Source organism: Leuciscus leuciscus (genome assembly GCF_965113295.1).
Source record: "Leuciscus leuciscus genome assembly, chromosome: 9".
Lineage (NCBI taxonomy): Eukaryota > Metazoa > Chordata > Actinopteri > Cypriniformes > Leuciscidae > Leuciscus > Leuciscus leuciscus.
Genome location: NC_138733.1, coordinates 28294973 through 28439151, shown reverse-complemented (window position 1 = coordinate 28439151; position 144179 = coordinate 28294973). Strand labels below are relative to the sequence as shown.

Here is a 144179-nt window from a genome sequence, read left to right as displayed (position 1 = left end):
GACAAAAACGGGATTCAAAAGCTCACTCCTATTCATAATTCTGTGAGTTTGAGGAAAGAGTGTACATGCTAGATTAGGTTTCTCTCCTTGTCTTTCTCCCTGACCTCCTCTCCCTCTCATTTTCTCATAGCAACTGCCGTTGACACCACCATCAGCAAAACCACCATCAGCACAACCACCATAGTAACAGTGTGGGGTAAACTTTCTCATCTTCCTCATCTTCTGCTTATACTGACTTTTCACTCATTAAACATTGATTTATTGGAGGTGGTAGTTTCCCCTTGTGCCAGTAACTATCTAATAGAAATTGCATAATAGTGAATAAATAATGACATACTTTTCATTACAACATCTTCGGGTAAGATATCCCTTTAAATTCCATCATGGCTATAGCATATATTAAAATATGAAAAACCCATATCAGTCTCTCTCCACTGCCTTTTACCCATCAAGTCATTAAGTCATTTGCACAAACAGCATCCCATTGGCTCAACCCTGACTGGATCATAGAAATTCGTGTTGGAGGTAATTTAAGGTGGACGGGTGAAAGGAAAAGTCCTCTGATTGTGTCATCCCATTAGAAGCAGCAGGCTCATGGATCCATCACAGTGAACACGAATATGCCAACACACACCCACACATATACTAGTAGCTTATTTTGCATATTATGAAAATGATGGAGTCCATTTACATTTTATAGGCACATAGACTGTCTTCAGGTTTATTATGTCAAAACCTACATTTGTACATTTTCTTCAACAGATAAGAGATGGGATGAGCCGTTTAAATACAGTAAGTATCTGTTTAATCATTTAGTAATTAATAGTGCTTACTAATGCAGACATCACAATTACCACTGGAACAAACCCCTAACCTGAAGTATTAAGTCAAGTCAAGTCATCTTCATTTATATAGCGCTTTTAACAATGTAGATTGTTTCAAAGCAGCTTTACAGAGATAAACGTATAATTTAAGGTAACAGAGATTGTTTTGGCTTTATAGCGGTTCTTTAATAAAGTTATTTTCCAGCTAAAGTTAGTTTTGATTGATTCGCTTCCGTCGCAACGATCATTTGTTATTAAATTAGGGGCCGCTAAGACGACACCATTCTCTCTACACAGACTTAACGCGAACCTGTGATAAACGCTGATGGCATTCACATGAGCATTAAGAATTGGTTCTATAGTTATGTGCGTTTGAATATATGTGCGCAGGTTTGTAATCCCCTACAAACCAAGCCTAAACAAAGTACTGGTCTTTCCTTATAAATTTGATACAGAATTTAATTTATTTGATCACTTCGGGGTAGGTACGCGAAACGAATTTCCCGACGACGCTTTATCTGTAGAGTGGTAAAGGGATCCTCCATAGGGAGAGACTAGTTGGCACTTCAGCACTGCGTTGTCATCGGGTCCAGGCGAAGGTCCTTCATCAGATCTGGATACGGCCTGGATCCGGCAGGCTGCGGGAAAACCTCGGGATAAACAAAGGGACACTAAAATTAGCGTAGATGCCATTCTTCTCATGATGTAACGGTTACATCAGGATTTATGGGAAGTGTTCCCGGTTCCGGCTGACCTAATCTATGCAGCCTAACATTGAATTATAGAAGTCTATAATGTATTATGTGAATGCTAGGGCAAAGAGATGTGTCTTTAATCTAGCTTTGAACTGACAGAGTGTGTCTGCTTCCCGGACAATGGTAGGAAGACTGTTCCAAAGTTTTGGTGCTAAATAGGAAAAGGATCTACCGCCAGCAGTCGATTTTGATATTCTTGGTATTATCAACTGGCCGGAATTTTGAGATCGCAATAGACATGAAGGACTATAATGCGTTAAGAGCTCGCTCAAGTACTGTGGAGCTAAACCATTTAGTGCTTTGTAAGTAATCAGCAATATTTTAAAATTGATACGATGTTTATTAGGGAGCCAATGCAGTGTTGACAGAACTGGGCTAATATGGTCATACTTCCTGGTTCTGGTAAGAACTCGAGCTGCTGCATTTTGGACCAGCTGTAGTTTGTTTATTAAGCGTGCAGGGCAACCACCCAGTAGAGCATTACAATAATCTAGCCTTGAGGTCATGAACGCATGAACTAATTGTTCCGCATTTGTCAATGAGAGCATATGGCGTAATTCAGATATATTTTTAAGATGGAAAAATGCGGTTTTACAGATACTAGACACGTGACTTTCAAATGAAATTTATTAAACGTTAGCCTGTAAATCGTCCCGCACGGTTTGTGCTACAGACGTGAATGATACTTTATAAATCATGTGTTTTTTGGGAAGAGTTGTGTTAGAACGTTTTAAAGTTATTGGACTTTTTGATTCACACGTGATGGATGATAAAATATCACAGTAATCTGATCACAGTGTTATTTTAGTATTATTTATATACTATTATAGCATTTAGTACTAATTTGAAGTAGCTTTTTATTTTTATTTATTTATATTTCTACTTATTTATTTGTTTTAGTTGTAGTAGTTTTAGTAGTTTTAGTTCTTCAACTTATTTATTAACAGTTAATAGTTTTTTTTTGTTAAAAATAACAACACTTTCTAATAGACCAAATATTTTGTGATCTTGTGGTGTTATGTTAGTGTTTATTATAGTTTTAGTTCAGTTGTTTTAGTATTTTGAATTAGCTTTTATTTTTTATATTTGTATTTTTATCCTTGTCGTGAGCAACATAAGCAAGCTGACATTCAGTACAACCTGTGTCTTTTATTTAGAATACATTTAAATGTAATTTACATCTTTTAGTTTGTCAAGAGATTGTAAGCGTCGTTTTTGAAGAGCGTGCTCTACTACAGGTGCTGGTCATACAATTAGAATATCATCAAAAAGTTGATTTATTTCAAGAATTATTTCAACAGGTGAAACTAATATATTATATAGACTCATTACATGCAAAGTGAGATATTTCAAGCCTTTATTTGTTATAATTTTGATGATTATGGCTTACATCTTATGAAACCCACGAAATCAAAATCCCAGAAAATCTGAATATTACATGAAATCACACAGTAATACCATGGTCATTGAACCAGGTTTTGGTTCTTTTAGCAGTGTGGGCAGGTGCAAATCCTGCTGGAAAATGAAGGAAGCATGAAGTGCTCTGAAAATGTCCTGGTAGACGGCTGTGTTTACTCTGGATTTAATAAAGCACAGTGGACCAAAGTCCTCTTTTCTGATGAGAGCAAATTTTGCATCTCATTTGGAAGCCAAGGTCCCAGAGTCTGGAGGAAGAATGGAGAGGCACACAATCCAAGATGCTTGAAGTCCAGTGTGAAGTTTCCACAGTCTGTGTTGGTTTGGGGAGCCATGTCATCGGCTGGTGTTGGTCCACTGTGCTGTCCACTCTACGCAGCCGTCTACCAGGACATTTTCAGAGCACTTCATGCTTCCTTCAGCAGACAAGCTTTATGGAGATGCTGACTTCATTTTCCGGCAGGATTTGCACCTGCCCACACTGCCAGAAGAACCAAAACCTGGTTCAATGACCATGGTATTACTGTGTAATTACTGTGTGATTTCATGAAATATTCAAATTTTCTGGGATTTTGATTTTGTGGGTTTCATAAGCTGTAAGCCATAATCATCAAAATTATAACAAATAAAGGCTTGAAATATCTCACTTTGCATGTAATGAGTCTATATAATATATTAGTTTCACCTGTTAAGTTGAATTCTTGAAATAAATCAACTTTTTGATGATATTCAAATTTTATGACCAGCACCTGTACATAAGAACGAGCCTATGATTGAATCTGGAAATAAAGCAAAATAACTGAGAAAAATGAGAAATAGTCCTCAGATGCCATGTTCGTAATTTATAGAAAAACATTAATTCGATCTCAAACAGATTCATTAAAGAAAGTTATTACTCCACCATCTGTGTGACATCGTTAACCAACGTGGTTGAACGACCAATTTGCGACAGTACGGTTTCGGGAAACAGTCGTGACTGGCTAGTTGATTTCTTCAACGTTGCATCGTACTATGGTAGTGAACCAGCGAGTTACGTCGTTGCATGGGAAACACCCCTGATTGGTTATAAGGTAGTTTGTGACGTCAGAAACACCAGCGATTTCAAACTGCGTTTTTGAGACTGTCTTTGGTTCACTGCAGTTTTAAGGAGAAAATACTCAGTAATGGTGTTGACTTATGAATTTGCACATGGTTTGTCTTAAAGCATATAAAAAACACCACATAGACAACATTAAACGCTTGATTTTAAAGTCCCTACTGTCATGATGTGTCCTACGGTATGGCTTCAGTTGCGTCACTTCACTTTCATAAATCCTCTCCTGTGGCCTCATGGGATAGTAAAGCGTCCATCGATTGCGCACTTCAGAATCTTGCCGGAAGTAGCAGGTCATCCGGGGAATTTTCTCCCGTTGTTTTTTTAATACTATGAATTCGTACATACTTGCACATTGTTTTTCGCCTACTAAGGATGTAGGGATATTTTGGACGCAGCGTTTTAGTTAACAAACCCTGTCTTGTGTAACCCATTAACAACTAATCACAAAATGTGGCATTTTCATTTTTAAAATCACAACCGTGCTGTTCAGGTGTTAATTGTCTGCTGGCTTTTCTGGTACAGTGGCATACGAGCCGCTGACAGTGCGTCCGCACACAAAGACCAGAGGAGCCCCACCTCCCTGTCAGTGGAAAGCATTGTGTTTATAAGAAGCAGAGGTGCCGAGCATGAGCGCTATTACTGTCTCAAGTGCTGTAGTTTAAAGCTTATGACCTGGCGACAGTCGCTGTTTCAATCACTTCCTATTGTTAGGGCAGCTAGGGCACCTGACGTTCAAGAAATATCCCGTGGATGCCTCTGTTCTGCATTCATTCCCCAGAAACTGAGTTTAGAAGTGCTTGAATATGTTCCCGAGTCATCAGTTAACGGTGTTTTATGCCGGTTGATTTTCACTGTTACTTCAAAGTGCGTGTGCTTGTGCTTGTATGAGCTTTTGCCTGCTTTGTGGATACCAAATGCTCCCACAAGGATAGTAAAACCAGGAATCAGCTACCAGACAACAGTCCCTTGGGATAAGAGCTTATTAAACATTCTAAATAATGACTTAATAAAAATGCAAATTCCCCAAATAGTAATGCATGTATATTCCATGATTTTCTTTTTATATATTTCATAATATATATATATATATATATATATATACAAACATATGTACATACTACATGTGCGCTGTGATCATGTTTGTGAAATTCACCCTTAAATGATGAGAGAGAGCTCATAAAATGTTTTTTATTATTTCTGAATGTAATAAAGTTTAAGATGTTTATAAATCTGACTTTTGCTGCTTCTCCTGCTGAGAGACACTTGATGATTTCAAGTCTCCCACGACATCCTCACACAAACATGAAATTAAAATGAATGTGACTTTGTGTTTTCAGACTGTTGGACCAGATTTGTGTGTGTGTGTGTGTGTGCATTGCATTTTGATTTATCCATAACATAATTTTTTTTTTTTTTTTTTTTTTTTTTTAAGATTACGCTTCTCTGCGTCAAGCAGGGTTGATTATTGCTGCAGTTCTTTTCGTGATGGGAATCATGGTGCTTGGTTGTAAGTTAACCCAACTTCAAGTTTCAGTCATGATAGTTACGTTTCAATTTCTCAAACCTCTTTTCTCACTTTTTTCCATTCTTCCTTCGTCTGAAAGGTGGCAAAGTTAAACGAATCCCACGGTGTCGAATTGGCAAAGGAAGGTGAGCAAAATCTCTCTAGTGTGAGTGTGTGTGTTTGTGTCTTGTGTGTGATGCTCAAAGTTCAAGTCAATGGCATATTGACAAACACATATTATGGGATGCAGTAGTCAATGCTGTTAGCTCTCCTGTAAACTGATCATTTAGGCAAATGTAGTAGTTAATTCAAGTTACATATGCATATCCATATATTTGCCTACTGTGCATAGTATACATGCTACATACTGCAGCAATATTAAAAGTAGTATAGTAGTATGCTATTCTACCTAACCATTGTTTGCTACTTGAACGCATTCAATGATTGGGTGCCTAATAACATTTGACCTCTTTTGTAACTTCATGATGTGTGTTTATAATCGTTACAGACTTCATTGTGTTTAGACGCCATTATGGATTTTATATAGATTGATCCAAAGCACATGATTTCAATCTTGCCACATATGATGAATGCAAAGAGTTTAACTTTAATGTGCTTATTATAAACCCCTCTGTGCCACTTTGAAATGGGAATTTAAAAATGAAAATACACAGCAATTGCATAGGCAGAATGTCAACTGAATTGACTTGTGCAAGAGAGACAACAAAACAGTATATAATTTCAGTAATATAAGAGAAGAGTAATGACATGCTTCTCTTTGAAAAGAGCCTTCAAATGGTCTCGGCTATTAAGGTAAAAGGGCATAATTTTCTTCCTTTGCAAAATAGTTAGAAACAGTAACGCTTTACCTGGAAAGAAAGCAGTTGTTGACATGGCCTTGCCTCTCACAGAGCTGATGTGAAAACCCACTAAAGGCTTTAACAGCCGATTTATGCTATATTTAATGAAATATTTAATGTCCTGTGGGCTACAATGTTGCATTATATGACTTTGGAAGGAAGTTTATGTTTTGTAAGCAAGAAGTTATTTTGCACACACTTTTAAAGTCACCATGAAATCTTTAATTAAAACAGCTTCCCCCTCCCTCTTCCAACAACATCTCTTCTCCGATGATGTGTTTACTGGCATGAGGGCGGGGCAACCTGTCACTCACATGAGATCAGCCAATAGCAAACCATATCAATCCAATCAATTCCCGATGGACAAAATCAAGTTCTGCCATACATATTTTTTTCTTTTTCGAAAGGCTTTCACTTGCATGTACTTCACAGAAGAAATTAGTTTAAAAAAAGACGAAAAACTTCCGTAATTATCGTAACTTCCGTTTCATTTCAACTTCAATAAACTTTCAGTTGATTTATTAAGAGCATTCCCACAAGCAGTTATTAGTGCAAAAATCTGATCACAAATGGGATTTGATGCTGGTAAAAATACGTCATTCAAATATGACGAATCAGTTTCCTAGTTTTCTCAGTTTTGAAGCTGTTGTTTCCTACATAGAAGAAATATGCTTTGATGAATTATCAAAATGATTTCTAAGTGAACTGATTAACTTTAAACTGACTTATTGGCTTTGAAAACCTTTGTTTTTTTCCCTCTTTTCATCCTCTTTCTATTTTATTTTTTTTGTCTGGGTGTCTAGTTCATACGTGGTGACCCGAAGTTAACACTCTTCCCGGCATTGATCAGCCGGCTCGCCAATAAACAGAAGAACAGCAGGAGAACACAAAGGAGCCAGTCAGACCTGTTCCGACAGCGGTTACAGACTTACATTTCCCCCTTGTGAGAACAACATCATAAAAGATGGAGAGGTTGTGTGTGTGTGAACGTGTTCATTATTTCAAACTGATCTTCGGGTTTGTCACACTGAAGCGCCGGGGAATAAGATGTGTGCTATCGTGCAGCACTAAACGCCAATGGTAACACAACGGCTGAGACTTCGGCAGATCCCAACGTAATCACGCTTCTCAGACACAAAATCCCTTCATCCCTTTGCTCTCCTGCACCAAACAGCTCTGTTTAAGCGTCAAACTTTGTACAACACAGGCCTTTACTTGTGTTTTATTATTTCAATACGTGCATCCTCAGGTGTGTCAATCATTTGGAATTGGAGGGAAGCGTTCTGTGGCTCACAAGCGCCCTCAAGAGGCTTCCAGACACATTTATCATGAGTTCTCCCAAGAGGAGAGAATAAAAACCGTTTGACTCCGATTCATGTATCTGAATTCAACATCTACATCTTGTCCTTGTGAAAAAATACAGCAAAATAAGTGATAAGTTTCATATTACTTATTTCACATGAGCTCATTTGGACTGTCAGCAGTGGAAAATGAGTATATGATGATGTCAGGGAAAATGAAAATATCAAAACCATCTCTCTGTGATATTTACCATTGGCGTATCAGAAAACAGAGCAAGGTGTTTATGTAAATGTTCAATAGTCGAACATGCAAATTCTAGAAAGAAGTTTTTTTCTTCCATATTGCATAAAATGAGATATGCCGCAAATAGATATATTTGAATATATATTTATAAATCCTGAATATATAGTTATAACTGAATATATTCATAGATTTATAACATCATAACTATAGGATTTACTTTTATATATTCAGATTTACATGTATATATTCAGAGTTATAACTATATAATCGGATTTACATTTATATATTCAGAGTTATAACTATATATTCAGGATTTATAAATATATACAGTATTCAGAGTTATAACTATATATTCAGATTTACATGTATATATTCAGAGTTATAACTATATGTTCAGTATTTACATCTATATTCCGATTTGTAACTATATATTCGGATTTACATTTATATATTCAGAGTTATAACATTATATTCAGAATTTACATTTATATATTCAGATTTGTATCTATATATTCAGATTTACATAGGTTATTTTATGTTTGCCCCTCCCCCCCCCCCCCCCCCCCCCCCTCCTAATTCCTCTTAAATCAAATACATAATAGCACAGTTGAGAACAATAATATTTATTTAATATAAAAGTCTCATACAACAAATAGATGACAGGTTGTCTTATAAAATATATACAGCAATGGGCATTAACATTTAAACTTCAGTAAATCACACAAATGTCCATGAATAACAGTAATGGTTAGCAGAGGTCAAGTACTGGGAGTGTTGTATACTACTACATTATCAAACTGCTGGTCAAATGTACTCCGAAAGTCATACATATACCTTTTTGCTGACAGAATACCTTACATAACATAAAAGAAAATAAGCGCTGATGTCAGAAACAGCCTCCATTGACAGGAAATACAATACAATCTCTTATGATTTTCCCTTCAAAGACTGTCGAGAGACACTTCTGAAGGAAAATCTACATCTGCACTTTCCACTCCATTCTTACATCAACTTAGAAAACCTAGTAACAGAATTGAAATGTGAATCTATGTGAGCTGAAGGTTATCTTGCATTGCTGATTAATTTGAGGAGTTACTTGAATGGGGGAATATCAAACACATCTTTTATTTTATTTCTTTTTTTTCTTTACAGAAGTATAAAGTCCCTTCACATGGAATAAAGCAACCTGCCCAAAAGAAAGTTGTTGGAGTTAATGAAGCCCAACATTTTTTATATACACATCTCTTGTGTATGGGGTGGGGGGGGTCAGAATGACTCAAAAGAGCTGAAATGCTTTATTTATTTACTTATTTAGTCTGTTTTTCCAATTCCAGGTATCTGAAATGCTATTGTCAGTAAGGACACATTTTAAGCAAATGATTTACCAGAATAGCTATATTGCAAATCTTGATTAATATTACAGACTAATGCCTTTATACACGCCCACACGCGTCAAAGTAACAAGCTCAAGCTGTCTGATGCACGCAAGATTGGATTTCATTTAGATTTAAATAGAAAACCAGCAAGCACAAGGAAAAGCTGGCAATCAAGAAACAGAAATTAGAGCTAGAAAAGAAATGGAAACATTTTTAGAGATCTGAGTTAGCAGCCCTCCTCTGTTACACACAGATGCCGGTGGGCAGACAGTTATTTCATAAAAGTGAAAGTTTTGTCATTATTTACTCACCATCATGTAATTCCAAATCTGTTTGACTTACATACTTATGTAGAACACAAAAAAAGTTTTTACCAGAAGTTTTTATTTTATGCTTATACCCAGATCTGGCCCAATGTACACGTGAAATCCACACGTCCCAGATGTGGGCCGGATCTGGGCTAACAATATGTTGCTGTCTGGGTATAGTAAAAGTCAATGGGGTCCAGTGTTGTTTGGACCCCAAATGTTCTTCCAAATATCTTCTTTTGTGTTCGACAGAAGAAAGAAATTAAGTCATACATACATTTTTGGGTGAACTAACCAATTCACAAGACCGTAAGAAAGCGCAGAAATAAAGAGCCAAGACACTCTTGAGTGTTCGACTCAGATTAAAAGGGCTTTGATTGATTTCTATTTCAATCTAAAAAAATGGAAGGAAAAAAGAATAGTGAGAGAGACAGAAAGAGGAAGATAAAAGTAAGTATCTCGCTATAGTGTCTTAGTTTAAACTTTTTTTGGTGCACTAATTTACTTTTCACTCATATTGTTATGCATTTCACTAGACTTTTGGACGCCCATTGTACGAGGACTGTCTGTCTTTCCGCATCCTTATTCGTCCACCCATCGGATTGCCTCCAATCCCCATTAAAGCTAACAGGATGAAACATTAATCTGCTACCCAGCATCCCAGAGCTATTTAAAATCTGCAGTGCTTTTAGAGTTGTCCGCCGTGAAAGAAAGAAAATAGAAAACAACATTATTTAAAGCAGTTGACAAGTGGGTGTTCAGAGCCGATTTTCCACTCGCATTTCTCTCTCTGCTTCTTTCTCTATTTTGTCAAATAATGAGAGAGATGGAGACCAGCTTTATCACTTTAGCGCGCTGTGGACAGAGTACTGGAAAGAAATACGGGAGAATGTTTGCTTAAAGCTGCAGCTTGTCTACCATTGGCTAGTCGAACAGATAGTCCTGTCCCAAACTCACGCCATTGGTTTAGCCAATGTTGTTGTGTCAGGGTGTTCAAATGAACAGAGTCACAGTGTTTGTTTCTACTGTGTGTGGAAAACAACTATGAATGGGTTAGTTTTTAGAAGAAAGTATTCACTTCACCTTTAAGAAAGGTTCTGAACTTGGTTTAAATAAAAAAATATATATTGCAGGTGGAGAGGGAAAAGGTCCGATGAGCTGTTTCACACAGTCCAAGGACTTTCTCTGAGTGCAACATATGGTATATGTGCATGAACGCTAGACATTGTGCAGTTAAAAACGATTCATAGAAAATTCTTGATTGCAACACACTCTCGTCTACTGACGTAATAGATTCCGCTATAGATATATATATATATATACGTTTGGATGAGAAATCACACACTTGCGGCACGTCCCTGAAAGGATCCAGTGGAGAGAGGAAATGAAAAGGCCCTGACGTTTAGACGGCAGCTTTCTGTCCTTGCTCTACTGGCACAGAGTAGACCCTAGAGAAACACACAGAGATGAGAACAGTCAGATCACTATGGAGACATTGATTAAATCTTTAAGACTTGCTCGAGCTCTTTTATACCTTTCCCCTGAACAGTTTTTCTATATTAAAACACATAATGAAATTGATGAGAAACATTTTGAAAATGACACACACTGGATAAAAGCTTAATAAAAGAGCTGTTTATTTTTTAATGGGGCATGTCATGAGATTAGTCAAATATTATTCACTTTTTATAGGTAAATTTGATAGTTTCGCAGACTGTAAATAGTACAAAATAAAAAGGTAAGTTAAGTTTTGGTTATCTGGCCTTTCAGTGCAGAAACGTCTTAGGTTTCATTAAAAATATTAATTTGTGTTTCAAGTCTAATGGGTAAATGATGTCAGAATACACTATCCCTTACAAAAAATAAGTACAAGTTCATTAAGTACAGTTCAAGTTCAAGTATATTTTGAACCATACTTTATGTAGTAAGTATACTAATATCAATGCACTAGTTTACTTGTACTATTTAAATACTACTTTTTAGTGTATAAAATAATACTTTTAAGTCAAATTTAAAGTACAAAACTAGTTTACAACTACATTTTTCATTTGTACTGCAACTGAACTTATAGATGTACTGATAGTTTACTAGTCAAATACTTATAGCACAAGTCATGTGTCCATCTGTGTATATTCTACGTTTAGCTTTTCCCTTCTGCTGGTTGAATTTAGGCTTCAAAATTCATGAAAGTTGTGTTCATTTGTGAAGATTATTATGATGGACGAAACATGTAAACATCATTAACTTTTGTTGGTCACAGAGCTTCTTTTCTGCAATAATCCAATAACCAATTGAAAAATCCTATGGACCCTCTCCACATTTTCGGGTTTCCCAAAAGCGGAAATCATCATAGTTGGGTAAACTTCTATAGGAGTGAACGGGAGACGACAGCAGATATAATTTTGGTATTTGCATTTGCTCTGATAGCAAAAGAAAAAAATCTGCAATAGCGTTTCCACGACTTTCCAAAAGAGGGAAATAAACAGAGAGAGATTGATTACGTTGGTCGGAAGAGAGAAAGATGTCAAATCACGCAGGAACCTTAATTAGTTTTTTGTAATTTACTGCCAAGGTAATATAACACAATATAGCGTTATAAATGTGTATTACATTTTGTAAAAATATTAAAAATGATCACTGCAGTGCTCTATTGTGCCAAAACAACTTTAGCTCCGCCCACTCCCATAAAGCACCACAAATGACATATAGAGTTTGTTTAGTGTGGCAAAAGCAAACATAATACAGTTGTGTTTCTGACATTCTGAATCCATATTCAAACATCAAAATCTGGTCTTTTTGAACTGGGAATGAAGTTTAAATGTTATCTCAAAAGATTTTAAACAAGTGATTCCTGTTTATGTGGCCCATTTAAACATGGTTCAGACACACCAAGCTAAACATCTCCAAGACCTATTCAACGTGTTAAGAAAGAAAGCATTGCAGTAGCACTGACAATGATTGGATTAATTTACACAGCCAGGCTGATATCTGCAAAGAATAGGGTCAGTTATGGGTCACATTTTACTCAAGGCAATACATATACATATATGTGAGAGGAGCTTAACCCTGACTTTTGTTTTGAATAGAGAGACATTCAGCTTATAGTTTAGGAGAAGGATGAATGGAGCTCTTTGTGACACATTCATACTGTTCAAACACATGTACGTACGCTTGCTCTCCTCGGGTAAATGCTGTTTAATTTACCTCAGTGATGAATTCGTTCACAGTTTGCCTGGCTTTATGAACTCTATGGCAGGATTTTTTGCCCCGCAAGGCATTTCGGGGGGCTTTTATCGTTTTTTATTGAGTGTGCTTTCTGTGAACATGCTCAGAAAGGTTCAGTGTTGATCCACAGAGCCTGTGGTTGCTGTGTGATTAAGCCCCTTTCAGCCACCCTATCACTCAACACCGAAAAAAAGAAGAAGCCATAGCTCAGCTAACTGCATTCCCCTGAGGTAACCTGTAATCCCGCAGAAGAATTTAACCTCAATAAAGAAAGAGAGAGTGAGAGCGGGTGAGAGAGAAAGAGAGAAAACAGAGGATCTTTAAGCTTGCTGTTGGGAGGCAGGTGTCAGACAAACTCCGCTCCCTCCCAGCCTTCTCTCACATATCACCATACTCAGCAACTCACTGAAACTGATTACTTTGCAAAACAGGTAAGCATAGCAGCCAAGTTCAGTTACACAACCTATCAGGACGACAGCGAAAGGCCACAAAGTGGGGGACAGGACGTGAGAGAAAAAGAGAGAGAGAAAACTGCAGTTCTTTTCTTTTCTCTACTAGAGAGAGGGAGGAAAAAAAACAGTTTTAACTTTTAATCACCTAACTGATTTTGTCACCTTTAAGGGATAGTTCGCCCACAAAATACAATTTGTGTTATCATTTACGCACCTTGATGTTGTTCCAAACCTGTTTGACTTTTTATTGCAATTAAATCGAATATGGACTGAATATGAAGCTTTAAGCTTCAAAAAGGATGCAAAGGCACTAAAATATCATCATAAAAGTAGTCCATGTGACTCATACTTGCATACTGTCTAGTAGGAACCTCATTTGGATTGAATTCAAAATGAATTCAAACGAAATCCATAAAATGATCCCATGATGGGAAAGCCTAAAAGGTTCTATAAATGAAGTACCTGACCAGAACCCTTTAAGGTTCTATATAGAACCTTTTCTTCTAAGAGTGTACTCTTTTGATGTACTGTTTTCGCATATTATATATCATGTAATTAGGCATATTTGTACACAGTCTTCGGAGGTCATAAGAAACAAACTAATTTAAGTCATTATTTACTGAAAGTCTTTCCCAGCATTAAGGCCTTGTCCCAAATGGAACCCTAAAGCACGAAGTATACTTCGGCCATCTGCGGTCCGGTAACTGTCTGTGTGATGTCATTCTCGTCTTCAAGAGGGTCCGATGACGTTCACACACCCCGTCCGCGTGCAACCCGTGTGTGTACAACAGCACATGTATGAGTGACTTTAGCGCTTAAAAACAAAATCCACTGTGCTCACGCACAGAACGCATCTTTCCACGCTCACAGCCAAAGAAATATACTTTGAAAGGCTGGCGCACTCAATTGTTTGCGAGACGGAGCGGATAATGATGTATATCCGGGTCTTGAGCCCTCATGATCTTCCTCCAAGTCCACACTTTCTTGGCATGGCGTAATGCCGCTTTGACTGCTGGATAGAAGTCTGCTGTGGAGCTCATGGGCTTGCGGGCTCGGCAAAAGTGCAAATCAAGGGCGCATATCGGCCACAAAGAAAACTAAAATGAAAATGGGACACCATATGGCAGAGGTCTTCAACCCTGCTCCTGAGAACACATTGTCCTGCAGAGTTTAGCTCCAACCCTAATCAAACACACCTGAAGTAGCTAATCAAGTTTTTCAGGATCACTTGAACATGCACAGGCAGGTGTGCTGAAGCAGGCTGGAAATAAACTTTGCTGGACAGTGGGTTCCCAGGAGCAGGGTTGAAGACCCTACGGATTTGTAGGCTGCGTCCGAAATCGCATACTCTCTTGAGTAGGTACTTGTTTTGAATAAGTAATTACTTGATGACTGCTAAAAAGTATGTTCTATATAGTATGAATGTGTGTAGTATGAAAGTAATCCAGACGTACTACTTCCGCCATGTTGTCATCATGTGACCTACCAGCGTCAGTTACGTCACGTCACCTTCATTCACAAATCCTCTCCCGTGGCCTCATGGGATGGTAAAGTGTCTATCGAATGTGGACTTCAGAATCTCGCTGGAAGATTCACACGTTTTTTCGTCTACTATATAGAAGCAAACTAAGTATGCGATTTCGGATGCAGCCTTGTGGACTTAACAGACACATGTACCGTTGTGAGTCTACAAGATGGCAAGTGCACATGGAGTGTGCCATTTGGGACAGGGCCAAAGCTGTTAACCTCTGTGACAAAAATCCATTGAGTCAGTGAGTTGAACTCAAGAATTGGATAAGTCCAATTTGTGAAAGAATCATTCAGACTGATATTGTGAACTGAATTTAAATTTACGAATAAGATACAAGCACCAAAGAAAACTAATCTTCATTTTTGTAAACATAAGGGTGAGTAAATGATGACAGAATTTTCATTTTTGGGTGAACTGTGTCTTTAAAAGCACAGGGGATTGAATGCTTACTTCAGAAGCAGTGTCTAAAAAGTAGAGACTTTAAAATGGCCTGAACCTTAACCAAAAAATGTATCATTTTGAGGGGGTCACTATACATGCAATGTAGGCGGCTACAGATAAATGGCATGTAATTTGTTATACTGTGGTATGGAAGTGTGGCTGTGTTTGCACAAAAAACAATAATAATTCAAAATGCAACAAATTGCAACACCCTTTTCTTCCTTCTCGCTCTCTCTCTCTCTCTCTCTCTCTCTCTCTCTAAGAAACTGGTTTGAGCAGTTTTGTCCCTGACTGTTTTTGTCTGATAACATCATGACAAACAGACATGGAACATTTATTTTTATTTTTTTTTAAAACAGCTTATCATTTTCAAATGTGGCCATGACATATTCCCTCACTGTAAACTCTCACAGAGTTTAGCAGGTCATATCTTGTTCATGTTAGTCAACGCCTGGCTTGTTTTCTGTCCTTTTTTCTTTTTGTTTCAGGGACTTGTTTCTAACAGCTCAGGGCTTGAGGAGCGTTTGACAGATGGCTGGAAAGTAGAGTCATCAATGCACATGTACCAACCCGCTGCTAATGGTGGCCTATCCCTCCTGCATGCGGCCCTCTATTGTCTCGCATACTGCTGTCGTCATGTGTTTAGTGGGTTACCAGGGATTCAGAGATCTGTTACCCATCGGACTGGTTGGACCACCCCAAAAGTTGACGAGGTGGAGCACTAAAGCGCAAAGCACTGAAGTGTCACTCAAGATAAAGTGTCTAGTAAGCTAAAGGTGAGAAAAATAAATTTTTTCCCACCCATTTTCCAGTAAGTGCTGCCAAATCCTTCTTAGAACCAGTAATAAGGGACCATGCAGAGCAACTAATAAACAAGCAATAGCAGTGCAAATACGTAGCTTCAGCTTCAATATTTTCCAAATTATTAGTGAGGTGAAGCACATATTTCCAAACCTCTACACACAAAGGCATGCACAAATCCACACTGCATATGCGGGTGATAGTTTGTGGGGTGTACACACACATTTCTGTCAAATGGATTTTGCTATATTCAACCCAGCATGAGTTTTTAATAACATTTCTTCAATATATGTTTGTCTGACGCACAGGTCATTCGAAAATTGCTTTCAAGCAAAACTAAATCAGTCTTACCCCTGTTCTCGGTTTTGCAAGTAGCGTCTGAAGAGGACAATAGCTGTAAAGATAAAAAAAGATTTTTATTTTAGTTTGTGCATTACAGGGCCTGGCATTGTTACATCATAAGTCTCCGAACCGAACGACCTCACAGAACGCCTACTGTATGGAAATTGTGTTGCTTTTTTCGGTCAAATAAACCAGGACATCCAGCACACATCACTAGAGTTCGGCTTGACAAGAATTTGGCCTACAGATTTAGATTCAGTGAGCTTGTAAAGAACACACCCAGTTAAATGACTTTTGACAACAGGGCAATACTTTAGATATTCATTTACAGCATGTATCCCATAAAATGTATAACTATAATTAAAAGGAAGTATTCCTGGGCTTGCATTTGCAACGTGATCTCATTAGTTGCAGGTATCGTATGAAAGTGTATTTATAGCACAAGTTTTCATACATTTGCATAGGCACTGAAATGTACTTTACTATCAAATTGACAGCATCTAAAACTGTATTTTTACACATGAACTACAAAATATTAAATTCAATGAATTAGCAGGTTGATTTAAATGTATTAAATTGAATGACATTCATTCATTTCATCACTAAAAATATCTATATAACAGTATACTGTATACATGTAAACAGTATACATGTTTTTATATTTCCATTTGCATTTTGATTAAAATACATTAATTTAATGGCATTAATTAAATATGTTCAAATCTGTATAGTATGTGTTTTATATTGTTAATAAGCAGGTTTACAGAATAGGTGAGGTTAGGGGTTTTAAAATATATACATAATAGTAAAATATACTAGGCCTATGCAATTTATATTTTGAAAATAAATAAAACATTAATATTTTTATGACCCTAACCCTAAATACTTTTACTTTATATGACCTGTCATTATGTCCATATTGTACGTTTCGGTGTACATCCAAACACACAAAACTCAACATGTAAATGTTATACAAATACCTACGAATACTAATGAGATCAAGCTGCCATTTGCTGGAAAGGAGTACAGCTCATACAACAACAAGAAACAAACAACTCAGATATTTCATGTAAAATTCATGTTGAACTATATCTTGAAAGATTTTTACACACAATATTTGTGAAAGCTAAATGCATGACTTTATAGCACACTAGTGGTCTAGTCAATGCCTGTTTTAACAGATCCAACCTACCTACTATAGCCCCAATGGCCAGAACTGTGATGCTAACGGCAGCTATGATGATTACCAAGGTTCCACCTACAAATTAACAATAAAAACAAGAAAGATGTACAGTACATTAAATTTGTGCACATATTCATTGACGCAAGTCTGAAATATGAATGAATATATAAGAATTTGAAGGGTTTTTTCAACCTGCATCTTCGTCTCCTGTGGATTTATCTAATCCAGGACCTGCTTCAAGGAAACGCCCATTTCTCTCTGAAAAAAAAATTTCAAACACAAGGATGATATTCATGGTTTAACTGTTATCACATCAACAATGGTAACACAATTTTTAATGATACTAATTAATGTGTTCAAACAGGGACCCATTACAGCTTTTTGAAGCTTTTTATTAAAGCTACTGTGAATGTTTTCTGTGCCTCTAGTGGCACTAAATGGAAGTGCTAAAAAAATATGATTGTTTTTAAGCAGGTTTCCCAAACATTTCATCATCTGTCGTTGGACAGCCACATTCTTTTCTTTTTTTCTGTTTACAGAGTTTATGGCTTTTCAAAGTGATATCTGCCACATACACTGTGAAAAAAAAGAAAAAGTTGCTGCCTTACATTTTTAAGTACAATCAACTTGGATGTTTAAGTCATTTCAACTTAAATGACATTAAACTGACTTAAAAATCATTTTGAAAATTGCGTAACTTATTTTGATGAGTTAAAGCAATGTAAAAACGCATGTTGTCAATTTATTGATCTTTACAGTGTAGTGTAGGGACATTTTTACAACAGTTTTAATAGTGGTGAGGTAAAACGAATGGCAGATTTGCACCCATATGAGCAGCACAGCTCGATGTATCTAGGCCACATCTCTGAGCCAATTCTTCTTGTTAATCACTGACATTTCTTTTGTCTTTTCTAGGAAATTAGCTGGGGCATGAATCACAATTCTGACCGTGGATCCCTCCATATCACCTCCCACCCCTCCCATCTGCCTCTGGTCAGAGCTGGTGAGCAGGGCTTGCTTTAACAGCTCAGTAATTCTATCAGAGAGCAATCATTCTGCTGATGAAGACGGACAGCTCCTCGCACAGGAGAGCTGAATGAGACTGCCAACGTCCATTAAGGGGACGGGCAGGGGTGCGGATGGAGCCGGGGCTATCAGCGGCGCTCTGCTGGGACACGCTAATTGATTGCTTTCAAGAATTAATGTGGCGGATGAGCTGGTCACGTCTTACAGTAACAACTTGTCTTCGTGTTACATGTGCGACTGGAGAGGAATACCCACCTCCCTTTATATCCCTATCACCATCACCATCCTCATCGTCACCTGGGTAAATGAGATGAAGAATATAGAATAATGCATTAAAAATAAAAATAAATAAACCCCCCCCAAACTAATTGGTACAACTGTCTGATTTTTCCCCATTATTTTCCATAGTGAATCCCATTAGATTATCCTTGTTATAGTATTTCTTCCACCTTATAGAAAAATACAATTATGTATTTATTGACAATATTCTCATACCCAAATCGTCACTTTTTCGTCACTTTCAACCATGCTTCAATATCCGACGCACAAAGCACCCTTTAGCGTCCATATGAGACGCATAACCCTACCACATACCTAAACCTACCCATAACCGAAGCGTCACATATGGACGCTAAAGGGTGCTTTGTGCGTCGGATATTGACGAACTTTCGAAAGCGTCAGTTACATGACGCCTAAACCTACCCATAACCGAAGCGTCACATATGGACGCTAAAGGGTGCTTTGTGCGTCGGATATTGAAGCATGGTTGAAAGTGATGAAAAAGTGACGATTTGGGGTGAGAATGTATTGCAATATAATATTCAATTTATTTAAATCGCATACATCAAGGGAAGTACAACAAATACAACATGTTATCAAGTTTTAATTTCAATGTTATGTTTTATATAATGTATTAAATACTGTATATTACATTAAAGTAAAAAGAAAGAGATTTTTGGGGATGAAAGTGTACTTAATTGTCAGAATTGTCAGAAAATATGGGAGGTCATACCGTAACCTCCTGAAGAATTCCCTTCTGTGTCTTCTGTTGCAGCTGTTCATTCGAATACATAAATAAGAGGTTAGCGCTCACATGAACCTATAACCAATTATTATAAAGGTCACAACTGAGTGTCTTCAGAGGTTATTCCACTGACAGATAGTGAAGGTGAAACAGCTCCATTGTGAAATGACTATTTTAACATATAGCATTTCATTTGGCACATACTTTTCATTTGTTTACATCTAAGTGTCTGTAAAAAAACAAAAACAAAAACAAAACAATGCCTGTTTTCAAGGCATTTTGGATGAAAAGTGTCTGCTAAATGGCGAGTAACAGGGGGATTGGTTCGCAAGCCTGTCACTGATACAGATACTTTAGACAGACATGAGAAGTAAAAGATGGATTGAGACCAAAAATAAACATCTGAATATAGGACAGAGTTTTTTGATCAAAGAAGGACAGAATAATGTAAGCGTAGGTAAAATGAACTTACCTGAACCTTGAAGAATCAAAAACAGAATGAGTAAACGCAGCATCTTCTTGTTCTAGGAAAAGAAAAAAATAAATTAATCTACACATTAGAAAACTACATCTACATTTCTCAAAAACGTTGATACACAGTCAACCCATGTGAACCCAGCCTACTGTATGTTTAACCTAGATAAATTCACACAGAAAAACGTTCTCTAATCTCAAACAGATACACAGTAATCTATTACACCATGGCATGCCATTGTTGAAAATATGTCATTGTTAATTAACAACTAGGAATATAATCAGTCCTGTGTGAAACTGACTAAACAGTACAAATTCACCAGAAGTTAGTCTGTCGGCTTTATCCAATCTGGAATTTACTGAGGACTGACTCATGCTTCATGATTTGTCAACTTTGAGTACAGTCAACACAACTAAACAGAGTGTAACCGACAGACTGGGAAGAGAGGTGCTGCAACAATGTCAAAATATGTAAAAAAAAATTAAAATAATAATAATATAAAAAAATATAGTTTTTTGAATATTCAAGGAAGAAAACCCAGTAGACCCAAAAAAACTAAATTGTATTGACCATTCATGAAATATTGCAACAGACCAACAACACAAATGGAGAGATCAAAATGGTGAGACACTAGTCGCACCGGAACAACTACACAACATTCACGGAGTCTTAAACTTAAATTGGAGGAGAGCAGAAGTTGAGACATTTTAATAGAAATGTAAAGAAATTTGCCCCCTCTTTTTCTGTAATAGTAAGAAGTGGTTTATTTCAGACTTGCATGTGGTTTATGACCCTGTCTTACACCTTTATCATTTAACAGCCTTCATTGTGAAACCATCTGACAAGCTGCCAAATGACTTTAATCAATAAAACTAAAACACAAATAGACATGTACAGAAGGAGTAACATAGCCAATTATGTTTTCAAGACTTTACTTCCACATGGTACCTTTCCCAGAACGGCCTGATGATTTAATCTAGGCAGATGTTTAACACACACAGCTGGCCGAGTGCAGCTTCCGCTGGCTGTTCCTCTTAACAATTACACCTATTTATTTTGGTTCCCACTTATGGACTAGGAAATGGGAACTAGCCCGGGAATGACCTTTTCCTGAGTTCTATTTAAAATGGTTAAATATAGCAAAGGCATATGCCATACAATCAAATAAGTGCTATAATGCCCAAGGTCCAAATTCCCCTTCTGTGGCCAGCATATCAATCTCACAAGCCTCTACTCTTCATCCAGATATTGTTATTGGTGCCCATTGTGTTGGGCTTCCACTTCCTGCTGCTTTGACAATAACTGGGATCTCCGTGCAGGGAAGTGACAACAGGACTTTATACACCTGCTTTCTCCATTCACATTCTACTACCCCAACTGGATGTCCACTTTGTACGGTTTCCCTAGCTGTGCAAAGCTTGTGACTATATATTTAAAAAACAATAGGCCTATAATTTATCATTTAATCAAAATGATGGGGGGTATTTAGGCGTGCACGTTTTCTTATTCCCTTAGTTCAGCTATTAAAATCCTTAATAGTGTCAATATAACATTGTACATTTAATGTATTCTCAAGAATAACATATATTTCTATAGAAACTTATAAAAATAAGTTTTTTATTAAGTCATTTCATTAACGAGGTGTGTATATTTTTAAAAATAATTGCAATTTAACGCAACAATTTAACCTCATTGGTTCTTGCTGAAGCTCAAACTTGCTGCGTAACACCAGAATGAACCTCATTGGTTCTCATATATCAAGCAAGCATGCTTGAGCTTCCATTTACCATATCTGATGTTTATATATGAATAAAAGTCTAAAGGAAACCTGTTCATCATATAAAGCGATTGAGTCTTATCAGAAAATTGTATTAACTTTTTGAAGCAACAAAGTGGAAAGTGCATGGACAGTCAATGGAGGGACAGAAATCTCTTCAACCCACGGATTACAAAAACAACCCACGGCAACAGTATAAGAGTAGCCCAACTCCACGGGAAAACCGCGGACTTGGCAAGGCTGGGTAAAAAGAAGTTTGACATTCCATTTCAGTGGTATATAGCGAATATCCCAACATACATACTGTACATTACACTGCTGAGAGCGGCATTTAGATGAATATATAAATATGTGCTGTGGACTTTCCTCTCAATAATGAAACAAACACAAAACAAAAATGCCAGTTAGCAGTTTGGCAAGCAACTATCGGAACAAACTCTAAACAAACTTCGTTTTGGCCTGATTTTGTTCAAAATGATGTCACACCAGTTAATTCTTAGATTTCACTTGAAGTATCAGGGCCTTTACTGCCCAACAGAGATAAGTTGTGTTTTGGTGACGTGTGAACTTGTCAATAAAAGCAAAATACTGAAAAATGAGCTTTGTTTGTACAACAACCCGTCAACACTTAGAACTACGCTGAGCGGAGAGTTTGCTTTGACCCTAACAAAGCTATATTTGATAGTCTAATTAGCAAATTATCATATAATGGTAACAGCAGCTGAAACCAGCCTGGAACACTTTGTCCTAATTACACTGTCATGTCCTCAACTGTGGCTTACATGTCTTAAATGTGTCCAAAACTATTAATAAGTGAAAATTAAAGAAGTATCGTGGTAGTGATATACCAGTATGTCTGTCTTAATGATAGGCTGTCTTGGCAAACTCATCCTTAAGGGACTGCAGTATCTGTGCAGCAGCCAGAAAGAAAAACAGGCTGGCTCCGTAAAGAGAGAATGATTGCGGTGGCTTAACTCGTCTCGTAATTTGGAATTTCCACGCTCAATTCAGGTCGTCACGGCAAGAGAGATTCTCTCAATTAAGCTGTTAATCAGAAGATGTGGGACTGGTTGTCGGAGCAAGCAAAATCCAAGCTTGTAAAAATGTGACAGCAAATCTCCCATCAACAGTAACCTACAGCCGTCTGAAACCCCCTCAGACCCCCTCCCTAAATTCCAATTTGGCGCGCCCTGCTGCCTCGGAGAAATAATAAGCTGAACCAATTTGAAAATATTTATCAGTGCAGTCCAACGCCTGCGAGTTGACAGTCCTCCTGAAGCTTGTGTTGCTGAACAATTGGCTAATATATTTGTGTGTATTTGAATTCAAATTGAATTTAGTCTATTCTCCAGTTTTTGCACTTGTTTTGCCTCCACCTAATTTGTGCTCTATCATTAATACACGTAGCCCTGTGAAAGAGGCCCGACATGAGCCTGCAGCAAAGCCACCAATGAAAAACCTCTTTCATACCTCATAAAATCGTAAATCAACAACAGCAGAGTATAACAGGATTATTATTATGTTTGCCTCGTCCTACAATGTGTGATTTCTGCATCTTCCATTGTTCACACAAACAGGTTGAGCTGATGGTGGTGTGTCAATGTTGAAAGCAATGGGAAATCAGTATAAAAATGACTACAGAATTAGATGAAGTTTCAATTCAAATTTCTGATTACAGGCTGTGAAGCTAGACTTTTTGCCACAAACATGCACAAAAGGAGAAGGAACATGTATTAAGATGGTTAGGGTCAGCTGATTTCATATAGATTTTAGGCAGATTAGGGAACGGTCGAAAAAAAAGAAGATATGAAAATTATTCTGTGCAGCACGAAAAAAAATCAGGAACAGGAGCAAATAAACTGGTGACTAAGAAATCGCCTTGCGCCGATCTTATGGAAATTAATTTTGTCTGACTGTTTACTTAGTGTGAGTAACAAACAGTCATCTATGTCTCAAACATACCTAGACTAGACTCATTAACAACTTCCAGTTAAAACAGTAAGTACATTTATAATGTCATAATTGCATTTGGCACAAATTCTATAAGAGTATAGTACACAGCGTCCTAACCAGACTTGACAATAAGAGTTTATGACTGATATGGGCGAGTAGGACAAAAAAAAACTCTTTTTGCATGTGAAAGTGAACATTAAAAAAACTGTTCTTGTAATAAACTCAAAACTCTAAAGCATAATGGTTATGCTGTGATTTTATTTAATTTTTTTCAGTCATTAGCTGGCTAAATCAAATTATTTTTAACTGAACATATTGTTGCTTTATTCCCCATTATGCCAGTTCACAAAGTGTGAATACTTGTTCTGGCAGCTTTTTATTTTATTTATATATTTCACAGTTCTACATCTGGCTTAGTGGCACATGTGACATGTTAGATATGGCATCAATGATTCTAAACATAGACAACCGTCTCCTGATCTACAGTTGCTCAGTGCTTTCACCTTGTGTGAACCAAAAACCTCAAAAATGCCACAGAGATAAACTTAATAGATATGGTTTGGGCTAATGTTTAATTTAGTCCTGAACTGAAAACGAAAGACTTGTGGGATAGTAAAAACATAGTTTATATAAGATGTTTCACAGGTGTGATCGCAGAAGCTGAAAAACAGAAGGCTGAATTCCTGCTTGGGTACTTTCTTAAAATGGTCCATGAGAAAGACATTCAATGAAAGCACAGATCAAAACAACAACAGAAGTTAAAACAAGGTGTAAATGAGAAGTTTGATAGTTTTAGCATTAGATTTAAGGGAATAATTCAACAAATAAAAATCCTCTTTTTTACTCAACCCTTAAAGTCCCCCTGTGGTGAAAATCAAGTTTTTAATATTGTTTATGTCTATGTGGTGTTTTTAATGTACGTTAAGACAAACCATGTGCAAATTCATAAGTCAACACCATTACTGAGTATTTTCACCTTAAAACTGCAGTGAACCAAACTTTTTCCTTTTAAGTTTTAAGAGATACAATTATTGACTACAGGACTTTAAGTTGCTCAATGTTGGTTTTATTTTTTTCTCTGTGGACACAAACAGACATTTTGAAGACTGTGCTGGTTTTCCATTTTATTTTAATGAGGACTGAAAAATCTCAAAGGCACTATTACAATATCATAAAAGTAGTCCATACGACTCTTCTGCTATAAGTTTTCCGAAGTCATCATCCTATAGTCCTCATTCATAGCCATTGCATGGAAAAGAGTGATCAGCACAATATCCAAAGTGCTTTCCTTTTGCATTTCACCAAGGAACGAAAGTTGAAATGGCGTGAGGGTGAGTAAATGGTAGCAGAATACTTATTTTAAGGCAAACTATTCCTTTATTCATGACAGGGTTGACTTGTTACAAAAGAGCAACAATGATGATAGACAGGATCTACAATAGAAGGTACATCAAACATTCATCAAAGAGTTACAGAGAAAAGCAGCACGTAAAAACACAGCCTCAGACGCAAACCTAACCACAGCAACCGACCACATGGAGCTCATGCGATAAGTATATGATTATGATTACATAAGGTTTGCGTTAAACAGTAATTTGCTGATGGAGGTCTGGGTAAAAAAGACCGACAAGATACGCAAGCACACAAAAACCCCCAAAAGAGTACGAGACGGCTCAGGAACTGGGGAGTCTGTAGAAGGGAAATTTGCTGAAAAATTCAGCATGTGAAACGAAACCACAGGTCTGGCGAGTAGCGCTTTGAAATTCTCTTTAAGTGTGACATCATTTAGGGCGCCTGTTGACACGGAACTCAAAACCCTTAAAATTCAACCGACAACGTTCACAAATATGACAGGTTAAAGAGCGTTCTTTAGTGCAATCAAGACGTGTTGCACAATCTTCCTTCAGTATCTGAAAGCTAACATGACTGTGCAAACAGTCAAATGTTTGGTCACTTTAGAAAAAAAGTCTAGATAAGCAAGTCTGCATACAAGGTTTTTCTCCGCACTGTGCTCTGCTAGACCACAGATAGCCTTATTTTACAAAACTAAGCTAGCACATTTTGAGGATGAATCATGAGAATGAGCTTTTGAGACAGAAATCTCCTTTAAGCATTATAGTTGTAATGCAATGCACACTTTTTAATGGTTATGAGTATGAAAACCGCAATGGTAAGGAAGTAATTTTAATATTAATGAGCTTTTTTATATATACCATAATCTGGAAAAAGTAACCTGACAAAGTTTTGAAAGAAACTGTCATTACTTAGGAGGAAACACCTAGAGCACTTTTAGTTGTCATTTTCAGTATCTGTACTGCCATTGACCATATGGCTTTCACTATACAAATATCACCAGTGAAACATCCAACAGCCAATGAAACACTGCAACTACTATAAATGTTATAAAAGCTTCTTCTCAGGCATAACATCTTTATAATAAAACTACGTTTAATTACAAACTCACCACTTCCTTGGCCCCTGCCGCACGGAATAGGACAGGAAGCTGAGCTGACTGAAGCTGAGCTCTGTCACAGTCAGAGTAGCAGAATCATTCTGTGAAACCTAAAAACTGTGCTATGCGTGTCATCTTACACGTGCAAGAAAAACTGTCTACACAAGTGGTTCTCATCTGTTTTAACTGCAAGTCATTTCAGAAGCTCACCATATATGTCCTCTGGTACTTATGCTGTAATGATAATAAAAAAGCTGTTTGTTTTCAACCATTTTATTAGAATAAACTAGAAATGTCAAGTAATTATCTGTGATTAAACTTGCGATCCCAGAGGTTTTAAGATGGAAGACAGAAGAGCCTTAATCGGGCTATAGTTGCCCTCGTCGTTTTGCGCATGACATGCGTGGATTTGATCATGCAAATATTTGATTATGCAGTGTGCCATGAACACTTGGACAGACAGGTGAAGTATTTCGACTACGCAACATGTTTGTAAACTTATTTGGTACATTTTGTACCAAACGCCACAAAACCAGAACACTTCCATTATAATCTGTGGCGTATATAGATACGATTTTTCAGCGCGCCATTGCAACAAAGTATTGTTTACAATAATAACAACAATAGAAATGCCAAACTTTTAAAATCTTTAAATGTCAATCAATTTAATTGTCCCGATTTTAAATAACAACGAGCCAAATGAGCGGTCAGCTTTGCTACTGGAGCGCGGCAAAGCTAAGGTGCCTTCACGCCATGACGTAATTACGTAATTACAAGAACTTGTAAAAAGTGTTCACAGCCTCATAGAGCTCGTAATTACAGCTTGTAAGCTGGGAATTTTCTGAGAGCTCCTATTTGTACCACCTGACCACTGCACATAATTTAGGCATTAATATGTTGACATAGAAACGCATAATTTCCAGTCCGAGGACGTGAACAGCTCTGAGTACGTTAGGTGTTGAGATGTGTTCATGCCATGTTGTAATTACCCAGCCGATTCTGAACTGTAAAAAGCCTTCACGTGCTTGTAGAACTTGTAATTACAACGTGTAAACTCGTAATTTTCTGAAAACAACATGTTGCACCATGTGGCCACTGTACCACCTGACCACTGCAGATCTGTTTGCTGTGCAGACCGATCGGCATATGAAATCAAAGTACCGCAAGAGTGATTCGAAAGCATAGGGAGCTTTACTTACGGTAATTATGACATGGTGTGAATGCAGCGTTATCATCTCGAAATTACGGTAATTACGACATGGCGTGAACAGCACTAGTTTCAGATTGGGAGCTCACGTGCACAGAGTTTCACTTCACTTGCAACAGCAGAAGATAAAAGTGAATCTTATGTGGGGGAGTGAAATTCAGCAGCTGAATGAAAACATGAAAGCTTCAAATGTTCCACTGTATCAAAAATAAAACATTTTTGATGATGCACTGACAAAACGAGTCAACATAAGTTGCATGCATCAGAGTTTGGAAACCGAGCGCAGACCAGAGTATCACAAGCCGTTCCTGTTCCCAGTTTGACCTGAATTCTGTCAAAAGGATGCATGCATAATATTGAATGATCCTAATAATAAACACACTATTGCTAGTAAATGTAATGCCTGTATTAGGCATTGCTGAAATGTGCATGCAAATGCGTGTGGCAAACAACACTTTGTGTGTTGATGAAAGTGTAAAATGTGTTGATGCCTAGCTGACAGTGTGTCTCCAGACCTTCTTTAAAAGGTTCCTTGTGAAATCCAAAAAGTGTGCTAAAAGTTGACAGTTTCATTGTCTTGACCTCTTTAAACAAGAGATTGTCAATGCTTCGCTTTGAAATCGAGCAATCCGCAATTTACATCCCAACCACACACAGGCACTGAAGTTTTGGAGTTGCAACACAATTACTGTTCAGTGGAAACTAAAACCCTATTAGGCTACAGAGAATAAAAAAAAAAAAAAAAATGTGTTTGTTTAAAAAAAAAAAAAAAAAAGAGGATGCAACTGCTCCTGTTTTGTAGATGACATAAGTTGCCATTCTTGTTGTTTTTCATAGATGCATAATTTATTCATGTTTGACACCCAAATCCATGCAATATGCAAAACACAAGTTAAAAACTAGACTGGTTAGCTGATACTGACCTGCATGTTTGATGATGCAACTGTTTGGACACGGAACGCAAGTGGCAACATGTTCTGTTTACAGTCACAGAGGCCACTGCCTTAATTGATGACTGTCAGCAATGTGACGTCTGACTAATTTTAACCGAGAGTTGTGAACAAAGATGTCTTTCTTTGAGCCGTCATGTCGCCTGATTACCCTTTAATATATATCCTGGTGTGTGATGAGTTATGCTGTGCTTTGAGCACCTGCAGGTTTCTGCAAAGTATCTTACAAATGAATCTGCAGTATAAACATGCTGTCAAACAATTATAAGTCTTGTAGCTTGCTGCTATTTCATCTATTCTGTATTGCATATCATAGAAGTGTGCATTTGAAAAAGAATCATTTTCATTAAAGATATACCGCTTTTTCATATTCCTGAGGTAGCTAACCTAAATGTTTTATTTAAGAGAAAATGAAAACCCCTCCTTACTTTGCAGTCATCCACTCCTGCAGTGCTTTTAGAATCAGTGAAGAAAAAAAGTCCCACTTACCAAATTTTAGTCCACTGCAGGTATCGTTCACATGCGCTTATGACTGCCTCTATTCTTACATGAGCTCCTTTGTCAACCTTCCTGGCAGAATGGGAACTTCCTGACTGTCTTAACCCCTGTGCGCGTTTGACAGGGCTGTGATGTGAATGTCTCATTGGCTGACGTTCCTCATGAAACCTGACACCTGCACAAGTTTCACCTACACCATACTGACTGTAAAGAGTGGATTCATTCAAAGTGTGTTATTGACATTTATGGATAGGCCTTTTCTGTATCATATATCAGTTCAAATTATGGTTCTCCCTCACGCAGTCAGCATTTTCGCATGAATGATTTATATAGGATAGTTGTAAATGCTGGGGGGAAAGATTCCATGAATCTCAAATGAATAGGAATTGATGTTTCGGGAGTGTTGTACTTTTGTATGAATTACATGTTTGACAAGAACTAGGATTGGCTGGCCCCCCTCATGGTGCTGAATATCATGATGAATATCACAATGAGTTACTTCTATAGATCTTTCATCTGCTCAACATCATTTTCGGGGAACCAGCCACTAGCCTATCTTTAGCACATTGTTTTAAAACAAATTCTGTACAAGATCCAGCAAGATCAATACAAATATTTTTATTGTGAGATGTATTCAATATTGTGTACACAAATGTGAGATTGAATTCAAATCAAATTTTAACATTACTGCCCAAACTACTTCTGAATAGGATGTCTACTTCATAAATATTTAGAAAATTATGGAAATATATGGTTCAGATCACTCAAACCATATATAGAAATCAAAGAGTCCTTATATGGTAACCAGTGGAGCCTGAATGTCATCTGGAAAAGTTTGGTACGTCATCCAAAAATTTTTACTGCAAAGATAATTTCCTGAGATATCAACCTGAAATTTGGCACAGAACTTGTTCAGATGTTAGGCTTTCAGATTCAGAGTCAAACATGCTTTGCAAAATATATATTTTATATAAAACATAAAAATATATATGTTTTTATATTTTACATTTTCATAAACTTAAACTTCTATAACTTCGTATTACTTTGCTTTTTTTAACTGATTTTTAGTTCTACAATAATCTGTGATGTTTCACCTTTGAAAAGACACCAAACTTAAGTCTGTGCTCCGAAGTATTCAAGATTTTTAAGTCATTTTCATGCTCAAAAAGTGGGACTGACAGTGAACAGGTAAAACTGTTTTGTTTTCAAAAACTTAAAAAAAAATTTGACACTCAGCAAGACACAGGCACTTCAGGACTAGAAGAATACAACAAAGAAATGTTGTTTTGTGTCTGTACAATTGCTTTTGAATAGCTGCCTAAATATGGGTAAAATTGACTCATGAACATTGTATAAAAATGTCTGTATGCACATTTCACTACACATCAGCGTGTTGAAACTTTGCATGCATGTCCATGACCCTAAATGGGAAAAAGTCACAAAATTTCAATAAAAGCAACATAGGTTAAATAGTATTTCAGATAGCTTGAAAAAAGAAATGATAGCTCATTTTTACCATCTGTGGCTAACAAAATCTTTTTATGTATTGAAATAAGTGGGAAAAGGCTCCTTTGTAGCTTCATAGGTAGTAAAAAACGTAAAATGTTATTATTTTGGGTCTGTACAATTGCCTTAAAACATTAAATTATGTGGGTCAAATTGACCCATGAACACCACAACCGTAACAGAAATGATGTGTATATGTCAAAACACATCAGCGTGTTGAACTTTGCATGCCTGTTCCTGACCGTAAATGAGAAAAAGTCACAAAATGTCAAGAAAAATAAAACATAGGTTAACCGGTATTTCCAACAACTCAAAAAGCCTCAAACTGACCCGTAACAAAACGCAAGGGTTAAAGATAATGAGGGCGCATGAATTAAACAAATATAATTATGTGCACAGATAAATCCTTTATAACAAATACTGCAATATTCCATATAAAAATACGAATTGTCAATTCTGAATTCATGGTGACTTTAATGTTGTCGTTGTTTTATGTTTGAGCAACCAGTACACAAACCCAAAGGTTGTATAAATGCATAATTTTTATTAACATGTTTACCAGTATGAAGCTTATTCGTTTAGTATTTTACTAGATGTTATGGAATCACTATATTTTTAAATCAGTATAGCGACGCTAATTGATTAAGTAGTCTTGCAGGTCGCATTGTGAAACGCTAAAATGTAACATTTTTTATTGTCAATATTTCAGCAATAAAGATATATTTACAGTTGTCTCTTTCAGCTGTTTAAAATCTGAAATTATTAAAGTGTTAGATTTAGTGTTGAATAACTCTTTTGAATTAGGACTCATTTAGTGACCCTTCAGGTTATCGTTACGTCAGTACGTGGATGCAAGTCTTTTCATGTTCATGAGTCATTCGTCATATAGCCAAAACCAGCCTTGCAATACATATTATGCATGTAAACTACTAAAAGACTCCAGAAACAGTGTTTAAGCATTATAATCATTTCCCACAAATCTCAACAGAGCAAATATATTATGTATTCTATTTTTCGTCAACTGCATAATTTTAAGCAAACAAAAGGCATGGTTCTAACATAGACACAAGCCTAAATAATTAAGAGTTTCTTTAGTTTAAATGTTATTAGTTATATTAATCATTTTGTATCACAACCAGTAGGTAAGTGGATCCTCATTAACGAACGAGATGACTTACTCAGTGGTGCTCCAAATTTAGTTTGGCTCATGAACAAAAAAACAGATTCTTCTGAAATTGCACAGACTACATCAGTTTTCTTGGTTTCATGCTTCAACCCAGTAGGTGGCAGAACTGCGCCTACTGCCGTAAGAAGAAGAACAACAAAACGTCCCAAATCATACCACTTTACCGTTAAATAGGGCACTATTTGAGGGGACAGCCATTAGTAATTCTTTCAATCTCACAATGCACCGCAATAACGAGTGTACAACTAACATACGCTCATCCATAGATCCCTTTGGTCCAATGTGGGTACAGCGTAATATCATGCAGATAATAATTCCTTTTTAATTGATTTTTAAATCATTTAATTAAGGTTTATACATGCTAGTTTCCACAACAGAGTACTAGATAAATATTTTCATTACTACTTGAATTGACAGTTTAAGTTTCAAATTATTATTAAACAGCGAGCACAAACTAAATAAAAGCGACAGCCCTTCCGACGCACTCAGTGTCCGAATTCACTCACTCGTTTTCATTCACTCCTTCAAAGGGACTATATTAGGGGAGTAATATAGGGATTAGTGCTTAACCCTATAAAGCCTATATAATAATTGATCCATGCATTCATAAGGCCTCTAAATTATCAGCCTAATCAAAGCTTTGATTTTGTACAGCCATCTATGCCACCACTCATTTTTTTGCTCAGTTTGGGCCTCTGAATAAAAGGATTATTTTTGATTCTTGATTAAAAGCTCCATATTCTCATTAAAGAAACATGAAAGTCTAATGTATCCAATACACATTTTATAAAAAAAAATCATATGTCAGGCTTTACATGTGTAAATAAGGCTCACACAACTGAAAGTAATTTTGTGAAAGATTTATTTTAATGTCAGGTGTTTGATTGATTTCATGACTTTTGGGTATCAGCAAACAGGTTAAGGGTTGGATTAGTCATATAATCCACCTAAACTAAAGGAACAATCCTCATGTCCTTCAAATCTGCAGTCAAGCCTTGACTTGCTCAGCCAACTCCCATTAAAACATATGTACGGACTCAACGTCTAAGCAAATGAAAATGCTGAATCCGATCCGATTGTCAGTTGAAGAGAGGCTGTATACCAAATGAGTCTGAGTTATTTCACCCCAAAAGGATGACTTTCTTATTCCAGTTGAATACCAAAGAAGAGGTTGTTTAGCAGTGTCTGAGCTGAGCTCTTTCAAACAATGAAAGTGGATGGTGACCACGGGTTGTCAAAGCTTCATAAAAGCAGTCCATACGACGTGTGCACTATATCTCAAGTCTTCCAAAGCCATACAATAGCTTTGTGTGAGGAACAGACCATTTCATTATCACAGAACATACAGACCAAGTCATTATTCACTAAAAATCTTGCATGAAAACCCAAAAGCATTGTAAGCCTAAGTGCAGCCTAGAACCATTGCCACCAATAGTCTCTACGATCAGCTTAGCTTGCGATGCTTTTGAGAAACGCTGCCGTGGTCACCATTCAATTTCATTGTATGAAAGAGCACAGCTCAGACACTCCGCTAAACCTATCCTTTGGTGTTTTAGCAGCTTGGACATGTGCTGTAAACCTCTTTTTGTGTGCTCCTTGGAAGAAAGAAATTCTAATAGGTTTTGAAAGACAAGAGGACGAGTAAATGACGAAAGTATGGAAGCTTGTTTCCGCATCGGGGGAACATTTTTGTTTTTCTTCTCACAATTCAGAATTAAGTCAGAATAATAGGATAAAAAAAGTTGTCTTTTTTATTCCTTAGTGGAAACAAAATTCCATATGAATGAACTATTCCTTAAAGACTAAAAACGTTTTTTGTTATTTTTATGAAAAACTCTATTTGTACATCCTTGAAGATATGGGTGATTTGTATGCCTGGCTCCTTGACGCCATGATTTGATCTTGTTTTGAGTATCGGTCATGCATCTGACTCATTCACGTCTGGCTTTCTTCTAGTTAGCTGAAGGATTGCTGAAAACCTGTAGGCAAAGGTGTCACTCCTCAGCTACTTTAAAGTGCCAAAATAACACTTACCCGCAGTGCCCCGCCCTTTCTAACGGATTTTTCAGCTGAAGTCAGCAAAGGTATGACTGGTTCTGCTGGCATCATACAGCTGTCGATAAGCAAAAGAACCAGTTATGGTAGTCCCACACTTGTTGTGAAAGGTGGCTTTGCCAAATGCATTGTTATTCGTCACTCTTGGATACGTGACTTAAGCCTCTGAGTCACTGGTGATCTGATAAACAGTTAGTTTGAAAAAGTACTTGGCACTGTTCACTTCCAAAGAATGGAGGCATTACTGTATAAAGTCTCTAACTATGAGAACTATCACAGATCTTTGTGGTATTCTTAAAATAATTAATCAGTCACCCTGGAATTTATTATATAATTAGTTCCTGATCTTCATGCTTGTCATGTGTCCAAATTTGAAAATGTTAAAGAAAAGTCTGGTTTTTTCTGATTTTGTAAACCGTTCAGATGGTACAATAGTGCTGTGTTAAAGGGGTCCTTTTATGCTTTTCAACTTTCTCAACTTAAGTTAGTGTGTAATGTTGCTGTTTGAGCATAAAAAAAGATCTGCAAGGTTACAAAGCTCAAAGTCCACTCCAAAGGAAGATATTTTATTTAAAAGAATCCACTTTTCAAGAACTACAACAAACGGCTTGTTTGGACTACAACGTGATTTTTCCGGATCTTAGGAAGTCATAATGTTACTCATTTAAATAATCAGCACCAACAGAATACACAAAAAAAGGTGTGAGGCCTGGTTGAGCTGCATTAGAGAAGACAGTGTTGTTGTTATGTCAAAGAGATGCTGTTTTGTCCACCCCATTTCCAAAACTCATTTGTTTAACCTTCCTAAGGCTGACAAACTTAGAATGGTTAACGTTTATTTTAAACACTGTTCCTGAACATTATAACCCTAATGTTTATCTGTGCGCTGCACATTTTGTGGAGAACAGCTTGTTTTCTGTTGCTTTTGTTAGCTCTCGCTTTTGTAAGATGGTTCACCTCTCCTTAGGAAAATTATCCATGGTTTTGTGATTGATTACTGTTTGTATTACCTTAGTTTTCCGACAATATCACTATTAAATGGTGGATAACATTGTATCTATAATGTATAATAAAATTACAAAAAAACATACCACTCTGAAACGTCCTGTGAAATCCGTGCTTGCAAAGTATGTGCATGAAATCCGTTCTGTACGATCCTCTTGTTCGTTAACATTGTCAGGGTCTGAATCGGGCTCGAATTGGTTTGAAATTGACGCCTTCATTATTTACACTAGAGAAGAAATGGGAGCTCTAGCGCAAGTTCTACCGGGAAGACTCTAATGTCACGTCATTCAATAACCACAGATCTAGCCAATCATCACTCGACATATGGAGAATATTAATTTCGGTTAACACCCATTACTACGTTCGCAGATACTGATGCCGGGATTCACCCCCATCCTCCCCACCAGATTGGTCCCTGTCCATCCATCGGGGGTAGGCTCCGCTCCTGCCTTCATCTTTAGGCAGGAACTGCAAGCATCTGCTACCCTCCGGATTTGGATTATGGACGGGGCCTACGCCAAAGAACTTTATCATTTCATCTATTTGATACTATTTTGCATACAACTGTTAAATAAATCTTATTAATTCTTTCTTTTACCTCCTGAGTCTTTCTGGTAGAACTCACAGTTATGGAGGGGCGGGACATTTCCCGAACATGCGTTAAGCGATGGCAAACACAACATACTAGGCCAGCTAACCAATCACAGCACATTTCGTATTGTATGTAAAATATGTGAATTTTTTTAACAATCAAGCATGAAAACATATTCTAGTACAACCCAAAAACAAAATCAAGACGTCATAAAAAGGCAAAATAGGACCCCTTTAAAATAAATAAATATGCACTATCATTCAAAAGTTTGGGGCTGATTAGATTTGTTTTTCTCTTAAGTCTCTTATGATCAAGGTTGCATTTATTTGATCAAAAAAGGCCGTAATAACTGTAATAATGGGAAATATTATTACAATATAAAATAACTGATTACTTTGTTAACATAATTTATTCCTGTGATGCAAAGCTGATTTTTTTTAGCACATTACTCTAGTCTTCAGTGTTACATGATCCTTCAGAAATCATAATGATGCTAACATGATTATTTGCTGCTCAATAAACATTTATTATCATTATATTATTATTATTTTGTAACATTGTAAATGTATTTACAGTAATTTTTTTAATCAATAATGTTTCCTTGCTGAAAAAAAAATTGTACTGATTCAAAACTTTGGAATATAATTTAAATGTAATATGTTATTAAAATCACACCTAAATACACATAAAGGTATTTATCAATGCTGCAAAATTACTCTCATAATGTAATTCAAAATTTATTTTTGATGACTTTTTATGATTTAAAACTGTGACAATATTCTCCTAAAAGTGTTATTATGAAATTATGTTGATAATTATCTTCATAATGTTACCAATTTTATTCTTAACTTATTCTTTTTCTTTATTTTAGCATATCACTAAAACGCTGTTGCACAGATGCTTGCCCTTGAAGACAAGTTTTCTTGTGTGGGAGATTGTTTTCTTTGCTGTGTTTGCATATTTCCTACTGAAACAGGAAGTAGCCTTTAGTTTGTGTTAAAGCCATGAGCAATTATTTGCTCCCAGGTATTGCTAGTCAGAGGCTACATCTGAAATCGAATACTACCCCACAATGAAGTAGGCGAAAAACAGTATGTGAAAGAAGAAGTATTTCCGAATTCACAGTACTCATAAAAGTGTAGGCAAAAAGTACCTGGATGACCTACTTCTTCCAGCGAGATACTGAAGTGTGCATACGATGGACACTTAACCATCCCATTAGGCCACGGGAGAGTATTTATGAATGGAGGTGAAGCGACGTAACTGACGCTGGTAGGTCACATGATAATGACAGTATGGCGGATGTATTACGTATGGATTAAATTCATACTACACACACTTATTCTATATAGAACATACTATTTTAGCGTAGTAAGTACCTACTCAAAAGAGTATGCAATTTCGGACACAGCCAGTGACAGGTGTATAAGGGGTGGGATAATCTCATTCTACATTTGATTGGCCAAAGATCTGTTTGGTGCTGGATGAGTCATGAATCTTAATGGACTGTTCTCCCTGAAGAGAAACGTTTTCAAATGCTTGGTTAAAAGCTAATTTTGTCAACTTTTAGAAGTAAACTAACATGAACTCAAAACTTGTATCCGCAAAAATGAAGATGGCTTGTGATAAGGCACTGTAGCTTTGATGGACTGATAGTGGAGAACAAGTTGTTTTGAGAATGATCAAGATCTAGAAACAGTCTCCTCAGTGAAAACTCTTCACACTCTTTTGCCCAAAGACCACATAACAAATCAAAAGGGCAGAAAGGAGTGTTGTCTGGATATGTTCCTGCTGTAGCCACAAACAGAAGCACGCTCTATTGTGTGTTTGTGTGCTGTGGAGGTGTGGGGAGGGAACGGTGAGTCAAGAATGGGGGCAGCTTGTTTCCAATTGCAAGGGTTGCGTCATAACTGGCAGGTTCCAGCACAAATGTGCTTTAGTACATGTTGTATGTTCACGCACACAAATGTTTGCGAGGTCAATGTGTTTGCAAGCCGAGTTGAAAAACAGGTCACATTTTTTCCATGATGCTTTGACTGAGCCTTAGGTGATCTGCACAGGTAGATGCACTGACATTCAGATATTAAAGCGCCTCATTAAACAATTAGTTCACGGTAAGAGACAAAAGTTTGAACAACAGCCTGAGGCATTTCAATTGAGCTCTGAGGAGGAAAAATTGACTGAATATTTGTATATGAAAATCAACAGGTTTTTGTGTCAGGTAAGTTTGGTATGGTTGCGATATGGAGTGATATAACTTGGTTAAAGGCCAGAGAAGGCTTGTATTAAACATAGTTATGGGTGTGTTTGAAAATCTAATCATCTCCAGCCTGAATCTGTAAAATTCAGCTTTTTTTATTTTTTATTGTGGTGCTTCTAAATAAGTGATAAAAAGCAGTTGCAAACATTGTACAAAATACACATACCTACCAAATACCTACTCATCTTTGCACCAAAAAAATGTGCAACACTTTATGTTTTATTACCGGATTATATGTAATATCTAATTAATTTAACTTACAGTGGAATGTTTTTAGCGATTTCGGGGCATGTGAGTTCCCGAACATGATGCATGATGGGATACGCTTATCCTCGAATACCTCTTCAGATAGTGTGGGTTTAGTGTGCATTCAGGGCACTGCACCCTTTTTAAGACATGGGACAGTCTTGTGCACTTACTTCCTGACACTTGCACGCTTTCAAGTGGCCAAGACCAGTATTTGGACATGCCTGATGTCTTTGTTCTTTATAGATTCTGAATATGTATGAGACTAATAATCTTTTGAACATAAATAACATAAATATAACTCATGCACTGCCTTTTTAATGTAAGATTTGTGGGGGTTTTAGCAAAAAGGTGACTCAAAATGATAATCTCCAGTCTTGCCCTCTTTAGCAAATGCTTTGCTGCAACCTGTGGTCTCTGTGGGAACTGCAACTGTTATGTAAAAGAAGGGTTGAACTTGTTCTTCTTGAAACACCTGTGCATTTACTGTCATTGCTGAACAGCTTTTTTTGATTTTCACTTTTGAAATCAGTGTATTAAAATGTGCAGATACTATGTTCATGTTCCAATATATGTTTTATTGTATTTATTTTTTTGGTTTATTAAAGTGCCTTGATTTTGCACAGAAATCTGAACAAAACACTCTGGGTTTGTCCTTGTTGCAGGTGAACCTCTGTTTCATGGTTTTTGACACCAGCCGAAATGGCAGATGAATTTGCATCCGATAAATCTACAATGTGTTGTTGCAAGACAGTAATGTTTTCTCGTTTATAAGCCTTTTTATTTAGCTATCTTTGGATGATTAAATGGTTTCGTTTTGTTAGTTGCTTCTAGCATTGTTGTTGTTTTTCTCCCCTGCTGTCTGCCACCCTATCACACTCATTGAAATCATTTTCAGGTCAAGACCAACCAGTTGAGAACTGCTATTTATCATACAGTGTTTAAATGGGTGGTCCTGGGTTTTGGACAAATGATGGGGAAGGTACTGTGTATGTATTAGTTCTATGCAGATTAAAAGATAAACCATTTTAACAAACTTGATTTGGCCTATGCAGCAGATCATTCCCCTCTGCACTGAGTGACAATACTTTTTTTTACTGTTCACATTCATGCAACCCACAGCAAGTTTGATGCATTAATTGCGCCATATTGAGCTACTTATGGCATATTGCCAAATGAACCCATGCCAGAGGAAGCCCCTATATGATGTATTATAAGATGATATTGATGGCACTAGTGCAGAGTAAATGCCGGTAAGCTGTGAGTTGGGGCTATTCATATTCAGATGTGAGCCCTGGGAGCTTTGTGCAATGCATTCTTAATGCACAGCCGTTATTGACGACAAGTATTAGAAGAGCAATTTCATCTTGGCATCTATTTAAGAACAGAGCAGCCAATAGGGCCTAAATGGACTGTATATATATCACCACTAGATGGCAGTATTGCACCATGTATTTAGAGCTGTGTGTGGATTAGACTCTACGAGTAATGATGACTATAAATGGATCAATTTGCACCAACAGCTTTTAAATACACAATTTAAACAAACTAACTGTAGGTTTACTTTAAACTGGTGTGCTTTCTCTCTTTTAAGTTGCCTTAATTAATACACATCCTTTATGTATTGATCAATATTGTTTTCTCTTTATCCAGATCCTCACTGGAAATACAATGGCATTTCCACGCTCAGAGCCTCAGACCAAAAAGGAGAGGAAATGCAATAACTTGCAATCTTAACCTCTTATATCAGAATTTACAATCCTCAGCTAACGATTGACAGTATAGCATCAACAACACCTACAGAATGTGCTTTCCTCACTCACCGTTAACCTCACTCGCCCACTGACGCTTCCAATGACATCATAGCCTACTGTGGAAAACCCAGAAACCGTGTGTGTTGTGTGTGTGTGTGTGTGTGTGTGTGTGTGTGTGTGTGTGTGTGTGTGTGTGTGTGTGTGTGTGCGTGCGTGCGTGCAGAAAGGTCAGAGAAAGAAGTTTTTCCTGTAGACAGATAGCGTTGTGTGTGAATGTCGAGCCCCAGAGAACGTCTTCAGTAAGTGAAAACGTTGCTTATGATTTAGCACAAGGGAATGGCAGCTTTTTGCATTGTTAAAATAGGCCTAAGTTAAAAACATTTTTTTTTTTTAAGTCATAAACATGTAAGTGATAAACATGCTCCTTTTTAATGCAAAGCTTTGTTGTGTTCTCTGTCAGTGGTCACAAATCCATTAAATATGGAGGTAAGATTGAGGTGAACCAGATACACAAATGTTCCAAAGTTGGATGCATTAAATTGATCAAAAGTGACCGCTGAATGGATATGGATCTCCTTTGACTGCAAGACTTTTGCAGAATAAAAGCAGTAAGTGAGTTTAAAGAAAACTGCACCACGAGCAAGTGGATGCTTCAGTTGCCGTTTTATCATTAAATCTGTACATTTTGAATAGGTTTTAGTGGTGGATGCTGCTGTCTTCTTGAGCTTGGCATAATGCATTATTCACTGCCTGCTTCACCGTGCTTATTCAGTAAATTGAGGATGAGATGTACAGTGATGTTCATTCCATTATTCTTCTCGACTCATGGGACTTCATTGACTCATGGGGCTTCATTGTAGATGAACAGAAACCACAGTGAACTGAAGTGTTGACTGTTTATTTCCTCTCCTTCTGTCCGTCTTCATTGTGGGCTGTGTTTGGTTAATCTCTCTCTTTTGCCATACATCTCAGCTGTAGACGCTCTGGGAATATCTTTTCACACAACATCAAACCAGGCAGGAAGTTTCATGGTTACAATCTTGACATCCTCTCTTGTGTGCTCTGATAATAGTATTTGTGAGGTTTGCAGGCCTTTTTTGATGCTCAAAACCCATGTGGATTGTCTTTTCCCAGACTTTGTGACAGTGTGTATTTGTGACCAGTTGCATGTACAGTAGCTAGACTAACTTTTTACTGTCTTTTTGGAGAAGATATTACTGTAGATTGCAAATTCTTTTAAAATTCTTTAACCAATGTTTTAATCAGCTCAACCAGACTTGTTTGCAGGCTCTGATAGAAACAGTTTTTTTGTTCATAAAACCCTAGGAATGATTCCGTCAGCAGTTGATAGAAATGATTCATGGTAATGCTGTACAGATCCTTTGGGTCGTTCAGGAATATCATAGTCTTGAGACAGATTGCTGTAGACAGTGTTTTTTTTTTTTTGCTTTTTTTTTTTGAGCTGCCGAATCGGGACCATGATTTGTTATGCTGATGAAAACTCAATTCCACATCACATATCATTTACATAATTTACCATCACAAGCTCACAATGTTTCAGGATTCAATTGTTCATGATTATTTGCGTGGTTTGAAAATCATTCTCAATTGTTGTTTTTGTTTTGTTTTTTTGCAGACTTGTTTATTTCACTGCAATATGAGTATTTCAATTTACGTACACATTGTTTGTATGACTATTTACATCATTTGTGGTGTGCTAGAAGTCAAACATTTATTGTTTTATGCAGAAAATTACATCGCTATTATTTAACGCTATCCATTCATGTCCTGGGGGAGAAAATGGATCCTTTTAAATGGGTCACCTCCCGGTTCCAGGATCTAATCTCTGATTGGTTTTGAGATAATATAGGGATAATACAGGTATTTAAAAGGCTGCTAAAGATAGACTGTATATTTCTTGATTCCCATGAAGGTAAGCAGCATTATAGAGTTATTTTCATGTGGTGTGTGAAATTAAGTAGTAATTTGTTGCTTTTCATAATAAATATATCGTGGATGATACTTATTGTGTATGCTGCAATTAAAAAAAATAATAATAATGAATGCATGTTGAAATGTACTGCTTCTTTATCAATTTGACTAACATTTATTTACAGCTAATCATGGGAGCAAAACGTTTACTGGTTTGTTTTGTGATATTTCTGTTTTGGGGTAAGGCTCTATCTTTTCTTTGGATAATTTTTTTATTACATTTTACATTTTTCATATGATAATATCTGTTATGTAAACACATTTCATGTTTTATGAATTAATTAAAATGTTTTAATGAATAATAAAAAAAATAATATTTGATTATATATTATTATAACAATTTTTTGAAACTTTTTGAAAGTTTTGTTAAATGCACTTATTTAATACCGTTGTCTTCTAAACATCTGGTTACAACGATTTTTTTTTATGTGGAATTAATTATCTCAGTCTTTCTCTCTTGACCTCTTAAAGATGGCTGCCAGGCTCGATCTGCAGGACAAGAATTTGCCACCGCGTTTATGCAAAATTATGTGCCCCCTTTTGATATGCCGCTCTTTCAGCTTTATATCACCTCTGTGAATTCTAATTGCCTGGTGAAGGTCAACGTACCTGGTCTTCGTTTCACCCAGGAGATGCAACTGACTGCAGGTCAGGGCATCACTGTGACCCTCCCCAAAGAAGTCGAGCTGTCTGGCACCAAGAGGTCCCGCAATACTGCCCTCATTCAGGCAACCGATGACATAACGGTTTCCTCACTAAACTCAAAACAATACACGGCAGATACGTCCCTGGTCTACCCTATGAGCGAATGGGGCACTGAATATTTTGTGTTCACCCCTACTAATTCTCCTCCATCCATGCTGAAGGAGTTTGTACTTGTCAACGGTAAAGAGCAGAACACGGTGGAAGTGTTCCTTCGAGCGGCGGTCCGGTTCGAAGGCCGCTTGTATGGAGTCGGCAGTAAACTAGTTTTGGTGATGGACCCTTTCGAAAATGCACAAATTCAAAGCCAAGGAGACTTGACAGGAACCCGCGTGTCCTCGCAACTTCCCATCGCCGTGTACTCGGGCCACATGTGCACGTGGCGCTTTTCTAAGTGCAATCACGTTTATGAGCAACTCCTGCCGGTGCAAAGATGGGGAACTCAATTCCTGGTGCCTCCTTTCAGCATCCAGAGCCAGTTTGACAGCGTCTATGTCCAGGCATCGCAGTCAACGAATGTAACCGTTCAATCTGGCCGTACTATATTAAATGATGTACTTCAGCGTGGTATGATCATAGAATACAAAATCCAGTTTCCAGATGGTCTTAACATCATTGCTGACAACGGAATCCAGGTGTTTTTTCTGTTTAATGGGGTGCGAACATCCTATAATGTGATATACGACCCGTTTCTTGTAAATATTCTGCCCAACAACCATTTCGGTTCTTCGTACACACTTGATGGGATAGCTGGCTTTGACAACCGAGCCCTGTTGATTGTGCCTACAAATGAACAAGCAGGGATTCTTTTTGATAGCTTGCCTTTACCTGGAAAAAGTCAGTGGAGGGTCATCAAAAACAGCCAGTACTCCTGGACTGAGCTAGTTTATCAACCTGAGGCAGGTGGGCACAAAGTAACCCATGCAAGTGCTTCTTTTGGGGTTTATAGTGTGGGAATCGAGCAGGTGAATGGATATGGAGCTCCAGCCCCATGCATTGATCCAGGTATGTCACAATTAAACACATTCCTCCTTTTGTTTAAAAAAGCTTTTACGTTTGTTGTTAATGCAGTATAGCCAGTCTTAAAGGGATAGTTCACCCAAAAATGAAATTTCTGTCACCATTTACCTTATGTTTTTCCAAACCTGTATGAGTTTCTTTTTTCTGTTGAGCACAAAAGAAGATATTTTGAAGAATATGGGTAACCAGACAGTTGACGATAGCCATTGACTTCCATAGTAGTAAAAAAAACAAAAAAAAACTATGGAAATCAATGGCTACCGTCAACTGTTTAATTACCAACATTCTTCAAAATATTTTCTTTTGTGTTCAGTAGAAGAAAGAAACTCATACAGGTTTGGACAAAAATAAGGGTGAGTAAATGATGACAGATTTTTTTTTTTTTTTTTTTTTTGTGTGTGTGTGTGTGTGTAAACTATTCCTTTAAGTAAATTATGTCCCTTGTATAGTCCAACAATGCATTTTTATTAGCTAACACATCTGTCTTAATTACTTTGTTACCATAGTAATCTCTTAATTGCCAAACTTTGCCACTTCAGCATCATGTGTATCTTCTATTTTCTCCATTTGTTGTAGTTGTGCCTCGCTCTTGCTTCAGCTTTGGCTGTAGTCAGGATGAAGAGTGCCAGATGATGGGTTCCTTCCCCACCTGTGTGAAGAAACCAGTTGGAATGTGTTGGGCTATGGGCGACCCTCACTACAGCACATTTGACCAGCGTTATTTTGACTTTATGGGCACTTGCACTTATGTTGTCACCAGGAACTGTCAGAAAAATGACAGCCTTCCAGCTTTCGAAGTCTTGGCTAAAAATGAAAACCGCGGCGACATGAGAGTCTCCTATGTGGCACTTGTAATTGTGAATATCGGCGGTATCACCATCAGCGTTGAAGGTTCCGATCCCGGGAAAGTCAGGGTAAACTTTTTTCTTTTTTTTTATTGCATGGTTTTAGTACTAAAACTGCAACTGCAGTATTGACAGTATTGTCTCCTGTGAGAATAAAAGCTTAGACCTCATAAGTAGTAAGCCATTTATTTTAAAAAATTATCAGTATTTTGTCTTATTTTTATAAACGTGTCTAAACATCCTTATAATGATCAGTTTACTCAGTAAGCAAAATTGCATAAGAGCTTAAGGGTTTAAGCATAAATCTTTAAAAAAAATAGTGAGGCTTATGCTTAAAATCAGAAAAAAATATATTATTATTATAAAATATAATAATGTTATAATAATAGATTATATCCATGTGCAATGGTTTTTCAAACCAGAAAAAAAATAGGGTGGGACTTGTTTTATTGGACTGTCATATCGTTGCTGTTAGCACACTTAAACACACTTAAACATTGTCGCTTAAAGGGATACTTTACCGTTTTTTCATATTAAACTATGTTATTCCCTTAATTAAGACGAGTTGATACATACCTCTCTCGTCTCAGTGCATGCACTAAATCCCTCTGTCTTGCGGCGAAACTTTGTAAGCCCAGTTCATTTAATATGGGCCAAGCAGAGAAGCTACCAAACACCTCCACGTTTTCCCTATTTAAATACAGTTACTCGCGAAGTGTAACTCGACCTAGAACGTTGACACAAAACAAAACGTTGCGCTTTTCTAAGCGTGTAAAATGGATAACTATTTTGTATGGCGGAATACCATAGCAAGTGCTTGTAAGCACTTCGACTTGGCGCAGTAATATCTTCACTCGTGGAAAAATCCTCTCACCGGCCCCCGCTCCCTCTAGTGAAGATATTACTGCGCCAAGTCGAAGTGCTTACAAGCACTTGCTATGGTATTCCGCCATACAAAATAGTTATCCATTTTACACGCTTAGAAAAGCGCAACGTTTTGTTTTGTGTCACCGTCCTAGGTCGAGTTACACTTCGCGAGTAACTGTATTTAAATAGGGAAAACGTGGAGGTGTTTGGTAGCTTCTCTGCTTGGCCCATATTAAATGAACTGGGCTAACAAAGTTTCGCCGCAAGACAGAGGGATTTAGTGCACGCACTGAGACGAGAGAGGTATGTATCAACTCGTCTTAGTTAAGGGAATAACATAGTTTAATATGAAAAAACGGTAAAGTATCCCTTTAAACACTGAAATATTATATAAAAAATAAGTACATTTTGATTTCATGGTGACTTTAAATACTGATAAAAGCCTAAAACATATTTTAAGAGAAAATGCTTACAATCTAGAGCTTGTTTATTGTAAAACAAGACAAAAAATACTGACTGATAATTTTTTGCAGTTAAATATACAATAATATGTTTTTATTTGTACAGATTGACCACAGTGTGTGGAGCCTTCCTGTCATTCTTGATGATGTTGGAGTATCCATGTTCCTGTCCGGCAGCTTCATCACCATCCTTTTTTCTTTTGGGCTGAATGTGCAGTATGACTATAATCACTATCTCGTGGTCTCCATGCCCACTGCCTTCATGAACAAAGTCTGTGGCCTCTGTGGCAACTTTAATGGTGATCCCAATGATGATTTCACAATGCCTTCAAACACCCAGGCTCCCAACGCAACAGCGTTTGGCCAGAGTTGGAAAGTTCACAACTTAACATGGGATGAGGGCTGTAGAGATGACAATAGCGGCCATGAATGTGATGCTCAAGCACTTAAACAATGGGAGGGTGAAAACTACTGTGGACTCTTAATGAAGGGGCCATTCAGTCAGTGTCATTCTGTTATCAATCCTGCTATTTACATTCAGAACTGCTTGTATGACGTCTGTTTGGCAGATCGCCACAGAAACTACTTATGTAATGTCTTGGAGGTCTATTCGAGTGTATGTCAACATTTTGGGATACAACTAACCAACTGGAGAGAAGCAGCCAATTGTTGTGAGTAATAGTATGATAAGCATCTTGACATGACATTGTTCAGCAAAATTGTGATTTTTTATTTCCGAATGTGTCTTCAGCTTACAGATGCCCTGAAAACAGTCATTATGAATTTTGTGGTAGCGCTTGTCCTTTGACCTGTGGCCTCAGGGCTCATTTGAACTGCACTTTGCCCTGTGTCGAAACATGCGCTTGTGATCCTGGTTTTGTTCTGAGTGGATCAAAATGTGTACACTCTGCCCAATGTGGCTGTTCCTACAATGGACGCTACGTTCCCGCTGGGGAGGCTTTCTGGGCGGATGATGCTTGCCAGCGGCTTTGCCGTTGCTCCACAGAAGGTGGGCGACTAGAATGCCAAGATGGAGGCTGTGGGGCTGGACAGCACTGCCAGCTGGTGAATGGCATTAGGGACTGTTATCCTGTCTCCCAAAGCACCTGTATGGCAGGGGGCGACCCCCTCTACTATACCTTTGACAAGAAGTACTTCGACTTCCAGGTACTATTCAGTCCTAATCCTATCCCTACCCATAGCTTCTCACTAAAATCAGAGGGAAATGAATAACACTGATGTAGAAGCATCTAATCCTGGTTGTAAACCTAAACTTGACATAAACTCTAAACTTGTCCTTCAAATCTGATTGGTTGATTTGAATGTTGTTCCAGGATTAACAAAGACGTTGATGCAGCAACATGTTGCACTTGGTGAAATATAGTTGTTTTTTTCTCCCACATTAACTACAAAAAAATATTTTCTTCTGCCTGAATATTTCCTGCATACTCAAAGTGTCCTGGAAAGACAACATAAAAAAACTTAGCATGTAGTGTTAGATCAAAATGTCCATATGTTTGGATGAGTACCCTTTGTTTAAAATGCTAGAATTATTATATTCTCCTTTCAGGGAAACTGTATATATCAGTTGGTTGGAGTTTGTGTCTCAGATCCTGGACTGGTGTCATTTGATGTGCTGGTGCAAAATGAGTTTCGGGGAAGCAGAGCGGTGACGTTCACTAAGTTACTGGAGATCAAAGTATACAATATCAGCATTGTTATTGATAGAGAATACAGCAGTTTTGTTACCGTAAGTTCTTGTTACATGCATTAAACCTCATGCAAACAATCTGATCTTTCCAAATAGCTTGATGTTGTCATTTAATGAGAAATTTAAGCAAAATTGGATTTCTCTTTTAGGTCAATGGTGAGCTGTTGAACCTCCCTTTCAGTCTTATTGAAGGTCAGGTTTCAGTTTTCAAAAGTGGCTGGTCTGCTGTCGTTCAAACCTCTTTTGGTCTCAGAGTCACGTTTGATTGGAACAGCTTTGCCACCGTCACCGTCCCCAGCATCTACATGGGTGCCGTCTGTGGCCTCTGTGGGAACTACAATGGAAATCCAGAAGATGATCTGACCGTCAGAGGAACAACATTACCTTCCTCAGGACCAGTGGAGTTTGGTGCCAGCTGGCTTGTAGCCGAGATCCCAGACTGTGTCCATGGATGCACAGACAGTTGTCAAAATTGTGACCCGGCCAAAAAGAGTCTCTATAAAACGTCTGATTTCTGTGGGCTGCTGCGTGACCCACAGGGGCCTTTCAGGGACTGTCAAACCGAGCTGAACCCTGAACCATTTTTTGAGGATTGTGTTTACGATGTCTGTTTGTATAATGGAAGGAGAGATATACTGTGCCAGTCCATAACGGCATATGTATCTGCTTGTCAGCTGATGGGAAAAACCATCAGCCCCTGGAGAACTGCTAAATTCTGTGGTGAGACAAACACTGGCAGATTGTATCTAGATCTTTCTGAGAAACCATATACAGTGTAATATTGTGTTCATACACAAGAGTTTTTGTAAGTCACTACTGTACCAGTTCCATTCATTTTAACAAAGGCCAACAAAAATAAAGCAGAGCTCAAAAACAAATGTGTTAAGGATAAAAGGGTGTTTTAATACATTCAACAGAAGGGTATTAAGTTAATAATCAAATCTGACATGTAATCTAGTCTGAGGGTTGTTCAAAGTGATTGCCACAGACCTTATAGAGTTTTCATTGAAATGTTACTATGCTATTATACTATACTATTGTAATGAACCATTTAAAAATATATATTTACCAGTCACTTGTCTGTCTCTTTGTCAGGTGTTCAGTGTCCTGTTCACAGCCACTATGAGCTCTGTGGTTCTGGCTGTGAAGTCACATGTCATAGTTTGGCTCCTCCCACTGGCTGTCGTAGCAGCTGTACGGAGGGCTGTGTGTGTGACCAGGGTTTCGTCAGGAGTGGCGACCACTGCGTCCTCCTCTCTCAGTGTGGCTGTCTCTATGGCAAACGCTACTATTTGCTTTACCAACAGTTCTATCCTGGCAATAACTGTGAGGAGGTGTGCACATGTACAGCGAATGGCCAGGTAAGTGGACTCGCCAAAGTGATGTTAGGGAATATTCTACAGTTTTGACATTGTAATTGTGATTGGGTTTGATTTGATTTGTAAAGTTATAAAGGGCTTGTTATCTTTGAGAAAGGGTTTAGAGGAGTCATATAGCCTAATGAGAAATCATATTTTTCCTTGATCTTTTAATATAATAAGAGTTCAGTCATCCTCCCTAGTTTATAAAGAGTATTTTAATATTTAATGCTATAATGCTATATACAGGCTGAACCTGCTGATTTGCATCTACGCATTTCAGTTCATCTATTTAAAGCCATCTCACAAATCTTGCACAATACAAAAGACATGAATGCCCTGTGTTTGTTTCCACAGGTGGTCTGTAATAAGTTATCTTGTAGCCCCTATGAGAAGTGCGAGTTGATGGATGGCGTTCGCAGATGCCAGCCAATCGGGAAGGCCATTTGTGAAGCTGTTGGAGACCCACACTATGTGTCCTTTGATGGGAAGCGCTTTGATTTCCAGGGCACCTGTACCTACGTCCTGTCCCAATCCTGTGGCCTGGAACAGACCAGCCTGACCCCTTTCTCCGTCCAGGTGGAGAATGAGAGATGGTGGCCCAATAGCATAGTCGCTGTTACCAAGCTAGTGGCCTTAACCGTCTATGGCAGCACCCTCGTCGTAAGACAAAACGAGCCCCGGATCTTGGTAAGTGGTGGTTTGTCGCTCCCATAATGCCTGGTGATATGTGAATTTAAGGTTCTTAAACATGTGAAACTTTTGTTGAATTTCTGTCAATGTAGTATGACTCTAATACAACACTATTCCCACAGGTCAATGGGGTTTTGACTGATGTGCCATACAGTTCAAACAGTTTAAATGGCTCCTTGGTCAAGGTCTATTTTGACGGTAGTAACTACATCATCGAGACCGGCTTTGGCCTCCAGGTGACCTATGACCGGGTTTACAAAGTTACTGTTACCGTCCCTGGCAACTACCGTGGAAAAACCTGTGGGCTCTGCGGTAACTTTGACAGAGTCCCTTCCAATGACTTCCGCCTCCCAGATGGCAATATTACACAGGACGTGAATGTATTCGGGAGAGCCTGGAAAGTGGACGTCCCTGGAGCGGTGTGTGGGGACGGATGTGAAAGCGGCACATGTGTGGACTGTGATCCCAGACTGAAAGCCATCTATGAGAAGCATCCCTACTGTGGAGTTCTGGTTGACCCCAACGGACCGTTTGCCGCCTGTCATGCTGTGCTGAACCCTTCAGCTTATCTGAACGACTGTGTCTTTGATACGTGCGCGTCTGGCGGAAACAGCAAGGTGGTTTGCGACAGTGTGGCGAGATACGCTTTTAGTTGCCGTGCAGCCAGAGTCGTTATCCAAAAATGGAGGACAGACTCTTTCTGCCGTAAGATTGTTCTTCTGGAATTTTTTTTATGATTTCTAATTTTATAATTAATCAAATATCACATCAAAACAAAGGGATTATGTCCCATACATCTAAAAATAACTTTTTTTTTACCAAAATATTTTATTATATATATATTACCATTCAAAATATGAGGTCGGAAAGCTCAGTAAGAATTACTTTTCTTCAGCAAAGACACACTAAATTCACATTCAATAAATTACATGTAAAAATTTATGAAGAGAGTTGGCAGTTATTTTTAATTTTAATAATGTTTCACAATTTGAATGTTTTTACTGTATGTTTGATCAAATAAATGAAGCCTTGGTGAAAAGACTTCCTTAAATTGAATAATTAAAATAAATCTGGGGCTAGATATGCAGTCACAACATTCTTGCTGAAATGCAATTTTAAAGGCAACTATGCAAGATTTGTACCTTAATATAACAGCTTCGAAGTCATTTCGATGGTAAACAAACTCCTGGTTGAGCGAATCATCTCGATAGCAAACCAGCAATGCAAGTTTGAGAGGTGGCGCCACGCCAAATCTCGCCAGAATCATGACTTGGTTTACGGCACAACGTCACATACATCAACAACATATGAAGCAGCCTCTATGGAAGACACTAGCACGCATTTCAGACGTGAATCATGTCAGAGTCGACGAAGAAAGCGCGGTCGTAAGAGTGCAGAGACAGCTCTGCGTGAGTGTTATTTACGACAGTAACGTTAAATACAAGTACTCAACAGCGACTCTAGGGGTCGCTGTTTGACAAAAACGGAAACTGCATGGTGTGCCTTTAAAATGTGTAAAAATATTTTAATAAATATACTTTTATATTTTAATATTTAATATAAAATATGGCCAAAATATTCCCAGAAAAAAATTTAAAATATAAAATTTCCCATTTTTATTTACTCATTTATAAATATATTATAATTACTTGTCATGTCATGTCTGGGACCCTGCTAATCAATAGATCTTGGCATATTGTGGACTTGTGAATTGTGAAATTTACACCAGTGTCTTTGCTGTTTTATCATCATTTATTTTCTCATCCAATCATGTAATTTCATTCTTAATCATTAACTTCCAGCAATGACGTGTCCAGCTCGCAGTCATTATGAGCTGTGTGTAGACGTCTGCTCTGCTGCCTGTCCTGGGATCACTACAATAATCCAGTGTCCTCAAACCTGCACAGAGGGCTGCGCTTGTGACAATGGTTATCTTTTTGATGGCCAACAGTGTGTTGAACACCAGCAATGCGGCTGCTATGAGCTCGGACGCACATTTAAGGTGATTACTATTAGTTAAACGTAGTGATGTTGGATATGTGCACATATTAGCTGTAAGTGCCTATCTGGATTTCATTCTCTTTCTTGTCCTGCATATGACCGAGTTTGTTTTTTCAGGCTGGGGAGGTGGTTTACCTGAACCAGTGTGAGCAGAAGTGTCAATGTGATCCAGGGAAGGGACTTTCCTGTGAGAGAGTCAACTGTCCTAATGACACACAGTGTTTACTGAGAGCGGGAGTGTGGGCCTGTTATCACCCAGGTCAAGATAAATGTCCTTTTATTCATTTTCTTTGTGTAAGGAATCAGTCAAATATGTTATTTTTTGGTTTTGTGAGGAACTTAGAGGAAAAATGCAGACAAACAGCATCTGTAGTGTATTATTAAATAGCAGATTTTTTGTGTTTCTTCTCGCTGTTTCTGCCTACAGATCCATGTCAAGACGTCCACTGTCGAGAGAAAGAGACCTGCCGATTTGAACGTGGCAAGGCCATGTGTGTGCCTCTGTACAACAGCACCTGCTGGGCGTGGGGCGATCCACACTTCCACACCTTTGATGGATATGAATATGACTTCCAGGGCACCTGCAGATACCTCTTGTCTAAGACCTGTGGGAATCTGAGCGGACTGGAGCCCTTCTCTGTGACACAGAGCAATGAAAACCGTGGCAACCCTGATGTGTCTTATGTGCGGGAGGTGGAGGTTATTGTATATGGCAACACTCTTACCGTGGTGAACCATCAGAAGGGACTGATCATGGTAATGAGTCACTTCACATATTTTAAAGATACAAACTCACTGTCATCTGTCCAAGAATGATTTTAAATTCATGATATGAACAGATCTACTCAGCCTGTTTGACTTTATAGCAGTGCCTTTTTTTAGATAAATGAAGATGAACCAAAAAACAACATCAATTATTCATTTCAGCATTGACAAAAATAATCTTTTATTTTAGTATACATTTTTATTGATAACATACTTTTTATATTTAAATGTTAGTATATTAATTTTAATATAATATTAACTGAATACAAAAATAAAATGGTTTATCACTTCTATGATCCTGTTAAACAGAACCCAAAACCCCCATTGACTGTCAACTATATCCAAACCACGTAATAAATAAATAATGGAAACCGTGAGAAAATTGTATTTAATATTTTTGAAATGTAAAAGATTTTTTGAATATGTTTAAATGTATTAAAATATATTTTAGATTTTTATTTTTCCAAGAATATTAAGCTACTTTGTGCATATTTTAAAAAGAGAATTTATAAAGTAATTTCTATTGAAATGTGGAAGTTTAAACAAAATATTTTTATCATTTGGAAATTATTTTTCATTGCAACTATGCTCATAATACTTGTATTTGTCAAATATATTGATATTAATATTTTTTTTCTGTGTGGAACATAACTGTCTTGTTTATATTTTAAGAATACTTTCCCACAAAAATAATAATAGTCAGGAATCATAATTTTTTTAAACATATTAAAAACTTATTTTACATTAGAATATAAAAGAATAGAATAGAATAGAATAGAATAGAATAGAATAGAATAGAATAGAATAGAATAGATATTTTTTGTCAACCTGGGTGGAAATTTTTCTTTAGCCAACCAAAACACAGAACAACAACTTAAGAAACAGAAAGGCAGTAATAAAACAATATTAAAAGTAATAAAACAGTAATTAAAAATCATAATCTCTTAATGATTCTGATTTCTTCTGTCAGGTGGACGGTTTGGTGTTTAATCTTCCGCTTTATCTTCATGATGGCCGTGTGAGGGTGCGAGAGAGTGGCAATGCTGCGCTTTTGGAAACTGATTTTGGTCTGCGCGTCTCATACGACTGGAACTCAAGGGTTGACCTGCAGCTGCCTAGTAGTTACTATGGAGTTGTGTGTGGCCTGTGTGGAAATTTCAATGGGAATGCTGGAGATGAGCTGAGAAACCCTGCTGGAAACCTTCTGCCAAGTGTGTACCAGTGGGCAAGAGCAGAGAGCAGAAGACAATGTCACATCTGCATGTCATGATGGCTGTGAGACTGGCTGCCCTGTTTGCTCTCCTGACATACGTGCCCTGTATGAAACAGACGCTTTCTGTGGTGTCCTTACTTCTACAGGTCTGAGTGTCTTTAGTGCATGTCATGCTAAAGTGAACCCACAGGCCTTCCAGCAAAGCTGTGTGTTTGACCTGTGCTTCAGTAACGGAGACCGAGGAATTCTCTGTCAGGCTCTGGAGACCTACGTCGCTCGGTGTCGTCAAGAGGGCGTCGTTATTACAGATTGGAGAGAGAAATTCCATTGCTGTAAGTTTGCCTAAGCACTCATAAGGCACACGTTTGTATACTTAGTCACCATGAAATCAAAATGGACAATTCAAATTTTTCAATGGAATATCACAGTGCTTATTGTAAATGATATATCCATGCACATCATTATTTTTTATTTGAATTAATTTCCATCTTCTTGTAACAACTTTTCTGATGACGTGTTTATCGGCGAATGAACAACAATCCAATTAATTTCCAAAGGACAAAAATAAAGACCTCCCTAGTTGTTTAAGAAGCCATTCTACTCAGATATACGGGACAATAGGGAAGAAAAGATCTACTATCACAACTTCCGTTTTATGCCGACTTTAACAACCCTCTACAGTGCAAGTAAATCTCACACTAGGGGACTAAATGTCTATCCGTTAGTCACTGACTAATACATTTTTAGATTTCACTCTACTGTGACGGAATTAAAAGGTAAGAATAAGTTTAGCACAGAGTTTCACTCGCCTACACTTGAACACTTTGATGAGTGTTTGAAATCAAGCAGCAATCTGATTGGCTAGTGCTCACCTATTACTGTACATGTTTTAATTTCAGCAAATCAGTTCAAGCAAACACAGTATAATTAATATTCATGAGCCGAGCAAACATTAGAGTGTGTTATATGATTATTAGTAGTAGTATTATACCAGTACAATCTGTGGTAGTAATATTTAATTACCTAGTTCTGGTATGAAACTCTAGATGGCGCAGGCTGATCACATTATCTACATGGCACAGCTGATTGGTTGCTGTTGCATCAGCGTCCAATCAGCTGCAGCTCAACATTTAAACAAATACCAGGGTGTTGCTGGTAGCAGTATGCAGCGCGCTTTCAGAAACCCTCCACCTTCCCCAGCTCCACCTGTATAGATCTGTTACAGGGTTAAATCATGTATGTTACCTGTGCAGCAGCATGTCTTACATGCTCACAGCAATGTCTGTGAATGTATTGGCAGTAGCAAGTCTCTGTACTGGCTCTGCAGCAGCGTTGCAGATCTATTCCGAAAAGACCAAATACATTAACATTGCCATATCCATTACCATGCCAATCTCTATTACCATACCAATCTCCCGAGAGTTGTCATGACAGAATTGGTATTACTGTTATTTTTTTAACAGACATACTGAATTACCAATAATGTGTTAAACATCACTAAAAGCCCATAAGATCTTACAAAATAAAAATAAAATGATTGATTTACTTTTGTTTTGTTAAAAGTTTAGTTGTTATGCTTTCAAATCAGTCTTTAAACCAAAAAAAAAAGTGCATTCCAATGGTGATTCTGTTGTCAAGGTGTGCATAGAGGGTTACTTAACTTTAACCATGAACCTCTTCTTGTTCTTCAACAGCTATGAGCTGCCCGCCGAACAGTCATTATGAGGCCTGTGCTTCTCCGTGTCCAGTAACGTGTCCGTACCCAGATCAGCAGCGTTATTGCACTGACACCTGTGTGGAAGCTTGTGTTTGTGACAGCGGTCTTGTCCTCAGTGCTGGCGCTTGTGTGCCCACCAATCAGTGTGGCTGTTCTTTCGAAGGCGCCTACTACCAACAAGGTCAAACGTTCTGGGCTGATGATCAATGTCATCGGCTGTGCGAGTGTGACCGTAACTTGAGAGTCGTGGTGTGTCGTGAATCTTCCTGCGCCTCTGGTGAGAGCTGCTCAGTGGTTAATGGAAGACGCAGCTGTCAGCCAATGAGCTCTGCTGTATGTGTAGCGTCAGGAGACCCACATTACCACACATTCGACGGACTCCGTTTTGACTTCCAGGGCACGTGTGTGTATCAGTTGGCAGCCCTGTGCATTGATAAAGATGGTCTTGTTCCTTTTAATGTGACCATTCAGAATGAACATCGTTGGAGCAGAGCAGTGAGCTTCACTAAAACTGTCAATGTGTCTGTGAATGGATTCACCATCACAATGACCAGAGAACATCCGTCTCGAATACTAGTGAGTACACAATAAACTTGCACACCTTATACACTAGTGGGGTTGAGAACCGTTCTTGTTTAGAATTAGTTGCATTAAAAAAAACTGGTTCTATTAATGATTCACTCACTTGCATTCTGAGCATTTTATCATTTTTTGCTGAAATTTTAATTTTTTTTTCAAAACGGTTAATTATTGTTTTGTTTTTTTTGCACTAATGAATTAAATCACTAGTGAACAGACTAGTGAAGTCTCATTGCAAAACAAATGACACTGAGTTAGTTCTTTTAGTGAATCAAATCTAAACAGAACAACCAGTATAGTCAAATCCCCAAGTGTAGTGCGTTTCACAAATAAAGGACTCTGATCTGGTTCATTTCAGTCTATCAAATCCATACAGCGCAACGCAATGCAAACTTTGATTCAGAATTAGTCAATCAAAAACATTCAGTGTAGACCATACAATCCCTAAACGACTCTTCTGAGCTTGTTGACTGTAGTTATATAGCACTGCGTTATATTGCAGTTCAAGCTAAAATTAGACAAAGATGAGTTTTGTGAGTAGTATTTTATACAAATTATGAAATATGATACCATATATATATATATATATATATATATATATATATATATATATAATATATATTTTTTATATATATATAAAAGGCCAATTATTGGATTTCTCCAATGTGAAAAGTCATTAAAATGTCTGTATAAACAACAAAGATTTGTTTTACTGATTTATTAATGATTTATTTAATCCAATTAATTTGCTCTTTTTTTTTTTTGCTTCAAAAATACATAATAATCATTAATGGATCTGTTTGAAATGGAACTGGAATTGGTTCTCTGGTCTACACACTATTAAACAGTTTTAACAATTCAAAAATTAACAATAAATCACTTTTGTGATGGTAACCAAATGTGTTTTATTCTCTCTTTAGGTAGATGGCCAGTTAGCAGAACTTCCCTTTTCGATGCGAGGTGTGTTTGTATTTTATTATATATGTGGGAACACTGCTGTGTTGAAGACAGACTTTGGTCTCCAGGTGACCTTTGACTGGTCCAGTGTGGCGAAGGTCACTTTGCCTAACAATTACAGCGGTGCAGTGTGCGGCCTTTGTGGGAACTTCAACGGTGTTGTTCAGGATGACCTTGCAATGCGCAATGGTATGATGGCACTCAATGCCAGTAGTCTGGGACAGAGCTGGCAGGTTGCCGCAACACCTGAATGTTCATCAGATGGTTGCCTTGGCACTGGATGCTCAACCTGTCCTGCGACCCAGAGGGAGATCGCCCGACGCTATTGTGAGATCATCACAAACCAGACAGGACCTTTCAGAGAATGTCACGCCCAGATTGATCCTGGATCTTATCTAGAGGATTGCATATTCGACACCTGCAACTTCGAAGGACATCAGGCTGTGTTATGTGACGCGGTGGCAGTCTATGCTTCTGCATGTCAGAGTCAAAGTGTCACAATTCACCCGTGGAGAAAAGCAATTTTCTGTCGTAAGTAATTGACAGATTTTCTATAAGTGCCCCTATTTATGCTATTTTAAAGGTTAATAATAATAATTAAATGTTTTAAATTTGTTTTGGAGGTCTCCAACAATAGGTTTACATGCATCAAAGGTCAAAAAACTCTTTTTTTTCTCATAATATACATTGGACATCACAGTTTGTTTGAAGATTCAGTCTCTTTAAACCCCTTCATTTCCGAGAGCCTACTCTGCTCTGATTGGCCCATACCTGTCAACACTCCCGTTTTTCCCGGGTTTCTCACGTTTTTTAGCCCTATCTCCCGGACCCCTCCCGGTTTGTTATTTCTCCCAGGAAACTCCCGTAATTTGCATGGTCCAAACTCCTTTATGAATAATTGGACCAATATGTTTGTCTAATGTTGACCAGTTGACAGATCTTGTATTAAATGCATTATATTCACACAATCCATGCACCATATACAATTTCAACCCGTTTGTCACCTCAACCTGGCAACCTATAACCCAGTTGCGCAGTCGCGGAAAGTTTAACCCAAAAGCGTTAACCCCCCCGTCCGTCGCGTCAAACGGTCCCCGCACAAATCTCCCGGATTTTGAAAACCAAATGTTGACAGGTATGGATTGGCCAGACTGGCCAATTTGTTTTGATTGATGCAGAATTAAATCCCTGACCATGCTCTAATGTTAACAATTACAACACTGATCAAAATACAAAAACTGGCTGAAATAAAAACGAACAATGTCTCCAATCTGTCTCTCACAGCTCCGTCCTGCCCACCCAACAGCCACTACAACCCCTGTGCCCCAGGCTGTCCCGAGACCTGCGTTAATCTCTCTGAGCTCAACTGCAGCGGACCCTGTGCTGAGGCCTGCCAGTGTGATCATGGATACATCTTGAGCGGCCAAACCTGTGTGCCACAAGCAGAATGTGGCTGCTTCTATCAGGGACGTTATTACAAGAAACACCAAATGTTTTACGTCCATGAGCAGTGCTTGGAGCTGTGCACGTGTGGGGAAAATGGAACCGTTTCCTGCCAGACATCAAGTTGTGGCCCAGGGGAAGCTTGCAGGGTGATGAATGGAGTATTAGGATGCCATCCTGTCAGTTACGGAAGATGTGTCGCCACTGGTGACCCTCACTATTTTTCTTTCGATGGTAAGAGGTTTGACTTTCAAGGCACATGCGCTTATACACTCGCTAAGGTATGTGATCGGAACAGAGGGCGGCTGGTGGATTTTTCTGTGGACACCAAGAATGAGCAGATTGGAAACATAGGAGTTTCTGTCATCAAGAACTTGACTGTGAATGTCTACAACTTGACAATCAGCATCAGACGAGGTGAACGCTGGAGAGTCATCGTAAGTGTTCATCTAGTTTGGCCTCAGTAAGAAATTACTTTTATTCAGCAAGTATCCATTATACTGATGTTTTAAAAGATTTCGGTTTCAAATAAATGCTGTTCTTTTGAACTTTCTATTAATCAAAAAAATAAATAAAAAATAAAAATATATATATATATATATTTTTTTTTAAATGTATCACAGTTTCCACAAATAAAATATAAAGCAGCACAACCATTTTCAACATTGACAATAAGAAGAAATTATTCTTGAGCAGCAAATCAGCATATCAGAATGATTTATGAAGGATCATGTGGTACATCTTTGCCATCACAGGAATAAATTACATTTACAATATATTAAAATAGAACAGTTATTTTAAATTGTAATAATATTCCACAATATTACAGTTTTAAATATATTTTTGATGAAATAAGCAAGAGGCAATCTTACCAGTCTCAAACTTTTAAACAGTAATGTACAGTATATGCAGATATGTAAAAAAAAAAAAAAAAAAAAGATAAAATATGAATAAATTATTAATAAGTAACCAATATGAAAGAAACTAATAATAGAAAATAAAATACATAATATGTGCTACTTATTAAAAATTAAGGTGAATTCATGTTTGCTGTTGGTTCTCTTTGACAGGTAAATGACGAGTTTGTGAACCTGCCTACATCACTTGGCCATCAAGTCACCATTAACCAGGTTGGTTTCACAGTCGTAGTGCAAACTGATTTCGGCTTGAGAGTTCAGTATGACGCCGGTTATCATGCAGAAGTCCATGTACCCTCAAACTATCAAGGCAGCATGTGTGGCCTTTGTGGCAACTACAATGGCAACCCAGCCGATGACTTCTTGTTGCCCAATGGGGCCCAAAGCTCCAGTGTCGATACGTTCGGACAGGCGTGGGCATTGCCAGCAACTGGTGTTCAGTGTGGAGATGTAGATTCCCCGAAGCAGTGCAATCAGACCGAAGCCGAGAAATACCGCAGAGAAGATGCCTGTGGCCTTATGGCAACTGCCGCTGGTCCCTTCAGTGCATGTCATGCTTGGGTGAATCCTCAGAACCATGTGATTAACTGTGTATTTGACATGTGTATTATGGATGGAGACAGAGCCATGCTATGTCAAAATCTTCAGGCTTATGCCATTATCTGCCAACAAGCAGGGATACCAATCATGCCATGGAGAAATAGTTCATTCTGCTGTAAGTTTGTAAAGCTAAAGCTGTTTTTCTTTTTACCACTTTATTTAAGCTTTGTATCAAATTCAATTTGTTATATATACATATAACCAGTGTTGGGAAAGTTACTTTTAAAAGTAATGTGTTGCAAAATTGCGTTACTCCCTTAAAAAGTATCTAATTGCGTTACTTAGTTACTTTTTATGGAAAGTAATGCATTACATTACTTTTGTGTTACAATTCCTGACCGTTTTCTGACATATTTAATTTTTGCAGGTTTGCGTAATATTCTGAGTTTGCATTTGACTGTTTTTGTTCATTTTGAGGAATACTGAATCTGTTTTTGTGCAAGTGAAATTAATAAATAATGCTTGCATTTAGTCTAAATCTACAATAATCATCATGTTTACACAGTGCCACAATGTGCCTCTGCACTTACTGCCTGCCAGTCAATACATGGGGAAACAAAATAACTTGCATTACTTATTTGAAAAAGTAAATTTTTAAAAGATATTTTGTCGTAAATTTAAAAGTAATGTTACTTTAATCGTTGTTTGAAAAAAGCAATCTGACTACGTAACTTGAATTACTTGAAATGCATTACCCCAACACTGCATATAGCTATATAAATAATGTAAATAAACTATCTTTCAAAGGTTTTAGAAGAGAAAAAGAAATTCACATTGACAGTAAAGAGATTTATAATGCTACAAATGATTTATATTTCAATTAAATGCTGTTCTTTTGAACTTTCTATTCATCTAAGAATCCTGAAAAAAAATGATATTGCCACAAAAATATTATATAATATTAAACTGTTTTCAACATTGATAATAATAAGCAATGTTTCTTGTGCATCAAATTTGCATATTAAAAGGATTTCTGAAGAATCATGTGACAGACTATATATATATATACTGTATATAAATTATATAATGCATTTTATTAATATATATTTGTGCATTTTCTTTCTTTAAGCGGCTGATTGTCCAGCTAACAGTCACTATGTACAGTGCTCTAATAACTGTGCCAACACCTGTGCCAGTCTTAGTGGGTCCTACAGCTGCCCAAATATCTGCATGGAAGGCTGTCAGTGCGATGAAGGTTTGCTCTCAGATGGTGATAAGTGTGTGTCCGTGGGAGACTGTGGATGTGTCCATAATGGCAAATACCTAAAGGTGGGATTTATTGCTTTTCTTAAATCCATCAATGATTGTTTCTGTGTCTGATAAGAGCTGCTTATCCACTTTTTTACAAACCTTTGTCACATATTCTATGATTCTCCAAATTAACTGCCAGCCATTTTAATGTCTTTTTAGAAATATTTAAATAAATCCATTGTTCAGTGTCTTTTGATTAACTCGAAACATTGTTCAAGCTGACGTGCAATTTCTGCAGAATAATGATATCATCATCCTACCTATACTATCCTACTTGAAGTTGTCTGTTTATATTAAACTGACATAATAAAATGTTTTTTTTTAACACACACACACACACACACACACACACACACACACACACACACACACACACACACACACACACACACACACACACACACACACACACACACACACTTATATATTGCATTTCAATAATAAATGTGATGGGGCAGGGAACTATGGGTAAGCTTTTCTCTGCTCTGTCCTCAGGTTGGCGAAGTCTCAGTGACTGACACCTGCGACATGAAGTGTGTGTGTCATTCCGCTGGGGTGCTGGAGTGTGTGAAACAAGCCTGTGCCAGAGGAGACATCTGTGATGTTCAGGGTGGCAAACGGGATTGTTACCCTGATCAAGGCCACTGTGTATTTGATGCAGATGACCAGTTGCAGTCATTTGATGGTGTAAAGGGGGCGGTCGGCCGGCTAGGAGCCTTTCAAATGGCTTTCTTATGTGATCAAGAGTCTCATGACTGGTTCCGTGTGGTGTTAGATGCACTTGCATGTGCCAGGAATGATCCTGGTAAAGTGACAATGGTCCACGTCTTCTTCCAGGACATGATCATCACAGTCAACAATCGTCGGCACAGCTGGGTCAGTGGAATATGTTTTTAAAGATTATAAATATAGCATTATTTTTTGTGGTACATTAACCATAGTCTATATTTGATTCAAAGAATATTTGATTCAAAGAAATAAAAAGTGCTGGTGACAGAGAAACTGAGAAAATATTTCTCTTATTGAAACAGGTGAATGGAAAGAAGGTCTCATATCCCTTTATGCCTGAAGAGGGAGTGTCAGTCTCGTACAGAAATGAGGCTGTGGTCATTGAGAAGATGTCTACCATGAGACTGACTTACTCTGTCACTGGAGGGGTTGTGTTATCCGTAAACAGAGACCTGACAGACAAAGTTTGTGGCGCTTGTGGCAACTTTAATGGAGACACTGCAGATGATATGAGAACTTCTGATAGGAGAAACTCCACTATGATGTCTCTGGTTGTATCATCCTGGCAGGCTGAAGACTTCTTTACATGGTAAGTACTTTACGTATAATTTTTTGACAATAACAAAATATGCTAGTTTTGTCACCTAAAGCCATGTAATTGTGCTGCCTTCATCTATGGACATTGTAAAACAAACACATCACATTCTTCAAATGTAATGTCAATGGCTAACCTATTACTCCTCTTATGCTTTTATTACAGTGATGTGTAACAAACCTAGGCAAGATTTTGTTACCACAGAGATTTCTAATAGAGAAATTGTAAATTGTATTTAATTGCAAATTGGGGTTTTAGAATTATGCTTTGGTGTAAACTGAATGATTTTACTCTATGTTTTTAGTCTAATCGTATTTCTGCACATGATTTAAGATTATGCACATTAAAATAAACGTCTGAAATAAAAACCTCCAAAATTGTGATTGTTTTTCAGATTTATTTTCATCTTGATTAAAAAGATATGTACAGAAAGCCCCGGTAGAGGCAGCAACCAACAATTCCTTACTTGAACGTCTTTTTCCCCCCACACCTTTCTAAACACCCAGTCTGCATCAAACATATCATAATTAATTTGAGCTAATATGTCTTTCAGCCAGGTATATCACATAGCTTATTCAATATTAATGAGCAAATGTTTTCAGAGTAGTAATTCTGAGAAAATAAAAAGTTACTTTGCACAATCAACATGATTTTTTCTTCAGATGAAGTGTTCGTCACTACTCTACAATGCAATACTGAATGATTCTGAATTTCACTCTGATACAGTATGTGCTGACAATGTGTGTACGGATCATTGCAGAACACTTTCTACACATTAAATCTGAGACGCATAAAAAATCATAAAAAATCTTGACTGAATAACCCCAGAGCAAGTTTTGCTTCGATTACATAACCATCAGAATTGATGCTGTTCAAAAGTGAAAGTAAAACCTTGTGCAGCGCTTGGATGCTTCTCTCAGCTGTCTGTCCACAAGTTGATAGCTACAGAAACTGTGTCCATTTACTATCGTAACCTCGGTTCCCTGAGAGATGGGAGTGAGACATTGCGTCAGCTTGACGCTGCAGTATCGGATGCGGTGAAGAAGTTATTCCGTTGCGCCTTTTTATGTTGCGTATTCAATGATGGCAGCGTGAAGAAGATTCTGTTGCAATTGTCGCTACCTGCATTTTATACTGCCCGAAGGCTCATCAGTATTTGCATGCGATTTGCATACTTCTCGACAATTGCCCAGTTGTTTTACTGCCGTTATCCTATAAGGTTTCAGGAAGGGGAGGAGTTCCCGCAGCATCAACCTGATGCAATGTTGAAAGTGACCGCTCTCGAAAGGGAATGGGTGAGGTTTTTTTTCTTCTTACATTTAATAAAGATTAATAAATTATTTGATATTGATGTGTAATATCAAATTAATAACTATTAATTTTAAACGTTAAATTGTGATGTTGGCCTGCACTTAAAATATATCAGATGTGTCATTGTTCTTTAGGCTGTTAGTGTAACGCTTAAGTTCAGTGAAGTTGAAGATGAGAAATATAGCACACAACATATATTAGAATAATCCAAACAGCCAACATGCGAAATAGTGTGCAGAGACGAACAATACCGGACAAGGAGTGCAGGTGAATAGACAACTTAATTAGGAACACAAACGAGGATAATTAATCACACAGCTGACACAAAATAACTCATAATGACGGTGGAGACAAACAAGTGGCGGGAATCTGAACAAGGAACACAGAAGATGAATGAAAACAAAAGTCCATGAAAACTAAACACACTGAACATACTGTGACAGATAGATTGTGGCATTACAAATGAAGGCCGTGACGCTCTGAGATCAAAACGAACCTGTATGTTTTTCTCTCAACTGAAGGATTTTCCTGAATAAATTTGGGACTTCTGTGATTTAATACTGTACATTTAATAAAAATATATTTATTAATTATGGTGCAAAAAGGTAACTGTTCTAGAAACAGAGGTTGCTTTTAAAGTGGAATATGAAATAGCAACCCATTTTATTGTATATAAAATAATGTTGTTTATATGTTTATGTGGTGTTTTTAATTTGCTTTAAGCCAAACCATGTGCAAATTCATAAGTCAACACCATTGCTGCTGAGTGTTTTCTTTTTAAAACTGCAGTGAAAAAAAGCGGTTTGAAATCGCTGGGGTTTCTGACGTCACAAACGTACTCTGTTACTTACGTAACCTCGGATCCCTGAGATAAGGGAACGAGTACTGTGTCTTAGCTTTAGACGCTAGGGGAAAACTCCTTTCTCTGAAATACTGAAGCCTGTATAAAATGACGCAGTGCTACTGTACAGCCATACAGTGCTGAGGATTACTCGCATGCTATTGGCTGGTCAGTGGGAACTGCACGAACCAATGGCAGAGCGGCGTAACTGCGCATACCAATCAGTGCGAAGCCCGGGGAACTGAGCGCAGGGGAATCCCCGGGGAAATTCCAGGGGGAATCCGCCTATAAAAGACGTTGGAATTGCCACAGATTCAGGTTTTTATTGACTGAAGCGACGATCGCTAGTCGTTCGCACCATAGCACGGCCGTCTACACAGTACTCGTTCCCTTATCTCAGGGAACCGAGGTTACATTAGTAACCGAGTATGTTCCCTTTCGAACGGTCAGTCTAACTGCGTCTTAGCTTAAGACTCTAGGGGAACCTATTCAGTCACACCGCGCTATGATGAGTGCAACGACATGTACACCACCCAAGTTGGGACGCTAATAAGGGTCCCAAGCTAGAGTTTATTGACATATCATATAAGGGGCAAAGACCCATAATGTAAAGGGCCGGGCTCACTGAGGCCAGCCACAATCATGATGAAGGGACTTGTGTGCTTGCAGCGCAGGGATGTATGCTCTCAGAGCCCTGACTGGGCAGAGCAGGTGCAACTGCTGCTCGTCTTCCGTGGAGGGGAGAGCAGAGAGCGTGATCACCTGTGCTTTGAACGGGGTTGAACGGGGCCGTGTCTTGGTTTGAGGATGATTTTAGAGTCACCTAGGCCAAACTCCAGACAGGAAGCGCTCACAGAGAGCACTTGTAGGTCACCAACTCGCTTAACTGATGCTAAGGCTAGCAGTAGCGCAGTTTTCAGCGAAAGTGGTTTTAATTCGGCCATTTGCAACGGTATGAATGGGGGCCCCTTCAGTGCTCGAATGACCATTGATAGGTCCCAGGAGGGCACCGTTGGGGGCCCTGGGGGGTTAAGCCAATCATGTCGTTCCTGCCCACCGACTGGCCAGCCATCAGTGCATGAAAAGCTGCGATGGCTGTCACATAGACTTTAAGCGTGGATGGAGAATGGCCTGCATCCAACAGCTCTTGAAGAAATGAGATTATCTTTGATACTTCACACGAGACCGGGTCCTGGTTTCTGGCTGCGCACCAGCTAGAGAACACAGACCACTTAAGAGCATAGAGGCGCCAGATCATCCTCAGGGGAATTGGCCAAGGGGTTGCTGCGAGCAGCTGAATCATCTCGGGGAACCAAGGTTTGGATCCGCCAGAGAGGGGCCACTAGTAGGACTATATGTCTGCCCTCCCTGATCCTTTTTATGACTTGGGGGAGGAGCGAGACCGGAGGAAAAGGATAAAGTAGACGGCTGGGCCAGTAGTGGGCCAGCACGTCCCTGCCCTTTGAGAAGAATATTGGGCAATGACAGTTGACTTCGGAGGCGAAGAGATCGACCTCTTCCCTCCCGAAAACACTCCATCTCATTTGAACTGTTTGGGGGTGGAGAGCCCATTCCCCAGGGGACACTTGGCCCCTGGACAGCATGTCTGGTCCCTGGTTCAGTCTGCCCGGCACATGCGCTGCTCTTAGAGAGAGCAGGTTGCCGTTCGCCCATAGGATGAGACCTCTGGCCAGTTTGTACAGCTGTCTCGACCTGAGCCCGCCTTGGCGGTTTATGTTGGAGACCACTGTCGTGTTGTCCGTACGGACCAGGACGTGGTGACCTGAGAGACGTGGTAGGAAGGTCTTGAGGGCTAGCACTACTGCGATCATTTCCAGGCAGTTGATGTGCAACCGTCCCTCCGTGCTCGACCATGAGCCGAAGGCCGGTTCACCCTTGCACAGAGTGCCCCAACCCGTGTTGGAGGCATCCGTGGTGACTACCATTCGTCTCGAGACTGTCCCCAAGCTCATCCCAGACTTGAAGAGACTGGGTGTCGACCAAGGATCCAGGGCTCTGAAACAGCCGTGGCCCACTCTGATAGACAGACTGCACGAGCGCCACGCTTGGGGAGGAACCCGAGGTTTCAGCCAGTACTGCAAGGGGGCGCATGTGCAGCATACCCAGCGGGAGTACTGATGAAGCTGAGGCCATAAGACCTAGCATCCTCTGAAACGTTCTGAGGGGTCTGTTTCCTGTTCTGAACTAAAATCGCACCCAGGAAAGAGATCCTCTGCCTGGGCAGCAACGAGCTCTTGGCTGTGTTTATTCTGAGACCCAGGCATTCTAGATGGCGGAGGAGCCTCTATAGCCCCTTTTTTCAATAAGCTCACCACTTCGGTGCGGAGGACGTGAGACGCGTTGCTTGTTACTGAAGTGTGTCTTATGCCCGCGAAGCGGGGTGGGTTGCGAGTGAATTGGCGCAAGTAGCCTTGCTCTATTGTGTTTATAACCCATCGTGACACAGCAGGGATGGCTTTCCAAGCCTCTGCCCAGTTGGCCAGGGGTTTTATAGTGTTGAGAGGCGGCGCGCTGCATTTGAGCAGGGTGCCGATACTCATATGATGCATAAGAGAAAGAATGCTCTTTTGTTGAGTATTTTTGTTTTTTCATCGAGTGGAGGGCGGAGCCTACCTGGCCAGCAGACACGCTAAGGCTGAGGCTGAGGCTGAGGCTGAGGTCGTCCTGCAGGGCTTAGACGGCTGAGAAACCTTGGCTTTCCAGCCAATCGTCGAGGGTGGGCAGAGGTGCGCCGCCACGGCTTCCACGAGCGGAGGCAGCCGCTTGTAGCCTTTTTCCTCTGCGCCGCCGATGGTCGAGAGCGCAGACGAGGAAGAGAGACGTAGGCGTGCAGAGTAGGGGGGCATGCCACGATTTCGCCAGCTCCTCGTGGACTTCTGGGAAGAACGGGGCGGTTCTCTCTGCCATTGGTTTGTGCAGTTCCCACTGACCAGCCAATAGCGTGCGAGTAAGCCTCAGCACTGTATGGCTGTGCAGTAGCACTGCGTTATTTTATAAAGGCTTAAGTATTTCGGAGAAAAGAGTTTTCCCCTAGCGTCTTAAACAACTTTTTTTAGTTAATGATCTGTAAGACTGGGGCTTTATTAATGCTGTTCATTGATTCAAGTAATTTTTTTGACATTTGGGTTTAAAGTGTTTTAATTCTACAATATATGGTGTAAAAACATCTGAGTGCTGCCCTCTTCAGGTTGAACGGTGGCTACTGCAGTTGAATTTTCCTAATGGAAGTTGTGGTACCCTCTGACGTCAGAGGGTACCAGCTAACCACGCCCTTGCCTGGTTATCCCGGTATATTTTTCTGTTGAAATGAAAAATCGGGTTATAGATTTAGCAATATAGCAGGTGTATGATGCATATAATGTACGATATATTACGATGTTATGATTACCTTTCTCCACTGACGTTCTGGTTGTTCAAGTCGTTTTTAAGGATACTGAGGCAGCGGTCAGACTCTGAGATGGCGAACGGGAACATGGTTTGTGTAACATTAGCAACACACTATTAGCTGTTTGATAACATAGTTAAAGGAACACTCCACCGTTTTTTGAAATAGGGCTTATTCACCTTCTTTCCTACATTTAGATAGGTGGGCAAATGCATTTTTGTCTCAGTGCATGCGTTGTTTTAGTTTGACAGGGTCGGCGCTAGCTTAGCTTAGCACAATGAATGGAATCCTTTGTTGCCAGCTAGCATGGCCTGAGTAAAAAAAAAAAAAAAAAACCCCACCTAATTACTTCTTGTGGCCTGCATATTCACAACGAGTACAAATAGCAATGCAGATTAACACTAGGTGATTTCCTAGGCAGACATTGACTTGGGACTATATTTGGGGGAAGCACAGGCGAAGCACTGCTGCTTAGGCGAAGCACTGCTACTTGGGCGCAGAGATATCACGCAACACATGAAATGTGAATATGTGGTATAATATGTGAATGTGAATACAGGTATAATATGGGTCGATCTATACATGTATGAAGTGGGAGAGAGGCCGCACTATGCTTAAATATATTTGTATTTTTATTTACACAGACGCGTTTCGGCGCGTGCCTTCTTCAGTGTGCACACTGAAGAAGGCACGCGCCGAAACGCGTCTGTGCAACTAAAAATAAAAATAAAAATATATTTAAGCATAGTGCGGCCTCTCTCCCACTTCATGTATTATAATTATCTAGGCCAGCACTCTTAAAATTGACAAGTGTACACATTGAGTGAAGCCTGCTCCTATCCACATTTACTTTTCGATCTATACATGCGTCATGTTTAAAATAATCACTTACTCTGTGGACAGTTGTCCATTTGGTCCATTCGGTGTGGGGCTTTTTTTCCAGTTCACTTTATCACACCGGGAAAAAAAATAGAGTAAAAGTTAATCTTTATCTTACGTGCTGAGCCTGGTCATCGATGGCAAAAAATGTCCCACTCTCTACAGCTCAGACACTATTTCAGTCGGGATAGATTGGCATATTCCCCCACATTCACACCACCAGTTCGTGTTGGCTCTCATCCTCACGTCCTCAGGCTGTTGAGCGATCGCAATCTCCTCCTCCTGTCATTCTATTTCCAAAGCACGCAGCTCATCTTCTGAAAACTCAGGTATGGTTCTGGCTCTTGATTGTCTGAGTAGTCACCCTCTTCGTCTCTTACAAAATTAGCCATGTTCATTGCCATTCATGTACTGTAGGAAAAATAGCCAGCTACTATTCACGCCGGTATGTTGACATTTCATGTGTTGCGTGATATCTCTGCGCCCAAGTAGCAGTGCTTCGCCTAAGCAGCAGTGCTTCGCCTGTGCTTCCCCCTAATATAGTCCCAAGTCAATATCTGCCTAGGAAATATCCTAGTGTTAATCTGCATTGCTATTTGTACTCGTTGTGAATACGCAGGCCACAAGAAGTAATTAGGTGGTTTTAAAAAAAAATTTTTTATCACTTTTACTCAGGCCATGCTAGCTGGCAACAAAGGATTCCATTCATTGTGCTAAGCTAAGCTAGCGCCGACCCTGTCAAACTAAAACAACGCATGCACTGAGACAAAAATGCATTTGCCCACCTATCTAAATGTAGGAAAGAAGGTGAATAAGCCCTATTTAAAAAAACGGTGGAGTGTTCCTTTAAGCAAAAGGCCAATCACATAAATTACCGTTATGTGTCCGACGTTGTAAAGAGCGATAGGCTACCTGTGTTTACCACAGTGTTTACCTCAGTTGGCCGAGTGAATAGGCTTGTTTGAGATGCGCAGTGAGGGGAGGAGTGAAAAAAGCACAGGCAAGCTGGACAGTTTTCTCTTCTCGTAGTGGATCAGACACCTGCGAGATTAAAGATGGATTTTGCGGGATTCACTGGATTCACGCTGGTGCACAGTGTTGCTATTAAACCGGATGTAATTTAAGTTCTGTTGCTAATATGAAAATAAATATAATGAAAAAGACACCCAAAGTACTTGTTATTTAATCGCATTCCAAATACGTGTTTATCAATCCTTTTTTCCCTTTAATACAGACATGTGTTTATATATTTTTTTTTTTATAAAAAGTTACATCACATAAGATCGCACTGTCAGAGAGTTTGGGAATATTCACACACAATTTATACACATAAAACATGATATCAGAGTTTTAAAATCAAACATTTTAAAAGAGAACAATACATCACGGTCGTTTAAACCAATGAGCATTAAGCTGTGTTGTCAGCAAGTCGTTTCCCATCATGTTTTTGATCAGCTCAGTCGGGAGAGCAAATGCGCCTGACTGCAGAATGCGACAAGTCCGCCATGCGTTGGCGAGAGTTTTTTGACTACGTCAGCATGACTTCAGAGCAAGTCGGAGTCGGACCGCACTCGGACACGTTTCTAACCGGCATGCATCTCGCGGTGATCACCGGTGATCGGTTCTGCGCAGATTTTGCTCAAACAAGCCTATCTACTGTGGTGTAACATACGTCACATCCATTCATGAGGGCGTCTCCAAATTTAAGGCTGCACATCCAGTAGGCAGGATCTCAGTCACTGGAACAACATCTACCTTTATGGGTGTTAAAGATTTCGTCTGGAAAATGCGAGGTTTGGCGTTTTAACTGTAAGGTTTTTTTTTCATTTTATTACATTAATACTTTGAGAGAATACGTGTTTGAACGTGAAATGTCTGTTGCTTTTAGAGGATAAGTTGATTTCGCTTAGAATAAGCATCCAACAAATATGAGGGAACATAAAATGTCTGTATCACTACAATAAATCTTGTCTATTTTGTAATAGCTTATTTAGGCTTATAATAAAACAAAAATGAAAACATCAACATACAAAAATAGCACAATTAATATAAAAGTATATAAAAGTTTTGGTTTCACAATTGTAACAAGGGTGTGTTTGTAGCTTTTTGCATTAAACCTGTTCAACAGGCTGAGGCAGATCAAAGAGGGAAGAAAGCCATTGGCATTAATCCAGAAGGCTATAATAATAATAATAATAATAATGGTACTTTACACTTTACAATAAATTAGTTTTTTAAGGTAAATATAGGCTATAATAATAATAATGGTACTTTACACTTTACAATAAGATATCATTTGTTAACATTAGTTAATGTATTAACATGAACTAACGATGAGCAATACATTTGTTACAGTATTTATTAATTTTTGTTAATGTTAGTTAATAAAAATCCAGCTGTTCATTGTTCATGTTAGTTCAATGCATTAACTCATGGTAACAAATACAACATTTGATTTTGATAATGTATTAGTAAATATTGAAATTAACATTAACTAAGATGAATAAATGCTGAAGAAGTATTGTTCATTCTTAGTTCATGTTAACTAATGAAATTGTAGTGTTACCATAATAATATATTTGTGTGTGTGTGTGTGTGTGTGTGTGTGTGTGTGTGTGTGTGTGTGTGTGTGTGTGTGTGTGTGTGTGTGTGTGTGTGTGTCTGTGTGTGTGTGTGAGAGAGAGAGACTAAATTTGAATATGCTTGCAGAATATAAACCTAGACCTCTTAGATTATTGCTGCATCCAAGTCCATGTCTTTTTTATTTGCTTTGCTTTAATTGCACTGCATGTGCATGGACCTTGTTTTTCCTCATAATTTATCCCATAATTCATCTATATTTAGATACATGTTTCTATATTAAATTATTTTAATATGGATTTTAAATTAGATATTTTATTAATGTATTTTGAATTATTGCTGTATATAAAATATTTTTCTAGTTAATACTTTTCTAATTGAAACTCTCAATAGTTTTGTAACCCAGTAAGAGTGGATGAGATTTACAGAACCAAGGAGTAAACAGCAATGGATCCTCCACTGCAAAGTGTAACTCCTACACGCAAGTAAGCATACAAATTCGAGAAAAACTTTTACATTTGTTAATCATTAGTTTATTCTGAACAGATAATTGTTGTTATGGTTGTTGTTGTTGTTGTTTTTATTGTTGTAAATTAAGTCAAATTTGCATTGTTACAGGCATAAAACATCAGACTCACAGGTGTCCAGCTGTGTGTCCCAGAAGAGTAATGCATCAAAGCACCTGGATCTTGAATTCAAAGGTGGCAGCACTTCTGAAGACAGGTACATTTATAGATGGGGACGATCATTTTGTGTCACTGATTAAAGTTACACATAAATTTGCACAATCTTTGCAATATTTCACTCAGAAAATCAAATTACCTCTGTTGTCCCAAATGCTGCCTCGTTTTCTATAATTTCCAATCTCTCTATAAACTGTCCTGTCAAATTAATATAAAAAAGTTCATTTAACTCAAGTTTTGTGGAGACAAACATCCAAATATCTAAAGGAATTAGGACTGTGAATCAATCATTTTTTTGTGATTAATCACAATAAACTGTGTTAGATGCAATTAATCACACATAATAGAATGTATAATAATAAATATATTTATGGTGATATTCTATACCATTTTATTTTATAAACTACTATACAAATCTTAGAATGCATTAAATCGAAGATTTGAATTGACGTGGTGTCACGTGTAAATCATCTGAATTTGTATTAAGCTTACAATGCAAGTGATGTGTAATTTTACTTATTTTTACTGTTATTCTTAACAGACCATTTTTATTATTTGCTGTTATAGTATAATCTGCTCTCTGTTACAGGCAGAAGAGATGAGACACAGTCAGTAGAGACACGTCAAAAGATCTGCCATTTTCACATTTTAAAATTGACAGCCAATATTGATAGTCAATGGTCAAAATTACACGTCATAACATTTGCAAATATTTCTGTCAGAAAATCAAATGGCTGCTATAATAAGTGATTCTGCAAATGGACACTTTTCTTAAATGTTCCTAAAAGTTGTTGTTTATAATTGTTGTTATTGTTGTTGTTGTTGTTTTATTGCATATGAAGTAAAATATGCATTGTTACAGGCATAAAACATCAGACTCAAAGGTGCCCAGCTGTGTGTCCCAGAAGAGTAATGCATCAAAGCACCTGGATCTTGAATTCAAAGGTGACAGCACTTCTGAAGACAGGTACATTTATAGATGGGGACGATCATTTTGTGTCACTGATTAAAGTTACACATAAATTTGCACAATCTTTGCAATATTTCTCTCAGAAAATCAAATGACCTCTGTTTTCCAAAATGCTGTCTCGTTTTCTATCATTTCCTGTCTCTCTATAAACTGTCCTGTCAAATTAATATAAAAAAGTTCATTTAACTCAAGTTTTGTGGAGACAAACATCCAAATATCTAAAGGAATTAGGACTGTGAATCAATCATTTTTGGTGATTAATCACAATAAACTGTGTTAGATGCAATTGATCACACATAATAAAATGTATAATAATAAATATATTTATGGTGATATTCTATACCATTTTATTTTATAAACTACTTTGCAAATCTTAGAATGCATTAAATCGAAGATTTGAATTGACGTGGTGTGACATGTAAATCATCTGAATTTGTATTAAGCTTACAATGCAAGTGATGTGTAATTTTACTTATTTTTACTGTTATTCTTAACAGACCATTTTTATTAGTTACTGTTACAGTATAATCTGCTCTCTGTTACAGGCAGAAGAGATGAGACACAGTCAGTAGAGACACGTCAAAAGATCTGCCATTTTCACATTTTAAAATTGACAGCCAATATAGATAGTCAATGGTCAAAATTACACGTCATAACATTTGCAAATATTTCTGTCAGAAAATCAAATGGCTGCTATAATAAGTTATTCTGCAAATGGACATTTTTCTTAAATGTTCCTAAAAGTTGTTGTTGTTGTTTTATTGCATATGAAGTAAAATATGCATTGTTACAGGCATAAAATATCACCAGATGACAGCTGTGTGTTAATGAGTGGTGGCGCTTCAACGCATGATGGATTCAAAGGTGACAGCACTTCTGAAGACAGGTAAATTTATGGATTGTCATTTTGTGTCACTGGTCAAAAGAAAACCCTTTTTATTATAATCAGTATTATAATCTCTCATTGTCCTATCCAGTCAAAATAAAGGCAAAAATACCCTAAAAACTAGATATATATATTTAATGCAAGTTTTGTGGACACACTTGTCCAAATAGATAAAGTAATTAGGGCGGTGTGAATCAATTGATTAACAAATTAATTGTTTTGTGTAATTAAACATATTTTGTATTAGTGTTAATTACACCTAATATTACAATTTGTAATCATAAAAATGTTATTATGGTGATTATTTATTTATTACTGTTTTTAGACATTAAATTACTTATGTAAATTTATTAAAATCACATCTGAATCTCAATTAAAGGGTTAGTTTTCCCAAATTTTTTAACTTTTTTGTCATCATTTATTCACCTTCATGTTTGGGGAACATAAGATATTTTGTTACTTTTAATTATGATAAAAATCAATGATAATTGCCAATGATCAAAATCACACAAACATCGCCAAATATATTTTGTATTTCTGTAAGGAATTAAAATCTCTGCTAAGGTCTGCACCAGCTGAACCCCCCAATAACCAAAATACCAAGTACAATCCATTATTATATATATACCAGCCTATACAAATGTACAATATTAGTACCATGGTAATGGAAACATATTTAGAATCAGGCTATTAATGAATATACATTGAGTTTAGCGAATAGATTTTTCACTATGGATTTATATTACAACTGTGGGATGTTGTAGCTATAGTTTCTAAATGTGTAGGTTGCTATTTTTCATAACAAATTAGATTAATAAGAAAAAGAAAAAGAGATTCACATTGGCCTAAGCATAGTAACAAGGAGCCATCAATGGTCTTACCCATAAGGTAACAAATGCCTTGTTGTACCAAATGCTTAAACAAATACAAAAACTATGTACATTTTTATAAGGCCAAGTACAAGTCAGAATCAAGAGCCATGCGTAAAATGTGTTCTAAGAATGATTGAAAGGAAAAACCTGGCCAACTTTGCCACAAAAGACCATTTTTGCACACAAAAAAAAAACACCTAACAAATAAACCTCACTTGGTAGCATGTCCTGGGACCCCACTAAAACGATTCACAATTCAAACCCATGTTTTAACTTGAACCCTGTTAAGTTACATTAAAGTAATAAACATTTAGTGATATGTGTGACTATTTTTTAATTCTACAGGCTTAAACTTAAAACAAAGCTGCGGAAGAAGTTTCAACATCTGCATGAGGGAATAACAAAGCATGGAAACCCACAACTATTGAATGAGATCTACACTGAGCTCTACATCACAGAAGGAAGAGAGTTTAATGATGAATATGAGATCAGACAGATTGAAACGGCAGCTAAGAGAGCAGCTACAGCTGACACCCCAATCAACCGCAATGACATCTTCAAACCCTTACCAGGACAAAACCAACCCATCAGAACTGTGCTGACTAAAGGATTTGCTGGCATTGGAAAAACAGTCTCTGTGCAGAAGTTCATTCTGGACTGGGCTGAAGGGAATGTGAATCAGGACATCTACCTCATATTTCCACTTCCTTTCAGAGAGCTCAATTTGAAAAAGGACAAACTCAGTCTTTCAGATCTTCTCCACGTTTTTTTCCCTGAAACTATGGAAATGGACATTTTCAGTGATAAATATAAAGTGTTGTTCATCTTTGATGGTTTGGACGAGTGCCGTTTTCACTTAAATTTTCACAGCAATGAGACTCTACATGATGCAACCAAAGAGACATCAGTGGACGTGCTGCTGACGAACCTCATTTTCGGGAATCTGCTTCCCTCTGCTCTCATCTGGATCACCTCCAGACCAGCAGCATCTGATCTCATCCCCTCTGAGTGTGTTCATCGAGTGACAGAGGTACGAGGCTTCAATGACCCACAGAAAGAGGAATACTTCAGGAAGAGAATCACTGATCAGAGTCTGGCCAATAAAATCATCTCACACCTGAAGTCATCGAGGAGCCTCTACATCATGTGCAACATCCCAGTGTTCTGCTGGATCTCAGCCACTGTTCTAGAGAAGATGTTAAGTGGAGCAGAGAGTGGAGAGATTCCCAAGACTCTCACTCAAATGTACACACACTTCCTGATCCTTCAGACCAACATCAAACATGAGAAGGACTATGAGAAGAAAGTGACAGATGAAAACGTGATCCTCAAACTGGGGAAACTGGCTTTTCAACAGCTTATGAAACACAATGTGATCTTCTATGAAGAAGATCTGAGCGAGTGTGGCATTGACATGACAGAAGCATCAGTGTACTCAGGATTGTGCACTCAGATCTTCAGAGAGGAGTTTGTTCTGTGTCAGAGGAAAGTCTTCTGCTTTGTTCACCTCAGCATTCAGGAACATCTTGCTGCGCTGTTTGTGCATCACACCTTCATCACCCGGAACATCAATGTGTTTGTCCAAATGACTGAATCAACACATAAACAGGTCCCAATATTTGACCTGCATCAGAGAGCTGTTGATGAGACCTTAGAAAGTCAAAATGGACACCTGGGCCTATTTCTTCGCTTCCTTCTGGGCTTTTCCCTTGAGTCCAATCATACGCTCTTAAAAGTTCTTCTGACACAGACAGAGAGCAGGAACCACAATTTGCAGGAAACAGTCAAATACATCAAGAAGAAGATAGAGGAACATCCAACTCCAGAGAAATTCATCAATCTGTTCCACTGCCTCAATGATCTGGGTGACAGTGAACTAGTGGAACAAATTCAGCGTTATCTCAACTGTAGAGCTCTTACCACAGTCAAAATTACCCCCTTACAATGGTCAGCTGTGGTGTTTGTTCTTCTGACTTCAGAGAACTTGGATGTGTTTCAGTTGAAGAAATATAGCTGGAAAACCAACTGTCCAAAAATGGAGCAAGTTCTTCAGCATCTTGTACCTGTCCTTAAAGCGTCCAAATCAGTTTTGTATGTTATAATGACAATACATTTAAATTGTCATCTTTCAAATTGTCTTTATTTTTTATTTTAAATCAATTATGATTTATTGTTAAATAAAATCTTCTGTCAATGTTATTACTTTTCATAGGGTTGCTCATTGTGAACTGAAAACAAAGTGCTGCTCTCCTCTGGCCATAGCTCTCGCCTCTGAGTATTCATGTATAAAGGAATTGAATCTGAATGGAAATGAACTAAAGGATGCAGGAGTGAAATTGCTCTCTGAAGGACTGGGAAGTTCTCATTGCATACTAGAGATACTGAGGTAATGGTTTGTGTTATTATTATGATGCGTATGCCTAAAATATTTGTATAATACTATCTATATAATATATATGTAGGGGTCTCCAACCATGTTCCAGGATAGCTACAATCCTGCAGTTCAGCTCCAAGCCCAATAAAACACACCTGAACCAGAAAATCTATTGGAGCAGGGTTGGAAACAAAGTCTACAGTAAATATAGCTCTCCAGGAGCATGGGTTGGAGAGCTGGGCTCGACATTAACAACAACCGCCAAATGCGCCAAATGTAAAAAAAAAAACTTTGGCGGGTTGAATTTGTATATATTATATATACATATTTCAATTGTAGTCTTTTAAAAAGGCATCTGAAATAAACTAAGAGCAATATTGTTAAAAATATAGATTTTTCGATACTGAAATATCTGAAACATTTCCAATACTCATTTTCTGCAAAATAGACACACAATACCAGAGCAAATATTTAAATGTACGTAGGTTGTGATGACCTATTCATGAAGAAGCCTTTGCTCTGGTGTGTTAACTGAGACAGAATTATTTATTGTTCTCTCTGCAGGCTGAATGGCTGTGGTGTCACAGATGAAGGTTGTGCTTCTCTGGCTTCAGCTCTGAGATCAAGCTCCTCACAACTGAAACATCTGGATTTGTCATTTAATAAACTAGGAGATAGAGGAGTGACGTGTCTTTCTGATTCTCTCTGTACAATACAGAAACTGAAGTATGATTTGCTTGGGCTAATATACGAAATACTTAAGTCTATCCTCAATACACCTATATACAAATAAGTGTAATTGTTCTGTCTGCAGGCTGAGGGATTGTGGTATCACAGAAGAAGGTTGTGCTGCTCTGGCTTCAGCTCTGACATCAAACCCCTCACACCTGAGAGAGCTGGATCTGACTAGAAATAGTGTACGAGATCTGGGAGCGAAGCTTCTGTATGCCACTCTAAAGAATCCTGAGTGTCAGCTGAAGGTTCTGAAGTAAGATCTCATTTTGTCTGCTAAGGTTGTTACTACTGAACCAATCGGTGTATCATGAATGAAATGAGTGAAGGATGTGTCATTGTTCTCTCTGTAGGCTGAAGGAGTGTGGTCTCGCAGATGAAGGTTGTGCAGCTCTGGTTTCAGCTCTGAGATCAAACCCCTCACACATGGAAGAGCTGGATCTGTCAGAGAATAAACTGGGAGATTCTGGAATTAAGTTTCTTGCTAATGGACCAAAGTGTCCTTTTGGACTTGAAGAACTGTGGTAAGAAGACGTTCCTGAGTCATACATTGAATATTTTATTTAATATTGTATTTAATTGTTATATTATTATTAGATGGGAATACAAACAAAAATTAGGTTATATTTTCTTTTAAGGTGTCTATTTTATAATTATACATATTGAGTAATATTAATGAACTACATTTGTGCTTACTATAGGGTTAGAATTAGGATTTGTTTTAGGGTTAGTTGCATGTAATTTTGCATAATTTATAGTTATTACTATAGTAACTACATGTAAAGTTTAACACTAGAAGTGCCAGAATTCCATAACTACTAGAACTGCCGCTTTAATGATACATACCCAATTGAGAGATTAATTCATTTATTGTATTAGGATATATTTTAAAAACAAAACAACACCAAACTGTACATTTAAACAAGTTTAATTATACATTTATAAATAATATCTGTAGATGTCCTGAACAAAATAACGGAGTAGCCTATATTTTCATATTTCCACTGTTCGATCGCGGCCGCGCCCGCCGACACACACACACACACACACCATATTACAGCATTGCAGTCTTGACATTGCAGCCTGTTCATTATAGCCATAATAAAATAGTCAACCTAACATATACAAATTCCACTGCTCTGTTTATATAGTCAGTATAGCCTCATACAATTCGTACCATTTTGCACGTGTGAAGAGGATGATTTTTTCCGTCGATACTGGAACGTGAATGAAGTACAAAGCCTATAATAAAGTAGTTTAGTTTAAAATAGTTTACCATCCAAATACATCGCAAATGTTGAAACATTTTGATTCTAATTAGAGAATTACGTGAGCCTAACACCGCTTACTTTCACTTTCGCTTATAAAGTATTTCATTTTGGCTTGTTTATAGTTATTTTTTCATTCTTGTTCTGTTCTGAATATCATTACATTTAAATTATTTGTTGTTGAATATGTTTTGTGTATTTTTACCACATTTTATTGTTGTGTATATTGGTATAGCCTATAATAATACCGCGAAATTCAGTGCGGTCAATATGACCGTCTATGGCCGAAATAGGTAAATATGTTCATTTGTTTTTTTGCCTTATGTGCAATTTATATGAAAAACATTTTAAATGAAAATACAGACACTTTTAGGAAAAGTCAGGTACCGGCAGGATTTTATTTATTTTTTCAACAAAGTTATTGCAGATATAAAATTCAAAACGGTCAAAATGACCGCCATGGCACTTCTAGTGTTAACAAGGACACTGTGTTACCAAAAATGCATATATTAAGTTGGGATTTTAAACCAGGTCCTCATGTACACAAAATGAAAATCAATCATACCACTAGGACTGTCACTGGTGCCTCCTCAACAATAGTACGTGTGTATTTTTTACACTGATTAATAGTGTTGTCTTTCTCTATGCAGGGTGACTGGTTGTGGTATCACTCATGAAGGCTGTGCTGCTTTGGCTTCGGCTCTGACATCAAACCTCTCCCAGCTGAAAGAGCTGAATCTATCTAGCAACGTCATAGGAGATTCAGGGCTGAAGCTGTTATCTACTGCACTGGAGAATCCCCACTGTAAACTAGAGACACTAGGGTAGAGTCACAGTGATTAAATTACTTTGCAAGTCAAACTCAGGAATCACAATTCTGTCAATGAGTTGTGTATCCTGAACAGAGAAGATGTGTATTTGTTGCCTCTGCAGGTTGAAAGATTGTGGTGTCAGAGATGAAGGTTGTGCTGCTCTGATTTCTGCTCTGATGGCAAACCCCTCACACTTGAGTAAGCTGCATCTATCTGGGAATGAAATAGGAACGTCAACAAAGGAGCAGCTCTCAGCTCTTCAGGCTCTTCCAAATAATAAACTGAAAAAAGTCAAGTGAGTTTCTTTTACTCAACCACATGTAATTCAAAACATTTTTAGTGGATGGTGAGTCATATTTTCAAGCTCAAAACCATAAAAAAGTACCCTACTAGTCCATACAACCAAGTATTTTTTAAGCCTTAGTAAAACTTAGTATAAGGAACAAGACTGAAATTAGTTATTTGCAAAAAATCTATTGACCTGTACACTCAGTATTAATTTTATATATATTGTAGAGATGTCATTTATTTGTCACTTTGTCACACGTCTTTGTCTTTTCTTTCAGTTTATCCATTGGGAGATCTGTATCTTTCACAGAAAACAATAATGATCCTGGCACTTCTCAGGAGCAACAATGATCCTGCTGCACATTTATAAAGAAACTAATACTTGTATATCTGACAAAAGTTGAGAAAGATTCATATTGCACACAAGAATCAGCACTGAATTTTTCAGCATTGAAGTAGCCCTTTTTAAATATTTACATTCATAAAAGAGAGACAAAAGTGATATGATAGATTTGAGCTCCTCTAGCAATACATAAATTAAATAACTTTAAGTTAGCACAATTTACAAATGCATATGTTAATGAATATACTGAAGGGTATACAGTACGTGAAGATTAATGTATTACAAGGGCAATGTTTTTTGAGTTATAGAAATGTATGTTTTTTTGTATGTTTTCTTCTGTAGTTATAGTTACTTGTTTTAGTTTCAACATTTTAATAATATTGTCCTATAAACTAAAATTCTAACGTCATATTTCGCTAAGTGAATTCACATCTTTATTAATTTAGGTGAAGGCCTAAATGTGCGTCATGCCCTCAACGTAATAAGGGTGAGAATCAAATATAAATAAAAAGTCAATGTTTTTACACAGCCCAGGCTCATTGGAAAAAACATACCTGTGGCAACATTTTTGCAAAATACGTTGCATCGTGCACGTTTCACGACAGTTTCAAAGTGAAATGTCCAGTGAGTGGTGCTAAAAAAAAAAAAAAAAGTGTTTCGCTCAAATTGAATGGGGCTACACATTTATGGCCATTTTACCCACATATTGCATAAACTAAAAATGGTACATCAATTCATTGTTATATATTTGATAACAGTTGAGAATCATCTTTATAAAATATTTTTGTTTTAAAAAAAACAAAACCTAAAAATGTTTTGGTAAATAAACCCATTGTTTTGCCTATATTGTACATCATATCTTTAACAACTCTGTCCTGGTTTCCTCTACAGAGGACATAGCATAACATAAGCGAGTTAACATTTTAGCACTTCTGGTTCCATCGACCTGAAATCAATGTGCCAATTTTGAATGAGGTTTTGGTTAAATGGCTGAAATAAGGTTTGTGCTGAACAAGCTCAAGATACTTACACATTTTATTCCACATTATAAAATACATCAATATTACTTATTTGGTGGTAAACGGAAAACACCCCATATGAACCAAGCACTGAAATGATCTGTAAAAGAACTCTAGTATGAGTTACGCAAAATTAATCTTGTGATGACTGACATTGGCCATAACTGATACAGCGATCACCACTAATGCAGTACTGCACGGTTCGGCTTCAGGTTTTGGTGGTTCGGCTTCAGGTTTCGGTGGTTCGACTGCAGGCTTTGGCGGTTAGGCTTCAGGTTCGACTGTAATAGATACAGATAGTCAGCTTTAGTCTGTCCTTTCAGCAGGATTCAGTCTCAGATGTACATCAACTCAAATCATGAATAGTAAGTTTTCCTTAACATAGGAAAGACACATTATCACATTATCATTTTTATTTTATTTTGTAAAGGTATTCTGTGCTTGAAACTGCTATGGGCTGAATTATGGTACTTTTGTCATCGAATATGATATGATAATTATAAAAGACAAACGGAAAAAGAAAAAAAAAAAAGGAAAAAAAGAGACCCTAAACACTACATTACCTAAAAAAACCAAATACCTGTATATGGATCCATACACTGATGTCTATGTCCATTGCTGCAGCATTTCTCATTGTTCAAACAGTCACTGTCATAGATGCACAACTGGGCACACTCTCCAACTTCTGGTTGTACACTTGGACACTCTCCTGGCTTTGCTGTTATACAGACATGTCAGTGAAAACATCACTGAATGCTAAAAGGTCTCATTTACCGTTCAAACAATGTGTGTGTCCTGTCAGACTTAGTGCGTTAACGTATGTTTTTAAAATCAATTGACAGCACTTATATATAGCCTATAGAAGTTGTCAGATCAGAGTAGGTTTTACAAGAATACTAGTTCATTCTTTCTACTTCAAAGTTTCATGTTTAGTTCAATGAGTTACTTGGGATTTTTTTGCAATTATTTGTGAAATTTACTAGCAATTTCTGATTGAAAACTTGTTTAAATAGGATACACAAAAAAAATATTTTCAGTGTTTCCTTTGGAAGACCTCTAGCATCCATCATTAATTGAAACTCACTGAAAACAGGCGGCACACACACGTGCCCACAGGGAAATTGACAGCATATGTTTCCTCCAGAGCAGTCTCTATCACAAGAACATCCTTGACGGGACGGCACAACCTTCAGCTTCGCCGGACACTGACCGGACACTACAGAAGAGGATTCAAGAGGATTGTTAGGGGACATCAGGTGTGCTTTTGCATTTGTACATCAGGGGTCTTGCAATATGCATCAAAATCTTGAAAATATTCATACTGATCTGCTTCAAATCAAGTAGAAATACCATTTCACTAAACTGTCAATTAGTTTCAAAGCCACTATAGTAGGGGATGTAACAGAAGTAGTAGGCCTACACGCTCATATTAGATAGTTCATGGGTTTTCCGAAAATTTTATTTTGTAACTAAAAGTAGGCCTACCGTACCTAAAACAGAAGTCGTATTTTGTAAGGCATCTTCTTCTGGCTGCACGAAGCCAAAAGATCCAGCATCTGTTGTGCTCAAACACCCAGACTGACACAATAAAACAGCACTCAACAAGCAGTACACCCGAGCTGTCATCCTCTCAACCTGCGCTCTCAATGAACTCGTGAATTAGTGAGTCAGGAAAGAGGAACATCGACAAACACACAAAACTTCACTAAAAACAAGCAACTGAATCCCACAACATAAATCGCTATAAAGGATATTTGAAAACGGGTTTTTAAAGATCCAGCGAGGTCTGGGTAAATAACTCCTGATCAAGCTCACCTGCCTGTAGCTTTAGCCTAACCTTGAAGACCTTGATTAGCTTGTTCAGGTGTGTTTGATTAAGTTTGGAGGAGCAGAGCGATGCGTTCACGCAGTTGTCGAAATAATTACCATAATTAGGAGATGACTTAGCGTAGTTAATCCACGTGGACACTATGGCAACCTGGTCTCACAGGATTCCGTGAAATGTCCACGGGCCCTTAACTCAAAATCCGTGGAGCCATCACGGAATCGCCCCAAATTCCGTGATGCGGCCACGGATATTACTCCAATGCAAGTCAATGACATTGACCTTCCGTGGTCCACACACGGATACCCGTTTCAATGACGGAGTACAGATCTCACTCAATCGACGTGCTTTCTCATTTGGAAACGCAACATTTGAAGTATTTGTGAACTTTTCCAACATCAAATGCCATAATGACGTTAACCTGACTGTTATTGAAGCTATTGCATTGTCCTGTCATCATAAAATTTCGGTTTGTTTCAGTTAGCCTAACCGAAGTCCCGTGATGGCACCACGGACCTCAACAACCTGACCTCACTCATGGACGTTGTAATGTTGCTGGCTTGTTTAGGAACTTATAAGCTTTAGGTCGACTGTGTTGCAATGGCATGTAATTAACTTGACATTTTGTCTCGTCCTGTCATCATAAAATCCAGTTTGATGGCGTTTTACACCTATTGCTCGCTTGGCTATAGTCAGATCTAAAATCTGTGATAGGAGCACGGAGTGAGTCTGTGGTGAGACCACGGATAACTCCAACGCGCAAGTCAATGACACTCACCTTCCGTGGTCCACACACGGATACCCGTTTCAATGACAGAGAACAGATCTCACTCAATGGACGTGCTTTCTCATTTGGAAACACAACATTTTAAATATTTATTTATTTTCCAACACCAAATACCATAAAGACTTTAACCTCTCTGTTATTGTAGCTATTGCATTGTCCAGCCATCATAAAAATTCAGTCTGATTCTGTTAGCCAAACTGAAGTCCCGTGATGGCACCACGGACCTCAACAACCTGACCTCACTCACTGGATGGTGTGATGTTGCTCACTTGTTTAGACACTTGAAAGCTTTATGTCGACTGTGTTGCAATTTTGTCTTGTCCTGTCATCATAAAATCCAGTTTGATGGCGTTTTACACCTATTGCTCGCTTGGCTATATAGTCAGATCTAAAATCTGTGATAGGAGCACGGATTGAGTCTGTGGTGAGACCACGGATAACTCCAACGTTCGTGATATGGTCACGTAATTTAATCTATTGATTCGTGCCACGGACACGTTTATTTCGTTATTTTTCGTCTTTCGTGATTACAGCTCGATTATTTCTGCCTGTCGGCTGCAGCAGAGAAGCTGTTTAATCAACATTTATTCACGAGATCTTATCGTGGTTTATGTATTTTTTTTAATGTTATTATTTCGGTCTTATTGCCAGGGAAGCTGGATTGTTTTGCTGTTTATTGATATTTTTAAAATGATATTTTATTAGTAGGAAATCGCGCTGAAGAAGTCTCGTTCCGAACACATCGCGATATTTGGCATCAGTTCACGTGTGTCAGCTGTTGGTAAGTAACCTAGTAAATAAATACCTAAATACGCTGTCCTAATAATGTGTGATATAATGTCTTTTCTGTTTGTCGATATTAATCTGCCAAATATATCTGCCATTTCCACGGAGACTTTGCGTTTCATTGCTTTCTAATTCAAAATATATGATTAAACACTGCCTGTCACGTGACGTGCTATAGGCTTAGATATTCATATCAGATTAAAAATAGTACAATTAGTTCCAAAGTTGTATTTGTAGTAGAAGCACAGTAAAAACAACACTTACCATGCTTTTACCACAGTAACATTAGTTTAACTGTGATAAGTGTAGTAAAAAGACAGTAATCACAAAACTTACCATGCTTTTACCACACTATTGGTAGTTTTAATGTGATACTTATTGTAAATGCACAGTAACCACAACACTTACCATGCTTTTACCACAGTAACCCTAGTTTTACTGTGATAGGGTGTGGTAAAAGGACAGTAACCACAAAACTTACCATGCTTTTACCTCTGTATTGATAGTTTTAAAGTGATATTTGTTGTAAATGCATATTAACCACAACACTTGCCATGCTTTTAACGCTTTATAATGTAACATCCAATATTTGTAAGGTAAATCAGTACTTTTTCCTTTAAATAATCCTATATATTATACATAATTATATTTTCTTTTCTCTTTTTTCAGCTGAAAAGACCTAAAGGGCCTTTCGGACTCAGTCAGCCCATTATTGTTTGAGGAGAAGTAAACGGAGGAGACGGAAAGCTGCAAAGGCAAATATTCACGATGGTATGTATGTGTTGGTTTTAACCCTAAATCAAACATTTTATCAAGCATTTGTTGTTTCTTAAAACTTTTCTCACAAAACCCATAGCCCAATCAGTACAAACATAGTCTGAAAGTCTTAATAATTCACAAGATTTAACAAGTTGTCAAATTCGTACGATACTCATACATATTTGTGTACTCGTACACAATCCTGCAGCTTTTACTCCTACTGCTGTCATTGGCTACTGCCTCAATTCCTGTACATATTTATCGCGATATTTGTAAATCAGTTGCGCCACTTCTTGGAAAGTTGTCGGATATCACACACACTGTCAGAAAGTTTATATTAATTGCAAATTGGTCCCCGTCTGTTCATGTTCCAGTGATACATGATGTCTCTCCACACCTCATAACCTACCTCTGTTTGCAAGAGTGGAAAAGCTGATCTGACTTGTCACATGACATCAGATACTCGATTATTTTGTCATAATCAGAATGTTACACTGCTGATAACTGTCCCGTTTGCATGTAAATCATTTTCATATGATTATTGCTTGCTATTAAAGACATACTTTTATTCATAGAAATGCCCACATATCAGTGAACTTATAACATAAAAATGCTTTTAACATTTAATTATGCAACACTCTTTACAGAAAACATATCCCACAGTTATGGATAAACTCACAACGTCATCATCAAGTGCTGTGCTGGGCACATTGGGCAACAAGTGTCCTCCAACGTATTCGATCCGTGGCCAAGTTCTCCACATCTTCCCATGGGACACTGACATTCTTCAGGTCTTCATGAAACATCTGTCTCTGTGTCTTCCTTGGTCTTCCCTGTCTCCTGCATCCTCCTGGTGGTGTCCACTTCATCACTGTGTTTGGGTGTTGTTGTTTGGGCATGCGTAGGATGTGTCCAGCGAGGTGCACCCTTTGCTCTGTCACAGTTTCTGAAAGTCTTCATGTGGAGTCCCACTCCTCCTCAGGATCTCTTTGATATATGCAGAACCAATATTGAAAATAGTGATTTATCTTTTTCCATATTGTTAAAGCATTTTGTTTTCTCTTTTCAGCTTCATAAACTGTACTTGATTTCTGCCTAATGCCTTTATAAAAAAGGGTCAGTGCTCATCAGGTGTTTTGCTAAAGGACATATTTATTGCATAGTTACAATAAAAGTGACCAATAATCACAAGGATATAGAATGAAAGTTGAGAATGTAAAATGTTGTGCTTATGTTTTTGCCTATTTGTTCTTTAAAGCGACGAAACAAATGTATTTGCACATAACAAAGTTGAATCTCATATTTTGGTTTGTAAATATATAACTTCATCATAGCAATTTTTTGAACGTTAATGTATGTGTCACTATAATAGATTGCCCCTGTATCTGGATATTTTAAATTAACTGATTTTTATACTGTTGTGCAGTAGTTTTGGCACTACATTTGTCTTTAAACAGTTTGACATTAAATATTGGAATAAGCTTTCAAAATTGTGTCCATTCATTGTGCTTTTGTTACATTTATTTGAATATAATTGATATATCTTTGACTATACATACACTGTAAATGTTAGAAGCACTTTAGTAGGCCTACATGCAATTATCTTTAATTAAAATACTGCAAAACTACTCCTGCTGTAGGCCTTTGCTTAGAAAAAAGTTTCTCTTTCAAATGTATTTATGCATCAGTCTAATCAAATAAGCAAATTTGTGTCATTGATCATGTGAACTCGTTTTTGGACGGTAACCACACAAAGAGTCTTTTGTTTTTAAATATGAGTTTTATAATTTAATTAGAAATAATACATGTTTAACAGCCTTAATTAAATATTTAAGGTATCTATCCCTGCAGCCGGAACCAGAAGAGATCTGTCATCATTTGCCATAAATGGGCATGTAAGTGTGACGCATTTATTCAGCTGGGTTTGTATTGGCTGTGACTTTATCGCAGAACTCGCTGTGATTGGACAATCGTTTAACCCATATAAACTGGCGCTTCATGTTACAAAGTATGGTTTGGTGTTATTATTACATTAGTTATACATTAAGCTAACTATAAAGTGTCTCTATAATGTGAGAAATTACTCCTTTACCGAGATCCTAACCCTAACCCTAAGCATGTCTGCACATTTCAATGAACTACAGAACAATGCTTCCTGTTCCACTGATAGAATGACAGAGATATGTGGGTAATGTAGTATAAAACGTTTAGTAATAAAACAATAAATGTTAAATAAATTATATATTTAATGGACAACTGGATATCTTCATTGCGCAAACCTTTATGACATATATGAGGGACAGGCTGAAATTTGATATTTTACTGTGAGCACTTTAAAAATAACCTTTATGCCAGCTTTCCATATATATCTGAAAACTGTGGCCAACATTATTTATTATACATAGCATAAGCAGTCGTCCTGCCGATTTTCTCTTTGATACACTAACCGGACTTCGAGTTACAGCCATTTGAAATGTGCATTTGTTTGCTCTTCTGGGGGCCATTGCTGGGCCATACAATCTACACAGATCTACACACACTATTACTATTACACAAGGGTAATGCACCATTCAGTAAAACAACAAAAAAACAGTGCCAACATTTCCTTTTCACCCCCTCTGATTGCTGCTTATATGCCTGACATCAGTGATATATGCTTTCATTCAAAAAGCAGTTGTAGATGTGCTAGAATGATCAACATGGATCATCTTCAATTAAGCGTTAAGTATTTATAGCAAGATAGCCCACTGCAGCCTCTTGTTATTCACATAGCTTCCTTTTATTTCACTGCAAACTGGCATACATGCAAGTATGTGCAACTTTTGTTGCATTGTTGTCCCAAATATCATTAACCAGATCTACATTTTTTTATGTCCCAAGTAAAAGAATCATGGTCATTAATTATATGTAGTAATTTATAAGTTATTAATTATATGTAGGCCTAGTTATTTTTTAATTAATTAAACTAAAGAAATAAGAAATTAAAATTTCTCAAATAAAAATGTTTATTTACTGTACCAAACACCACTTTCAATACACAATAGTCACCATACTTTATTAAACAACACTTTATTGGAGGACACAGAATAAAGTTAATAAAGTAGCATAAAGACAAATGAGATTCAAGATAAATAAAAATGTGTCTTCAAAAATACATTAACATCATAATAGTCCATTCACAGCTGCTGAAGCCATAAAATTAGTGCCAGAGAATCATATTCAGTCACCTACAGAAAACAGATTTGATATTGTGTTGGAAAATAATGATTCATTATCACAGCTAAACTGGTTTCTTGCTCTTCCCTGTACGTCTCTATCATGTTCGTGTTCTTCTTCCTCGTCTAAACAGTTTGTTCAGTTGAAGAACAGAAGATGTGATCACTGATGTGGTGTAGCTTTTTCTCAACCAGGAGAAGAAGTCTCAACATCCCATTGTCAGGCGTTCTCCAGTCCTGGTCTGAAAGTAAAACAGAAAACAGAAACCATTCAAATAAAGTTGTTTAATGGCCAGTCGGGTCAGCTTATGTTCTGCGTTATTTAAAGCAGTGATGGTTTACTCTGGCCCTCAGCGTCCACTGTCCTGCAGATTTTGCTCCGACCTCAAACCCTCCTGCCTATTGTCTAGAAATAAACCTGAAGACTTTGGTTAAAATTTTCAGATGTGCTCGATTAGGGTTGGACGTTAACTCTTAACTAACCTCAAAAAGTAGAATGCAAAGGGCCAGAGTTGCCTGTTCCTTACATAAATTTACAAAGCAGCATTATATAATATACACATTGAAGTATTTATTATATATATATATATATATATATATATATATATATATATATATATATTGGAGCACATAATATAAGCTAAGTACTGAACAAAAACTGTTTTACCCATATCAACAGCAACCTATTTTAAAAGATTTTTAAGAAAGGCATTGTCTCTTTTGAGCCTTTGCCAGTGATGCTTGATTTCTTTCCAGACAACATACTCTTCTGTCACTTGTTTCAAGAGCTTCACATGATCAAAAACCAAGTGAAAACCTGTACAATGTAAAATTGTCAACATCAAATTATGAACTACATTTTACAGCATTGTTTCAATTCAAGACATACCAATGGACTCGCTCACTTTTCTGTCTTCTTTGGGCACCAGATGTTCCTTCCTCACCCGAAACAAAGGACTTATTCGATTAGCTTGCGTTGATATAAGGACTGGTCTTCCTTCTCTGCTGTAAAACAAGATAGTCTCGACTTACTCTATGTGCAATTACTATTGTTCCTGAAACATAAATTAAGACAGTATTAAATAAGTTAATTTACCATATGATTCAGGAGAGAACATTTGATGAGTAAATACTGATTGCAATATTCTAGAAACTTCACCTGGGAAGGGCTGATCACGGCAAGATTCGCTGCGACTCACTAGTAGCTCTTGTAATGGTTGGCTCCTAAAAGAGCTGTTGAGTTTGATATTGTAGAGCTTTAAAAAAAAGGACTAAGCAATCCTGCAAAACAGAAAGGAAGGTAATTTTAATACATTACTTGCAAATAGTCAGTTTATAACTGTATGATATGTTTTCTGTAAAGAGTGTTGCATAATTAAATGTTAAAAGCATTTTTATTTTATAAGTTCACTGATATGTGGGCATTTCTATGAATAAAAGTATGTCTTTAATAGCAAGCAATAATTATATGAAAATGATTTACATGCAAACGGGACAGTTATCAGCAGTGTAACATTCTGATTATGACAAAATAATTGAGTATCTGATGTCATGTGACAAGTCAGATAAGCTTTTCCACTCTTGCAAACAGAGGTAGGTTATGAGGTGTGGAGAGACATCATGTATCACTGGAACATGAACACAGTGTGTGTGATATCCGACAACTTTCCAAGAAGTGGCGCAACTGATTTACAAATATCGCGATAAATATGTACAGGAATTGAGGCAGTAGCCAATGACAGCACTAGGAGTAAAAGCTGCAGGATTGTGTACGAGTACACAAATATGTACGAGTATCGTACGAATTTGACAACTTGTTAAATCTTGTGAATTATTAAGACTTTCAGACTATGTTTGTACTGATTGGGCTATGGGTTTTGTGAGAAAAGTTTTAAGAAACAACAAATGGTTGATAAAATGTTTGATTTAGGGTTAAAACCAACACATACTATTGTATACTATACACAAACCAACACGATTCAGCCATCGTGAATATTTGCCTTTGCAGCTTTCCGTCTCCTCCGTTTACTTCTCCTCAAACAATAATGGGCTGACTGAGTCCGAAAGGCCCTTTAGGTCTTTTCAGCTGAAAAAAGAGAAAAGAAAATATAATTATGTATAATATATAGGATTATTTAAAGGAAAAAGTACTGATTTACCTTACAAATATTGGATGTTACATTATAAAGTGTTAAAAGCATGGCAAGTGTTGTGGTTAATATGCATTTACAACAAATATCACTTTAAAACTATCAATACAGAGGTAAAAGCATGGTAAGTTTTGTGGTTACTGTCCTTTTACCACACCCTATCACAGTAAAACTAGGGTTACTGTGGTAAAAGCATGGTAAGTGTTGTGGTTACTGTGCATTTACAATAAGTATCACATTAAAACTACCAATAGTGTGGTAAAAGCATGGTAAGTTTTGTGATTACTGTCTTTTTACTACACTTATCACAGTTAAACTAATGTTACTGTGGTAAAAGCATGGTAAGTGTTGTTTTTACTGTGCTTCTACTACAAATACAACTTTGGAACTAATTGTACTATTTTTAATCTGATATGAATATCTAAGCCTATAGCACGTCACGTGACAGGCAGTGTTTAATCATATATTTTGAATTAGAAAGCAATGAAACGCAAAGTCTCCGTGGAAATGGCAGATATATTTGGCAGATTAATATCGACAAACAGAAAAGACATTATATCACACATTATTAGGACAGCGTATTTAGGTATTTATTTACTAGGTTACTTACCAACAGCTGACACACGTGAACTGATGCCAAATATCGCGATGTGTTCGGAACGAGACTTCTTCAGCGCGATTTCCTACTAATAAAATATCATTTTAAAAATATCAATAAACAGCAAAACAATCCAGCTTCCCTGGCAATAAGACCGAAATAATAACATAAAAAAAAATACATAAACCACGATAAGATCTCGTGAATAAATGTTGATTAAACAGCTTCTCTGCTGCAGCCGACAGGCAGAAATAATCGAGCTGTAATCACGAAAGACGAAAAATAACGAAATAAACGTGTCCGTGGCACGAATCAATAGATTAAATTACGTGACCATATCACGAACGTTGGAGTTATCCGTGGTCTCACCACAGACTCAATCCGTGCTCCTATCACAGATTTTAGATCTGACTATATAGCCAAGCGAGCAATAGGTGTAAAACGCCATCAAACTGGATTTTATGATGACAGGACCAGACAAAATTGCAACACAGTCGACATAAAGCTTTCAAGTGTCTAAACAAGTGAGCAACATCACACCATCCAGTGAGTGAGGTCAGGTTGTTGAGGTCCGTGGTGCCATCACGGGACTTCAGTTTGGCTAACAGAATCAGACTGAATTTTTATGATGGCTGGACAATGCAATAGCTACAATAACAGAGAGGTTAAAGTCTTTATGGTATTTGGTGTTGGAAAATAAATAAATACTTAAAATGTTGTGTTTCCAAATGAGAAAGCACGTCCATTGAGTGAGATCTGTTCTCTGTCATTGAAACGGGTATCCGTGTGTGGACCACGGAAGGTGAGTGTCATTGACTTGCGCGTTGGAGTTATCCGTGGTCTCACCACAGACTCACTCCGTGCTCCTATCACAGATTTTAGATCTGACTATAGCCAAGCGAGCAATAGGTGTAAAACGCCATCAAACTGGATTTTATGATGACAGGACGAGACAAAATGTCAAGTTAATTACATGCCATTGCAACACAGTCGACCTAAAGCTTATAAGTTCCTAAACAAGCCAGCAACATTACAACGTCCATGAGTGAGGTCAGGTTGTTGAGGTCCGTGGTGCCATCACGGGACTTCGGTTAGGCTAACTGAAACAAACCGAAATTTTATGATGACAGGACAATGCAATAGCTTCAATAACAGTCAGGTTAACGTCATTATGGCATTTGATGTTGGAAAAGTTCACAAATACTTCAAATGTTGCGTTTCCAAATGAGAAAGCACGTCGATTGAGTGAGATCTGTACTCCGTCATTGAAACGGGTATCCGTGTGTGGACCACGGAAGGTCAATGTCATTGACTTGCATTGGAGTAATATCCGTGGCCGCATCACGGAATTTGGGGCGATTCCGTGATGGCTCCACGGATTTTGAGTTAAGGGCCCGTGGACATTTCACGGAATCCTGTGGTGGATAGAGAAGAAATTGCAGAATGTTCTCAGCAGACTGTATGTGATTTGTTTTTAGTTCCTCGTGAATCTGAGATGTGAACTTGAAGTGCTCTTATTGTCTGCTGTATGGCAGAAGTGAATGTCAGCAGTGAGATTTTTATGAAAAGGAAAATAGAAATGTGCATTATTCGAAATGATTTAAAATAGAAATGTTTCTATTTTACATTTTTCACATTTACATTGCAAGACAGGGAGCATAACTATATCATAAGGCACACCCCACATCCAAAAAAAGCAAGACTTCAATGGTAAATATTTTGACATAAGTATATATACTCTATAGATTTCCACTTAGTTTTTTTAAGTATTTTAAACTTTAAAATATTCTCACAATATCATAAGGAAATAAAGTAAAGAAGAGTTTCTTCCATTTACATTTACATGGTCTCACAAGCTCTGAAAACTGGAAATGCAATCCATATGGGGACTCAACAGATTTTATTCTAAAACTAGGGGAAATTTTTTTTCACTAAAATCCATTTAAAACAATCACCCAAAATTTAGAGGAAAAATCACAGTAGTAAAAACTTATTTTACTACTTTCTGTTTTCTACAGGAAAGGAAGAGCAAACTGTTCGATTTCAAAACTCGACAAACAAAGAGTCAAGCTTCATCATTCCTCTGTTTTTCATCGAGTTGGGAAGAAGACGTGTAAGGAATAAGCCTCGGATTTACCTCAGAAGAAGAAGGACGCGATTGATCCAGCAAAGGTAAGTCATTTATACTTACTTACATTAGTTAAAGGTGCTGTATGAAACTTTTTCACCCTGTAAAGCATAACAATACGTTTGCATATATTGAGGAAACATGCTAAGTTCACACACTCGTTTCTCTGAAAAACACTTCTACAGCCAGTTATTTTTCTTTGAAATGTGCGTTTCCGGGCTGGAATGTTTGTTTTTGTTTTGGTCTGTGATACTGCAGGTTGCATTGTCCATTGCACTCATTCCTGTTGCGTGTGCTCAAACTGGCAACCCGTGTGAGCGCTGTCCAGTCTGAGGAGCCTGTGGTGGGAGAAACGACGATATCAGATATTTTGAATTGGACTGCAGTACCTATTTCATTCTGACTGCACTTTTAACTTCACGTGTTATTGTTACATAAACTTGTACACATTTTACTAGTTGAACCATTGCCAGACTAAAATGTGTAAAATCGACAGAAACATGTTGAAATATTATGAAATATAGGCAGGTAGGCAACCACGGTGTAAAAAGGACAAGGAATCCGTCATCGTTTGTGGTTTCTCTTACACGTAGGCCTACCCTTTGTGGAAAACCCATGCCCAGGTGGGCTATGAGGCACCTATGCATGTATGACCTGAATGTGTTTATAACTTGGATGTTCCTTGCAACGCATGTATTGTCCGTGTAGAAATCAAGCTAACTAATCTATGCTCAGCATTCGTCTTAGGCTGTTGCAGCCACCGAGCTGGCGTGTTCGACTAAGTCATGTAAATGACTGACTGGGTGATTGGCACCAGTGTAACAGCTTCCTTCGTGTTTCATCTGCACTGTGTTAACCACGCTTGTATTATGTTCATGACAGTACCGGCATTGCCGTTACAGTGGACATTACTGCTAGGTGTCGGCACGACCTCAGCCAATGACCGCACAACACGGCCAGGCTTGCCTTAAGTTGCAACATAATACATGCAAGTAATTATGACTGAAAACATCCAGCAACTGGGGAATACACAGTCATGGATATATATTTATATATAGGGCCATACAGCCATCTACTGGTTACACAAGAGTATTACAGATGATACATGGTGCATGACTGAAGAGGTAAATGTTTAGTACTGTAAAATCCCCTTAATAATAATAATAATAACAAAATTGTATTTATATAATACTTTTTCATTTCCATGGAGTGGAGCAATTTTTCCATAAGCAAAATTCTGATGCTGACCCAGAGGATGTAATGGATCTTAATCTTTAGAGACCTGATATTATGCAAAGATTTTAATTTCTTTGGAGCTCTAGATTAAAACAAACACAGTTCACAAGTACACAAGAGGTTGCACTTTATTCTTATTAGTCTATGCTGATCTTGGATTAGCATACCAACAGCAGTATTACACAAGTGAGAATCCCGCACTGCCTCCTTCGCACCACCAGAGGGAGCCATCACCCGAATATTGACTGTTTCTCATTTGGACTTCATTTCCCATTTTAGGCCCTCATTCTTGGGACTGATTGCACTCTCACCTGTATTTCATCACACACACTGTGCGAAGTCTTGATTTGCCTTGGTGATCTTTTCTGAGCATTTAATCATTGTGGATTGTTATAAACTGTAAAAACTAAAGGAGCCTCAAATATCCTGTCGGATACTCAAGGAACTTCAAAATGTAATTTAAGTGCCTCAAAGCTCTTTCTCCTATAGTAGGGTTACTGGAGGAGCATTGACATTCTTTGAGGTTCTTGCTGGAACTTATGGGATCCTTTAAGCACTTTGTATTTAGTTCAGAGGTTCTGGAGTCACCTTTTCATTACCATGAGACCTCGAAGTGCTTTGGGGGAAAATAGAGGAACTTGAATGCGATAAAAGGGTTATTGGAAGATCTTTTAACATTTAAGTGGTTCCTGGAAGATCTCTTATGTTAAAGCCAGCATCTGGAGGAACCCAATGGTTCTGTGAGGCCAGAATGAGAATATTATTATCCTATTATTATTATTATAGGCTACTTAAGTTTGATTCAGTATAGCCTACATACCCAGGTGAAAAAAGACGTACTATTAAAAATGTACTTGAGTGTGTTTTTAGTAGGCCTACAATACAAATATACTTTAATGCATTTTTAATATATTTAACAGTAGCCTACGTCTTTTTCACCTGGGTAGCTTACATTTATTTAGTATCTATAGGCCTATTTTGTTGATTAATTTAAACCTTAAACAACAACACTAAATTATAATAATATTAATAAGAAGAATTCATTCATTATTATTGAATAAATAATAGTAATAAAATAATCATTTTTACCTACTTCTTCATAAATTATTATTTGAAGAAGAAGAACTAGGAGGAGAAAAGTTTTATTCTGTCACGAAACTGCTGCTATTCCTCTACTGTCGTCGCTTCAGTGATCCTCGCGCTGCTCACGCGCAACAAAGCTCAGCTGATCGACGTCATCGGGTAACGGCTCCTCTCATCAAAGCTTCCGTCGTTTGATCGGCTCTCTGTTACAAGGTTTGTAAACTCGCCAAATAAATATAAATACAGAGTCAACTCACTATATATTCAAACACACATATATATAAACTAAATTGATTATACATTACTACTTTTTTACAGTGTTTACCACTCGTTTATTGCACAGTATCTGGTATGAAGGTTTTAGCCGCGATGCTAACTACGTTGATCTAACGTAAGTTAATGAACAAATGGAAATTATTGACTTATTGTCTTAGATTGATTTAGTCATTCAATTCAACATATTCTGTACAACTGTGTCTTCAAATTGCTGAGATAGCCTAACTAATGTAGCTGATTCATGCTGTCGTCATTGGCGTTTGTTATGAATAACAAAAGCCAGTTAATATAGTTTGGTCTGTTTTTGTTTAGCCTAACTTTACTTACTACATGTGCCCTCATTCTCTCAAATACCATTTTAAAGCCATTTACTGGTCAATAAATATGATGTTGTGAATAATCAGCTTTGTTCTTTTGTTTCCCCAGAACAACCAGTACATTTCTAAAATAATCTGAACATTTCAGAGGCAACATTGAATTACAGTAAGTTACCTATACACCACATGCAAGTACTTTATTACTATGAACTTTCTCTGAGTGAAATTGTATTGTGTGACTGTGTACTGAAAATCTTCCCTCATGCTCTCAAATCTCATTCATGTTACTCAGAAAAATAATATCACAGGTTTGGAGCTAATAATGCTATGCATTTTTTATAGGCTATACCTTAATCATATGCATTTGAATATAAGACATTTGAACCCTGAATTATAACTTAAAGTTTAGTCTGTTTCGACAAAAAAAAAGGAAAAAGCTATTATATGACTTCAGAAGACTTACAACACAACCCATAACACATGAGTTGTGAACTCATTGACTATTTTTAGGATCTTTTCTGGGACATTTTTGGAGCTTAACTATTTTTTACATAAATTGTTGCATTGAATTGAACTAGACAAGTGTACATAAGAATAGTTTGAATGAATTACAAAAAAAAATTATGCTTGTGTTTCATGCAGTGATATTGAATGGTGACGGGTTGCATTATGCCTGAGATCTGCTTTCGGGTTCCACAGACAGAAAGTCAAACAGGTTTGGAACGTCACAAGGCTGAGGAAATTATTTAATAACTTTAATAACCTTACTAACAGTAAATTTTGTACTTTGCAGGGATCTCGGTAAGCTGAAATACAAGTTTGATCAAGAATAAAAATCCTCCTGTAGACCTGAAAATCACTGAACCATCCACCAGAAAAGAGGAAAAGCAAACTGAAAATGAAGCTGATGCACCTTTTCACTTTTCTAACTCGTTAAGTACCTCACGTGTCCCTTGTGAAGATTTTATAATTGATTGCATTTTATGTTGCAGCGAGTAAAGGTGCATCACATTTGTGAATTTCGTGAAATTACACAGGCAAAAAGACAAAATTGCTGATCGTGTGGATTCTTATTGAAATGACTGAATTCACCAGTGAACATTCACAGAACAACAGATAACTTTACTGCACCTTAACTCTGTTAAAATGGAAAATGTTTTCTGCTTGTTGTGACATAAGGAATACTGTTTCCGGGTCGAAACCTCTACTTCTACTTCCTCTATCTTGTTTCTAGATATTGAGAATACTCAACAACCATTTATGGGAACTGTTGATTCAAGTCACACATTTAAGCTTTTCAAAAGCTATAGTGTACATTACAGTCTCAGTCTAACGGCATCCCAGACTTCAACATTTTATGATTCAAAATAGCTGAATAACTAACCATCTGAGATTTCGGAATAGAGATAAAGGTTAGGATCCTAATTTTCAGGAATATTACAGCACAATGAGTGTATATTAGCACTGTTTGTTGTTTGTTTTTGGCATCTGATAGAGCTTTTGGACTTGGAAACAGGGACGTCAGACTTAATAAGCGGACTGAAACACATGTTTTAAAATTAAGTGAAGATGGACATTTTTAATTAGTCAAAATTGTAATTTTTTACATTGATTTATTACATGGAACATGTGTTTTCCATGCATTTTGTTGAGATGTCTTTTCTTGTGTAGCCTATTGTATACACATGGTTGATTATTCATGTTACTTATGTATTATACTATTTTTTGTGTGTGTATATTCATTGATATTAATCTATTACTAGCTTTTTTTTTCAAGTGCATGGAAGTGTATGTATTAAAATGGATCTAAAATATGTAATAAACAATTCTTATTTTGTATTTGGTTCAGTTTGTTTATTATAATAGAAGTTAATGGTGGTAACCATAGTAACAACATGACATTAATTTAATACAAATAAAATAAAATTGAAATTTGGTTCCTGGAGGCACCCACAGTGGTTCCACACAGTGCCTTATATAAGAGTTCCTCAGGAAACCTGTGTGGTTCCTCAGAGAACCGCCCCTTTTTAAAGGGTGCCTAGGGGATCTACAGACGGTTCCGCCGGTGTGGCAAAGTGAAGAACCCCAAAAGGTTCCTCCAGGCACCTTTTATTTTTACAGTGTAGGCTACCCGTGTTTGATTTGGACTGTTACTCGTATTTGATTCTTTGCTGCCTGCCTTGACCCTTGCCTGCCATTCTATTTGTTTGTTACCTGCCCTGAACTCTGCTTGCCTTTGGACTCCGTACGTTTGCTGCCTGCCCGGACTACACTGTAAAAATAAAAGGTGCCTGGAGGAACCTTTTGGGGTTCTTCACTTTGCCACACCGGCGGAACCGTCTGTAGATCCTCTAGGCACCCTTTAAAAAGGGCCGGTTCTCTGAGGAACCACACAGGTTTCCAGAGGAACTCTTATATAAGGCACTGTGTGGAACCACTGTGGGTGCCTCCAGGAACCAAATTTCAATTTTATTTTATTTGTATTAAATTAATGTCATGTTGTTACTATGGTTACCACCATTAACTTCTATTATAATAAACAAACTGAACCAAATACAAAATAAGAATTGTTTATTACATATTTTAGATCCATTTTAATACATACACTTCCATGCACTTGGAAAAAAAAGCTAGTAATAGATTAATATCAATGAATACACACACAAAAAAAAAATAGTATAATACATAAGTAACATGAATAATCAACCATGTGTATACAATAAGCTACACAAGAAAAGACATCTCAACAAAATGCATGGAAAACACATGTTCCATGTAATAAATCAATGTAAAAAATTACAATTTTGACTAATTAAAAATGTCCATCTTCACTTAATTTTAAAACATGTTTCAGTCCGCTTGTTAAGTCTGACGTCCCTGTTTCCAAGTCCAAAAGCTCTATCAGATGCCAAAAACAAACAACAAACAGTGCTAATATACACTCATTGTGCTGTAATATTCCTGAAAATTATGATCCTAACCTTTATCTCTATTCCGAAATCTCAGATGGTTTAGTTATTCAGCTATTTTGAATCATAAAATGTTGAAGTCTGGGATGCCGTTAGACTGAGACTGTAATGTACACTATAGCTTTTGAAAAGCTTAAATGTGTGACTTGAATCAACAGTTCCCATAAATGGTTGTTGAGTATTCTCAATATCTAGAAACAAGATAGAGGAAGTAGAAGTAGAGGTTTCGACCCGGAAACAGTATTCCTTATGTCACAACAAGCAGAAAACATTTTCCATTTTAACAGAGTTAAGGTGCAGTAAAGTTATCTGTTGTTCTGTGAATGTTCACTGGTGAATTCAGTCATTTCAATAAGAATCCACACGATCAGCAATTTTGTGTGGTGCTTCATACATTACATCGCTACACTGCTGACAATGGTCAATGGACATTTTTGCCTGCGTAATTTCACGAAATTCACAAATGTGATGCACCTTTACTCGCTGCAACATAAAATGCAATCAATTATAAAATCTTCACAAGGGACACGTGAGGTACTTAACGAGTTAGAAAAGTGAAAAGGTGCATCAGCTTCATTTTCCTGTTTGTTTTTCCTCTTTTCTGGTGGATGGTCCAGGCACTTCAGTGATTTTCAGGTCTACAGGAGGATTTTTATTCTTGATCAAACTTGTATTTCAGCTTACCGAGATCCCTGCAAAGTACAAAATGTACTGTTAGTAAGGTTATTAAAGTGATAGTTGTGAAATTTAAATAATTTCCTCAGCCTTGTGACGTTCCAAACCTGTTTGACTTTCTGTCTGTGGAACCCAAAAGCAGATCTCAGGTATAATGCAACCCCAGTCACCATTCAATATCACTGCATGAAACACAAGCAGAAAAAAATGGTGTAATTCATTCATGAAACCATTCTTATGTACACTTGTGTAGTTCAATTCAATGCAACAATTTATGTAAAAATGGTTAAGCTCCAAAAATGTCCCAGAAAAGATCCTAAAAATAATCAATGAGTTCACAACTCATGTGTTATGGGTTGTGTTGTAAGTCTTATGAAGCCATATAATAGCTTTTTCCTTCTTTTTTTTTGTCGAAAAAGACTAAACTTGAAGTTATAATTCAGGGTTCAAATGTCTTATATTCAAATGCAAATGATTAAGGTATAGCCTATAAAAATGCATAGCATTATTAGCTCCAAACCTGTGATATTATTTTTCTGAGTAACATGAATGAGATTTGAGAGCATGAGGGAAGATTTTCAGAGAATAACTGATTAAAAAACACAAGTACACAGTCAAACAATACAATTTCACACAGAGAAAGTTCATAGTAATAAAGCACTTGCATGTGGTGTAGGTAACTTACTGTAATACAATGTTGCCTCTGAAATGTTCAGATTATTTTAGAAATGTACTTGTTGTTCTGGGGAAACAAAAGAACAAAGCTGATTATTCACAACATAATATTTATTGACCAGTAAATGGCTTTAAAATGGTATTTGAGAGAATGACGGCACATGTAGTAAGTAAAGTTAGGCTAACGTTAAACAAAAACAGACCAAACTATATTAACCTGCTTTTGTTATTCATAACAAACGCCAATGACGACAGCAGGAATCATCTAAATTAGTTAGGCTATATCAGCAATTTGAAGACACGGTTTTACAGAATATGTTGAATTGAATGACTAAATCAATCTAAGACAATAAGTCAATAATTTCCATTTAACGTTAGTTAGCATCGCGGCTAAAACCTTCATACCAGATACTGTGCAATAAACGAGTGGTAAACACTGTAAAAAAGTAGTAATGTATAATAAATTTAGTATATGTGTGTGTTTGAATATATAGTGAGTAGACTCTGTATTTATATTTATTTGGCGAGTTTACAAACCTTGTAAAGGAGAGCTGAACAAACGGCGGAAGCTTTGATGAGAGGAGCCGTTACCCGATGACGTCGATCAGCTGAGCTTTGTTGCGCGTGAGCAGCGCGAGGATCACTGAAGCGACGACAGTAGAGGAATAGCAGCAGTTTCGTGACAGAATAAAACTTTTCTCCTCCTGGTTCTTCTTCAAATAATAATAATTTATGAAGAAGTAGGTAAAATTATTCTTTTATTACTATTATTTATTCAATAATAATTAATTAATTCTTATTATTAATATTATTATAATTTAGTGTTATTGTTTAAGGTTTAAATTAATCAATAAAATAGGCCTATAGATACTAAATAAATGTAAGCTACCCAGGTGATAAAAACGTAGGCTACTGTTAAATGTATTAAAAATGTATTAAAGTATATTTGTATTGTAGGCCTACTAAAAACACACTCGAGTACATTTTTAATAGTACGTCTTTTTCACCTGGGTATGTATACTGAATCAAACTTAAGTAGCCTATAATAATAATAATAATAGGATAATAATAATCTTATTCTGGCCTCACTGAACCATTGGGTTCCTCCAGATGCTGGCTTTAACATAAGAGATCTTCCAGGAACCACTTAAATGTTAAAAGATCTTCCAATAACCCTTTTATCGCATTCAAGTTCCTCTATTTTCCCCCAAAGCACTTCGAGGTCTCATGGTAATGAAAAGGTGACTCCAGAACCTCTGAACTAAATACAAAGTGCTTAGAGGATCCCATAAGTTCCAGCAAGAACCTCAAAGATTGTCAATGCTCCTCCAGTAACCCTACTATAGGAGAAAGAGCTTTGAGGCACTTAAATTACATTTTGAAGTTCCTTGAGTATCCGACAGGATATTTGAGGCTCCTTTAGTTTTTACAGTGTACTGCCCGTTTCAGTTTATGCTGTTGTCTCGTCCTCGCTGCTGTCGTTGTTGTAGACTGTACCTTTGTTGCATAACTCTGGTTTTTCAATAAAACTGCAGATAGATCCTCATCCTGTAGACCGGCCATATGAATGTAAATAAAATAATAATAATAAAAAAATAAACAATCACATATTTTACTCACCCTCATGCTGTCCCAGATACATAGGCCTACTTTATTTCTACAAATAAACACAAATTAAGATTATTTTAGGAAAATAATCTATCTCTGCGAGTCCTAAAACGCTTTAAAAATCACACACAGCGCATAATCCATGCGACCCCAGTGGATGAATCAATGTCTTTGTGAGTAAAACATAAGAAAAATACTACTCATTCAAACTGTTTTAACTATTAACAATCACTTCCGACCAACTGTCATGGATGGGTTACAGTCCACTTGTATTATGGACACACAGAGATTAATTATTTTCTTACAAATCTTTGTTTGTGTTTACGTGAAATATACATTCATATTTTGATATGCTGCCAGAAACTGGAGAAGACTACGCTTCAGTGCGGTGAGAAAGCTATGCATATTTCTGTCCAAAAGCCATTCCTGAATATGGAACGTAGCCTATTTTTTCAGACAGGCAAGACAACTTGAAGACGAAACATTGGATGCGTATCACACAAGATTGAGACAGATGGCAACAAAATGTGAGTTCACAAATGTGGACAAAGAAATCAAGTCACACATAATTTTAAGCTGTAGTTCATCGCATCTCCACAAAATGGGACTACGAGACATTCAGTCTTATACATATGGGATGGCATGAATGTGAAAATGATGAGAGGTAAAAAAAAAAAATTGTGTGTGGACTATCCCTGTAAAGACAGATATTGCACTCCATTACCACATATTGTACCCATTCACTTTTCTTACTTGTACTGTAACATGAATTGTTCAAAGAATCATTGCATTTAAAATATATATTAATTTTAAACGTGTATTATGTACTTGCGTATTTTGTATAGTAATGTATATAATTTGAATACTGTGCAAAGTGTGCATCACATGTATAGTATGCGGTTAGTGTTTTGTGGATTCTGGTCTTTCCTGTCACAACATAATTGCATCCAAGAGTTTCACTTTGATACTTGTGTATGGTGCTGTAATGACAATAAAGAAAGTATTTGAATACATATTTTCAATTACATTAATTCAACTGGTTTTATAAAAGTATTGAAACTGCTGATGATTATTACAAATATATTTCCAATTTTAAATATTAGATGACAATGTTACTAAATAAAACAGAATCTTACCGCAATGAACAAAGGCTTTGGCTCAAAATGATTCTTTAAAGTGTCCACAATGTCTTTGTTAGACTTATCCTTTGGCTTCTCTGGTAGTACCAAGTTCCTCAGTAAACCGTAGGTGGTGGCTCCCATCACACTCAACAAGGTCACAACCTGTTCCTCCTGTTATGTCGTTTGCCTCGAAGGACTGCTTCAGCCGTTCAATATAAGCCGACCAAGACTTTGCTTTCGGAACAAACTCGCTTATACTTCCAATAAGCGCCATAATATGAACAAAACTTTATCCTTGTGTATCCAAAACTGTCTCTTTTAGCCACAAATTCGCAAACGTGCGCCCCCAAACATTTCTCAACATTCCCAGCACTATAGCTATACGGAATCTCTATTGTCTCAAATGCAAAAATTGTAAGCATTCAATACATCACAGTTTTGAAGCAAAAAGGCTAAAAGACCCAGTTTTCAAAAGTCTTGTGAACAAATATTCAGAATGGATTTTATGCAGTGGTGTAGTCTAGTTTTTTTACTGTGTTTTTTTTCTCCCAGCCTCATAGTCACCAGTCCCAGAGCGACACCCCATAAGCACAACCATTATTAATGCATACAGACTACATGTAATTGAGAGCATTCTTGCAACTACAATTAGCAATAATGGAAAGCTGAGGTTTATCAGTAGCATTATTAACAATGAACATTTGTGCAGTTCTATTACCAACACTCATTCATTACAGAATATTATGAACTGAATTATGAGGACACAAAAAGTGGTCCACATCTTCTCAAGCACACTTATCTTCCAAAACAGTTGTCAAGCTTAAGCTATGTACTGTATCAGCTTAAATGCATGAGAAAGCATCCGGGAACTGCTGCAAGACAAATAAGCATCAAATAAGAAAAATATATCTACGTAACTTTCTGTCTCTCCACTCTAACCAATGATGCCTGTTTTTAAATCCCCTAGCCTGACTTTCAGTCCACAAGGCTGGCCAGGAGTTCTCATCTCTCTCATCATATGAAACAAGGAGATATAAACATTGTATTCTGTTTACTACTGTACACACACACACACACACACACACACACACACACACACACACACACACACACACACACACACAGTATCCCAAGTTATTTCTCCCTTTCTCCCGCATTCATTGATCGTAATGTCTATCAACAATATTTACGCATGGTATCGATGATGACCTTCTCTGGCACTCCACTTGTGACTGAGGTTGTAGCGAATTTTGAACTGTTTGTATGACATACATAGTCTTCATCTGAACTCGTTGACGCTTCAAGGGTGTGTTTTGGATGCTTGTCGCAATTGTTGCATGTCGTGCTTTCAAACATAGTCTTTGTTTTAAAATGTCTCTGCTTGTCTCTGTTCAGAGTTTTCTTCCATGCATCGCTTCTATGCCATGGCTGCTTGTTGATCTGCTGTTTCTTGAGCTCTTCCTGCATCTAGAAATTGTTGAAGCGTCATTGTGCCGTCTCATAGTCCCATCTTGCGGAGACGCGATGAACTCACATTTTCTCAATCTAGTGTGATACGCATCCAATGTTTCGTCTTCAAGTTGTCTTGTCTGTCTGAATAAATACGTTCCATATTCAGGAATGGCTTTTGGACAGAAATAGGCGTCTAGCTTTCTCACCGCTGAAGAGTCTTCTCCAGTTTCTGGCAGCATATCAAAAATGAACACCTCAGGTCCCACGTGATGTAGTAAGACTGCTCTTTTTTGCTTGTCCTCCTCGATGTTGAATGCTCGTAGGAAGATATTGAATTTTCCATCACGAGCCGACTGAGCTGGGTTAGGAGTGAAAATCGAACATAGGAAAATGTGGGAGCGTCGTCATCTCGTGATCCGTGCGACCCAACCTGCCTTTTCTTTCTTTCTTTCTTTCTTTCTTTCTTTCTTTCTTTCTTTCTTTCTTTCTTTCTTCCTTCCTTCCTTCCATGGTAGACTCACATGTGCGATTTGTTTTAATCTGTTCATCACTCATCGCCAAGTTGTAGCAGCTTTCTTGTCTAATTAAAGAAAGATTGTGTAGAAAGGAAGAGTTGATCTCAAACATGTAGTTTAAATTTCATTTGCATTCACAGTACCACATGACAATCACGCACGCTTTTCCTTTCCCATACGCGTTTACATCACAGTCAGATGTTGAACAGAAAACATAGAACAGGACATACAGTTTCTCTCATTTTGCTGCTTTTAGAAATTCAGTCATATATTGTTTTGATACCCCTACTGAAGTCACTTGGAAACCATAAAAACATCTGAATCTGAAGACTGACCGTTCTAAAGACACAATGGACTCATGTAAATCATGTGAAGGCTGACATTCTGTATGTTTCATGAAGACACACACTTATTAACTAACTGATTTGAGAGTCATCTGAGCAGTTCTAATCAAATCTTCAAATGAGTGGATCATGCTAAAATAATGATTGTGGCTCATTGTGGAGCTATTCACCTTATTTTTCATTTAAGAGCGGGCGCATCCATTCGAACTTGATTGTGTCAAGGTTACTAGTCTCATCCCCTTCCATTTATTTTAGCTGTACAAAAACTGTCTGTTATGCTGCTTGATATTGCAAACTGTTACTTATTATCATATTTTGATTCATTTTCGTAATCATAAAAAATATTTTACCATTTGCAGCATTTTGCTATTCTTCTTGTTATTATTATCTTATACCGGCAAATAATCTGAAGTCTCCGCACAGTCACAGAAAACAGCTTCCCTGTTGAAAAATAAGGTGAATAAATCATCTTTTTTTTATTATTACCAGTTGTTGATTACATGTTGTATTTTGCATATTGGTAGCCTACCTTTGTTATGCATGTAGTCTTTTGCAATCGACACACCTGACTCTTGTACAACTTGTTCTTTGCCCGTCGTATAAAATATATGGCTCAATAAAACATCATAAGGGAGCAAAGTTCTGCTGTTCTCTGTAACAGTGCAACACACACCATGTCTCTGCTTGTAGTATTAACTGTATAACTGCAGTTAATGCATTATTTTAAAGGACTGGAGGTTATATTTACCTGTTAAAATAATTTTGGGACCCAAGAAGAGGAATTTGAGTGTCGACATGAATCAAAGCAGTTCACGTAGCTCCTCAGGTGAGTGTGATAAATATTGATTATTGCACAGTTTGATCTAACCGTTTTAGTCACATTTGATTAATCAAACTTTACTCTAGAAATGATGTCTGTTCGCTTATAATCGATTACTGCCTTTGATATTGTAATTATGATGAATCATTTTGATTCATTTGTTTAAATACTTTTTTTTTTAGCTATAGGGTACACGTCCAAAACAAGCTGAGAAATGTTTAGTTTATTGCTGTTTTATGTCTCTGCAAATCAAGACAGTGAACGAAGTCAACTTAGCAATAAGAAAAAACTAAACTATTATTCAAACTGAATTGATTATACAGAAAGCTATTACCCTTCAAATGGCGCAAACTGAAATTGCGAATTGAAAATCCGCCCATGGAAACATGTCAATTTCGCAAAAACTCTGTATGTTTGGACAGAAACCGAGGCAGAGTTCTTTATTAAATTCATAAAAGACAAAAGAATTACAGGAATACTGGATTCTAAGTGCCATCTGAAATTTTCTTAAAAATCATTTTTATCAAGCTTGTATATTTAAATTCAGTAATTACTCTTAAATGGCAATGAAAATGACCTATTAAATGTCATTTAAGTGAAATTACTGAACTTAAATATACGAGCTTGATAAAAAAATGATCATTCTAGAAGAAAATTTCAGATGGCACTTTGAGGCTTTTGCATCTGAACTCTTCATATGTAGGCTATGTATGTATGTGTATATATATATATATATATATATATATATATATATATATATATATATATATATATATATATAAATGAGCAATGCGATATGGCTGTATAGACTAAGAGAGAGATAGACTAAACAAGTGTACTGCATCTGATATAGGCTAGCATTCATTCTTCAGGCCGATGTCCATAATATTATATCCAAAAAAATCAGTTTGAAATGTCCGCTGAGTAAAGCTATATGTTTGTCTTTGTCCTTCCCATGACAGCGCTAAAACAACTTCCTTGTTCTGACCCACTCATAAAGACAGTTTTTGTCCCCATCTAATGGTGTAATAATGTAACTTTCACTGAAGTCCATATCACTATCCTTTCTCAATACCAAATATGGCATGTTATATACAATAATATTTATTGAACAACAACATTTAAATTAACAACAATAGCCATTATAAAAGACCATAGGAAATAAACAAGCAAACAATTTAGTCAACAAAGCAGCACTCTAGAACAGGATTTAAGTGAAATGGAACAAGTAATAGATTAATAAGACCAACGATTGCCTGTTTGATATACCCCAAATTAATTATATCTCACGTTTAACCACTATCTACTTATGAGCCGGCGGGAAATTCCCGAAGGACTGGCCGAGATGACGCTGTTCTCTGCGGGTACATGATCACTGAATGGCCGCTTCTGAACAGATCGTAAAATAGGCACTATGATTATATATTACTCACATATTTGAGGTCTAAATAACTACATTCTCGCCTAAATAAACTCTTAAAACTATATACACTTCGTGACACAACAGTAGTTTTTTATATATTTTTTTATATGGTGGATTTGCTCGACCGCCATGACAAAAGAACTGTTGTGTGTATATACAGTATACATGTTCACATGCTCTGCTCTGATTTTCTCTTAACAGAGCTGAGGATTGTCCTTTTTGGTCCAAAAAATGCTGATAAAGGTTCAGCAGGAAACACTATCCTGGGCAAAAAGGAGTTTGACTTGAAGAAGACTTTGCACAGTATGAAAATATGCAGTGAAATAGCTGGTAAAAAGATCACTGTTGTTGATACTCCAGGCTGGTGGGGAAATTTACCCTATGAAGAAAATCCTGAACTGTACAAACAGGAAATTGTCCTGAGTGTGACTAAATGTCCTCCAGGACCTCACGTCCTGCTCCTGGTCTTAAATGTGGACACAACCTTTAAACAAAATGAAAAGGACATTCTGTGTGATAATATTAGATGTTTTGGTGAGGAAGTATGGAGGCACACAATAGTGTTGTTCACCTGTACAGATCAACCTGGAGGTATAACAACACAACAGTTCATTGAGAATGAAAGTGAAACCTTTGAGTGGCTCATTGAGAAATGTGGGAACAGATATCATGAACTGAATACTGAGAACTGGGGTGATGGATCTCAGGTGACAGAACTGCTTGAGAAAATACAGGAGATGGTGGAAGGAAACAGAGGCGGCCATTATGAAATAAACAGAGAGACTTTGCAACATGTGAAGGAGAAGAGGAGAGAACAGGAAAAGAGAGCAGAGGAAAGGATGAAGAATCAGACAAGATACAAGACAAGAACAAGCGGTGAGCTTTTTCTATGTATATTACTTTTGCGTTTAACCAGAGACAGTTTAAGGGGGGAAAGAGCTTGGCCCCTTATATAATGACTGAGCAAGAGTAATTGTAACACTCAAAATGGTACAGTACCTCTAAAAAATAAAGTGCCAATTTACAGTTAAAGGACCAATCAAAACCTCTTTCTGATAAAGTTCACTCTAGAGTGCTCAGACACATTAACCAAGTTTTTAGCATGATTTGTACTAAAGAAACTATTTATTTTACCATTGTTCTCATAGTTATGTGCTAATTTGAAATAGTATTGTTCAAGCAGATAGCAGCTTTACTATTTAGCTAAAGCTGTTATCTGCTTAAACAATAAAATTGTATTTTCTATATAGGCTGCCTGAAAACAAGGGACTTTGACCTCTTTAATGTTTATTTTTATTTTTTATAGCCTACTCCATTTATGACACGATGTTCCTTCTCGACAGGGATGTCTTCATATTAACTGAGGTCATAAAAACTGAGTAACAGAATGCTGACCTACCATAATAAAATATTTGTGTCTGCCAACAGGAAATAAACATCCCCTCTCAGAGCTGAGGATGGTGCTACTGGGTTATAATGGATCTGGGAAGAGTTCAGCAGGAAACACCATCCTGGGCAAATCTGCGTTTGATTGCAAAAGATCACTTACATCTGTGATTCGAGAAGGAGATGTTGCAGGAAGACACATCACTGTGGTTGATACTCCAGGCCGAAGAAGAAATTACCACTCAAAATACACCCCTAAACTCTATAAAGATGAGGTTGTGTTGAGTTCATCTCACTGTCCTCCAGGACCTCACGTCTTTCTCCTGGTTATACGACTGGATGTTTCTTTCACTGAAGTGTACAAAAAGGCAGTAGAGCAACATGTTGCCTATCTTGGTCTAAATGTCTGGGATCACATGATTGTTCTCTTTACCTTTGGCGACTGGTTGAGAGACACAAGCATTGAACTGTTCATTGAGAGTGAAGGAGAAGCTCTTCAGTCGATAATAGACAAATGTGGGAACCGGTATCATGTCTTCAACAACAAGAACACAGATGATGGCAAGCAAGTGAATGAGCTGTTTGAAAAGATAGAAGAGATGGTCGCAGGAAATAAAATATACGGTTTTGAGATAATAAATCAAAATTTGCAAAAGGAAAAAAACAGAAGGCTAAATGTTGTGGAAAGAGCAAAAATAATGAAGGCTGCAGTGCAAAAAAGAAATGAACAGAGACATTCAGCATCAGGTGAGTAAACATTGGAAAAGATGGTTTCAATAGTGAAATAATTGAGAATATTTATGGTCTGTGCTCTGTCTTCTCTGTCTTTTTAAGGAGATACTGAACTTTTTGAAATGAGGTTGGTGTTGCTTGGACCACACTGTTCTCCCAAGAGTTCAACAGGGAACACAATTTTGGGAAGGAAAGCTTTTGACAGAATAATTGAAGAGAATTTAAAAGAAAATGGGGAAGTTGCAGGAAGGAATCTCACTGTGGTTTATACACCAGGTTTTGAGAAAGATTACCTTATTGGAAAGAGACTTGAGGACATTAAACTCAACATCTTGAGAACTGTAACAGAATGGGCCTCAGGAATACATGCTTTCATTGTAGTCCTATGTGTTGAGTCTTCTTTTGCAGAGGAAGAGAAGAGCGCATTAGAGAAAATCATGGAGCCTCTCGGTGAAAGAGTCTGGAATCACACGCTGGTTGTGTTCGCTGTTGGAGATGAACTAGGAGACACTCCCATAGAGTTATTCATTGCAAGTGAAGGTGACACCCTCCAGTGGCTCATTGAGAAATGTGGGAACAGGTATCATGTTCTCAATACTAAAAACTGGGGTGATGGATCTCAGGTCACAGAACTGCTGGAGAAGATCGAGGAGATGATGGCAGGAAACAGAGGATGTCTTTATGAAATAGACAGAGAGACTTTAGAGAGAATTGAAAGGACAGTTGCTGTACCCATTAAAAAAGCAGAGAGCATGGATGATCCAGTAAATCGTAAGTTTTTCTTTATTTATTTGCATATCGTGCAATATTTAAAGGGATTGTCTGATATATGAATTGCTTTCCTTGCAGTTGCCGAAGGATGCAGTCCTTCCTCTGGGTTCAGTTCAACATATATGTCCCAGAGATCGCAGGAAGCACCTGAAGAGAGGCATTTCAAGTCAAGTTCAAAAAGGAGCTCTGGAGTGGAGTCTCTTGGCTCTATTCCTGAGTTTGATTAGCCGCTTTTCCACTGTTGAGCCAGTGCGAGTCAGGGTCAAAATCAAGTTGCGTTTCCACTGTTGGACCAACCCAGCAGCGCTACCCTACAACCCAATAGGTCTCTGAATGCGTTTCAACTTGTCTATCAGCGAACTGTGACCGAATGGCTGTGAACATAAGGATGCACACAATTTTTATGATTATTCCGTACTGAAGAGAGTGTCATTTCAGTACATGTACATTTTGTTTGTTTAATTGTAGCATGCTTCTCACCTTCTAAGTCATTGGCTAATTGCTTGGAAATTTAGTTTTGACACCATGCTTGGGATTGGGATTTATTTTGTGCATTTTTAAAATGTTTATATGTTTTTTTTGTTTTATATGTTAATATGTACAACATTTTTCAGTGAAATGTAATTTTAAATCTTAAAATTATAAATCTTAAAATTTTTTGAATATCAATTTAATTTGGTATCAGGCATATTGATTCATTTCTGTCTGGGAATCTATTCTATTTTAATCAACACATGGTTTTTGACTGTTGAAAGCTGAAAGCTTTCCATTGATGTATGGTTTGTTATGATATGACTATATTTGGCCGAGATACAACTATTTGAAAATCTGGAATCTGAGGGTGCACAAAAAATCGAAACACTGAGAAAATCACCCAAAAGTTGTCCATTTATGTCGATTGTGCTGCATCTACTCACAAAAATAAATGTTTTATATATTTACGGGAAGAAATTTACAAAATATCTTCATGGAACATGATCTTTACTTAATATCCTAATGATTTTTGGCATTAAAGAAAAATCAATAATTTTGACATTTTACATACCATGTATTGTTGGCTATTGCCACAAATATACCAGTGCTACTTGTGACTGGTTTTGTGATCCAGGGTCACATATAACAAATAGTAATACACTCAAAATGTAAAAATATATACATACTCAACTTTAATGTATAAATATTGTTCTTTTAATTAAGCCAAGAGGTCAGGGCATGTATAGAAATTCTACTGGTCACTCGTCTTCATGTGATGTGAATTCGCAGCTCAGAGTTCACCAGACTTGAACTTTGGAAGCCAACGAAATGCGAAACTTTTCGCATACGCATGCGTTTGCAGTTTGAGGCATTCGCATGTGTAGAATGGAAGTCCATGGAAAAAAATGTGTAGTGTGACCGCCCCTTTATAGACAATGGCTGCTTAAGAAATTGCATACTCTCGAGTAGTTACTCATTTTGATTACTTCACACCCGCTAAAAAGGTCTGTTCTGTACAGCGTATGTAGTAGCCTATGAATGTAATCTGGACGTACTACATTGGCCATGTTGTTATTATCATGTGACCTAACAGTGTCAGTTAAGTTGCTTCACTGCCATTCACAAGTCCTCTACCGTGGGATAGAAAAAGTGTCCATCATATGCACACTTCAGAATCTGACCAGAAGACGTAGGTAATCCGGGTACTTTTTGCCTACTCTTCGAGGTCTGTGAATTTGGACATACTTCTTTTGTCACATACTGTTTTTTGCCTATAGTAGGGAAGTAGCCTATGTGACTTCAGATGAAGCCAATGACTCTGCTGGCAGCATTTGCGCATGAAGGTACCTCACGATTTCGGACAGATTCTGTTGCTAACTCTTTGCTGCCCGCCACCTCCCCAGCTCATCCTTGTCGTGTATAACGTTTGGCATTTTGCTTTTGTCATCATTGCTGTTCTGTTCATAGGGGGAATAGTTCAGCTCTCCCAGTCCTAAACTGTGTGAGCGTTCCCTAATGCTGCTGCTGTCCTCTGACTCTCTGCTATTTCATGGTGCTCATGAAAGGTCAGAGGACTCCCTGAACAGAGCCATACCGCCAAAACATTTAATTCAGAATTTATCAACTTGAATTGCAATTTATTCAATAAAAAAATTTCCTAAATCATTTTTATTGTCATGTGTGTTCTTGACTTAATGGACCTGACAGAACTAAACAAATATTTCATTACTACAGTAGAAATTAGGGATGGAGAAATGAAGCTCTCTCGGCCACCGTATGAGAGCCCATCTCCGTTAAAAATAAAATAAAACAAATAAAAGCCTGACTATGCTAAATGTTCAGTTTTCTGATACATATTAACATATTAAAGTGTGGCAATAAATTAAATGTAACAATAATAAAATAATTCTAATTACAATAATACCAACAGAGTTTGATGCAAGTAAATGGTGCTCTAATTATTTGATAGTTTTTATACTTTTTATATGGCAGAATATATAATAATTATATATAGGCTTATCAAAAAAATTTGTAAATGGACTTGAACTTCCATAAACCTTTTTAGAGTAGTGGTCGGGCTTCAAACATCCCGACAAGCAAAATTAAGCATCCGCGTGACTGGAAATAAAGTGGTTTGGTTTTTCATTGATCACGTGTTTCTATGAAAACAATATGCACTCCGGCACAAAGCTGCATGAGTAATTGCAAAGTACATGCTTTGAAGCTTGTATCACTAGAAATGTCTCTATATTATAAATAGATATTAGAAAGAGAAGCAGCAAAAAAGGAGGTTAAAGTGGACATTATAAAGGCTAAACAAAGGTATAAAAGAGAGTAAACTGGCTGAGAAGAATATTGCTTCAGCTTGGTTCGGTATAAAAACTATAGTAGGTATACAGCAAAGTGTGAATAGAGCTAATATTGTCATGGATGGTTTCAGTTCAAATAGTGAGCTTGCCAATGCTCTTAATAATTTTTATTTGAGATTTGATCAGTTTGATTTTAAGGATGAAGCTGATGAATTGAGATGTAAATTTAAACAAAAGATTAAATAAAGTGATTGTAGCATCCTCAACTCCTCTATGTGCTCTATAAGCAAACTGCATAGAGCTTGCTCAGTTTGCCTCATAATCTCCGTCTTCACAAGCTTTTCAAAAGATTTCATTACAAGAGAAGTGAGGGCAACTGGCCTGAGATCATTTAAAGCCTTGGGACTATTCTTTTTAGGGACCAGGATAATAACAGCCTGCTTCCACAGGTTAGGTACATGACCTAACATGTACATGTAGGTATAAAGACATATTAAAAATATCACTGAAGATATAACTTAATTGTCCTGCACAGTATTTCAGTAGCTTGCCACAAATATTGTCTGGACCAGGACTCTTATTTAAAGGGATAGTTCACTTTGAAATTAATTTTTGGTATGTTTTAGCTTACCTCAAAGGCATCCAAGATGTAGGTGTCTTTTTTTTCGGAGTAGTTTCAATTTTGATATTTTTAGGTCAAACCGTTCTTGTCTGTCAGTCATATAATGCAGGTCTATGGTCACTGTCTCAAAACAGCATGCACAAAGTCCAAATTAAACAATTCCCCATCGTCCAAATTAAACAATTCCCCATCGTAAGTACACATTGATGGCTTAAGACACGAAACGAGCGGTTTGTGTGAGAAAACGAACAGTATTTATATAGTTTTTGTCCTCTTGTAAACACACACACCCAAATGATCAGAGGACGCGGGTGCTTCGGTCTGCGCAAGCGCCGGAAAAGGTCAGAGGGCGCGGGCGCTTCGATCTGCGCAAGCGCCGGAAATTATCTCTCGTGAATCCACACTGTCTATTACTATTATTATTATTATTAGGCTAGTAGTAGTAGTAGTATCATTGACTGCACCCTTATGAGTAGTACACATAGTTTCACATTGGTTTGACTAGCAGCTGCTTAGTATAGGCTACACATATCTTCTCTTCTTATAACATATCTTATAACTCTCTCATGTAAAACCATTCTTACCAAATATATGGTGCAGAAATACATTTTATTGCTCATTTCATGTAATGCCAGCTTTACAAATACAAAGGACACATACAAAGACGTTGTTCACATACCTCCGTTGGATGAGAAAACACCATAGGCACAGCTGATGATGTCAGTACTATGGGGAAAAATGATCGCTGCAGACCCTCCTCAACTTTAGTACGTTTATGGGTGTGTTGATATCCAGCCGAAGAGCGATCAACCATAACTTCAAGAGGGAAGGATTATAAATTGGGAATTCGTGAAAACTCACCACTCCCGGATGAGTTTGCGCGAGCATACGAAATTGTTTTCTTTTACGTCGGTTTAAACATCCTGGATAAGCGCAAATTAGAACCATTTCGATTAGCCGTCTTACCTACAATCTCTGTTCTGTGTAAACAATGAGTGACGTACACGCGCGAGAGATTATTTCCGGCGCTTGCGCAGATCGAAGCGCCCGCGCCCTCTGACCTTTTCCGTCGCTTTCCGGCGCTTGCGCAGACCGAAGCACCCGCGTCCTCTGATCATTTGGGTGTGTGTGTTTACAAGAGGACAAAAACTCGTTTTCTCACACAAACCGCTCGTTTCGTGTCTTAAGCCATCAATGTGTACTTACGACGGGGAATTGTTTAATTTGGACGATGGGGAATTGTTTAATTTGGACTTTGTGCATGCTGTTTTGAGACAGTGACCATAGACCTGCATTATATGACTGACAGACAAGAACGGTTTGACCTAAAAATATCAAAATTGAAACTACTCCGGAAAAAAAGACACCTACATCTTGGATGCCTTTGAGGTAAGCTAAAACATACCAAAAATTAATTTCAAAGTGAACTATCCCTTTAACTTCTGTGAAAGAAAGGATTTTTCAACTGCTCTCTCATCCAGGATGAGATGATGATTATCTTTAAGCACTTAGAAGGGAGAAATACGCATGCTAGACTGACTGTTGTTTATTGATTTTTCCTCAGCTTTTAATACTATCCAACCTCACATTTTGGCTACGCGACTAACTGAGCATTTTGATCTGAGCAAAAATCTAGTGGGTTGGATATTGGATTTTTTGACAAACAGATCACAGAGGGTGAAAGTAAATGGAATTTTGTCGAATTTACTATTTACATCTACCAGCTCACCCCAGGGCTGTGTTCTCTCACCCTTATTTTATATTTTGTACACTAACATGTGCCAAAGCAGTTTTGCTAATAAGTAAATATTGAAATTTGCTGATGACACAGTTATTGTGAGTCTGCTAAGTGACGGTGAGTCTGGTCATGGTCCTATTATTGAAGAGTTTGTCACCTGGTGTGACAAATCCTATTTGGAGTTAAACTTAGCTAAAACAAAAGAGATGATTATAGATTTTAGAAACTGGGCTTCGTGTTATGACACTACGATCATTAAAGACCAGGCGGTGGATTGTGTAGAAAGCTACAAATACCTTGGGACAGTCATAGACTCTAAATTGACTTTTGAATCATGGCGTGGATGTGTAGAGGCACATTGTTCATAGTTCAAGTTTTTATGCTTTGGACAATGTTTTTTAATGTTATATTTTAATGTTCTATGTTTACTGTTTGTTTTGATGGTTTGCTGAATTTCCTGTCTGCACAACAAATTTACCCTTGGGTAATAAAGACACCTTGACCTTGACCTGTAGAAATGACATCAGAAGAGGAAACCATAGGTCAAAAACATACATTTACACACAAACTGACCACCAACCGCAACTTTCAGACCCCATCTTTCTTCGAATGGAACGCATAGGATTGTGGGATATCAAAGGCAGCAAAATATATCTACGCTGCCTTCAAAAATGATCAGATGTGAAAATAACATTTGACTCGGATGTGCCTTGCCTTCCTACCTTGGAATGCATACTCCGAATGCAGCATTTAAGTTTTCGGATGCAACCAAGATAATGTTTATGACTGCATCAGGAAGCTCTTTACAGCCATCACTTTTGAGCAACAGAACTTGGCAAAGCAAATAAAAATGATTGCACCTCGAAACTAGTGATTTGGAGAAAGAAAGAAAAAATCCACATTCAAAGGCTTGCCACTTGGTGGCAGTGTTTACATCCATTTTTATTCATTTACATCCAGTCTTTGTGCTAAGCTAGGCTAGCGGTGGGTGCGTCAAATAACACTTACAGAACGCACAGAAATGAAAAAGGTATGTATGGACTTATCTAACTCTGGAGGATACTGTGAATAAGCTAAAGTCCCAAAAAGTCGGAGTGTTCCTTTAAGGTTGATTAGCTTATGTCAGCTACTTACATTTTCCAAACAAATTTCAGATTAAATTGCTACATTGTCAAACACACAGCCCCCATCATATATCAATATCACTTACGCCTACATCTTCAGGTGTCGCCGCCATTCCGTCCACTGAGTGTGCAGTGTTAACTGAATGACTGAACTCCGTCAGATACTTTGACTCCGTGCTTCCTGTAATGAGAGCTGTCAATCAAGGTACAAGGATGTCCCTGTGGGTGTGATTACGATGAAAGTGACCAATCATAAGAGGGTCAGTGCCCTCCTTGGTTTCCGCCCCCAAATTGTCAAAAGTCATGTAGACTCGAGGGAGCAGAAATCAGCTGAGCAAGCAGAAATCCACTGCGCGAGCAAAACAGCACTCCGCGAGCAGAAGCCCGCTGCGCGCGAGCAGGATTCCACTGTACAAGCAGAGTTAACCTGTGAGAGTATGCCAGGCGCTCGCTCGCAGCTACCTGTACACCTCTCGGTTGTGGAATTTGTGCGCGAGTACTTTTATCATGCCAGCTGAAGGTTCATTTTTGCGCGTGTGAAATAACATAATGTGCTCGTGAGCATGTCTTACACGCTCATAACTTTTGACATAAAAATAACGCCATACAGTGTATAGGATGCACTAGAGCAGGGGTATTCAATTAAAGTTCCAAGAGGTCCAGTCTCTATTTTTCCTTTTCGGCGGAGGTTCGGACAATGCTTTTTTGAAACAGTTATACATTTCCATGCTCTTTATATGCTTATTAATAATGCTGATAAACGTCTAAAGATGCCACACATTAAATTAGCTTGGTATGCAGTAGATGTTGTAAAACAGTAAACTATGCAGTTTTCAACAAAAACAATTGTAACCACTTAAAGCGACACTATGTAACTTTTCAACCTTCATAATATATTTCCAAGATCCTTGTGATGGTACATCGACTTACAATAGGTTGAATGACACGTCTGCCATAGCCTGACAGGGTCTGTATCGCTTTTACTGGCACTATGTAACTTCGGTGTTCGGGTAGTAACAAGAGCACAAAAAGAACTACAAAATTCGACTGCTTTACGGCATACGTCACTTCCCCCACCACTTCGTCAAATTTGGACGTGAGAGGCCAACCAGCGTTTGTTTTCGGCTTTCGTGCGTATGTTTTTGTCATGGGGGTTGTTTACACCTGGCCACTTCATGCATTTTCTCAGATCGGATAGCTATCCGATCGTGAAAAGTCCAGGTTTAAATGCCCTCCGAAACGCATTTGAGACGGATTTGAATCCGATCCCTCAAACCACTTCAGGAGGAGATCTGAGACGCATTCCAGACGAAACTGGACAAGTGTGCATATGGTTGTTGAAACCACATATGTAAATTGTACTGCTCCTAAAAAAAAAAATAATAATAAAAAAAACGTGTGAGAGCGTTGTATAGGGCAGGCTATATGTTATATCCAGATATGACGACGCGCTGGAACACGCATCACCGCAGATGAGCAACTGCATCAAGCCAACGTGCAAACTATCGCAAATCAAAGTGAAAGTAAGTCGCAGACGCTTATCACACAATCTTCATCATTAAAAGTAAAGAAACGAAATGATCTTACCAGGGCTGTTACTGCTCTCTCTTATTGCGGTCTTTGATTTTGAAATTTTAGCTGATGATCTATAAAATGCAGCTCATATCTCGGTGACGTGCACTCCATTAAATCTGCATATAGCGCGAGAATTGAAGATCGAATTTAAATCCGTTTCGCAAAAATACATTTATGTGACCAGGTGTAAATGGAATCGTTTTGATAAATCAGATAGCTATGCCTCACGAATTAGTTTGCCAGCTGAACTCAGGTGTTGTGAGGTGTATTTATCACGTAGTCCTGAGGGATATCAGACAACGCTGTTGACGTTGATTCCTGCGATTATCATGAGAACAGCTTTCAATATCTCACATAATTATCATAAATAAGCCTAACGTAGAGGTTGTAAATAGTGTAAACGAGCACAATTTGCTAACTATTATGATAAATTGCAATAATCATGTCTAATGACATCATAACGGCCAATGTTATGAAATAATACGACGTACATTTAACTTAATTGATGTTATCTGGCATTTTGTAATGTTTACATTCCAATAAAAACAACACAAATTAAATTATACAGTAGGCCTAGACTATTTACTTGTGATTTAGCTGCAATCATGTAAAAATGTTATAATATAATTTACGACAGTGCAAGTATTCCACAGCGACTCTAGGGGTCGCTGTTTGACAAAAACACAATTTCTACTTAGTGTGGCTTTAAGTAGGATATGACAACAATTATAAAAGACAAAAAAACAACAACAAAAAAACAATCCAAACACTATAACCTATAATAAAAATACCTGTATATGGATCCATACACTGACGTTCACGTCCATTGCATCAGCATTTCTCATTGTTCGGACAGTCACTGTCAGACACACAACTTGGCACACTCTCCAGCTTCTGGTTGTGCGTTTGGACACTCTCCTGGCTTTGCTGTTATACAGACAGTGTGTTCAGAAATGACATCTGGATTGAACTCTCATGTGTCTAATGTAGATACTCTACCAGTCTAACATTGTCAAAACTTGGAAAATTTCTGAACCTTTTTTGTTCTGTGTGATTTCCATTAATTTAATAACCTTAAATGTCTGTAATTAGCTGTTTAGATCTGTACATATAGAACAGAGCGGTAGCTTTGTTTACTCATGTATTCAATAACTTGGGTACAAAAGTTTGCATATAGATTGCATTTTCTCTTTTTAGTAATAATATTGCAGGAACAATTTCCATAGGAAACAAACAATCAAATCTCATAATATTCTACAAAAGCTATATCAAAAGCTATAATAAACATGATTGTTTGGGGATTCGTTAAATAGAGACAATGATTTTAATGTTTTGATATTTTATTTAATGTTTCTTTGTTTCTAATTGTTAATATGATAACCTTTACGAGATACTATTTTCTCATTCCATGTGCCCTGTAGCTGCACGACTGTTTTTATAATATAGTTACTGCACAATTAAGTTGAAATTACAATATGTTATAGTGATTTTTGTTTCTCATGCCAGCTACTGCTGTACTGATTTGCAGTTTACTGTGTTATTTGTACCGGGTGTGCATTTACCACACCCCTATGTGGTTTTCATGGAATCTCCTTAGCCTAACTGTGGGTGTAATTTGCCATTTGCCAGTTGTGTATTTATTATATTTATTATATTTATTCATTTATTATTTTCTTGGGCTTATATGTATGCAGTTTAAGCACTTTAATTGTAACTCTAAAAAACTTTACATTTGAGAATATTCAATTGTTTCTGCACTTTACATTTTTGACACACTTTTTGTTTATCACATGTGTCCAGATTTTCAGTCAAGATTGTAACACTGTTTTTGCAGGGTTAACGTGTCTATATTTTTCTCTTAACTACAGTGCTCATGAAGACTAAACATATTTAGTTTGTTACTGTCCCACTTTGTTTTAGAATCTTCAAAAGTAGTTAGCTGGAAAAAACCTGTTGGATTAGATGTCTGAACACAATTGTGAGGTTAATGCATGTATTATTTTGCTCTCTGTATGTCTAACCACATTCCAAAAATAAATTAAATATTCTTTGTTCGGTTGCTGAGATGTTTTATTTTTTCAAATCCAGCTGTGTGCTCAATCACTGTAAAGAAATACTGTAACTACTACTTTTGTCAATATCCAATTAATGGAAAATAATATAAGGATATATCCTATAAATAGACCATAGTCTAAAATGTGGTAAATTTAACAAATTGTTCAGCAAATGAAACATTTTCAGAGCCAAGTATCTAGTCACAGTGGAGCCATCAGTATTCAAATATGGTGTTAGCTCCTCTTCACAGTGGTAGGCTGGTAAAATGCACCGTTTCCTATTCCTCTTAATCAAAATACATTATACACCAAATAGATTTGGACTGGGCTAAAAGCATTCAAATGTGCTATTTACCCTAATGGTTTGTTAAAACGGTACTGTTTTAAGCTATGTTATTTGTGGTCTATGAATGCTGTTATTATTTATTTTCAAAGTAAAACCTACTATTTTCCTTTCGGATTCTTAATGTTCTTCTGAACTTAGCAAACCTCACATTATGAGGCCTATTACATTGTAACTTTGACTTTTCAGAAAGGCGTATTTTATTAAGATTAAAGGTTAGGGATAGGGCTGGCGAACCGGTGAAGTCATGATTACGTCACTTATCTGCAATCCAGTGCGCAGGTAGCCTACATTTCAGTCTTGGACTTGGGATAGTGAGAGTCTCGTTGTCTCCCTCATCAATTCTGGATTACTTTTGACGAATGGACATGTTTCTTGATGTTGTTTCACCACAACTAAACATTGTAACCTAACCTGAACTGTAGGCTACTGACGCCGGTGTGCTGGATCGACAAACAACCGAGGCGGAGCGAGATCCACCTGACACAGGTGAGTGAGCAACTGTCACGCAACCCCCGCTTGTTGGAGGGCCCCACGATAGCGCCGATAGATGATGATCATAGATGCGCTGACACGCCGATAGACAATTCAGAAGATGACGATCAGCATCAGCTATTAATTAAATTATTATGATTACAACTAGTCTACTACTTTTATTATTAATTTAATATTACGATTAATTTACCTCGCAATAATTTTAGTATAGCGCAAAGCCTAACCGACGAGCTGCGAGAAAATAAAAGATTAGTTAGATTAGCTTAGGCCTAGTATTCCTCATTTCAAGAACAACTTCCTTAACATTAAATACTTATCTTCTTATTTTTTCACTACTTGTGGGAAACAAGAGAAATATTAAGAAAATAATTAGACAGTTATAGGCTAAATAGTTATCAGCTCGATTCTGCTCTCATGCAGCGTCAGATGTTTACTTTCACTTTCTGTAGTGAACAACTGACTGTGGTTTTTGAGACTTCTTTACACGCATAACTCTAGAGCAAAGTTTGCACGATTTGCTGTGTGATACTGGATTGACTGCCACCTTATTCACAACACTTAGGAACAGTGTTGGTTTTAGGTTACACCCAGGTGATTGTTTCCCCTACAGAGGTGTATTATATTACAGCTGGCAAAGATCCTATTGTAAAACTTTGAGGAATAATATTTGAATGGTATGTTGTTGTAACATTTATTTATTAAAACTTGCTAGTGCCTACTTTGTTACAAGTGCTTGTTTATTTTGCCAGTAAGTCTTCCAGTGGTGACTTGTATATTTTTCAATGTAACCTGTAACGCTTCATTAGGTAGGCCTACTACACTCTTTTATTAGATAACCTATAGGCCTTAAGTGTTGTATTCTAATTGTTACTAGTAATATATTTCTTATCTCAGTTATCTTAGTTACAACTGCTATTTTTGTTTTTATGTAATGTCAAAATGGCTACTGTTTTGGCTACAAAATGGCTACTGCATCAGTTTACTGCACAGTGGTGCTATTAAAACATGGTGTGATTTTAAGTAATTCAATGCAGTTCTGTTTACTAAAAGTGGCACAGATCTATCTACTAGATAATAAATACAATAAAGCTAAATATATAGTCATACATGGTATGACTTCCTGTAAAGCTGCTTTGAATCAATGTTAAGAAATAAACTTGTCTTACAATTTTACTACTAACAAAAAGACACTTGTTTTTCTCAAGTAATATTAATAAATAAATACTGTGATGTTAGTTATTTTTGTTCAGTCATCATAATATCATTATAGACTAAGTAAATGAAGAATCAGATATTTAAGTTCAGTTAAGTGTTGTACACAAGTCAATATTAAGATGAAATGTACTTGCAGTATTAACCTTGATAAAAAGATTGCCAAGATGAAGTTTGAAAGGGAACATTTTACATGCAAAATGCCTTATTGGTTTGGTTACAGATCAATGGAGCCAAAGAGACCAGGTTCACCAAAGCCAAGCTGTGGGTCGCTAAAGAGGTCCCGGTCAATCAAACGTGACACATGCTTTTGCAGGTACAAAAGAAATGCTTTAGAAAATCTGTAAATGTAAAGGCAGATGAGGTCAGTTTTGAGATGGAAGCGCTTTTGAACATTGCTTATTTATCGATAAAGTCTGATCTGAATAAAAAAACCATTTCATGATAAAATCAGTTCTGAACAAAATGCTCATTCATTTATTTTGTTAAAGTTCAATGCAGGTTGAGAAACCAGACTCACAAACTCCTAGCTGTCTGTCAGTGAAGAGTGAACAGTCAATAGATATTCCAGTTTTCTTTGGGAATAGAGACACCTCTGGACACGGGTATGTTTAAAAATGAAGATGGAAAACATTTGAGGCATTTATAAAATGTAAACCCTGAATATTGAATTTCAATCTGTGTTATAATTATTCATAGTAATGACTGTCGACATGCTGAAGTCTGTAAAGTTCTCCAGCCACATGCGAGAAAACGGTGTCAGAGTTTGGATAGGACAAACCCAACACCACATGAGATCAGTACAGAGTGCAGGTATTTACACATATAAGTAAATTGAAGCCACTGTAAAAAAAAATTAAATAATAAATAAATAAAAACTGATAACTTTTACAACATTTACTCTTATAAAGTAAGTTATATTTGGGCATGTAAAAATCTGTGCTTGCTAATTTGTGTATTTTCTAATGTGTGTTGTAGCTTTGACTGTCAACATGCTGAAGTCCACAACAAACTCAAATCAGTCTTGAGGACAAAGTTTCAGTATGTCTATGAGGGAATAGAAAAGCAAGGATCTCCAACAATCCTCAATGAGATTTACACTGAGCTCTACATCACAGAAGGTGGAGGTGGAGAGATCAATAATGAACATGAGATCCGATGGATTGAAAAAGCTTCCAGGAAAGCCACAATCGAGGACACCCCAATCAACTGCAATGACATCTTCAAACCCTTACCTGGACAAAACCAACACATTAGAGCTGTGCTGACTAAAGGAGTCGCTGGCATTGGGAAAACAGTTTCTGTGCAGAAGTTCATTCTGGACTGGGCTGAAGGGAAAGCGAATCAGGACGTCTACCTCATATTTCCACTTCCTTTCAGAGAGCTCAATTTGCTGAAGGACAAAACATTCAGTCTTAAAGATCTTCTACAGTTCTTCATGGGCACAGAACAACTGGAAATCTCTCCAAATGAAGGTCAAATCATGTTCATCTTTGATGGTTTGGATGAGTGCCGTCTGTCTCTGGATTTTCAGAACAACGTGAGGTTGTGTGATGTGACTGAATCAGCTTCAGTGGACGTGCTGCTGACGAACCTCATTTTGGGGAATCTGCTTCCCTCTGCTCTCATCTGGATCACCTCCAGACCAGCAGCCTCTGATCTCATCCCCTCTGAGTGTGTTCATCGAGTGACAGAGGTACGAGGCTTCAATGACCCACAGAAGGAGGAATACTTCAGGAAGAGAATCACTGATCAGGGTCTGGCCAATCAAATCATCTCACACCTGAAGTCATCGAGGAGCCTCTACATCATGTGCCACATCCCAGTGTTCTGCTGGATCTCAGCCACTGTTCTAGAGAAGATGTTAAGTGGAGCAGAGAGTGGAGAGATTCCCAAGACTCTCACTCAAATGTACACACACTTCCTGATCCTTCAGACCAACATCAAACATGAGAAGGACTATGAGAAGAAAGTGACAGATGAAGACATGATCCTAAAACTGGGGAAACTGGCTTTTCAAGAGCTTATGAAAGGCAATGTGATCTTCTATGAAGAAGATCTGAGAGAGTGTGGCATTGACGTGACAGAAGCATCAGTGTACTCAGGATTGTGCACTCAGATCTTCAGAGAGGAGTTTGGTCTGTGTCAGAGGAAAGTCTACTGCTTTGTTCATCTCAGCATGCAGGAACATCTAGCAGCTCTCTATGTGTTGTTTTCATTCAGTTTGAAAAATGTTGATGTTCTTAGTGAATACCAGGCCTTGAAACACAATGTTCAGTCTCCAGCATGCTCCACAATATATGAGAGGGCTGTGGAAGAGGTTTTGCAAAGTAAGAATGGCCATCTTGACCTCTTCCTTCGCTTCCTTCTGGGTCTTTCGTTAGAGTCCAATCAGACTCTTTTTAAGTGCCTACTGACACAAACAGGAGGAATGTCTCACAACACAGAGGAAATTATCCAGTACGTCAAGAAGAAGATTAGAGAGAATCTTTCTCCAGAGAAATCCATCAATCTGTTTCACTGTCTGAATGAACTAGGTGATCATACTCTGGAAAATGAAATCCAAGACTATCTCAGCACTGGGATGATAAGAGATGCCAATCTGTCTCCAGCACAGTGGTCAGCACTGGTTTTTGTGTTGCTTACTTCAGAGCAGCTGGAAGTGTTTGAATTAAAGGAATACATCAGGGATGAGTTCAACCAAATAAACATCACACAGGATCAAGTTCTCCATAATCTTCTGCCTGTGGTTGAAGCATCCAGATCAGCTCAGTAAGTGAACGGCTCTTTCACATTATCACCACAATAATAAAGAAAGTCTGCATTTTATGCTAAGAATATGTGAAGTGTATATAATAATAATAATAATATAATTTTATTTCCAGGCTTGGCTGTTGTAGTCTCTCAGAGAATTGCTGTGTTGATCTGGCTTCAGCTCTCGGCTCAGAATCATCATGTTTGAGAGAACTGAACTTAAACTTCAATCATCTGAAGAGTTCAGGTGTGGAGTTACTTTCTGCTGGACTGAGAAGTCCTCACTGCAAATTGGAAACACTGTGGTAAGACTTTTTTAGACTTATTTTAACTCTATTATAAACAATATTTCAACATTGACTTCAGATGTCCTCCATTACTGAACTACGAATGCACACTGCATTCTGAAGTTTTATAATCATCCCTGAATTTTTATTAGTATTTTATTTTATATAGTGTATCATGCTCTGTATTCCTGGAATTAAGCAAACAGAACTGTTTGTTATTTGTCCGCAGGTTGTGGCGGTGTGGTATCACAGATGAAGGTTGTGCCGCTCTGGCTTTTGCCCTGAATTCAAACCCTTCACATCTTAGAGAGCTGGATCTGTCTGAAAATGACCTAGGAGATCAAGGCATGAAGCTATTCTCTGATGCACTAAAAAATCCTCAGTGTAAACTGGAGACACTGAAGTAAGTTCTTCAAGACCCACAGATAATAAAAAAGTAAATTAAATGGTCTGATGTGTTGAATTTAATTAGTCCAATTAAGAAGCTATTCATATATGTAGATGTTCTAAGAGTCTCCACTGTCTGCTAACAAAGTAATATTACATTAGCACATGATGTAGAGGAATGTAATTCATTGTGATGGTTTACCAGGAAAATTAGCACATTTAAAATTATATATTTTCGTATATATACAACTTTTTAAAAATGTAAATAGAACACATCACATCATTCTACATATATCCTACTGGTGTTTTCTCCTCTCTCCTAAGATATTAGTGGTGTTGTAACATTGTACATGTACTAGTTTCTTAATTAACTAATCAAATGTAAATAATTTAAAGAATGTCCCATTGTTTTCTCTGCAGGTTGAGACTGTGTGACTTGTCAGATGAAGGTTGTGCAGCTCTGACTTCAGCTCTGAGATCAAACCCCTCACACCTGAGAGAGTTGGATCTGTCTGAGAATGAATTGGGAGATGAAGGAGTACAATTTCTCTCTGATGAACTCAGGAATCCTCTATGTAAACTGGAGATATTGTGGTGAGATCATTATTTAGGATTTGTAATCCTACTATGAAAGAGTATATAATAAAGTCGAGTGCATATACTGTAGTAACTGTGTGTTTTGAAATGAGTGTAAATACTGTGTATTTTTTCTTTCTGAAGGCTGAGGGATTGTGATTTCACAGATGAAGGTTGTGCTGCTCTGGCTTCAGCTCTAAGATCAGATTCCTCACAGATGATAGAGCTGGATGTGACTAAAAATAAACTCTCAGACACGGGCACTGACCTGCTCACTGCTATAAAGTTCAATCCACACTATAAACTGGAGAAATTACAGTAAGTTTGAGATTATTTTTTTAAAACTCAATTAATTAACAAGGGACACATGTGGGATACATGTTGCTTTTAACACTAGGAAAATAATATTTTCAACATACAGAAGAAATATACTTTTTGATCTGAAATAAATGTAATTTATTGTTTCCTTTTTTAAGATGCATTTGAAGAGTCCAGCTGAGAACTGATGGATGGGGAGCTCAGTGGATTTGTTGCTGCTGTACCAGTGACTGATACACAGTGTTTTAAATCCTCATTCATTTTCACAATTTACTTGCCAGTGTACATGATCTGTTAGTTTTGAGTTGAAATCAGCTTGGTTTTGATGGTTCTTTTGAATTATGGAACTATTTTCTGAATGTTTCAGATTCTCTCCAGCAGATTGGCCACATGTTCATTATGAAAATGTACAGATGGTGGACAACCAGAATGCCTATTACCGCCGCGCCGGAAATCACCGCGGCGAAAATAAACCAGCCGCATTTCAAAGTCGTTCCCGAAATGACCGCCAGGTGGCGCAAAGGGACATTGTGCAAAACAGCAGCAATTGCCGTATTTTAAAATGTAAGTGGGTTAAATATAAAAGCCTAATAGGCATATTTTTCATATATATAAATAGGCCTATTAGGCTACAACAGAATAGAACCAAAGATAGAATCAGTTTTAGAACTGAAAAAATAGAATCAAAAGTTAAAAATAGAGACGATATTAGGAGCAATGACGCTGAATATTTTTACTATTCTATTGAGGAATTAGATAAATGAAGAGCTCTCGTGAGCGATACAATTGCATAGTAATTTATAGTGATTTCAAAAGCAGTCCTTAAAAAAAAAAATACATGGAGTAGTGTGGCATAATTTTTGAGAGATTACGCGGAACGCGTTTTAGTTAAGATCCTGGTTTCAATGCCCTTAATGTATATAGGCTAGGCTACTGCTTTTAAAAAATGTCACAACGCGTTCTGAGATTGTTTTGAATTAAACATTGAAGTTTAAAATGTAGTGTTTTGGCACACCAGGCCGAGTGGCGTTACGCATTGTTCAAAAATCAAGTTTTACTCTGGCATGTTGAATTGGCGTTAGAATTTTTTTTTAGATTTAGATTTTAGATTTCGTTAGATTTATTTTTCTCATAACAGCTAAAATAACTTAATATATGCCTTGTCTTAATATGACCTACTTAATATAGGCAATAGGCATATAATAGCCTATATAATAAATTAGCAAAACTTGGCCACTAAATATTTAATTTTCAATTATTTTAATTATCACAATTAAAGTTTTAATTTTATTAAACTGAACAAGCGCAACAATCAGCATTTAATCAAATATTCTAAAAGATGTTTATTTCAACATAATATTTCGTTTTTTCGACATAATATGTGTGCGTGCAACAAGCAAGATGTGTATTTGTAAATCCGGTGATGCGTGCATTGATTTTTATCAATAAACTAGTGTTTTCTGACAGTGTCGACTGCAAAGATGAAGTTGACGATCGCCATATTTGTAGTGAACGCACCTAGAGAGAAATGCACATAAAGACATAATCAGAGAGTAGCCTTTTTCTTTTCGTTTTGAATTATTTCGTTTGAAGACATTTCAAGCTTTGTGTATTTGATGTATTTATCATGTCTGTGTGAGGCATACGCTGAGTTTCGTTAAGTTAGGAGGATGAGATGCGCTCCAGCTGACGTGCAATGCAAGTGACCGCGCGGGCGCCTCCATGATTAGTGTCTGTTATATTTGCTTCTCTTACTTATTCAATCCAGGAAATTGGTAGATGAAAAATTGATTAAAATTAAGATACAATTTATAGAAAACGAAATTCACTTTAAAGAAAGGTTTTCTACTAAACAAAACTTAATGAAGTGGTCAAAATCATGTCTGACCCACTCCATATCCATCTCTCGATATAATGCATCCTATCTTACTCGTGCAGTTCACTTTTCATATTCAACATAGATGGAAAAAAATAACATTATAATATTTTTACAAATATGATACTAAATGAGATTATTTAATGGCTACAACAGTATAGTAGGCCTAGACTCTATTTGTACAAATTGCTGCACATTAATTTAATTAAATGAAACCTTGTAACGAATTCACACTGTAGGGTAGACTGTGTACAGTTGAGACACCTTAAATAACTTGCGTTCGCAGCAAGCACAAGTTGTGATTTTTGCTGTGCACTTGCATATTAGTGTCAGCTGGGAAGGAAACACACAACTCACAACCGACCCTACTAACATTAATATTAACGTACATATTTCCAAAGTCTTCTTTCCTATTGTGTGACATTCAATGGCGTAAAATGTGTGTTCTAAGTGTGTGTGATTGCACGCATTGTGTTTATCGTGTAGTAAAGAGTGGGCATCCACAACAAACTGGGATGGTTCGAGAGGCAAACGTGGACTGCCTGTGAACGTAAGGCACTTTATAACTAATTCAGTTGCCCAGAGATTCCCCCGCATGGCTAGCTGTGACGGCAAGCGGATCAAGGACAGGGTGAACGAATTTCTACGCTCCCCGAGGAATACTATTGCTCACCGACGTCTACAATATTAGATATGGTAGTCATCTCCATTTTAAAGTTAGAATTCTTAAAAAAAAGAAGAAAAGTTTTGTACATTTTTGTACAAAATTGTACATATTTACATTTTGCTTGTGTCAAAATTAACAAATTATATTGTAGCTACTATTTTTGTAGCTAACGAAATGATGTGTCGAAAAAAGAAAAAAGTGTTTTTACAAGACCTTGTGCTGTTTTTTGTGTTTATTTATTATTATTATTATTATTATTATTATTATTATTATGCAGATGTAAATTCAGCCATTCTGTTGGATAAAAATTGTCCCTAATGTAAAATGGAAATGAATGGTAATTTTATTTTATAAATATAAAATATTTAATATAGGCTATAGGAGAAAAAAACAATATGGTGTAGCAATATTTTAGAACTATCAAATCTCTCTGCATTAATAATAAAAAAGTAGCCCATGTTTGTCCGGGATTTGAACCCGTGTCATCTGAATTACTGAAACGTAAGTTATAGCCTACCACTCGGCCACGAATTTGTTTTGTTTTATTTAGTTTTAAATGTATTTTTACATATTTTGCTTTTGTTAATGTTAACCAATTCTGTTGTAGCATAATAGGCCTATATTTTTTCCCTAAAAGTCTGTTTTATTCTCTGCTTTGTTTGTTTATATTTTTACATATTCAATCAGTCTCATTTTTGTTCAAATAATGAAAACATTATTTTTTTTTTTTTTTTACAAGATCTTGCGCCATGTTTTTTTTTTTTTTTTTTTTTTTTTATAAACAGATAGGTACGTACGGAGCCCCTGAGGGGACCTGTGAAAAAAAAAAAAAAAATAGGACTTTCGCGTGCGCACGAGAAACTATCGCGTGGGCACGAGAAACTATCGCGTGCGCACGAGAAACTTTCGCGTGGGCACGAGAAACTATCGCGTGCGCACGAGAAACTATCGCGTGGGCACGAGAAACTTTCGCGTGGGCACGAGAAACTTTCGCGTGGGCACGAGAAACTTTCGGTTTGCGTTATAGCGTCATTAATACAAATGTGGAAATATGGATGATGTATATATCATTTATGTTGTTGTTTGACATGTTTTGAAGTGTATATTTTAGCAAAAATCTCAAGCAAGGTGCTATTAAAGACAAGACTTAGAGGCATATTTTAGTCACAATTCAAATAATTGTATTAAATGTGAATATACTTTGAATAAACTTTGTAGGCTATTTGTATGTGTATTGATAAAAAATAAACAACAGGCTAATAATCTTCTGCTACTGAGATGAAGGAAACATTTTTTTAAAGAAGTAAAGTTCACAAGATTGCTATTTATCTTGACCAAACTGTTCCTTCATCAGCTCTTCCTCAGTTCCGCACTGCAGAATAAAATAGTCATCCTCTGCTGCAGTTGTACGGATTCTTAACGCATTTATTGCAACTACATTTCATCTTTTTCTCATCAAACAACCAGACTAACGAATGGTTCGACACAACCGAAGAGCCTAGACAGGTCTTTCTTCTGTATAGATATACTGTATGCAGGGTAAATGACGACTGTTGGCCTACCATGGTCGCCCTCGTCCAGTAAGTTTTAAATAATAATAATAATAATAAATTAAGATATAAATCAATATAATTCGTTGTAAATTAAATTTAAACAATAGCTACAAAAAGGTAATAATTGACTGTATAGTCCTAACGTTCATGCATGAACTGCCATTCAGACTTACTAACAACCAGAGAACAGAGAACATCAGAGATATTAAAATACATACTCTTCTGAGTTTTATGATGTAGGCCTTTTTTTATTAAAATGTATCGGCCTATAATTTATATCTCAAGGATGCGAGCTTGTGCGTGGCGCACTCAGTCATGTTGAGAGGGAAACACGCATTATATTATTAGGCTAGTATATTCAGAAATAGTGTAAAAGACCTGTAAATAAAATACAACATTAACATTATAAACACTATTAATAACATATAGGCTATGCGTATTTTACTTCCCCATAGCCAAATCCTTAAATGAATGGAATCAGAAAACAACAAGAAATGAAAAATAAGTAACCACTTATAATAATAATAATAATAATAATAAATGCATAGTAGTCTATAAAAATAGCCCATTGTGCCCTTTATTACAAACAACTTTTAGCCTATTTTAAACGCCAAGCCTAAACGAATTTATTTGAATCGAAACTGAAACTATACCGCAAAGTTGGGTTCGCGCATCTTTCGTTCGGTCCAAAGTTTAATACTGAACAGGAATTAATAATGATTTAATAATGAACCGGCTGTGATGTCAAGTTAATGTCAGAAGTGAACCGATGTTGTTAATATCGCGATTCGCCGGCGCCATCACTTGAATTTGTTCCTCAGTTGGGGAAATAACTTTATCGTTTCATACTCTGTCATTCGAAACAGTAAAATGTATATTTTTATTTGTGTAGCCTACATTCAAAATGACTACAAAATGTCATGCCTTTGAAAAAGAAAGAAAACAACATGATGCGGACGTGTAGAACTTTATCCAAGAGCTGTTGTAAAGCCTAAACAATCTGTTACAGTAATGTTCTATTATATGCAAAAGCTGCAACCAAATTGTTAAAAGCGCTATATAAATGAAGGCGACTTCACCTGACCTGACTAGAAATCGAACAATTCAAGCTGTTTATTAAATTTTCTACATCAGAACGAAAAACGTTTTAGAAATATTGTTTATAAAACGAAAAAGGAACTCTTTTCTAATTTTCTACTTTAAATATTAAATCAAATAAAAAACTATACTGAACGAAAGACACACTGATTCAATTACACTAATTGAAGTTTGAATAAAAAAAAAAAAAACCTTTATCTAAAATTTATATTTTATATATATATATATATATAAATTTAAAACATTGTCTTTTTCAGACTTTCTTCTGTGAACACAAAAATGTTTTGCAGAATGTTCATTGAACAGTCATCAGCTTTCTTTGTCATCATTCTTTTTTCGATTTCTAGTCAGGTCAGGTGAAGTCGCCTTCATTTATATAGCGCTTTTAACAATTTGGTTGCAGCTTTTGCATATAATAGAAAATTACTGTAACAGATTGTTTATAGGCTAGGCTTTACAACAGCTCTTGGATAAAGTTCTACACGTCCGCATCATGTTGTTTTCTTTCTTTTTCAAAGGCATGACATTTTGTAGTCATTTTGAATGTAGGCTACACAAATAAAAATATAAATTTTACTGTTTCGAATGACAGAGTATGAAACGATAAAGTTATTTCCCCAACTGAGGAACAAATTCAAGTGATGGCGCCGGCGAATCGCGATATTAACAACATCGGTTCACTTCTGACATTAACTTGACATCACAGCCGGTTCATTATTAAATGATTATTAATTCCTGTTCAGTATTAAACTTTGGACCGAACGAAAGATGCGCGAACCCAACTTTGCGGTATAGTTTCAGTTTCGTTTCAGTTTCGATTCAAATAAATTCGTTTAGGCTTGGCGTTTAAAATAGGCTAAAAGTTGTTTGTAATAAAGGGCACAATGGGCTATTTTTATAGACTACTATGCATTTATTATTATTATTATTATTATTATAAGTGGTTACTTATTTTTCATTTCTTGTTGTTTTCTGATTCCATTCATTTAAGGATTTGGCTATGGGGAAGTAAAATACGCATAGCCTATATGTTATTAATAGTGTTTATAATGTTAATGTTGTATTTTATTTACAGGTCTTTTACACTATTTCTGAATATACTAGCCTAATAATATAATGCGTGTTTCCCTCTCAACATGACTGAGTGCGCCACGCACAAGCTCGCATCCTTGAGATATAAATTATAGGCCGATACATTTTAATAAAAAAAGGCCTACATCATAAAACTCAGAAGAGTATGTATTTTAATATCTCTGATGTTCTCTGTTCTCTGGTTGTTAGTAAGTCTGAATGGCAGTTCATGCATGAACGTTAGGACTATACAGTCAATTATTACCTTTTTGTAGCTATTGTTTAAATTTAATTTACAACGAATTATATTGATTTATATCTTAATTTATTATTATTATTATTATTTAAAACTTACTGGACGAGGGCGACCATGGTAGGCCAACAGTCGTCATTTACCCTGTATACAGTATATCTATACAGAAGAAAGACCTGTCTAGGCTCTTCGGTTGTGTCGAACCATTCGTTAGTCTGGTTGTTTGATGAGAAAAAGATGAAATGTAGTTGCAATAAATGCGTTAAGAATCCGTACAACTGCAGCAGAGGATGACTATTTTATTCTGCAGTGCGGAACTGAGGAAGAGCTGATGAAGGAACAGTTTGGTCAAGATAAATAGCAATCTTGTGAACTTTACTTCTTTAAAAAAATGTTTCCTTCATCTCAGTAGCAGAAGATTATTAGCCTGTTGTTTATTTTTTATCTATACACATACAAATAGCCTACAAAGTTTATTCAAAGTATATTCACATTTAATACAATTATTTGAATTGTGACTAAAATATGCCTCTAAGTCTTGTCTTTAATAGCACCTTGCTTGAGATTTTTGCTAAAATATACACTTCAAAACATGTCAAACAATAACATAAATGATATATACATCATCCATATTTCCACATTTGTATTAATGACGCTATAACGCAAACCGAAAGTTTCTCGTGCCCACGCGAAAGTTTCTCGTGCCCACGCGAAAGTTTCTCGTGCCCACGCGATAGTTTCTCGTGCGCACGCGATAGTTTCTCGTGCGCACGCGATAGTTTCTCGTGCCCACGCGAAAGTTTCTCGTGCGCACGCGATAGTTTCTCGTGCGCACGCGATAGTTTCTCGTGCCCACGCGATAGTTTCTCGTGCGCACGCGAAAGTCCTATTTTTTTTTTTTTTTCACAGGTCCCCTCAGGGGCTCCGTAGGAAACTTACCTTTTAAAATGCCGCAGTTGCTGCTGTTTTGCCCTGTCACTTGCGCCACCCGGTATAGCCTAGTCATTTCGCGAACGACTTTGAAATTCGACTGGTTTATTTTTTCTGCGGCAGTAATTGGCATTGTGGTTGATTATTTATTAAAGAATTCAATTGATAATCATAACAACATGTAAGCCTATTTAATTCTGAATATAACAAAGAATGCTTAAACCGACTAACATCGGTTAGTAACTGCAAGTCCAGAAAATGTTTTCATTTTACGGTAAATTATTTTAATTTATTTCACTGTTATGTTTCAGTTAATAAATCTACAAACACATTAAAATAACACGAAGTAGCCTAAATGACAAGTAACCTATTGACATAGCCTTTCTAAATGATAGAAAAACTGGGCACACAATGTTAACGTGTGTCTACATTGTTTAAATTTAATGAATTTGAATTCGTTTAACCACAATATTTATCTTGAATTTATCTGTGACCTCAGCTCAGATTACTGCCGCGGCAGATTACGTCATAAAGAGAATAAACTGAATTTACGAATCAAGTTAGATGAAGTTACTGTCAAAATGTATTCGTATAGCGCTCAATTCACATCGTCTCAAAGCAGCTTTACAAAAAAAAAAAAATCATATTGTAAGCTTTAGGCAAATATTGAGCAGTTTTAGGGCTAGGCAATATCACGAAATATGTTGCTGATAAATTACTGTTTGAGATTTAGCCTAGATAGCCTACTCTTATATTTATTAATTTACCCTGCAGATAAGTCAGTGCCACTTTTAGTGAGCAATGATCATGACAGCATGAAATGTCTGGCATAGCACAGGCTATCAAAGGAGAGATAATTTCTATAGGCTGATATAGACAATATTTTTCCGCATGTCATGCAGGGCTCCGAAATTTCAAATCATTCGTAAATGCTTCTTCGTTTTTCCATTAGGATCAGTGAATAAACACAAACTCGGGATTTTACACAAATGATGATAATTCACTGTATATCAGTAAAACATAGGATAAATCCGAATGTGCGTTTTATTTTATTTTAAAGCAAAACCATAGGATAAATCCGAAAGTGTGTTTTATTTTATTTTAAAGCAAAACCACAGTGACAAATAAGACAATAATAGGCTAGCCTACTAAATAGTATACAAGCCCAGATCGATATAATAAATCTGTTTTACTAAATACATAGCCTATTTATTTATTTTCACATTTCAGCACTACACGGTTTTAATTCTATTGTAACCAACGCACAAAACCCAATGGCCTGATATCACAGATCGAAGTAGCCTACGGTTGACACTTATAGAAAACATGAATCTTTAAAACTATAACATAGGGATTTACAGAACCAACAGGCCCTCATTTTATTAACAAAGAAACGTGAGTTTGCCATTAAACATTTTATTTGCACTTTGTAGCCTAGCCTACCAAATAATGCACGCATTGGACAACATCTCGTTAGAAAAATGACAACAAAAAACGGTCGTGCTTTAAAAATTAAAATCAGCTGCTTTTACATTCTTAGAGTGAATTATCATCCTTTGCGTAAAATCCCGAGTTTGTAAAACATCTCCTTGAAGTAGGCCTGCGTTCGTTTTTAAACAATAACTTAATCATTCTGTTTCTTAAGTACAATAAAACATTAGCCAAAAGATCTTAACTAAAATTACCATGGTAAACCGACAAGATAGACATATAGCCTACGATTAAAGTTAGCATTTAATATTTCTTTAATACGGCCAAATCATTCATAAAATTGTACTTAAAGGAATGCGCATGCTCAGACCTGAATCGTCTACACCAATAAGATTGTGGTATTATAAACCAATTAAATTGGGTGTGGGCGGAGCGACACGTGTCGCCCCGCCTAAAAGTGTCGCCCCGCCCCATCGTCCAGACTGCACTCTGGGGTACTACGGAACGGCGGCGGTAAAAGTCTTATTCTGGTTGTCCACCATCTGTAAACATGAATGTTCTCTATGAAATTTCCATGCATACAGCCTCTATTAAATTATCTGGTGAACATGATTTCACCAAGTGCAACATGTACCTGGATCAACATCTTTGTTGATCCTGGAACAACATTCAAATCAACCAATCAGATTTGAGGGTTTAGAGTTTGTCAAGTTTAGGTTTACAACCAGGGTTAGGTGCTTCTACATCAGTATTATTCACCTGTCACTTCACTCTGATTTTAGGGAGAAGTTACAGTATGTTGGAAGCTTTTTTACTTCCTGCTCAGCTACTGTTCGGACGCTCTTGCTTACTGCTCCGCGTTTTGCTCTATCGCTTTTACATTTTATCTCCTATTTTTTCTATATTTTATTTCCTTTATTTTATTTCCTTTTATCACCTAATTTTAACTTCAGCAAATCAGCACAGTGCTCATACGACAAAGTTTGGATTACTACAAAAACTGAGAATTCTTTTACCCGACCAGCTTACATACCGGGAAAGGAAAACACAACTGGCTACAAGGATAAGAGAAAATGCCTCTTCTGGAATCTACTTGCTGCACCAACTGCCACAGACTTTTACAAAGGATTGCAGTTCTAGAAACAAAGTTACTTACGGGACCACCAAACCAGACGGAGCATACAACAGAGCTTCGTCATGGACACCCTCAGCATACCGGTGAGTCCCATGAAACTAGTGCTCCTCGACAGGTAGAGAAACAAGCCGATCGACTTACTAATCGATGGCACAAACAGGGAGCGAGACCCAAAGGCACTCGAGACATCAGATTGTCACGAGCATCACATATTACCGCAGTAGCATCCTCTACCCCAGATACAGCTCTGACAAGGATTACAAACACTGGTCTGCTACCACTGCCTATACATCTTGAGAACAGATTTGAAGTACTAATGAATGTAAATGAGGAATCCACAAATGTGATGAATGTGATCGAACACAGACTGAATAGGCCAGTAGCTAACACTGATGCTAACTGGCGCTCAAGGTCGAGCAGACAGCGGCACTCAGCTCAGAGCGCAGCCGAGCCCAGGACTCTGATAGTGGGGGACTCCATAATCAGAAACATTAGCAGCAGGGATACAACTACATGCTGCCTTCCACAAGCAACAACTTCTGATATAAACAGGGAACTTCAGAACATTCTGATGAAACATAAGACTGCTAATCGACTCATCATACATGTGGGGAAAAATGATATTCATAAAGAGCAGTCAGAACTCCTTAAGAAGGATTTCAATAAACTTTTTGAAACACTTAAAAGACTGAAAGTTCAAACATTCATCAGTGGACCACTCCCAGCAAGAGGAACAAACAGGTTTTCACGGTTGCTTGGGCTAAATACATGGCTGCAAAAAACCTGCAATATAAAAGCAGTGAACTTCATTGACAATTTCAATCTTTTCTGGAGTCAACGACAACTGTTTCATCGGGATGGCCATCACCCAAACAAACTTGGTTCAAGAGTGTTAAAGGACAATATCTACTTCTCCCTAAATCATCCTTCTGCGGTTTGTGCCAATCCACTCAATCTGAACGGCACACACACACCTGGACACAGTATGAATGACCACGGGACTTCACTTCAGCAGCAAAATGGACATGATAACACCACTCCGCCACAACAACCTCTGCTCACGGACACAATCTCAGCTGAGCCCTGCACACAGAGCTCACCACAGACAGCCATATCAGAACTGCTTGAAGATTCAGCACCCAAGGACGACTTCCTGGAAAACAGCCAGGGAAGCCAGGACAGCATATTACAGCCTCCTATAACACCAGAGAAACAGCCACTTTCACCAGACACTTTCTCCCTCTCCCCTGCAACGCCATTACTGTGCTTCTCACAGAAAATGGAAGAACTGGTGCATGCTGGAACCAGACTATCCCACTCTTTTGCTGCAAGCCCCCAGATACCAACTAAAAAAAGACAGGCACCACTACCACCAAAGCCTGCGGGCCCAGCTCGCCCTCCCCCTCCTCCTGTGAGAGCTCTTCGGCCTCTGCCACAACGCCAGGGCCCACACCCTCCTCCTTCTGCTCGAGGTGAACCAAAAACAACTGATACCAGCTCTCAGTGATATGTGTCGGGTCCCCGTTTTGATAACAGTAACTTTCTCAAATGTTTACAAAACAAGCGGGAACCCAGTGTGCCTGTATCTTTCTCTATTGCTGTTCTATTACATGATAGAAAGTCTAAGGCCTTCAATAGCCGTACAGCAAACCCAACTAATCTGGTGCCTATTACACGTCAAACTAATATTGCTGTGGGGAAAAGTAAGTCTGTTAAGTTAGCACTCTTTAACATCCGCTCACTTAAAAATAAATCACTTCTAGTCAATGACTTAATAACCACAAACAACCTGGATTTTATGCTTCTAAATGAAACCTGGCTAGAAGACAGCTGCAGTGCAACAATCCTCAATGAAGCAGCCCCTCCTAACTTTACTTTTATGAGTGTCTGCAGAGCTGTTAAGAGAGGTGGGGGTCTAGCTGCTCTTTTTAAAGATATCTATCAATGTAAGCAAATATAATTTGGGAATTACTTGTCTTTCGAATATCTGGGTATTGTGTTAAAAGGTGCTCCACGCATTTTACTTTTCATTATTTACAGGCCTCCAAAATACTCTCCAGCCTTTGCTGAGGACTTTACAGAACTGTTATCAACAATTACCTCAGAGTTTGACTGTTTTGCCATTGCTGGAGATTTTAACATCCATATAGATAATGCAGAAAACAATATGGCAAAAGAAATCAAAACTGTTTTAAAAACTTTTGATCTGACTCAGCATGTACATGGACCCACACACAATCGTGGACACACTTTAGATTTACTTATCAGTAAGGGTCTAAACATTTCATCGATTGTTATTAAGGATGTAGCACTGTCTGATCATTTCTGTATTTTCTTTGATATATTGATCTCTCCTGCCACTGAAGCTAGATCTGTGTCTGTCAAGAAGAGATGCTTAAATGAGAACACTAGTGTCCTATTTATGAAGGCTATATCTTTAACACCAAGCATATCTGCAGACTCTGTTGATTTTCTCCTTGATTCTTTTAACTCAAAAGTTAAAGGTGTAATTGATGATATTGCTCCTGTGAAAGTCAGGAAGAAGAGTGGCAGACAAAAGGCACCTTGGAGAAACTCAACAGCAGTGCAAAATATGAAAAGACAATGCAGAAAAGCAGAGCGCATGTGGCGGAAGACAAAACTTGTAGTCCATTATAACATCTACAAAGACAGCCTTCATGCTTTCAATATGGAACTAGGCAAAGCTAGACAGACTTTCTTCTCAAATATTATAAACAGTAATTTAAACAACACACGCACTCTTTTTGCTACTGTAGAGAGACTGACAAACCCCCCAAGCCAGATTCCCAGTGAAATGCTCTCAGACAGCAAGTGCAGTGAGTTTGCTTCTTTCTTCTCTGAGAAAATCAATAATATCAGAAAGGTGATCAGCACATCCTTGAGTTGCGCTGGGGTCAGACAGATCAAACCACCTGAGAAAGTAGTTACTATGTCTGATTTCAAAGAAATTGATGGCAAAATTTTGGAAGAAACCGTACAGCACCTTAAAACATCAACCTGCGCTCTTGACACACTTCCCACATCGTTTTTCAAAAGTGTGTTAAACAGTTTAGAAGCAGATCTTCTAGAAGTGGTAAATGCTTCACTTCTCTCTGGGAGTTTTCCAAACTCCCTAAAAACTGCAGTTGTCAAGCCCCTCCTGAAAAAGAGCAATCTGGATAAGACCATATTAAGCAACTATAGACCAATCTCAAATCTTCCTTTCATAGGTAAGATCATTGAAAAAGTTGTCTTCAATCAGCTGAACAAATTCTTATGCTCGAATGGATACTTTGACAATTTTCAATCTGGTTTTCGACCGCACCACAGCACAGAGACAGCGCTCATAAAGATAATAAACGATATTCGCTTAAATACTGACTCAGGCAAATTATCAGTGCTGGTACTACTCGACCTCAGTGCTGCATTTGACACTGTCGATCACAACATACTTCTGGACAGGCTGGAAAACTGGGTGGGGCTTTCTGGGATAGTCCTAAAATGGTTCAGGTCATACTTAGATGGGAGAGGTTATTATGTGAGTATAGGAGACCATAAGTCTGAGTGGACATCCATGACATGCGGAGTCCCTCAAGGCTCAATTCTTGCGCCACTCCTGTTCAACCTGTATATGCTCCCAATGAGCCAAATAATGAGAAAGAACCAAATCTCTTACCACAGCTATGCAGACGACACACAGCTGTACTTAGCCCTATCGCCTAACGATTATAGCCCCATTGACTCCCTGTGCCAATGCATTGATGAAGTCAACAGTTGGATGTGTCAAAACTTTCTTCAGTTAAACAAAGACAAAACTGAAGTCATTGCGTTTGGAAACAAAGATGAAGTTCTCAAGGTGAACGCATACCTTCACTCTAGGGGTCAAACAACCAAAAATCAAGTCAGGAATCTTGGTGTGACACTAGAGTCAGAGCTTAGTTTCAGTAGTCATGTCAAAGCAATAACTAAATCAGCATACTTTCTTCTGAAAAATATTGCAAGAATTAGATGCTTTGTTTCCAGACAAGACTTAGAGAAACTTGTGCATGCTTTCATCACCAGCAGGGTGGATTATTGTAATGGACTCCTCACTGGCCTTCCCAAAAAGACCATAAGACAGTTGCAGCTCATACAGAACGCTGCCGCCAGGATTCTGAGCAGAACCAGAAAATATGAACATATCACACCAGTCCTCAGGTCTTTACACTGGCTCCCAGTTAAACTTAGGATTGATTTTAAAGTATTATTACTGGTATATAAATCATTCAATGGCCTAGGACCTCAATACATTGCAGATATGCTCACTGAATATAAACCCAACAGATCACTCAGATCATTAGGATCATATCAGCTTGAAATACCAAGGGTTCACTCTAAGCATGGCGAGTCTGCTTTTAGCTATTATGCCAGCCGCAGCTGGAACCAGCTTCCAGAGGAGATCAGATGTGCTCCTACTGTAGTTACATTCAAATCCAGACTCAAAACACATCTGTTTAACTATGCATTTACTGAATGAGCACTGTGCCAATGTTCGTCCGACTGTTTGTACTGTATTTTATTTTTTATTTTTCTAAACTGTTTTAATTATTCTTATTTCTTTTTATTATTTTAATTTCTTCTATGTAAAGCACTTTGAATTGCCATTGTGTATGAAATGTGCTATATAAATAAACTTGCCTTGCCTTGCCTTGCCTTGCCTAGGGTTGGGTTTAAGGATAAGGATAGGGTTAGGACTATGTTTATGTACAGGAATGTTATTCCAGGACCAACTAAATATGTTGACACAGGAACACGTCTTACTTGACAAAATGATGGTGACCAAATTATCTTTAATATTAAGTTATTTATGGCTCTTTTTTTTTTTTTTTTTTTTACCTAGATACATTTAGTTGTTTAATGAATAGTTTTTTTGTGCTTTTATATTGTAATTATATTGTAAATGTTGCAGATTGGTATAAAGCTGTGCAGTTAATCCCAATTGTTGTAATTTTATCTAAAAAAAATTATTTTTATTATTATTATTTAAATGTTTGTGTATAAACGAGACATGAAGAAAAAAATCCAGCTTTTTTTTTCTGGCAATTCAAATTATTTGAATTAAAGTGAAGATTTACCATAATTTAAAATTAATATTAACTTCTCTCAAGGACTTTAGCTTTGTTTTGTTGTTTATCATATGGTTTGAAATACTGTACGCCCACTGACCTAATATTTTAATGATCGTGAGGTAAACATTACGTGCGCCAATAGCAGCGCTTAGTAATCGTGACGTACGCCAATAGCAGCTGCAAAGCAGAAGCTTTGTGGGAAATACCGGCTGTTTTAATGAATAAACGTAGAATTTTTTGTTCTTATCGTGTTTAACACAATCTATACTTGATCCCGCGAGTACATCCATCGTGATAAATCGCAGCTTGAATTTCCAGTTACCGTCGAGCAGAAAGACAGGTCGACTCTGTGGTATAAATAGCCGCCCATAATACGCCCATTGTAGCATGGCGATCTTTTTTTATTTTATATTTTTTTATATTTTTTTATATTTTTTTATTTTTATTATATATATATATATATATATATATATATATATATATATATATATATATATATTATATATTATAAACTTAAATAGTCCAACAAACGTATACTGTACACTAGTGGTCTCCAACATGGTGGGTGGTAGCCCGCATGGAGTCTCTGAGTCGCCCGCCGAGCATGTTCTATAAACAGCCTGAATTGTAATCTTTCATTTTCTTTTCTTTTTTTTTTTTTCATGATAATGACATCAAATGAGAAAATAACTATTGGTGACATTTCATATAACATTAAAACACAATAAAACCATTCAATCATTTTAAATATTTAGAATCTGCACGTGGAGACGAGCTTCAGTTGTTCAGTGCTTCAGTTCACAAGCAATGCAATCGCCTCCATGATCATAATATCTGCTATATTTGCCTTCTAATTGATTAAATCCAGGCAACTGGTTGATGAAACATTGATTCAAATTAAGATACAACGAAATTCACTTTAAAGAAAGGCTTTCTACAAAAAATAAAAAGATCTTTCTATTCATCAAAGAATCCTAAAAAATTTAAATAACTGTTTTCAACATTGATAATAACAATGAATGCTTTTTGACCATTATTCATATATCACATTAGAATGATTTCTGAAGGATCATGTGACACTGAAGGCTGGTTAAAGTCTTTACTGTCAATTTTGATCAATTTAATGCTTCCTTGTTGAAGGAAACTATTCATTTGTTTTGAAAAACTACTGACCCCATACTTTTGAACGGTATAGTTTGTTTCATTACTACATTTACACAACATTTATTCATTTAACATACACTTTATTGACTTAGAAATGAAGAAAATGACAGGCAATTTATGTTATATGAATTTATGTTTCAATATGTGGTATATCGTCAGGTTTTCATACCTCATATTAAAACCCAGTGATGTCTAATGGAAACAAAATAAAAACGAAACTAAGATTATGCCCTGTATCATGAAGAAAACATATGTTAATTTTGTGTCACATGATGATACCTATTGGTGTTGCCTATACCGTACCTCTATATGAACAGTGCTAATTCAGGTTAAGAATACACTGTGACAGAGGCAAAAAAAATAAAAATAAAAAATATTAATAATAACAATAATGATTATGATTATGATTATGATGACAAAAAGACTAAATTCTATTAGAATAATTACACAATACCACTGTTACCAGTCAAATTAAATCATTAAAGGAAAATCCATCTTTGCAGTGCATACACAGAAGTGGCATCAGATCTGGCATTAATATATTTTCACTGCATTTACAATTGCATAAATAAAGCTATGAGATCGTTAAAATTAGAAATCAGGAAAAAAGAAAATACTTTAAATATATGTCCAAAATAGAAACTGTTATTTACAATTGCAATAATATAT

General features: G+C 37.3%; 7 protein-coding genes and 3 long non-coding RNA genes across 20 annotated transcripts in view; 7 read left to right on the top strand and 3 right to left on the bottom strand.

Moving 5' to 3' along the window:
* fxyd5 (FXYD domain containing ion transport regulator 5) overlaps window positions 1-9248 on the top strand; it is a 14929-nt gene extending 5681 nt beyond the window's left edge. The window contains exons 5-9 of the mRNA XM_082179149.1: window positions 131-196; window positions 763-792; window positions 5524-5598; window positions 5696-5741; window positions 7259-9248. Of these exons, the coding sequence (XP_082035275.1) occupies window positions 131-196; window positions 763-792; window positions 5524-5598; window positions 5696-5741; window positions 7259-7283 (242 nt within the window). The 3' untranslated portion in view covers window positions 7284-9248. The remainder of the gene's footprint in view (window positions 1-130; window positions 197-762; window positions 793-5523; window positions 5599-5695; window positions 5742-7258) is intronic.
* Window positions 8608-29164, bottom strand: LOC309505680 (uncharacterized protein). 2 transcript variants are annotated; one of them, XM_082179153.1, is made up of 8 exons: window positions 29013-29164; window positions 20182-20233; window positions 19698-19739; window positions 18941-18982; window positions 17852-17917; window positions 17669-17734; window positions 16486-16528; window positions 8608-11132 (listed from the first exon to the last, which is right to left on the bottom strand). In XM_082179153.1, exons 2-8 carry the CDS (start codon window positions 20222-20224, stop codon window positions 11087-11089), a joined length of 348 nt encoding a protein of 115 aa, XP_082035279.1. In that variant the 5' UTR covers window positions 20225-20233; window positions 29013-29164; the 3' UTR covers window positions 8608-11086. The 2 variants fall into 2 exon arrangements, with proteins under 2 accessions (XP_082035279.1, XP_082035280.1); XM_082179154.1 differs by lacking the exon at window positions 29013-29164 and adding an exon at window positions 26379-28971.
* A 12800-nt stretch (window positions 29165-41964) lies between these two features.
* On the top strand, window positions 41965-63558 carry fcgbp (Fc gamma binding protein; the record flags this gene model as incomplete). The annotated part of the gene is given in 23 exon segments (XM_082179267.1): window positions 41965-43324; window positions 43916-44253; window positions 45619-46183; window positions 46264-46679; window positions 47083-47262; window positions 47373-47943; window positions 48319-48584; window positions 48939-49271; window positions 49397-49979; window positions 51077-51276; window positions 51393-51534; window positions 51703-52031; window positions 53011-53289; window positions 53291-53585; window positions 54948-55546; window positions 56470-57037; window positions 57791-58386; window positions 59020-59581; window positions 60536-60735; window positions 61213-61593; window positions 61749-62035; window positions 63261-63336; window positions 63487-63558. Coding segments are annotated over 23 exon segments (9000 nt in total). The 5' UTR covers window positions 41965-42162.
* A 6554-nt stretch (window positions 63559-70112) lies between these two features.
* On the top strand, window positions 70113-80810 carry LOC309505652 (NACHT, LRR and PYD domains-containing protein 3-like). 7 transcript variants are annotated; one of them, XM_082179112.1, is made up of 13 exons: window positions 70118-70287; window positions 71452-71543; window positions 71677-71759; window positions 72687-72708; window positions 73505-73597; window positions 74815-76560; window positions 76682-76855; window positions 77408-77569; window positions 77658-77831; window positions 77929-78099; window positions 79494-79667; window positions 79777-79950; window positions 80222-80810. In XM_082179112.1, exons 2-13 carry the CDS (start codon window positions 71506-71508, stop codon window positions 80292-80294), a joined length of 3084 nt encoding a protein of 1027 aa, XP_082035238.1. In that variant the 5' UTR covers window positions 70118-70287; window positions 71452-71505; the 3' UTR covers window positions 80295-80810. The 7 variants fall into 7 exon arrangements, 6 of the variants coding, with proteins under 6 accessions (XP_082035238.1, XP_082035237.1, XP_082035235.1 ...); XM_082179109.1 differs by having other exon boundaries at window positions 70119-70287; window positions 71677-71781; window positions 72604-72708; XM_082179111.1 differs by lacking the exon at window positions 72687-72708 and having other exon boundaries at window positions 71677-71781.
* Window positions 80811-81350: 540 nt separating this feature from the next.
* Window positions 81351-83095, bottom strand: LOC309505676 (uncharacterized protein). Its single transcript, XM_082179150.1, has 4 exons — window positions 82796-83095; window positions 82390-82521; window positions 81886-82023; window positions 81351-81586 (listed from the first exon to the last, which is right to left on the bottom strand). The coding sequence occupies exons 1-4, from the start codon at window positions 82929-82931 to the stop codon at window positions 81570-81572; spliced, it is 423 nt and encodes a 140-aa protein (XP_082035276.1). The 5' UTR covers window positions 82932-83095; the 3' UTR covers window positions 81351-81569.
* Window positions 83096-83289: 194 nt separating this feature from the next.
* On the top strand, window positions 83290-86918 carry LOC309505687. The gene is made up of 3 exons (XR_014208541.1): window positions 83290-84698; window positions 85373-85474; window positions 86110-86918. It is a non-coding gene; the product is annotated as an uncharacterized lncRNA (long non-coding RNA).
* Window positions 86919-87959: 1041 nt separating this feature from the next.
* Window positions 87960-89971, bottom strand: LOC309505686. 2 transcript variants are annotated; one of them, XR_014208539.1, is made up of 3 exons: window positions 89837-89971; window positions 89567-89682; window positions 87960-88919 (listed from the first exon to the last, which is right to left on the bottom strand). It is a non-coding gene; the product is annotated as an uncharacterized lncRNA (long non-coding RNA). The 2 variants fall into 2 exon arrangements; XR_014208540.1 differs by having other exon boundaries at window positions 89567-89679.
* A 6072-nt stretch (window positions 89972-96043) lies between these two features.
* On the top strand, window positions 96044-98304 carry LOC309505692. Of its 2 annotated transcripts, XR_014208546.1 has the most exons (3): window positions 96044-96085; window positions 96191-96631; window positions 97108-98304. It is a non-coding gene; the product is annotated as an uncharacterized lncRNA (long non-coding RNA). The 2 variants fall into 2 exon arrangements; XR_014208547.1 differs by lacking the exon at window positions 96044-96085 and having other exon boundaries at window positions 96130-96631.
* Window positions 98305-105888: 7584 nt separating this feature from the next.
* LOC309505658 (GTPase IMAP family member 8) lies at window positions 105889-113095 on the top strand. 2 transcript variants are annotated; one of them, XM_082179123.1, is made up of 5 exons: window positions 105889-106650; window positions 108269-108943; window positions 109496-110200; window positions 110291-110956; window positions 111035-113095. In XM_082179123.1, the coding sequence occupies exons 1-5, from the start codon at window positions 106620-106622 to the stop codon at window positions 111181-111183; spliced, it is 2226 nt and encodes a 741-aa protein (XP_082035249.1). In that variant the 5' UTR covers window positions 105889-106619; the 3' UTR covers window positions 111184-113095. The 2 variants fall into 2 exon arrangements, with proteins under 2 accessions (XP_082035249.1, XP_082035248.1); XM_082179122.1 differs by having other exon boundaries at window positions 110288-110956.
* Window positions 113096-121463: 8368 nt separating this feature from the next.
* LOC309505653 (NLR family CARD domain-containing protein 3-like) lies at window positions 121464-127560 on the top strand. The gene is made up of 10 exons (XM_082179115.1): window positions 121464-121684; window positions 123126-123218; window positions 123394-123507; window positions 123602-123715; window positions 123881-125674; window positions 125788-125961; window positions 126173-126346; window positions 126751-126924; window positions 127051-127224; window positions 127383-127560. Exons 2-10 carry the CDS (start codon window positions 123130-123132, stop codon window positions 127390-127392), a joined length of 2817 nt encoding a protein of 938 aa, XP_082035241.1. The 5' UTR covers window positions 121464-121684; window positions 123126-123129; the 3' UTR covers window positions 127393-127560.
* The last annotated feature ends 16619 nt before the right edge of the window (window positions 127561-144179 follow it).

Bases quoted from the DNA above. Each gene is read 5' to 3' on its own strand.
- LOC309505680 (XM_082179153.1), bottom strand. From the start codon at position 20,224: ATGCTGCGTTTACTCATTCTGTTTTTGATTCTTCAAGGTTCAG. The intron at 19,740-20,181 runs GTAAGTTCATTT...TCGAATGAACAG, and splicing joins TTTGATTCTTCAAGGTTCAG to CTGCAACAGAAGACACAGAA. The intron at 17,735-17,851 runs GTTGAAAAAACC...GTTAATTTGTAG, and splicing joins CACAGGAGACGAAGATGCAG to GTGGAACCTTGGTAATCATC.
- LOC309505652 (XM_082179109.1), top strand. From the start codon at position 71,506: ATGGATCCTCCACTGCAAAGTGTAACTCCTACACGCAA. The intron at 76,856-77,407 runs GTAATGGTTTGT...TTCTCTCTGCAG, and splicing joins TGCATACTAGAGATACTGAG to GCTGAATGGCTGTGGTGTCA. The intron at 77,570-77,657 runs GTATGATTTGCT...TTCTGTCTGCAG, and splicing joins TGTACAATACAGAAACTGAA to GCTGAGGGATTGTGGTATCA.
- LOC309505653 (XM_082179115.1), top strand. From the start codon at position 123,130: ATGGAGCCAAAGAGACCAGGTTCACCAAAGCCAAGCTGTGGGTCGCTA. The intron at 123,716-123,880 runs GTATTTACACAT...TGTGTGTTGTAG, and splicing joins GAGATCAGTACAGAGTGCAG to CTTTGACTGTCAACATGCTG. The intron at 125,675-125,787 runs GTAAGTGAACGG...TTTTATTTCCAG, and splicing joins GAAGCATCCAGATCAGCTCA to GCTTGGCTGTTGTAGTCTCT.
- LOC309505658 (XM_082179122.1), top strand. From the start codon at position 106,620: ATGAATCAAAGCAGTTCACGTAGCTCCTCAG. The intron at 106,651-108,268 runs GTGAGTGTGATA...TTCTCTTAACAG, and splicing joins CAGTTCACGTAGCTCCTCAG to AGCTGAGGATTGTCCTTTTT. The intron at 110,201-110,287 runs GTGAGTAAACAT...TGTCTTTTTAAG, and splicing joins ACAGAGACATTCAGCATCAG to GAGATACTGAACTTTTTGAA.
- LOC309505676 (XM_082179150.1), bottom strand. From the start codon at position 82,931: ATGACAGCTCGGGTGTACTGCTTGTTGAGTGCTGTTTTATTGTGTCAG. The intron at 82,522-82,795 runs GTACGGTAGGCC...CCTCTTCTGTAG, and splicing joins AAATACGACTTCTGTTTTAG to TGTCCGGTCAGTGTCCGGCG. The intron at 82,024-82,389 runs GTGAGTTTCAAT...TCTGTATAACAG, and splicing joins GTGTGTGCCGCCTGTTTTCA to CAAAGCCAGGAGAGTGTCCA.